The sequence below is a fragment of the Vanellus vanellus genome, assembly GCF_965231255.1.
Source record: "Vanellus vanellus genome assembly, chromosome: 3".
Classification (NCBI taxonomy): Eukaryota; Metazoa; Chordata; class Aves; order Charadriiformes; family Charadriidae; genus Vanellus; species Vanellus vanellus.
The window spans coordinates 107,109,960-107,254,138 of record NC_138907.1 but is presented as its reverse complement, the minus strand read 5'-3'; the positions used below and the strand labels follow the sequence as shown (position 1 = coordinate 107,254,138).

General features: G+C 39.8%; 3 protein-coding genes across 4 annotated transcripts; 2 read left to right on the top strand and 1 right to left on the bottom strand.

Moving 5' to 3' along the window:
- Positions 1 to 28,775: 28,775 nt before the first annotated feature.
- ALKAL2 (ALK and LTK ligand 2) lies at positions 28,776 to 46,266 on the top strand. The gene is made up of 6 exons (XM_082481331.1): positions 28,776 to 28,994; positions 30,027 to 30,358; positions 32,882 to 32,935; positions 33,047 to 33,127; positions 35,443 to 35,509; positions 43,865 to 46,266. Exons 2-5 carry the CDS (start codon positions 30,100 to 30,102, stop codon positions 35,505 to 35,507), a joined length of 459 nt encoding a protein of 152 aa, XP_082337457.1. The 5' UTR covers positions 28,776 to 28,994; positions 30,027 to 30,099; the 3' UTR covers positions 35,508 to 35,509; positions 43,865 to 46,266.
- Positions 46,267 to 48,080: 1,814 nt separating this feature from the next.
- ACP1 (acid phosphatase 1) lies at positions 48,081 to 65,586 on the bottom strand. Of its 2 annotated transcripts, none has more exons than XM_082481026.1 (6): positions 65,506 to 65,586; positions 56,661 to 56,734; positions 56,436 to 56,549; positions 51,737 to 51,798; positions 49,317 to 49,422; positions 48,081 to 48,416 (listed from the first exon to the last, which is right to left on the bottom strand). In XM_082481026.1, exons 1-6 carry the CDS (start codon positions 65,546 to 65,548, stop codon positions 48,339 to 48,341), a joined length of 477 nt encoding a protein of 158 aa, XP_082337152.1. In that variant the 5' UTR covers positions 65,549 to 65,586; the 3' UTR covers positions 48,081 to 48,338. The 2 variants fall into 2 exon arrangements, with proteins under 2 accessions (XP_082337152.1, XP_082337153.1); XM_082481027.1 differs by lacking the exon at positions 56,436 to 56,549 and adding an exon at positions 56,267 to 56,380.
- Positions 65,587 to 65,898: 312 nt separating this feature from the next.
- On the top strand, positions 65,899 to 121,671 carry SH3YL1 (SH3 and SYLF domain containing 1). Its single transcript, XM_082481123.1, has 10 exons — positions 65,899 to 65,971; positions 79,841 to 79,951; positions 80,952 to 81,065; positions 81,565 to 81,629; positions 84,821 to 84,933; positions 87,620 to 87,748; positions 89,017 to 89,179; positions 89,854 to 89,914; positions 90,663 to 90,719; positions 121,121 to 121,671. Coding segments are annotated over exons 1-10 (1,014 nt in total). The 5' UTR covers positions 65,899 to 65,970; the 3' UTR covers positions 121,321 to 121,671.
- The last annotated feature ends 22,508 nt before the right edge of the window (positions 121,672 to 144,179 follow it).

Below are 144,179 nucleotides of genomic sequence, written 5' to 3'. Positions count from 1 at the left end.
TGGTCCCTGAGTTATGAGTTACAGTGCAGGATTTCCCTGTTACCTTCTTTGATGGCTCTGGTTTAATAATTCCCTGTTTCATTCTGAATGTAGTTAAATAAAACCACAAAGATGATTTTTCACACTGCACGACCCAAAATAAAGCAAATTATCTGAGAGGAAGAAAAGAGTTGTGCAAGAGACTAGTCATCTGGCAATACAGGGTTACCCTACTATTTCTACCACATAACCCAAAATAGCAGAGGTGATTGGAATATTTTGGGAGTATAGGTAATCAAATTGCAGATAGAAAAATCTTGAGGCGTTAAAGTATGATTATTACATCTGCATTGTGTCTCTTTTCTTCCATTAAAAAGGGTACAGCAAAATAAAACAGTTTATTTAAATAAAACACAGCTAAAAACCATTACTTCCCAAAGAAAATTAGATCATATACTGTGAGGGATTTGGAGAAAACAGTCCAAATATATTCTTGTGTTTTGAATTTCCAAGGGGCTTCTGCCATACTTTTTCATACTAAATAAAGAAAAACTCCTGTTAGTCTTATGTAGTCCTGCTCCCGTAACACACTGAACACATGTCTTCTATTAGGAAGAGAATGCCTGTAGGGTGTAAGGCCTGTCTAGTCAGACTTCTTTAAACATGGACATATAAGGGATGCAGATACTTTGCCAGGATTATCTCTCTCTTTTTTTATGATGGAACTTCAGTGAGAATTTACACAGGAATGAGAGAAACAAACCTGAAAAAAAATCTTTCCGAACACATAAAATATCAAGGGAAGTAATTATATCTGTTAGTAAGGTTCCCTTTGTGATATGACAAAGTAACCTGAAAAAAATACATGAATCTAAACATAACTTTTGGTTGATTATTTACACTTAGATAAACAAAACCACATTTTTTACAGTCAAGCTTACGTTAGGTCCAATAAAGTTACACATTGCAGCTAACTTTCAGATGCCTGAAACTTAAACTCAGATCTAGTTTCTCAGTAGTATTTGTGGATGCTGGGTACCTCAGAATAGGACCCAAAACAAATAACACAGAGAGAAATTTTTCCAGAGAAATACTAAGAATGCAATCCATCTGTCTTCTCCTGATTAGTGCACACGTGTGTGCACGCTCAAACACCCCTTGTGAAGTGTGGGCAGACTTCACTTTGTTTTTCAGTCTGAAGGGGCACACACAGACACACACACCTTAGAGTGACTCAGGTAGTTCTCTAAGAATTGTTGATTTGCAAGAAGAACACTCTTCATATCTCCTGTCAACTCTTTCTACATTGAAGCATTTAAGAATCATCCATGATTTCAAGTTTATGAAAAAAAAAAAAGAAAAGATTTCATCAAAGAAGTGAAGACATAACATTGTTACCCGGTGGCTAGGACAATCTTCTGGAAATGAGGAGGGGTTTCTATCAAACTAGTAACTGTTTAGTATAAAATGTAGAAAGTGAACAAGGAGCAGGATTAAAATGGAGCTACCTTCTCAGCAGAGATGTCTGGTCACCAGGCTATGAAGTTACAGTCCAGTCTCTGGGCTCTCTCTCTCTTTCTGTCTCTCTCTTACTCTCTTAACCTTAAACATTTTCTAGAATGGCAACACAACTTCTGAAGAGATGTAAAATGCCTGGTCAACACCACCCAAAGCAACCTTAAAATAATATTCTCATGGTGATGTATTCTCCTGGAGCGCATGATTCCCTTTGGGCTGCATATGGCATACAATGCAGGTTCTCTGCTTTCTTGATGGAGGCTGTAAGTATGTGCTACTATACAGAGGGGAAGAAGCATTGGTCTGAGCTTGGTTGAGCTTGGAACAAAATTGTCCCAACATTTGCAAAGGCTTCTGTCTATACAGGGCACCTTGTGCCAGCTCATCACCGACCCCAGCCATATGGTGGAACAGAAGTAAGGAATTTGTGATCAGAGTTCTCCACGCTTCATCTAAATGCTTTAAGCATGTACAAAATGGGCAAAGTGTAGGAAAAGGGAGGCTGCCAGTTTGTTTTGCATTTAGGCCATTATATTCTGTCTGTCCTAAATGAAGAAATGCAATAACATGGAAAAAGCTTATATGAAAAAGTAGTTTTGGCACCATGCTGCTGATTGCAAAAATGGGGGCAACTGTGAATTTAGATACAAAAAACTTGATAGGGTCAATGTGGAGAGCAAAGTTGGCTATACAGAAGTAGAGCAGTTGATAGGGCTAATACAGTTATTTTACAAGCGAGGACTAAATCTCATTTGCATACAACTGAAAAAGCACAACTGTTTATTGAAATAACTGTGTGGAAATATTAAAAAGATGCATTTCTATGCTTTTATTTTTAAAGAAGAACTCTCAAGAGTAAGGGGTTTTTGAAGGTTTGGAGAAAGTTTTTAATAGGCTTTGATAGGAAAAGGGTATTTTTAACTTGAGGGCTATATGTTTTACTAAATACTCTCAAGACCAGAGACTGTAGCTAAGTGACAGTTAAAGAAACCCCATCTATAATTGAACTCCATCGTGCTGATAGTCAAAAAGACATAAAGAAGCGCCCACTCTGTCTTACGGGGTCTAACGTAAACATAAAAACTGGACTCAGATCTCCCTGAGATGAAACCTCCTGTTGTATAAAAAACTGGTTCTACTTAAAGATTCAGGGAGATCTAATACAAATTAATTACTTATTTTCAGGTCCCTGAAAAGAACTACAGAAAAAATAACCTTTTGTTTGTTTGTTTCAAAGTCATATAATCAAAAACTCAGAAATATCTGCATTAAGGTTTCCTGTGTTATCTCAGTTTAACTTCTGTATGTTTATTAAATTATAAATTGTGGTTTGCCTAAATTTATTCGGTTGTGAGCAAAGCATGCAATGATATATCCAATTATTATTAAGTACAGAATCAATGGATATTTTTAGTAACTTTGTTTTACTTGTTTATTGACACTGAAATTGTGGGTAGAATATCAGTCTTGGGATGACTTTCTTTTCAGCACTTGTTAGTATGCTTCATCCATTTCTAGGACTGAGTTCATATGTTATATATATCATTCTTAAGCTCAACATGAGCCGGCAATGGGCAATCACAGCCTAGAAGGCCAACCATATCCTGAGCTGCATCAGAAGAAGTGTGGCCAGCAGGTCAAGGGAGGTGATCCTTCCCCTCTACTCTTCTCTGGTGAGACCCCATCTGGAGTACTGCATCCAGCTCTGGAGCCCCTAACATAGGAAAGACATGGACCTGTTGGAGCAAGTCCAGAGGAGGGCCTCAAAGATGATCAGAGGGATGCAACACCTCTCCTACGACGACAGGCTGAGAAAGTTGGGGTTGTTCAGCCTGGAGAAGAGAAGACTCCAGCGAGACGTTATTACGGCCCTCCAGTACCTAAAGGGGGCCTACAGAAGAGCTGAGCAAGGACTTTTTACAAGGGCATGTAGTGATAGGACAAGAGAGAATGGCTTCAAACAGGAAGAAGGTAGACGTAGATTAAATACTAGGAAGAATTTTTTCTCTTTGAGGATGGTGAGGCACTGGAACAGGTTGCCCAGAGGCAAGTTGTGCAAGTTGTGGAAGCCTCATCTCTGGAGGTGTTTAAGGCCAGGCTGGATGGGGCTTTGAGTAACCTGGTCTAGCAGGAGGTGTCCCTGCCTATGGCAGGGGAGTTGGAATTTGATGATCTTCAAGGTCCATTACAACTAAACCATTCCATGATTCTATGATTCTTACAACTATGTTCTCATGTTTGGGATTATTTTTAGGGAAGGCAGGTAGAGAAACAATATAACTGAAGTAATTGTAAACCAAAAAAGGAGAAAAAAAATCAAATGCTAATAAAGCATTGTAATTTTCCATAAGGTCTACAAGTAACCTTGTAGTTAGTTCAACTCACCAGTAAGTTATCATTTTAAATGTAACATATGTTGGTAACATAAACTAACACGCCAGAATCTAAAGCTCTAGCTCTCAATTATTCAAAAATCAATTTTTTTTTAAATCAGATAATAAATACAAAATTGGTTTAATTACACAATGTAGGGAAATGAAGGAAGTATTTTAAAACTTGGTATTTTATCATAGCACATAATATATATTTGCATATACTTTACCTCAGTGAAGTGAAAAGTAGCACTTTATGTTGACATTTTATCCAGTAACAATTTTTATGATGCTCCTATAGAAAAAAAGAAAAAGAAAAAAAAAAAGAAAAACGTCCACACCTTAATTTTGTCCATGAATTCTGATATTTGTGTAACTTTTTGCTATGAGCAAGCAAAATAATGTAAGTATTTTTAGTAATCATAAACTCTGGATTACAAAGTTTCCTGGGCATATTAGGTAATTTAAAACCTCACTTATTAATAGAAAACACAAGGAAGCATCTGCGAAAAGATAAAAATTTAACTCTGATACAGAAAACATAACACAACTTTAATTAAAGTTTGGCAACTGAATACTGACTTTATTCTGAAGCTGGGCAGAAGCCTTGGTTATATGGTGAATTGGGCATATAAAGTCTATTGTTTAATGCATATGAGAAGTTTTGACAAACTTTTTTTCAGACCATGGAATATTTTAAAACTTAATCATACTATTGGAAAAAATAGATTCATGTATTTTGTAATGAAAATACATATATATATATATGTCCTGGTTTGAGGTAAAACAGAACCAATTTTCTGTTCAGTAATTTTACTTTGCAGCTCTCTAACTAACTAACCGAACTTTCTAAAACTCTCAGAAATTAACAGCATATTGTGAAGACACTGTTTGTCTGCGGCCAGTCTGGCCCAAATCACAACAATATATAAAATAAAGATGTATATATAAGATAAACACTGCTTCATACAGATTTTTCTTAAATAGATACCAAGTGGGAGGGAACCTCGTGATGCACTACAGAAGGAAACTTACCACAGGTCACATATCAAGCAAGTCCTGTGGTGGAGAACAGAAAGGAGCCTTAGCCCAGCACTGCACTCCCTGTAGTAGGACTGGCCAATTCCTGACACTGCTGCCAGGTTTGGCACCAGCAGAGATTTATGCTAGCACCAATAATGATAACCTAAAACATGTTTAAAACAAATTTCTTATTAGATGTGAAAAAGGTTTACTATCACACATTTTGAAGTCCTAGAGAGAAGAATCTAAAAAGTTAATTTATTTGCATTTGCGAGGCCTGTAGAGTTGGTACAACAGCAGAAGCCAACAATAATTACAGAATCATAGAATCACAGAATTATCAGAGTTGGAAGGGACCTCTAGAGATCATCTAGTCCAACTCCCCTGCCAAAGCAGGATTGCCAGAGCACATTACTCAGGACTGCATCCAGGCGAGTCTTGAAAATCTCCAGGGAAGGGGACTCCACAACCTCCCTGGGCAGCCTGTGCCAGTGCTCTGTCACCCTCACTGTAAAGAAGTTTTTCCGTGTATTTGAACGGAACTTCCTGTGTTCTAACTTGTGCCCATTGCCCCTCATCCTGTTACTTGGAACCATTGAAAAGAGCCTGGCTCCATCCTCCTTCAACCCACCCTTTAGATACTTGTACACCATAATAAGGTCTCCCCTCAGCCTTCTCTTCTCCAGGCTAAAGAGTCCCAGCTCTCTCAGCCTTTCCTCATAAGGCAGATGCTCCAAGCCCTTAATCATCTTAGTTGCCCTTTGCTGGACTCGCTCCAGCAGTTCCCTGTCCCTCTTGAACTGGGGAGCCCAAAATTGGACACAGCATTCCAGTTGTGGCCTCACCAGTGCAGAGTAGAGGGGGAGAATGACCTCCCTCGACCTACTGGCCACACTCTTCCCTATGCAGCCCAGGATTCCATTGGCCTTTTTGGCAACAAGGGCACATTGCTGGGCCATGGATAATTTACTGTCTACCACAACCCCCAGATCCTTCTCCTCAGAGCTACTTCCCAGCAGGTCTGCCCCTAACCTGTACTGGTGCCTAGCATTCTTCCTCCCCAGGTGCAGGACCTTGCACTTGCTTTTGTTGAACCTCATTAGGTTCTTCTCTGCCCAGCTCTCCAGCCTGTCCAGGTCACGCTGGATGGCAGCACGGCCCTCTGGGGTGTCAGCCACCCCACCCAGTTTGGTATCATCAGCAAACTTGCTGAGGATACACTCTATCCCCTCATCCAGGTCATTAATGAATATATTGAACAAAATTGGACCAAGTATTGACCCCTGGGGGACACCACTGGTTACAGGCCTCCAACTAGACTCTGTGCCGCTGATCACAACCCTCTGAGTTCTGTCCCGCAGCCAACTCTCAATCCACCTCACTGTCACCTCATCTAGCCCATACTTCCTCAGCTTCCTAATGAGGATGTCATGGGAGACAGTGTCAAAAGCCTTGCTAAAGTCAAGGTAGATGACATCCACAACTTTCCCCTCATCCAGCCAACCAGTTATAACATCATAGAAATCTATCAGATTGGTCAAGCATGATTTACCCTTGGTAAATCCATGTTGACCACTTCCAATAACTTCCTGTTCCTCAACGTGTTTGGAGATGACATCCAGAATGAGTCGCTCCATTACCTTCCCAGGGACAGAGGTGAGACTAACCAGTCTGTAGTTCCCTGGGTCCTCCTTCTTGCCTTTTTTGAAGATTGGAGTGATGTCAGCCTTCCTCCAGTCCTCAGGCACCTCTCCTGTTCTCCATGACCGTTCAAAGACGATGGAGAGTGGTCTAGCAATAACATCCGCCAGCTCTCTCAGCACTCGCGAATACATGCCATCAGGGCCCATGGACTTGTGAATGTCCAGCTTGGCCAAGTGGTCTCTGACACGGTCCTCCTCAACTGAGGGACAATCTTCCTCTCTCCAGACCTTCCCCTTTGCCTCCAGAGTATGGGATTCATGAGGGACAGCTTTAGCAGTGAAGACCAAAGAAAAGAAAGCATTCAGTAACTCTGCCTTCTCTGTGTCCTCCACCACTAGGGCACCTGTCTCATTCACCAGTGGGCCTACATTTTCCCTAGTCTTCCTTTTTCTATTGATATACTGAAAGAATCTCTTCTTATTGTCTTTAACTGCAGTGGCCAAGCTGAGTTCTGATTGAGCTTTGGCCCTTCTCATTTTCCCCCTACATAGCTTTGTTATATCTTGATAGTCCTCATAAGTTGCCAACCCCCTTTTCCAGAGAATGTAAGTTTTCCTTTTTTTCCTGAGGTCCAGCCAAAGTTCTCTATTTAGCCAGGCTGGTCGTCTTCCCCGTCTACTCGTTTTTCGAGACAAGGGGATGGCCTTCTCCTGCGCTTTTAAGAGCACCTGCTTGAAGTATGCCCAGCCTTCCTGGGCACCTTTGCTCTTCAAAACTGCCTCCCAAGGGACACTCTCGACCATGCTCCTAAACAGGCTAAAGTCTGCCCTTCGGAAATCCAAGGTGGCAGTTCTGCTGGCTCCCCGCCTTACGTGATCAAGGATTGAAAATTCTATCATTTCGTGTTTGTAGCTAGTTCCCTATCTTTTTGAGATATTTGCCTAAATTTAGGGTTACAATTATAGTTGGACTGAAAATCTAGTTTTAATTTTGGATTCTAAATGCACTCAGGTGCATGATAATATGAAAAAATGGCATTAAATGAGTGAGGGAAGGGATTTCAGCCTATTGGTAAGGCTAAGGCTGGATTAGAAACAGATGTAGTGTCTGAGAGAAGAAGACTGAAGATCTAGGTTAATTTCTGGATTCTTCAGTGCCTAGAGAGCTAATACAGGTGCATATAATTGGCAAGGACAACAGCTTCTGCTTAGTTTGAAGGCAGATGTGACCTGCTCGTTTAAGAAAAGGTATAAGATCAGAACCTGGAGGGATGAAGGAGCATAATGTTATTGATAGCACCTGAAAAGCACAAAGGGCTATGAAAGACCAGGCGCTGGAGGAGCAAATTGGTTCTGGTTAGTTTTCTAGATGTTACAGTGTTCTGAGTATAGTTATCACTGGGGATAAAGTTCAGCCCTGAGAATATAAACAAAATTCTCCAGCATCTGAGGGTTTTACCAGCAATGGTACCTACAACAAGTATGAATTGGAGTATACCTGAAGAAAGCTTTGATTTAACTTTGAGAATATAAAGAAGTGATGAACAAGATTTCTTTTCAGGTTCCTGTAGCCCTGCACTCCAGAATGCACAGCACCAGAGGCTTGAAGTGGGTCACATGCATGAGCATGGTATAGTCCACAATTGTAGATTACAAATAAAATTTCTCGTTTGGGTGGCAGTTTAACTTTGCAAGCAGGAACCAAATTTTTCAGTTTGTTATGTATGATTTGCAGACCTAAGATAGCGCGATTAGCAGGGTCGAATAGGTCAGAATGAGATGGACTTGGCCAGCAAGTCTATTGTTAAAGTTTGCTTTATATTTCTTTTCAGTATGAAAATTAAGATTAAGAAGTACTGAAGATGTGGGCAACGTGTAACCCATAAAACTCAGTCGGGGACAGAAAGCGTTAAATGGCTCAGACTATTTTTGGAAGCTGCAAATAAGACAGAAAACAAGATATAGAAATTGTAGAAACAAATATCTTATAGCTGATCTCTTGTCTTTAAAAAAAAACTTAACTGTAATAAATAACCTCCTTTTACCAGCAATCGATGCCCACATCAATATTAGACATTAGGCTTTCCAAGCCCATTCCTCAGCTTGGCTCAGAAGATCCTGAACTATATTGCAACCCATTTGTCTCTAGAAGTTTCACTTTATAGCCCCTAAACTTTAAAACAAGCATAAATATAGTTTTAAATAAGATATACAACTTGAATCTGCCTCCAATATAGTGAAAACCCACTTGTCTCTATTGCTAAACTTTTATCCCAGCTCTATGAGACTTGTAGTTCCAGTATAAACATAGATTTTTGGGTATCTTCTGCACCAGTCCCTAACCAAGACATCAGCCCTTAGTCCAGTCTTAAACACAGTTTTCCTTTAAACACCAGTCTCTGTTTTAATCTGCACAGGCTGCAACAATTAACTTTTTTCAGTCACTGATGAACTGCTATATTCCCTTACAATCATTACAGCACCCATCCTAGATTTATGTGAAGTATATTCAAACCAGAAATAAAACCATTTACCCAGGCCAGCTGTGGGATCATCCTAATTCTTCAGACATTATAAAACACAAAATTCTCAAAACTTTTCAGCACCTCTTGTACAGAACCCAGATTTAACCCTGCCCTAGCCTCAATTCTAGCCCTTCCCTCGGCTATTCTTTAAGGGCACGTAAACTGCTTAACTAAACCTAGCAATAAACTCAATTTCTTCATCTGATTCTCTCACCTTACACTTATTTCTATTCCTAAACCTCATTAAAACAGTAAATCCTCCAACACAATCATCATACCTTAAGACTCAAAAGAAGCATTTTTTCTAACGTTCATCCTCATTCTGCCTCTGCAAAATACATCTTAAAAGACTTCAGTCCCTGCTTTTCTTAGTACTACTCCATACCATAAAATTAGCTCCAGACTTTACATTTTCCTTAGAACTATGATCCCTTCCCTTGCAGAACTAACTTTAATTTCTCACTCAGACCAAAATCAGGTATGACTATGGTCTTATGGACCTTGCAGGAAAGAAAAAGCCATTATCCCAACTCTGTAGTCCCCTTTATCATAGTACTGCTTATTTTAAAACTTTTTAACAGTAGTCTCATCCATAGGAAGAACTCCCTAATAAGTATCATCTAGGAGATAGTTCTGTGGCTAATCCAGCCTGCTAGCATGAAGTTAAGACAAAGGAAAAAGTTGGGGTTACGGCAAAATGAAGAACTTACTGCACTATATTGTCAATGCAAGCTACTTGGCAAACTCGGCTGGACCTGGCAAGGTCTAGTATCTCACAATTAATTCCTAGGTCATTTTAGGCTGATAGTAAGCCTGAAAGTAAGATTTGAGTTTGATGTTGGTAGTACAACTGGGAAAATGAAATTATAGAAATTTGTGGATATCACTATATTTTGGATGGTGCTTTTACCTCCCTTCCTCTCATCCTCACCCCCTGCCATCCACTACCTCCACCTCCCCATGCCCCCTCACCCCCCAGTTTTGAGATTAAATTTAAGAATAGTAGTGATTGACTTAACGTTATTGCTGGATCTTGCTAGACATGCAGGAATTGGATGAGGGTTGGGTCTGGAATGCCTGTATCCTTCTTCTCCTTAACCTGAACCTGATATCAAAGCATACACCTACCTTTAGCCAGAAACAAAAATAAAGTGTTTGCTCTGGTGGTTTCGACACTTATCTTAGCTCGGCATGGCTTGCAAGGTGCCTGCAAGATCAAATTCTTCTGTATCTATCCTGCCAGCATTAACTGTATCGCTGTTCCTAATTTTTTTTCCAATTTGCATGTATTAGTCATAACTGCCACAGAATGAACCATGACTCCCCCACTCCTGTTGGCACCAGCTTTTATTCCAATACCGTGAGCCTTTATTCCAATACTGTATTATCAGCTATTTGGTCTCACTTTATAACACTTTATAATGTTACAAAACTGGTGGGCACTATTATCCTACCTAAGGATTTAGGGACGAATGAAATCTCCTGGCCGCAGTTAAGCACCTAGGCTTCTGGAAAAGGTGTGAGGCTCTTATATAAATATGACACAGTAAAAACTTAACTTTTCCTGAGTTCTCAAAGGCCAGCAAAAGCAAAACTTGAACTGACAGAGGCAGACAGGTTCAGTGTAGTTATTTCCAGTCTATCATTCCCATCTATTGAATTTTCAGGATCATTGATTTGTTGAAAATTATAAGTTTAGTTTTAGTAAAGGTTCCACTTAGGAGCACAACAGACAAATTCAAAATTAGATGGGTGTTAGATGTGGTACAGGTAAATGTTTTACAGCTGTTTCTCTAGCTACTATAGATACCCTTTGGTATGGTAAAGATGGGTTTGGGGTGAATGTAAGGGTTCGATAAGGACGAGGTGCAAGGGCCTGAACTGAAATTCAGCTTCTGAGCCATCTGAGGCCTCCAACACAGCTTCTCATAGCTCTTTCACAACTCCATTCACAGCAGTCTGATCCCAGGTTACACAGCTCCATTGTATCAGAGATGTCCTTGGTCACAGATGGTCAAGCACCTCAGAGAGGGGAGAAGACTGCAGGGGCTGGTTTTGGTTCACTCAGGGCCCTGACGGCAAGGATGGGTGGGGAACACCTATCCAACGTTTTAGCGATAAAATCCTACCAAGAGATCTGAATGAACATAGGCTAACAGGAAAGAGGCACCTAAGAGAGCAAATGAGCCTCTCAGCGCTTTCCTCAGTTATACTTGCCCTATTATTCCCTGTTAACGTTGTTGCAGCCCATGCAAGAAAGAAACCCTAGGTTAGCCCCCTGCTACTTCAGCTGAGATAAAGGCATCAAAATGTTCCAATATCCACAAAAGATAATTGTGGCATCAGGTGTATCACATTCAATACAGAGTCAGATCTCTGTCACACTTTGTAATTGATACAGTTGAGCTACCCTATTCACTATCTAACTCTTCAGTGTTGTTAACACCCATCTTCTGCTACTCTTTTACTGTATGCTGCAGGCTTTCTATATTCAGAAGCTGTGCAATCACCTGTATAGAAGTGTACAAAGAAATGCATGTCCTTAATAACAAAACAAACATCTCTGAAAATTCTCCAGGCAGCTGCTTATCTTCCCCTATTATCCTGAGGACAGAATCTCCACGTCTGTTACTGTGCCTCAGTCCTGAAAATCAAGAGCCAGTTGAAAGCATCAAGGACTAAATATAATAGGTTCAGACCCTGTATATTATAGCCGTCCTCCACAAGATGCCACAGAATCCTATGAAGATCAACATCTTGCTTTCTCTTAATGAAGTAAAATACAGCATTGGTTCAGGGATGCTCTAATAGCTTCTGAGAATGCTTTTTATATCATATTCATATCAAGTAACTGGTAAGATCTAGCTTTCAGTGTTAGTGAATGCATTTGGACCACATTTTGACTTGTGATTTTCCATTCCTGCAGGAATTCCTGCAGTGGGTCTGGGATTTCCTAAACTGGCTTCCACAAATTTGATGGTTTGAAAGCCCAAGGGTGTCTGGGTCTCAGTAAGCCACTTGAAAGCTCTAGCAACACTTCTAGGCTGAGTTTATTTGTAGTCAATCATTCCCTGCGAGTTTCAACATCACTGACAATATCAACTGCTTGACTAACCTGATCTCCTTCTATGACAAGGTGACCTACTTAGTGGATGAGGGAAAGGCTGTGGATGTTGTCTACCTGGACTTCAGTAAAGCCTTTGACAGTTTCCCACACCATTCTCGTGGAGAAACTGGCTGCTCGTAGCTTGGACGGGCATACTCTTAGTTGGGTCAAAAACTGGCTGGATGGCCAGGCCCAGAGAGTGGTGTTAAATGGAGTTAAATCCAGTTGGGGCTGGTCACAAGTGGTGTTCCGCAGGGCTCAGTATTGGGCCCAGGTCTGTTTCATTTCACTATCAACAATCTGGACAGGGGGATCGAGTGCACCCTCAGTAAATTTGCAGATAACACCAAGATGAGTGGGAGTGTTGATCTGCTTGGGGGTCGGAAGATTCTACAGAAGGATCTGGACAGGCTGGATCAATGGGCCAAGGCCAATGGTATGAGGTTCAACAAGGCCAAGTGTCAGGTCCTGTACTTGGTTCACAACAACCCCATGCAGTGCTACAGGCTTGGGGAAGAGTGGCTGGAAAGCTGCCCAGCAGAAAAGGACCTGGGGGTGTTGGTTAACAGCCTGCTGAATATGAGCTGGCAGTGTGCCCAGACGGCCAAGAAGGCAAACAGCATCCTGGATTGTGTTAGAAACAGTGGGGCCAGCAGGAATAGGGAAGTGATTGTCCCCCTGTACTTGGCACTGGTGAGGCCCCACCTCGAATACTATGTTCAGTTTTAGGCACCTCACTACAAGACATTGAGGTGCTGGAGTGTGCCCAAAGAAGGGCAACGAAGCTGATGAAGGGTCTAGAGAACAAGTCTTATGAGTAGCAGCTGAGGGCACCGGCATTGTTTAGCCTGGAGAAAAGGAGGCTGAGGGGTCACCTTCTCGCTCTGTACAGCTACCTGAAAGGAGTTTGTAGTGAGGTGGGAGTCAACCACTCCTTGCTAGTAACAAGCGATAGGACAAGAGGAAATGGCCTCAAGTTACGACAGGGTAAGTTTAAAATGGATATTAGGAACAATTCACCAAAAGGGTTGTCAAGAACTGGAACAGGCTGCCCAGGAAAGTGGTAGAGTCACCATCGCTGGAGGTATTTAAAAGATGTGTAGATGTAGGGAAATGGTTTAGTGGTGGACTTGGAAGTGTTAGGTTAACAGTTAGACTCGATGATCTTAAAGGTCTTTTCCAACCGAAACGATCCTATGATTCTATGGTTGTACTTGCTCTATGCGTTGGTTTTATCATGGCCTACTGATCAGAGCAACAGCTTTTAATTGTTTTCCTTAGTTCTGAAGCCTCTTGCTTTCAATATTGCTTCTGTAGCTGCAGCTCTTATTGTGCCATAACTTCTTGCTTTCAGGTTCTACTTGAAGCTTCCATTGGGACTGCTGCCACCACTGCCTTTATTACTGTGGCTATAGGTACTTTTGCTGCAACTGTTGCTGGTGGTGTGCTGCTAGCTCCTTGTTTCTTTCTGAAGAACTCTGAATCTGTGTTTCCTACTGGCAAAAGCCTTGCTGCACACATTTTCCATCTCAGGTGGAGTGGCTTTGCCTGTGGTCACTGCAGGAGGTCTGCTGGTATCAATCCACTGGACAACTCTTGATCATTGTTTCAACAGAAAGTGAATGTAACAATTCTACCCAGCGAACAACAACAACAAAGCCCTTCTTGATTAAACAATAAGATTTTTCAGTTATTATAGAAGAATTAGAACACACACAATGGTAACCCAACTCTTTTAAAACCCACAAGTACTTGAAAAAATGATACGCAAGCTCTCCTACACATTCTAGCCTGGACCTTAATTCACTGAGGTAGGAATTAATCTCCTGGTCTTATTGCAAGCACGTGTGTATCATTTTATTACGGAACACAAACAGTCGATTTGCTAGATTCCAAAAAAGACACATGAACTCTATTTGAGGGAGCTAACAAAATTAGTTCTTGTGAGTCATCACTGCATTGCTGGTAAACTGAAAGTATTCAGAACAGGAAGAATAGATTAATTAGCTTTAAACTTGAACCCTGCAAAGCTCACATGGCTAGAATAAAACCAGGAACCAGCAGGCATATAATGACTTTTATTTTATTTTCTAGCAAGTATTGATAGGTGGTTTATAAGGGTAACAGAGCTGAAGAGCAAAGCATAGTCATCAACAGGATTATAATGATGGTCAGAGATCGTAACTGTCATGGGTCTTTTGCCTACAATAGTCTTAATTCTGCTTCCAATTAAGGTTTCTCAACAGAAACTGCTGAAGATTTTTTATTTTTTTTTTAATATAGATTTTACAAGATCTTCAGGAATAGCTGGAGGTCTGGAGCCATTAAACTGATGTTTATTTCTGAATCAAGTATGATCGTCATACCATATAAGAAATATAGTTGGCTTTCAGCAACTCAAAATAGGTGCACATGATGGGATCGTGGGCTACACAAATGATTTGGTCTGGAGAGATATGGTTCAGGACTGCAAAGAACTGGGACAAGTGCTATATAATTCAAATCTTTGGTTGAGTAGGGTGAAGGCTGGAGTTAACCAGCATAGCTTATGGTTAGCATTTTCTGAATTGACTTCTAAATATAATGTAAGTTGCCACTGTCGCGGGCAACAGTTAGTATAAATAACCTGTGATGGCATTTCCTTCCCTCCCCCCATTAATAAGTAGAGTAGCTGCCATTATGTAGTATAATACTCCTGATGCACAACTGAATAAGATATGGGAAGTCTGAGGAAGTGTCCTTGGAAAGATAAATAAAATATTGCAATCACTGCAGAAACAGCAACCACTGACAGTGGAGACATTACCAGCCTCAGACTAAGAAATGGAGAAAATTTTAAAAAGGTGACAAGAACAAAAAATATGTGAGTTTTATACTGATGAACACTTTGAACTGGTGAACACTTTGAACTTAAGGGAACTGAACATGCCCAGACCTCTTGTCGTGGTTTAAGCCAAATCAGCTACTGGAGACCCCAGATGGGACTGACAGATGCTCCCCTCTACCCCTCTTCAAAAAGAGAGGCAGAGGAGGGAAAAAGAGATGTATGAGTTTAGAAGGAACTACTTTAATGAAATATTAATAATAAATTAAAAAGAAATAATGAAATATATATAAAACCGTATCAAGCTCCCGAGATGACAAACACGACACCGGTTGGCACTGGGGCAGTCCCAGGCTGGACTCAGTGATGGCGGGAACTGGATTCCAGAACTGTATTCAGGATCGGGATCACAGGCAGACAAACACAGTCCTCCTCAGACGTCGGCCATTGAAGAAAGAGAGAGCCCTGACCCTTTGATCCCTCAGCTTTTATACTGAGCATGAGGGAGATGGGATGGAATACCCTGTTGGTCAGTTTTGGGTCACCTGTCCTGTCCGCTCCTCCCTGCAGGTGGGACCCCTCTACGCTCTTCCACTTCCGACCCTCCAACGGGGCAAATAACAAAGTCGGTTGGCCTTGGGGGTTATAGCAATAAGTATAAGCAGGAGCCTCTCTGCACACCACGCCTGGGCATCAGCTATAAACAATTGGTCTTATCACTCTGAGAGAGTGAACACTGTCTGCAAAATATGCTGTTAATTTCAGCAGTTAGAAGAGGCCTACCTAAGAAGCGGTTACTGAACAAAATTGGTCCTGTTTTACCTCAAACTAGGACACCTCTGAAGTATTTCTTCTTCAGGTACCAGAGGGTTTCCCAAAACATCTGTGGCATAGTACTGCCTAGACTTTTGCAGCAAATATATCCATTTGGACTCATGTGTTGGAAGTCAAACTATCTAACTTCCATTGCTGACTGCTCAGCTGACTTTTATTCAGGTCTATCACTTTGGCAGAGCTATTGCTTTGCAGGCTTGTAACTAAGATTTAGGTGAGAGGTGGCATTAGGATGACAGGTTAGGGCAGCACTAGTGAGCAGCTAAACCCCAAGAGCCAGGAAGCGGGCTGGTGCTGGTGGGGCCGGAAGGTTTATGACTGCAGGTTCCTATGTTGTTGTGTTACAGCTTGGTTGCACAGGGATTTCAGGTTTTGTCTGGACTCCTCAAACCCTGCAGGGTTAAAATGAGGACTGTATCCAATACGGGTAACCAATTTATCAAAAACTATAAGGAAAAGCTGGTTCACTGACTTTTATTAAGCCTAACACTGGGTACGATATCATGATTAAGGTGATCTTATAAATGATGACAGAAAGCAGATTTATTATTAGATTCTATGAAATTTGCAGGGCAAGGATGTTGGACACCAGTAAGGGTGAATTGACTAAATTCTGCAGTTGATATAAATCAAACTCATTAAAAACTATGGTTAGGTTTGAAATACAATTATAGTTATAAAAATAGGGACTGAAGATGCTAATTAATTGCCATGTTTTATGGTGTCCTCAGAGCTAGCAGAAAAGTTAGAGCCAGTGACACAATTTGTAGTTGATTTTGAGGTAATTGAAGGCAAAGAAGCTCTGGATAGACTTAAAATGTAGCACCAAAATACTGTCACAACTGCTAATTTTGATTCTGACAGATCTGGACTGCAATGTGTTTTAAATTTCTTAATGCCCTACGTGGAATTATTTGCTCTCATCTATAGTATTCCTTAAGAGTGGTCATACCTGTTGAAATCAAAATTCCACGTAGACCAGCATCCAGACTCTGGAGGACGCATAGGAAATAGCATAGAAGCGCACGTGTTTAATGATACATTTATTAGAAAAGATTACTCTTGAAATACCCAGTAGTTCATTCATAAACTTCAGAAGATAGAGGTGTCACTTTTTTTAATTTAGTAGCCTTTTATTTTAGTTTTTTCTTCCATAAGTTTTTCCAGTGACCTCTGAATACGTTTAAACTCTCACCATTTGGAGCATCCTGTGCCAGGGTGTTTTGCAGATAAACCACACATTGTGTTAAGAACCACTTCCTATCATCTGTTTTGAATGTAAGGCCCCAAACCTTGCATTGGAAGGCACATTCATTCCCTATTTACTACTCTACCCATGGCACTCTTGATTTCATAGACCTCTGCCACATAGCCCTTCACTCATATAATTTCCATGTTGAAAGTCCTAATCCACTTAGCTGTTCCCTGTCTAGAAGCTATTTCATGTACTTGATCACCTTTGCTAAACTTCTCTGAACCTCCTCCAGTACTAGCATATATTTCTGCAGTGGGGAGGGAGGAAGGAACACAGCTGCAGAAAGATCACCCCCTTCAGTGGAGAGGGAAGGGGTGGTTTCCACTGTGTTCTCTGTTCTTTTTTAAGTAGTTCGTAATATTGACTTCATTTAGAGCACCAGGATGACATTTTTAACAGAACTATCTACTATAATTCCAAGGCATCGTTCCAGAAGAATAGTAATCAGCTCAGAGATGAATCTACTTTCTGTGTAAAATTCAGATTATTTTCCCTATATATTTTGCATAACATTGAATGTATCTATACTGAGTTTCATCTGCCATTACAGTGACCGCTCAATCTTATAAGGCTGTTTTCTGATTTTTCATGGTCAGGCTTTCCTGAATAACTGGGTATCAGTAAACACTATCACATTTTCCAAGGAATCCCTCATTTATGAATGTGCTGGAAATTACCAATCTTAGCACAGATCCCAGGAGGGCTCTACTGATAAACTTCTTGCACTGTGAAAATTTGCTCCCTACTCCAGTCTCCATTTTCTGTATTCTAGGCCATTATTTACCTATGTAAGGACTTGGGTTCTTATTCAGTGGATGCTTTATTTATGTAGAAGCCTTTTGAGATAGTTTGTTGACAGTACCAGCCAGATTTCCCTAATGCATGCCAATTCCTCCAAAAAAGCACAATAGATTTGTAAGGCATGACTTTCCTTTACAAAACTCATGTTAATAATATTGAAACACAATGATAGGTAGCTAAAACCATCTGAACTATAGGAAAGCTAATAACAATGGAAAAAAAATCCATTTGCGGCACAGCTAAGAGTGAGGAATTCTAATGCACTGAAAAAGAAATGAATCATAGCAATGAAACGGGCCTTTTAACTAGACATGAATTGTTAAATTATTAATAGTGCAGAAAAGGAACATTTATTCAATTAATACTCCTGTTCTGTCTTTAGAAGGAAGCCAGATAAGATACATGGATCACATAGGAATAGAGGAAAGATTCTTAATTCACTAGTAACTGAGAAAGATATTAGACAACATCAAAGGCGCATAAGATGTTTCCAGTAACACTTAATTGTTTGCTGAGGAAATATGTAGCCTCCTGATTTTAATTTTATTTATTTATTACAGTGACAATGAAACTGTAGAAGACTGAAAACGCTGATTTTTTTTTTTGTCACCATTCAAGATGAGGAAATGGAGTGATATGGATGATAATTGATTAGTCTGATTCCAGTCAGAGGTAAATTAATAGAAAATGATTTAAAAATCAATAAATAAAGAATTAAAAGATGGGATTCTAGTTAATCTCAGTCACCACAGATTTTTGGAAAAAAAAAAAAGTTTTTTCAAACAAGATGCAATGGATATTTTTTTTTAGACAGTCAATTTTTGTTGACAAATAACCGTACAGATATCATATTGTTAAGGAGTTAAATATGTGCTACTAACATAATAACCCAATGCCATCCTGTAGCAAAATGATAGAATTCATTGACACTTGAGTTTACTAACAACAGATATACAACTGTAAATCCAGATACAGGATTGGTAAGACTGTTACTGGCATGCTATGAACTTTTTTAATGGTTCCTTTCAGAAAAGGATGTTGGAAAAAAATGTGGAAGGACCACCAAAAAGAACATAAAAATAATTTAAGGGCTGTAGGAAGTGTCAAAAGAAACATTCCAATATAAACTGGAAAAAGATTGGCAGTCAGGTGTTCTTGCCCTGAATAACATGAAAATCCATTAAAATGGGCAAGTAAACACAGTAACTTATCTCTGATATCTTTTGTTAAGTTATGATTAATCCATTGATGTCTGAATAGTTAATTGGGGCTGGCTTCATTAAGACCTTTTCTAGAGACATAAAGTATATGGATATTTCTTCAGCTGAGACAACTAGGACCAAGGTTAATGTGGTTCTACTGCGTTAAATATCACCTGAGTTTGATCTTCTGTATGTATTCCTTTGGGTAAGATAAGAAAGAACCGTGCAATTTCTCTTTTGTGGCAACAAAAATATACCTGTTTTCCACATTATCTGGAGCAACTAATCAGAGCATTCATTTACCCTGTACACATATATGATCAATATTGGAATAATTTTTTTTTTTTTTCTAAAGTATGCTACAGAAAACTGCCAGATCCATTTGCCATTCTCCTGGGATGCACCACAGACAGAAAACTGTTCTGCTGCCAGTGCCATCTCACCTTGACTATAGATTAAGATCAATAAGATGAAAATACTTATTTTTGCCATGAACATAAAAAACAGATTTTTTTCTGATGTTTGTTCATGCCTCACTGTTCGGTAGGTAACTGCTTCCCTACACAAGCACTTACTTGTTGAACACAGTGAGTTTTACCTTCTCTGTAGAAAAAAAAAAAAACAAAAACAACGCAGCAATATTTAGCATTTTGCTACTAAGAAATGCTCTCAATAGATTATGCTCCTTTAACTTCTATTCCTTCACCAAGTTTCTCAGACTGAGAACTTCCTGTTACATGGAGAAAGCTAGTAAGATGTTTTCAAACATGGCAATATTTCATTAGAGAAGCACTCCTTTGTTAAAAACAAAGTGCTGCAGAAATATTTTACTTTCTATCAAGCTCTGACAAATCTCAAACGCAGCTCCCTGGTAGGTTGCACCAAACGGATTGCTTCAGAGTCAGGCAACTGGGGATTTAACAGACTGAACAGCCAATCTCAAGATCAAGTTTCTTGGCACAGTCAGGAGTTGCAGGACATCATGGAGCCAAGAACTTAGTAGCCTTGGGAAATCTAGTTAGATCCAAGCTTTAAAGACCCTGGAAGGCCCTTCAAGGCTTGGTTTGTTAGACATCCTGTTCCACACGTGTCCTGTGCTAGTCCTAATTCTGGGTAACTTCCAAGAGTGCTCCCACTTCTGAATTAGTTGGGTGCACCATTTAATTTTGGAAAAATCATAGGATATTCTGTGATTTCCTGGGATTCTTCTAATATTTACTTTCCACCATCAATATTTTTCAAGGTTTTTTATTTGTTTGTAAGATCATCTTAAATCAAAAGAAAGTTGTTTTGAAATGTTGGACTTTTACAGAAAATGGAAGTTCCAGATTTCATCTAGTTCTTAATCGTTATTACTATGGTCAAAACCCTTTTCTTCTGACTATTGTCCTCTTGTTCCTCTAACAACTGAGGAATGGACAAAGAAAAGGAGACAAATAGTTCTGAATCCTGTGTTTTTAAATAGAGTAACTGCAGACGTCACAGCTGCGTTGGGCAACACTGACCAGGGAACACTCTCACTCTATGACAGCCTCTAACAGAAACATCTGACTGCAATTTCTGACTTAACTGAAACTACCAAAATGATATTTCCACTGGATTAGCACTGCAAAATAAGTAAGAAGATGGGTGTAAATAGTCATGCCTATGTGCAGTACCTTATGGCAGTGATAGAAGTCCTTCTGCATTCCTTTAATCACAGAGACAAATTCTTTGGTCTATCAGAAAAATATTTTACAAAATTTGCATACAAGAGAAATAACCTCTCAGTTGGATATTTTAATTAAAAATTAACATTTTAAGACAGAAACCTTTCCCTTGAGGTATTTGTCACTAAATCATTATAAAAATGCAGGAAGGCTTCCCCAGATGACTATGCCAACTGGAAAAGGTGAAAACAATTGCGCTGCTTCTGTTATCCAGGCTGAGCTCAATGTAAAATCTAAATGAGTAACATAAATAGTGAATCGTCAATTAGATTTTTATCTTTTATGATGATAAACAGTACTAATTCAGCAAAATAAGGTCTTCTCACAGCTGTACCCATTTGGGTTTTTTAATTTAGCTATGTTTCCTAAATAGAAACAAGTTAGAGTGAAAATTGTAGAAAAGACTTTTACAATGTGATTTTTTGAATATGACACTTCAACACCAACCATAAAGCAACCCATAAAAATTGAAGATTGGTCCCCTTTGTAATTAATGTCAAATCCAAGTCAGTTGCTGAACCATTTGGCATTAAAGTTCTGTGAGACAAACTTGGACAAACCTGATATTTTAGCACAAAAAAGTGGGGAAAACTAAACTAAAATAGAAATATAATAATAATAATAATAACAATACACCTCTAATAGAGACTTTTCACTGGTCTTAAAATGGTATTATTCTGTTATATGTGAAAATTTATCCATTAAAAAATAGACGAGTAATTTTGGGGGGAAAATCAGGTCAGGAAAGATGCTGACGAGAGCAATTGCAGTCACAAAATATTCAGCAAATATGTCACAGCTTGTTAAAAACAATGTAATGTGAGGCAAATTCATTTTCTCTCTTAGAAGAAAGACCAGCTTGTAAAGGTCATAAAAAAATATTTTTAACCTTTTCTTTTCCTTTTTGCTAAAACTAAAGATATTTACAATTTTGGTCCATTGCCATACAAGATCTAAAAGATCTTATACAGACAAAGCACATGAGGGGAAAAAAGAAAATGAAAAAAACTTTCTATTCTCCCCTGTAACTAAATTGATTTCACTGTGATTCTGCCCAATTTACATTGATTCTTTGCTGCCTCCAGTGGAGGCTGTGTACAGCTACTTGACCATAAAGACAAGGAACTATTTTTTAAGCCGATTTCAAGTTTTGAAAGCTGCTTTTTGAAGCTGCTGCTGTTCCCTGATTCTGATGTTTATTTTATTCCAACTAAGGCCATGATGCAAAAAAAGGTCCTATCAGTTATACCAACTGGTAGAGACCCCAAAGGGATGGCGGTTTGCTGCTGCCTCCACCCCTTGCAATATGGGTGGGATCCACAGTTCGTACCTATACCAGAAGGCAAAACTGAACACTTCCAGGGAGGGTTCCTGGCACTGGAACCCAACCATCAATACTATTAAATTGTTCAAGCAGTCCCTGGCACACGGTTAGGCTGTGACAACTCTCCTGATCGATTCCTGGGTACTGTTGGGAAGCTAGGCAGCCCAGGAAGTGCTCCTAATGAGTAGTTTGCATAAGGCTGTCCTCTCACAGGCAGTAAGAAGGATGGACAGAATGGATATGGCCTGTCTTATGCCAGCTGGCTTAAGTGCCACAGACTTTATCAATGGTCTTAAGCACATTATATTTACTCCTGCGGATGTAGGCTGCGTATGCCAGGTTCTGGACTTCCCGCAGTTTGGCTGACTCAGGATGTTTTCTCTCCTCTAAAGGACAGCAGACTTCCGTACAAGAAGAGACAACGTTCACAACCCTGGGCTAGCGGATGATTTCTTTATATCACTTCAAGCACAGGATCAAGAAAGGCTAGGAGTCAAAATCTTAAATCTGTAGGCTGCTCTTTATAGTCTTCTGCTGCTGTTGAATAAACTTTCTGACTTTACCCTGGAAGGCAGCTTATTTCATTACGAAGTTGGTCACAAGGAGGCTGCCTGGGTACAGCCAGGACTGCGATGCTGGTTTCTGGAAGGAGAGAACCACTGGTTGTTTTGCAGGCACATGATCTTCCAAAGAGTATGCTTGACTACAAGCAGTCTCTAGACCATGATCTTGCTGATAGGCCTGCTCTACATCTGGTCTATAAAAAGTTACCCATCTGTCCACCAGATAGTCATGGGGCCTGCTCACCCCGTGAGCAGCATGCCTGCCTACTGGTGACCCACAGAAGAAAAAAAGTACCTTTGCTTTTTAAAGTTCTCGATGCTTGTGCTTAGCATTCAGATGCTGATAGTGAGTCATATGGGATATCCTTATGTTGCCTAAGACGGCATTTGTTTTTCAGCATAAATTTTTTATGAAGTGGTGCAAATACACTGTGAGATAACAGTCTCAAATTTAGGCTATACTATCAAAACATGTTATCATTTGTAAGCAATGGTTCTAAAAAACACATGTGATCCACTTGTCTCCTTGATATAAGAACCATAGCTGGGAATGAAAGAGTAAGCTACCCTGCCTCTAAAACTACTGAGCTCTTATGTACACTGAAGCCATCCTCTTTCCTTTGGCACAGAGAGATCAGAGCAGGCCAGAAAATGTAATGCACTCTCTCAGCTAATGAGACATCAGCTAGGGCTTTTACTCATAGTCTTAATTTGATGTGGACAGGCAGTTTCTGCAGCTATATAACTCTAAGTGAACAGATAGGCGTCAAGAGTGATCATACATATAGTAGGCTCACTGCTGTACAGTAGCTATAGAACTGCTTATGGCCTGAAAGATAGTTTCTTAGAATGGGATTAACCCCCCACCCTCCCATAGCTGCTTAAAAGTTAGGGGTCTGGTCTCTGTTAGTGTCCTCCTGTAGGCAATAGTCTACAGTCAAGAGCGGTTTGACTTGCTTCTCTGGGGCATTTATCTTTACTGTGCAAAATAAAGTATCTCTGAAAACCTAAATATGGAATAATTCAGAGGGGTGGTCTCTGGAGATTTCAGGGGATACTCTGAAGACTATGAAAGGCACCTAAAAAAAAGTGAGACTCATAAGACTCACATTTTGTCCTGCTGGTTCAGTAGGATTTCCACAGTAGTTTTGCATTGGTGCAGCACTGTTGCACTGGTACAGCACTGCAAAGTTGATGGAAGATAATTTTGAAACTGGCTTAATAACTGATGCGTTGGCGAACTCAGAGCTGTCTTTAGCCTTGCATTTACACACAGAGAAAAGTTATAGCCAGAAATCTGGTTTGGGTTTTTTGTTGTGGTTTTTATTTAAACTGTCTACCAAACATCAAGCTGGCCTTGTCTTTAATACTGATAGAACATTTGGGAACTGTATCAAAGTTCTTCAGTTTTGGTTGCAGCGATGATTGATGGGATTTTAATCCTGTTGGCATTTGCATCAGGTAGGAAGTGGGGAAAGCCCTTAAAATGCTCAATTGGCTTTAATACCCCTAACATCTGTTGAAGTTTTTGTTCTAGTTATATATGTTCTCTGGCTGATTTCAGTGCTACAGGAATTCTTAATGCCTCATCTTTACTCTCCCCAGCAGCTGTCATTGGGCATTGCCTCTGAGAGTTGGAGGCTCACAGAGATGACTGAGCCAGGTGCATAAATATTATTTTATACTTATGTACAATACATTATATTGAAAACATATTCTGCATTTTCATAACTTGGAGCAAAGATTTTGGAAAGTATCATCTGTTGGATGAGATGTATATATTTTTCTATATAGATTTAAAAAGTAACTATCATACATGTTGATTCCATGTGTGTGGTCAATATTTTGGAATTCCAGTTGCCACATCAACCAACTGATACCTAATCAATTAACCCAACAGAACTACCAGCCCCATCTCACTCCATCATATTTATCTCTAGCAGGATTGACATGTGACCTGAACATTAAATATCACTTTTTTTTCTGTGAGGAGTGAAAAGTCTATTTTTTAAACGAACAATGCAACTTGACTTTTTAAAATTTTTGTAAGTTGATGAGATGTTTAAGGAAAAAATGTATTTCAAAATATTGTTTTGAGGTTCTGAGGTCAATAAAGAGCAACACAAGAAGAATTTTTATACTCTAGTCTTATAAGTGTCCATTGGAATTTTCTCCTAAGCGTACTCAGTTCATGTATTGGTTATGAGCCTCATTTAGACAATCAGCTCTGCTCTGCAATCACTTCAGAAAATGTTGCACTTGCTTTTATTAAATATAGATAGGAACCCTTATGTCTGTTATAATCAGCTGAAACAAGAGCATGCTTCAAATTGTAGGGCTCTTAGCATGAAAATTTCACCAGTCTTAGAAGACAGAACCAAAGAGAACACATTTTCTTGTTTTCACGTACACCACATAAGTAAAAGAAGTCAAGATATCTTTCCTTTACTGTCTTAGCATGGCATAACAGCATGAAATCAGTTAAAACAGTGACTAATGTGTGTTATTCAACAAAGCTAGAAATTCTGCCTGGCATTTGTTTCGAATCCCAAATATAGTACCTGTTTGGTAACCACCAAGGGAACATGGAACAGTACACCTGTTAAAACTATCCACCAAATTCTGCATTTGATCTTCTCATTCATGTACGCTTACGTCACAAGGTCCTTATTCTGAGGATCACGATGTTTAATTTAAAGATAGGCCATTTTTAATAACATTGTAGATTGATCTAGTCATAGATTTTGATTGCAGAAGAGTTCACTAACTTGACATCCTCTAAAAATAAGCCAAAAATTCGCACCAGGTGTTTTTAAATGAAATTTACCCCTCCAGGACAAGCTAAAATACTCAATGAATAGCATTACCGCTATGATCTGCTGTCCCAGGTTCGTGTTGCTTTTTGAGACTGGGTTTCATATCTCCCTCTCCAACTTCTTTCAAGGAAAGCAAGCAGGTATTTGTCCTGGCTGGGAAGGCGTGTTCATCTTTCATCTCTGCCCGAAGGGATTATAATTTACATCTTGTAAGTCCCAGAAAAATGTATTCATCCTGGCTGTTTAGTGTTGACAAGAGTCAGGCACTTCCTGGTATCCAGGGAAGAAGTCCAAGAACCTGTGAGCAGTCATGGCAAACAGCGCACCTACTCACTTTAGAAGCTCAGGAGTCAGACTGAGGGTGGGTGGAAGTCTTGGGGATCACAGTTTTGGCAATATATATGCAGAATAGGAGCTTGGTAGCATTTAGGTGGTTAGCATCTGGGGGGTTAGCTTAAATGGAGCCCTAAGAAAACATACTCAAGAAAATGTAACCTGTTGGAACATTAAATTATCATCCTAAATCTGTATGAATTTAAATTAACTCCACTGAGGTCATGCGAGCGATTACATATCTTTGTATAACTCAGTGTAAATAAATCAGATTAGACCCTTGCCTCAGTTTCTGCATGCATAAAAAGGCAACAAACAGTTTATTTATCTAGCTCATATCTCAGTTAATATCTCCGTTGTACTTTGAGCCTAGGTCTATATTAATAAATTTAAAGGGAATATCCTGAGCATCAGAATGAAATTGTCTGTGATGTTAATTTGTCCTTGGTGTGTCTTTGGACCATCCCAGACTCATGGTGGAGTTAGTTACCTCGTAAGAGGGATTAACGCAGAGTTTTTGATAATGTCCGCTGTCTCTTCAAAAGGAAGAAAGCTACACAAACCATATTATTCAACAACCCACAGTTTGTTCCATGCCAGCTCGTCTCCATGCCAGACATGACATCTCGGGGTACATCTGACTTACTAGGAAATATGCTGCCTGACATTCCTTAGTTGAACTGGTGTGTACTCGAAACACAGCCTGCTCCTTCCTCATGGGATAGTGACCAAAACTGACTTGGAAATTGTGGTTGCAAGCTAGGGGAGAATCCATCCAGGTGTTTAGTTGACTTCCCAAACACCTCCTTCAGTTCTGCAGCTGTACCCATCTTTTTCCAAAGAGATTACTTTGGCTGAAGGACTACTGGAAATGTAATCATAGAAACAGAACACCAAGCTGTATACTACCTGGTTCATTTTCCATCCTCTCCGTCTCCATTAGGTGACCCTGACAAGTCAATATTTGGTATGACTAAGTAGTAAATATCACCATACCAAGTTATATCATGCAAAGGGCCATCCCTTCTCACTGTTGAACTGCTCGCTCGATTTATTTTTTTCCCTGAGTCTTAAGGTGACTGGAAACAAGCCATGAACCCAAAGAGGAGGAAGGATTCTGGACTCCTGACAAAGCCTTCTTGCTCAGTCTTGCCTCTGGGTGCCTTCCTTCATCATGTTGTGTATTCCCCCCCCCCCTTTTTTTTTTTTTAGTAACTTCATTGTGACACCACGGCTTAAGATTTTTGTAGCAATAGACACACACGCCAGTCATGTGTTGTTTTAAAGGCAAGATAAATCGAATAATATAGGCAAAAATAACACAGTAGTAGTTAGGGAATACAAATGCATAAAATAAGGGATGCACAGGGAGCGCTGAGAATGGGGAACCACCATTTTTTCCTGCAGCCTGCCTGACAGCTGGGCAGCAGCCTGCCCGCACCGCCTCTCCCGCCCGCTCCTCCCCAGGGGCGGCGGGGGCGACCGTTAAACGGCCGCTAACGGCCCCAACGGCCCCGCGCGGCGGCCGCGCCTCTCAGCGCCCCCTAGCGGCGCCGGGTGGGCGGGCGGCAGCGCCCAGGACCAGGCCCGGCAGCGGCCGCTGGGGGTCGCTGTCGCCACTGCCGCCGGCGGCGCGCGCTACCTGTCCGCGGGGGCAGCGCGGGGCGGGCGGGCTGCTCGCCGCCACCGGCCGCCTCCACGGCGGGTCGGGTCGCCGGTGCCGGCCGGGGTAGGCGCTCCCACCCCCGCCCCCTTCCTCCTCAGCGCCTCCCGCTCCCACCCCGTCGCCTGCCGGGGGCTGGGGAAGGGCACCCGGCACGCGATCCAGCGCCGCCTTTGCCCGTGGCGGCTGCCAAAGGGAGAGGTTTATCCACACAAATCAGAGTAAACAGGGAAAGTTCAGCCGGATCGTGTTTCAGCCCGGCCGCTCCGCACGTTCCGAGGGGCTCGGCGGGGAGGGCAGCGGCGGGGTTCGGGCCCGGGCGGTTTATTCTGAGAAGGACGGTGCGTCGCACGGGAGGGCGAGGGGGGCGTCTCGCTTTTCCAGGGAAGCACAACGCTTCCAGGAGTCTGCCGCTCCTCCTCGCCCTCCACCGCCGGCTCCCCCGCGCCAGCACCTCCCCATCGCTCGGGCTGTCACCTCTTCTGAGGGAGCCGGTGGCACTGCCTTTGCTCTCCTCCTCCTCACCCCACCCGGTCCCGCTGGGAGCGCTTCCAGGCAGCAGCGCGCCGAGAGCCCAGGAAGCCGCCTCGCCCCCTCCTACCCTTCCCCCCCGGGACTGCCCTTGCCAAGAACGGGCGAGAAAGGCGACACACCCGCCTCTTCCACCCAGACCCCGCTCCAGCCACCTCTCCGCCGGCTTCCCGGTCGACGGGAGAGCAGAAAATAGCCTTCCTCTTCCCCGGCAGCTCGCCCCCGCCCCAACACCTCCCCTTCCCTGCCGCAGCCGGGCACGGAGTTCCCGGTAAACAGGCGGCTTTCCCGCCCGCCCCCGCCAACCGGCCCCCCGCGGGGGGCGGCGGGGAGCGGGGCGGCTGCGGCCGCGGGGCCGGGGACCCGCCTGACGGGGAGCCGCGCCAGGGCCATGAATATTTCAGAGGCTCCTCAGCGCGTTTCTAATTAAAGGCTCGGGCGAGGCGCATTACCCCCTTCTCCTCCCCCCGGTCCCCATCTTCCCGCCGCCGCCCCCTCCCACTCCACTGCACTCCACACCACACACACACACACGCACTTGGGACCGTCTCCTTACGTCGGAGAGAGGCGAAGGAGTGACTGAGCCCTGCCCGGGAGAGCCGAGAGAGGGGGAGGGACGGGACGGGACGGGGGGGGACCGGGGTGGGAGGGAGGGCGGGAAGGGGGGGGCTTGTGCAAGCAGCGACGCTCCCGAGGTTGCCAAGTGGACTTTTATTGTTTTCCACCCACTTCCAAGTCGATACTATCTGCCGTCTCATGTCCATCCTATAGCCTATATAAGCGGCTGCGCTGGGGCTGGCGGCGATGGAGTAGTTTGTGGATCCGGCGGGAGCGCAGGGACGGGAGAGGGGCGGGCGGGCCAGCCGCGGAAAACTTGGACTCCCCGCCGCTCACGGGCTGCTGCCGTCCGGGGAGAGCCGGCGAGCGGCTCCCGGGGGAGAAGACACCTTGGCTGCTGGGACGGAGAAGACAGGTAAAGCGGCCGGGAAAGGCCCGCAACGCTCTTTTCCTCCCCGTCTCCCTCCCCACGCCCCCACCCCTCCCGCCCCGCCGAGCCGGGGCCAGCGCCAGCGCGGGGGCCGCGCCGGTGACAGCCCGCGGGCGCCGCCGGACGCCCGCCAAAGTTGGGGGAGAACCGCCACACGGAGCGCGGGGCAGCCGTGTGCGTGGGGGCGGCCGCCCCCCACGGGGAGCCAGCGGAGAGGGGCAGCCGTCCGTCCGAAGGCGAGCGGCTCCGGGGATGAGGCAGCGTCCCCCGCCGCGGCTGGCTGCTGCTCCCTGCGGAGGTGGCCGGGGCCGCCCGCGCCCCTTCCCCGAGCTGGGTGGGAAGAAGGACGGAGAAGAACGGGAAGGCTGGCGGTGCCCTGCCCTGCCCTGCTCCCGGACGGCTGCCCCCCGAGCCCCACACCGCCCGTCACCCGCGCTCCTGCCCGCAGCCCCGGCGCGGAGACCCGCAGCGAGGCGGCGCGGGGGGGGGGGGGGGGGGGGAAGGGGGTGTCTCGCTCGGTGCGGTTCTCCGGCCAAAAAAAAAAAAAAATACCCCAAAAAACTTCGGGGAAAGTTGTCGCCCCTCGCCCGGGCTCCGCTCCTCCGCTCCGCGGCCGCGGGCGGGGCGAGGCGGGGCGGTACGCGCCGCTGGCCCGTGGCGACCGAGGCTCTGCTCTGCCAGCGCGGAGGGCGAGAGGAGGGGGGTCCCCCCGGGGCGCCCCACGACTGAGCAGCCCTCCCTCCCCGCCGGGCCCACCCACTCCCCCCCCCCCGGGCGCAGACTGCCCGCGCTGGGGCGGTGAGGGCGGGCGGAGGGGGGCTCCCCCGGCGGCGACCCCCCGCACTAGCGGCCCCCCGTTCCCCCTTGCTGCCCGGAGCGGGGCTGGGTTCTCCCCCCCCGCCCCCTCCGCGTTGTGTAACCTGCGAAGCGGTGTCCGGGCTTCCCTCCTGCCGTGGTTCCGATTTCACCCCGTGAGAGCCTCCCCACCTCCGACCCACCCCCGTGTTTCTCTTCCAGTGAAACAGGAGGCCTCCCACAGCAGCGGATCCTTCCTTTCCATCTGCTCCTGCACCCTTCAGGTCAGACTGCAATGAGTGGACTGAGGTCTCCTGGGCTGCTGGGGCTGGTGCTCTTAATGCTGTCGGCGGGATATTGCAAAGAGAAAACCGACTCCGCAGATTTGAAGGACAGGCAAAGTCTCTTAAATCTGATCATGGAGATCATTCAGGAACTGAAAAGGTACCACCTGGAGAAGGACAGTGGGGTGCAGTACTTCTCCAAGCACGACTATAACTTAGATCGAAGGGAAGTGGCCGACTACGGAGGATACCAGGACGAGCAGAGAGTTGGTAAGTCACAGTCCATGGCTTAGGAGATCTTTTCTTTTCTGTAGGGTGCCTTGGTGAATCAGGCATCACATCAGGTTACTAATTTTATATTAAGAATTCACTGCTGAAAATACCTGCGTGTTCTCTTTGGTATCAGAAACTGACACAGATGGCAAATTTGGAATAGAAAAACTCCATTCACATCCCAGAGTCGCCTACTCTTTGGATAATGTACTTGACTGAAAGTCCAACTTCATGTGTGTTGGCTTTGAACAAAACTTATTAATAAGGGAAAAGACTGAAATAGGAAAGACTGAAATAGGCTGAGATCAAAGAAATAAGGGATGAAAATGCTCTTTTTCCTTGAAGTTTACCACTTTCTAAAATGTGCTTGGTTTAAGTGTTTCTTGGAAATGACCCTAGCATGAATTCCCCTGCAGGACTACAGTATATCCTTGTAGATCTCACATCGAGGAGTCTTTCCTGCAGCTCAGTTTCGTTAAACTTTTCTCCCTACCTGTTAGTCCCTTCTGTACTCCAGATGTAGGAGCTCTGAAATACTGGGGAGCTGAAACAGAGTACTGCCCTGTCACTGTACAAGCTATGACTGCTTTGGGACACCCCTGCAGTCCTCCTTCTGCTCATTGGAATGGCTCTTCTCTAACCTCCAGTGAAAGCCCAGGTTGGTTTGTAGGATGTTCAGGGTTGTATAGAGCAGTGTGGAAGCAGTCGTACCGAGACACACGGTGATGGATAGTTACCACTCAGTTCCGTGATGTACTTCTGTGCATCCAGTTGAAACTTGATTTGGCTTCTCCTGCTGCCATGTCTAATTTACTGTTCACTGTCACTCCCAAACCCCTCCAGCATCACTGCTGCTCATCTTACCCCTCCTACTGAAAGTGACTTTCTGAATATTTTCCAGCAGATGTCTGCTCACCTTTTTTTCCAAACTGGCTTTCATTTTGCTAGTATGCTATTTATTTTGCTGTTATTGATCTCGTAAAGCTTCATTGTACCTTTTCTTCATTCTCATTCATATTCAAATATCCTCATGATTTGCATTTGTTGGTGGTTGTCATGAAAATGTTACTTTTCCATCTGGGTGATTAATGAATATACAAAGGAAGACAATTTTGTTCCACTTAAGATCAGCAGAGTGAGAACATTTTGTTTTATAAATGTTGCAAAGTTAAGGAGGGCAGACTAAGCAGGGAACCCTGATCTGCGCAACTGTAAATCTCAACGTGGAACACAGGCATAGTTTTTGGCCACCCTACATCCGCATAGCGGTGCGAAACGTCTGGTTTGTGCTGAACAGTTATCTACGTAAATTATAAACCTACTTGAGAGCAGATAAGTTGGTTGTGGTGTCAATGACTCCTAAGCAGGATTTTTCATTCTGTTATTATAATGATGTTATTCCCAGCAACTCTGAAAAGGAACGACTGCTTAGTCTTTCATTTCAGTGTTGGCATCACTTTCCCAGTGAGCCTGTCCCATGGGAAATTTCTGAGTGAAGCATGTGTGTTTTTAATGCTCTTCATGACATAATTAGGTCAAATATGATAAGGTCAATTTTACTTACACTGACTAAAGTTAGAAGTAAATGAAGAATGACTTTCGAGAAGTGTCTAACCTCACAAGTGAATCAGATCTGGATGGAAATGCTCTCTGCTTTATATCTGATAAGAGGTGCCAAGGGAATGAGAAAGGCTGCTCAGGCATTTATGGTCAAATAAATAAAGCACCATGTAGTGTATCATGCACAATCAGCACTAAGCTATCAGCATAGAGTTCGTAACGGAAAGCAATCAAAGATAGCTGTAAATCAGGAAGGCACAAGCAAGGGTTAGGGCTAAAATGGATTTCAGTAAACCAGTTTCATTTTGCCATCTGCCGAACACAAAACGCAAGGCGGTAAACCACAAACGCAGGGAGCCAGAAGAGAGCAATTTGCTCGGCATCATTTCCTGTGAATTTTATTTACTGCTGGGGGGGGGGGGGGGGGGGGGGGAAGATTCCTGTAAGGACATCAGTCCAGTTTCATGACTACAGCAGGACAGTGCTTGTACAAACATACCTGTGACAAAAGAGCGGATACATTTGCATAGGAGAATTAGAAGACACAAAACCAAACTTGAATATATCTTTGGGTCTTTACCGTTAGCAGAATATGCCATTTCTGAGCAGCCATGAACTAAAATTTCTGGAAGAGTTTAAATCTAGGTAAACTTGATAATGTAATTTATAGAGAGCTAAAATCTGACTCCTAGTTAATTGTCATCATGGTTAATGACTGCACACCTAACAGACATTACTTGTTTCATCACCACACTGTGTTTCACAGTGCGTTTTACAGTGGCTTCTTATGTAAAACAAATGCTTGCAATTTGGTCTACTGTATGCAAAGAACTTTTGGCCTCTGTGCATCTGTCAGATGTAGTGGCGATGTTTGCTGGAGTTTATTCCATTTCCTCGTACTATGCTTGGGCAGCATAGTTCCAGTGCAGCAGAGTGACTATTCTTTTTTCTGTCCAACAGAAATAGTTCCCAGAGATCTGAGGATGAAAGACAAGTTCTTAAAGCATTTAACAGGTATGTTTTAATTTTGCATTGGTATCCATCATTTCACATACATACCATAAGCTGTCCTACTTTTCCTGTGAGCTGCGCTGATTCATAACTTACTTTTTCTTTATATTTCAGGTCCACTCTACTTTAGCCCAAAATGTAGTAAACACTTTCATCGGCTTTATCACAATACAAGGGACTGCACCATCCCAGCATGTAAGTGCCAAAAGCAGACACTTTCATAAAACAGAAAACGCTAAAATTGTAATAGCTCTATGAGGTACCAGTAGTGATGTGATGTTAGAATACATTCCTTGCAATGAAGAATGTGGAATGCTCTAAAATGTACCAAGGATACTTTACACCGTTGCTAGAACAGCATCAGCATTACAGTGAGGAAACTGAAAACACAACTTTTTCACTGTGGATACACCGTGTAGAATGGCTGTAAACACTGCATCCTTAGGTACTGATGCATATGCCTCTTTGGTTCTTTGCTTTTCATACAAACACATGACTCTGCTCGCAAACCTCTCATATTTAATTTCTAGTGCTGCAAATTCAAGGTAGGATCAGAAATCCAGGTGGGGCTATTTCCTTTTCATCGATTTTTGACTGTTCAGCTACCAATCTACCAGTGATGTTGGCACTGAATCTTTGCAACCCTTATCTTCAGTGAATTACAAAAATGTAACTTCCTAAGGCTTAGTAAAAAAAAAAAAAAAAAGTGCTAACAGACACAAATAAGCACATTCCGCTCATCGGTGTTAGCAGCACAGAGAATAAAAAATAAAATCAAACATTGACACTTATCAGTCAGTAGATACAACTCAAGATTCATACAGAGGTGGACCTGTTGAGCAAGCAAATGCTATTTTAGTACAGCCTTTTCAGAATGGAAGCACACTTTATTTTACTTGTCTGAGGTCAACCAGTTGGGTCAGTAGCAGAGCTGGGAATAGAAACAGGAGTTACAGAGTCCAAGTTTCAAGTATTAATAAATATTTCAGTCCAATATATTTTAAAGGCATATTTGGTAAGAATTGCAGACTTTTTCCCCTATTTGTAAGGCTTCATATTAGGAATACCTTCGCAAGATAAGGAGTTACAGACAACGGCTAACTAGATCACGTTCCATTTACATGGATGGAGATGGAAGTTGTTCGTAACTAGTCTGTTTTGAACAAGCAAATGGTTATATTACCTTTTTTGTAAGGATCACAACACAAACATCATTTGACTCAGCACTAATGAGTACTCCAAGCTGTGAAGCTAAAAACTAGTTGGTATTAAAGTCTGAATTAGCCCTTTCCTCCTGACAGGTGACATACCCACCAACATAATGTCTGGATAATGGAGAATAATTTGTATGAATGGCAATTATAGCATATCTATGCTATGAGTTAGGGATTGTTAACATTGCACCTCTAGGAAACATGAGATGTAGTTCTCATTAATGAAATAATGCCAAATGAAAATGAACATCAGTCACTGGACTGGACTGACCAGCATCTCCTTAATGTAACTTTCTTCTAGCAAAATGAGGTAAACAACCTGCTTTAACTCTTCATGCGCAGTATGATGTTACTTTTTGATAATACCCTGATTTCAGGTAATACCATTTATTCTATGTAGAAATTCAAAGGCCAAACAACAAAGAAATTAAAAGTATCTATGTTGCTGTAACATGGGGATAGTCAGTAGAAAAGCATTTACTTGGCGTACCTTCTAGTACTTTGTACAGCATAGTAGCATTGGCACCTAAAAAGTAATTTACTCTGCTGTCTGTCCATAACTTTCACAAAATTTACTTTGTTTGCCATGTTAAAGAAAAAAAAATCTCTTGATTAATTTTGTAGTTGTGCATTGGTTATGCCCCTTAATTACGAATGCACCAAAAAGCAGAAGGAACCTAAAATAAGAACTACTAACAATAGGACCACTATAGAAAAAACAATTTTACTAGTTTTAAGATGAAACTTGATACAGTTATGAATGAATTTGTATGAAGTGATTGCCTACTCAGGCTGGACTTAACATTCCTATGACTAGGAGATGTCATTTGCCTAATTTCACAGTTTTTCCAGGAAGAAAATTTATTAGAGTTGCATTACTTAATGTTAAGTTGATAGACTTGCTCACTGAGCGCTGGATTTCAAAAATGGATGAGCACTACTTATTCTTCCTGTAGTATGGAAATTAGATCCCACTTTTAAGCACAGACACAGATGTATAAATTTTCACACATACATACGCTTGGAGAGCCTCCAAGCACATTCATGCTATTTGTTTAGATAGTATGTATGCAGAAATTGATTGCAGAGAGTTATATGTGCCATTAGACAAGACGTTCAGTTACAGAATTTTTACACTCTCCATTTCTAAGTCTACAGAACTGATTTCTATACTGTTGCAAACTAAGGTGTTCACTGAACTTTATTACGACAATAATTTGCACACAGTTATCAGGTTTGATTTTTAAAAGCAAAATTGGTTGCTTTAGTAATCTATTTACTCTTCTTTCATGACAGACTATAAAAGATGTGCCAGGCTTCTTACTCGGTTGGCAGTAAGCCCAATGTGCATGGAAGGATAAAGGTAAGCTTTCTCATAGCAGTAATGACATTCTACTGCATAGCAAAGCAGTGGATTTTGTGTTTCATGCATGAAAATTCATGGGAGTGTAGTAACAGTTGTCCTTTTGCTAAGATATTCTCCTTTGAGAGTAACTTATTCCCCTTGAAGTAACTGGCTTAATCTGGCAAATATTGGTGATAAATAAAGGGTACCCCCTACTGGAAGTCATTATATAAAAGTCCATGTGCATCAGCTGTGAATTATTCATAGCAGCATACAGTTAGCAGATAGTGAATTTGTTGTTATAGAACAAAACACAACAGCTGTAGCTTATTTTTCAAGAGTTGACTCAGTATACAATTGCCTGTATTGGCAGCGGCAGCCCTTTGATATGTGCAGCTGTGGATCTATGGTGTACATTTTAGTCTGAGTTAATATATACATAGCTATACCCATGAATGCTTTATAAATGCAGATAGGTTGCAGGTGCTGATATAGTAATTCAATTAAAATGTATTATTAGTAGCACTGAGAAACTAACTTTAAGCTGCTCAGACTTCTTGGGATTTTCATTGTGTTCACCTCTCGTCTCTGGGTTTATTTCCTCTCTTTTTGCCTAGATGTACCTCTAATTCCCACAAATAATTTGGGAATTTCACCATGTACCAAAATAAAAACAAAAATAACCAACCAAACAAAAAAGTACTTCCAAGCTATCTGCATTTCTAGAAATCTGACACATAAGAATACAAAAGGACTAATTTACATTCTGTCCTCAACCTTTACTTGATACAATAATGTCACCTCTGACAAAGGGATAAATAATAACATGTACAGATTTGTCAGTAACAAATGCTGTCAAACCAAGATATTTTAACTCTGTGACAAAATACACATCTTGTGGAGACAGTCAGTGAGAAAAAGCAATAAATGTTAAGCATCTTATTTTTTTAAATCACTGACGCTGTTTTGCATGGCATTCTCACAAGTAAGCTAGGGAAATGTGATCAGGATAAATGTAAAAAAGGCTGGAAAAATATAAAAACTAGTTATTAGTGCTTCACTGTCAAACTGGAAAAATGTATTGAGCAGAGTCACAGAGCTTCATTTTGGGTATGGTATTGTTCAATATTTTTATTAATAACTTGGGTGACAGAAGACAGTATATTTATGGATGACGGTAGTGTAGGAGAAGCAACCATGATAGAGTAGTCTTGAAATTGAAAATAATCTTGGAAAATTAGCTGAATAATCTCAAAACAGGGTAAAATTTAAAGGAAAGAGCAGAATTATGAAGTCATGCAGGAGTAATCAACTGGAGAAATACATGCAAGTTGTGAATAGCTAGACAGACAGTTCTGTAGAAAACGTAGGGGTTGTAGTGGATCACAAAATAGCATGTCACACTTGAAAAGACAAACAACATACTGGAATTTATAAATAGAAACACTGTTTATAAAACACCTGAGATAATCACTGTTGCTGCAATACTGTATTTCATTAAGGACACCATGAAGACATATGGGTGTTTCTTTTAAGAGTCCAAAGAAGAGCAACATGCAGGACCAAAGACCTAGAAAACTCAGTTTACAAGAGCAGCAAAAAAGAATTTGGATTATTTAATCTAAAGAAAAGATAACTGCAGAAAAACATGCTGGAGTTACTAAATTTCATAAAAAGTGGCTACGAGCCATTCTCTCTATCCAATGTTAATAAATAAGACATACTTTAACTTTGCAACAAGAGAGGATTCCAGCTAGACATTAGAAAAGACTTTTCTAATGGCAAGAGAAGAAATAATAAGTCATTAGATGTAATTCAGCATCCTGACTTGATGCTAAATTCCTTAACATTTTTTAAGTATTTTCTGTTTTACTTCCTAAAATAATCCTAAACTAGCCCAACTTCATATGTTTCTAATGCCCAAAACCTGTTATGTTACTTGCTGTCTTAATTTGAAACATGCAGCCGTGGAGAGGAATCTTATCCATACATCGTGTGTTCAGGGATGGAATCGTGGAAACAATCGCACATAGTATTAGGGCAAATACAAGTTAGCAAATAGGTAGATCTTGTGATCTAACTAGGAGAAATGCCAGGGATCCAACCTGCCAAGTGTAAAATCCAGAAAGCAAGGAACAAATTAACTATTTTATAATTATATTCACCTGAAAAGATAGGTGAGTAATGTTATGACCACTGCTAATAAGCAGATACATCAAAGTAGAGAATTCTTTTCTCCCTTTCCTTGGGAAGTTTTATCTGTATCTTTACTTCCTATAATATAAACACAAACTCATCATATGAAGGAACAGTAACTAAAGTAGTTCACATCTCAAGCTGTGATTCTGTTTTAAAAAAGTCCATCTCGTTTTGCCAAACAACTTTGCTCAACCAGGAGATGTTTCAACGCGAGTAACAAGCCTCCGCTTCTGTTATTCTCTGCACAGGCACAAATTGTTAACAATATCAGCACTTTTAAGCAACCTCTATTAGTTGAAAGGAATACTATTCTCTACAACATATGCCTTGAGATCCACAGGTGTCTCCACAAAATTAAGCATCCTTTCTCCTCAAAGCTTTTCCACTGCATCTGTTCAATTTGTGTGGGTAAGACATCCCCTCTCACAGAAAAGTGTAATGAAGGCTTTATGTGTTTTCATTATTCGTCACTAGAGTAGGGCTTTGAGCAACCCGGTCTAGTGGGAGGTGTCCTTGCCCATGCAGGGGGGTTGGAACTAGGTGATCTTTAAGGTCCCTTTCAACCTAAACCATTCTATGATCATTTCATGAACTGAGCTGTAGAAAAGCATGTTCTTTTTATCAAACCATCCTTTTTCTCCACAAAATGTATAGTTGTCTTTAGTCCAAGGTGTTTTCAAGAAGTTGCAAAGTTTTGAACATAGTACCACTTATACACAGTTGTCGTGGTTTGGCCTCAGCCAGCACCGAAGAACCGCGCAGCCGCTCGCTCAACTCCCACAGCCCTGGGAAAAATCGGCAGAAAAAGGCAAAACTCATGGGTTGAAATAGTGCAATTTAACAGAACAGCAAGAGGGAAGAAAGAAAAACAGTAACACCTATAAAGGAGTATAAGGACACGGTTACAGTACCGCAGCGCACCGACCGGACCCGCACCGCCGCAGCCCGCCCCCGAGTGGCGACTGCCCCCCCCATCCCGGCTAGCGCCTCTTATAGCGGGGCATGGGGCACGTGGGATGGAATACGTGCCTCCCCTGCCGGCTCCTTGGGGAAATTAACCCCATCCCTGCCGGAACCAGGACAATAGCAAAACAAGAATTCAAAGCCATTTCTTACTTAAGATGGCTCTCTAGTGTACAAAGAGTTTATTTAGGCAATAGGTAAACACTTCTGGTTTCTTCCATAAGGCTACTAGTTAGTATCAGCTCTGAAGCTCGGACTAACTCCGGAATATTAGATAACAAAAATTAAGAAATACTACTCCGTAAAGGTCTGGATTCACAAGCAGAATTTGACCATTTATATTAATTGTAAAGAAAAATATATTTAAAAAAATCTTTTTAAACTCCTATATTATAAACTAGTAAAATAACACATTCTTAATTATCAACATACTTTTCCCGCCAACAAATTAGATTTCCTGGTTTGCTCGGTAGCCAATTTTTTTTTCATTGGAGCCTTATGAGTGGGCTGGGCTATAGATGAATTATTGCTTTTTCACACTTTAGGAAACGGGTAGTTTTGGTGCATTTTTCAGATCTATGGGTATCTTTCTATGTTTAGAGATCAGTTTTGGGGGGAAGAAAATAAAAAGGATAGATTTGTTTTTTCTTTGTACTCAAAATGCATTTTGGACTATCTTAGCTTTAAAGCACAAAAGATGATGAAACTCAGTGCTAAGATCAAACAACAAAATAAGATGCGCAAACAGGAATTAGGCATTATTACTATGACAGTACATACCTAAGGGGGCTGTGTGTGATACAGTGTGTTTTATGGAGCCTTCACTTTTTCTCATTTATCCTACACATACGTAACTGGGCTCCATCTTCTCTTTTTTTTAGAGCATATGTTCACATTTTGCCTGTCCCACAGATATGAGCAGCGCAGGGGCCCAGTAACAGCCCTTTTGCTTGCGGAGATTGCTCAAGTGAAGCCAGAGTAGCAGATTTGTATTACCACATCATTCAGTAGTCAATACTATCACTCAATAGTTTTGGGTTTGTTTTTTTTTGTTTCCCCCCCCCCAATCAGCAACCCAGGCTGTGTTCCCGGGTTGCCACCAGCATCATCTCCAACTAGTTTTATTCTGTAACACCTTCTCCTTCTCGCGGTCAACCCAGCTATACTAGCGTCCTGTCCTTGATGCTCTTTATCATTCTGTCCTTCAGCCTCGTTTTTCCTCCCAGTTTCCTAATAGTTCTCATACTTCATGCTTGCTTTGCTCCATTCTGTGCAGATACATCCAACCACCATTTTGTTGTCTATATCTGCAGCAGGTAAGGGATCTCAGGAACAAGATTCCTGAAGTCTTTACCAAAAGTTCCCAACTCATATCTTGTGTGTTTCCTGTGACAAATCTGAAAAAGAAAATCTGTTTCTTACAATCACTTTGCTACAGCCATACGGATTTTACTGCTTTTGTTTGAAAACTGCAGGTGCTACTGTTGGTGCCCTCCTTTTTCCATTACCTTTTCTTAAAGCGTTTGCTGGAGAGCAACGCTAATCTCACAATGCATGCTTAAAACCTCCTTGTACCATATGGAGTAGTTCAAGGACCAAGAACTGCATTACATCTGAAGATTTCTTTTCATTACTGTCCTGACAATTATTTATGCATTTTTTAAAGTTTCTACAGTTATTTCAAATGAACAAAAAACTAGTGACACAAACAGTTTTACACTAAAGAAATACAAGACTAGTGCAAGTAGTAGGAATCTCTAGCTAAGCAAAGAAAATGAGCTTTATATACTATAGAAAGCATATGAAAAAAATCTACCGGTTGCTTGTTTCCTAGAGAAGCACATATAATTAACAATATTTAAAGGAAAAGCAAGAGAAATAGTATTTCTTGCTTGAAGTATGTGATAGAAATAAATATAAAGATATAAATAATTTCTATAATTTCTATAATTTCTATAAAGATAGAAATAAATATAAAGAATAAATATATATACATACGAAGGTCAAAGTTTCTTTATAAAATTCCCAGTAAGCTAAAGCACACTGATAACTGGAATTTCCTTTGGAACTCAGAAAAATCTGTGTCAACTCCTCAAGATGAATTGACCATAATAGTCATATACATTAAAAAAAGCTGACAATACAAGATAAACTTGGAAACTTTAAAGAGAAAACTGAAATACCACACTAAATATCCCGTTCCTGTACACTGTATTGTATATCCATTATTTGAAACTATTCTTAAACCACAATAATATCTGGGCTTTTAAGTTTTGCTTCAGGTGTTTTGTAACAATGGAAACAACAGCCCTTAATTGCATTCTGTCTTGCACAGTTTCTTATTTGGACTAACAGAAACGTCAGACACTTTCATGTCATAAAAGAAGTGAAGGTGGAATGAAGGTGTTTGCATATAATTCAGTGAAGGCAGACCGTTTTTCCCTAGGAAGTATAGATTCATCCATCATATACAACTTCCCATGTCAATCACCTCTGCTTGGTGACAGGAAGTAGTTCCCAGGGTAACAAATTTTAGACTTTTATCAGAACTATTGCTTTAAATTAAAGGGCCAGGCAGTGTACGTGGTTACTACTGTGGCACAGCCCAACTTTATTAAGAGGGAGTTCTGAGTTTGCCTTACGACGGGATCTCTGTGGCTGGCACCAGATGTGACATTAAAAGTTTTATCACCTTCAGTGCATGCATCATCTGATGCTCACATCAGTGCAGACTTCCACCCGGGTGCTCACACACGGGGAAGGAATTTTTTGATGCTAGCATATGGAAGTTCTGCTACAAAATCGTACTGGCACATTATTTTAAAGTTTATATTGATATTTAAAACACTAAATTCTTATAGATTAGCTTTGTCTTACAGTGTTTATCATCATACATAGATAACGACTAGAACCAAATTTGGAAAGCTGTGATATGCCTTTACAATAGATTTAATTTGTTCTTTTAAAATTGGAACAATTGTATGGTTTGGTTGTTTTCAGCTAATATTGCTGGTTGGGTTTGTGTTTTGTTTTATTCTTTTTTTTTTTTCCCTTTGCATTAGTGAAGTAGAACTAAGAATCAAATGAAAGTGGAGAAAGGAGTAGTATAGCTACCTGTGTTCTCAGCAGAGACTGTAGTCAAATAGTATGCAAAATCTCCACAAAGACTACTTGCCATCCGTCAGCGAAATTCCAGTCTGGTTTTCCTAGACTGATGCATATAACATAGGCTATGTGAAACAATAAAAGTACAACAGATTGATCAATGCTAAAAATCTGGGGCCTTTCCAAGGGCTTCTGAAAATACCAGGGATTTAGAAAACTGCAATTTAGCTGAGCACTGGAAATTTAAGACCCGCAGCTTTTAATCAGATATCCATACAAATGCAGGTATCGATGACAAATAAGCATCCTATCCACTTCCAGTTTTTCACCCTCAGTGACCTGCATATTCCCATTAGTATTAGTAATGAAAAAAACTATGTATTAAATTCTCAGTGTTTAACTTGTCTGTTGTACCACACACTGATCAAACCGAAAGCATGTTAACTTGGTTTTAAACATTACTTTTAAACATCACAGCTTAAAAAGGGTACACTAGGGGTATACATACAGAAAATAAGCTAGATGAAGATGCAAGACAAGGAAAATTTACATCAGTTTCCCCTGTAAGGAAGGATATTAAAAAAAGAAAAAGTATTTGTCCTATCTGCAAAGCCAGAAAAAAACTAAATTACATTAAGCTTTTCTGTAACATTGTTAATTTCCTAATAGCTTTAAAAAAATTGCAAAACTAAATATGTTTAAGTAGTACTAATAAGTATTTCTGTATGCACAAATAGCTTGATTTCCAATGGATTACTTCAAGTCTGACTGACTTTGCATTCAAATGATTCTATTACAGATTATACTTAAGTAGTAGAGAATGTAGAGAAACTCAAAGTATCAGAGAATTCACATCGATCATGGGAACGAGTTACATATGTTCAGACAATATGAAAGTTTTACCTGTGAAAAATGACATCAGAACTGTAGTATCAGAGAACCAGTTTTTTAGCTCCCACATGGACTTTTGGTGTCTATGTGACACACAAGCTTCAGCTGAATCTGTTCACGAGTAAAAGCAGTTTTTCAACCACGCAGTTCCCATTGACTAATAAGACATAGTGTATTTTTTTGCTTCAAAATAAGGGCATTAACAGGTTGTCTTAGAAAAAGAGGAAACTGGGTAGACAGACTTGCAGCATTCAATGGTCACCTGTCTAGAAAATGTGGCTGCAGAAAACAAACTCAGAAGCTACTGGAGAGAGGATGGGTTTCTAGCTATGTATACACAGAGGTGGTTACATTGCATGTTCTCAGAAGACTTAAGAATGTGGGAGAAAAGGGTCGTGGAAACATTCCCCGTTCAACCTTTGAATTAACATATCTAGAGTATAGACAATACCCTTACATAAACAATGCAGAAACTTATAATTTTGTATCGGTGATTTTGACACCAGTGTCACAGAAATGGTTTTGATTTCATTCCAAGAAACTCTTTGGGGAAGAGTTACTAGAACGGGCAGCAAATCAAACCACTGCAGCTCCTAGTCAGTTTGTGTTGTCTCAGTGTTTGTACGTCCCAGGGGCTATATTTATATGACCGACTCTCAGAAAGTTACTTCTATTTGTTTCTTGTTTGTATGAGTCCAGATTTCTCCACTAATGGGCCCAATGAAACATCATCTCCTTCCTAGATCCTTCGAACCTTACCTTGACAGATTTATATTACTGGACATCCTATCAACAGCTTCCTGACACCAAGATATTAAGACAGAAATTTGCAATCTGTTAATACTGTCCTCGAGTTTTCTTCACTTTTTGACTTCACAGCTGCACTCAAGGGAACAGGCTAAACATAACTGTGAGCACGTTTCAAATAGGTAGAACCATATTTTCCAAATCTGTCTACCTAAAATGAACCAGCGCAAAAAGGGACGCTTTCCAAAATTTCAGCCTTGATCAACAAACAATACAGTAATTTAGCAGTCAAGCTGATCCGAACTAAACTGAACTAAATCAGAAATGCGCTATTGGATCTTTCCAAAGTGATTACTGAATTCTCCAGGTTTATTTACTATTTTCAATATGATAAACACATTCTTAAACACATGTATGTGAGTATAAAAATGATGAAAGGCAATTTTCTTCTTTCTTTTAATCCACCAGATGTTATTACCATGAAAAGAAACACCAAGAACCAAGAGAAGTGCCTTGGAAACCAACAGGGAAATAGAACTTATTACCTTTATAACATATTCCATTGTGAACAAGAGATTTATTTTTGCAGATTGACAGATTACTTCCCATAATTCTTTTAACATGCATTTTCTATGTCGTCAACAGTTTGCAGATTGACATTCTTTACAGTAGCATAACTGCCAGTAGTACTTAATGCTCCATACTTAAAAACACACTTTACAACTGATGTGTAATGCTGCCAAAAATTATATAAACACAAATATTTCACCAAGAAAATTGATGTTCTATTGCTTAATTCAAAATTTTAAGGAATGTTTGTTTGTATATCTAGAACTACTAAAGATCTGCTCCACAGTAGTTGTGGTCACTTGATAACCTTCATGCTTATGCAATTTTTTAAAAGTTTGGTTCAAACAGACTTGCATTGGGGTCACATTGTACCCTAGGAGTACAAATTGCATGACAAACAGGAACGTAATTCCAAGTAGACATACATTTTTGGGACAGTGGAGCATGGATTTTGTACACAAACACAAGCTGCCATTAATTTACTTTATATAATAAATGTATAAAACATTCCAGCGAACGTGCAATATGTAAATACTGTAAATAACAAGCATAAGTAATAAAGTGTTTGGTATTAAGCTGTTCTCAGTTTGCTTTCTGTTCACTGAATCCAGATAAACAAGCTATCTTCCAGTAGCTACTATCATTCATCCACACTTAAACCTCTTTCCAATAAGAGTTCACTGGAGTAAGAAAGCAAGCTACACCCACCTCTAAAAGTCCAGTAATTTGGACACTCTGTGGATTTGTGAGGACAGATCTGTGTGTTCCAATCCCACAAAACGCCCAGGTGACAAGGCTGCTCCAATTCTCTACTGCATTATAAATCTGAATCTTTCCTATGACAAACGGTTGTTTTAATTTATTTGGGTTTGGTTTTGTTTGTTTGTTTTTCCAAAAAAAATCTGCAGTCTATTCATGGCAATATAATCAAGTACAATTAATAGGCAATATAATCAGTACATGTCCAAGAAATCATTTTAGTATTGTAGAATTTTTAAGGAGTCAGTGAACACTTACTCAAGAAGCCTTCATACACATTTCCTTCTTCCTTAAATCAGATACTAAATCCAGTTGTCATCATAAAATGGCTCAAACAGGAAGAAAAATTTTGTGTGATCTGCAGAGGAACCTCAGGTACTTTTATCTTAATACTGGCATTTAGCTTCCATTTTATCCTCAATTTAAACCACAAAACGTAAAACAAGACCAAACACTCTCCTCCCCACCCTGAGAAATAGCTAGGAGTTGGGATTCTTGAAGTTCACCCTTAACAGCCTTTAGCATCTAGCTCTTTAGAAGAAAAAAAACAGCAGAAGTACAAAATCCCATCCTAGAACATGGCTGTATTTAGCAAGGGAGAAGTACATACTTTGTGTTTGCTTTCAGGGATCACTAAATGCTGAAGTTGCATTTCTCAATGGAAGTAATACATGCATACCAAAAAATTGGTAGGTAAAGGAATCTATTGGTGCGGGATTCGCTTAGCTGCACATGTGCAGCAAATGTAGGTGGAACTCTGTGCTTGTCTCTGATGCCACTGCCCGAAATCGGATCACAGCATATTACTTAGCATGGGGGTTTAAATCAGCATAAATCTTTCTTTTTGTAGCAAGACATCTGAAATCTGGTTAGATAAAAACTTTCTAGAAAATTTCCTTGTAAAAGGAAAATAGTAATTTATTTAATGACTTAATAAATGAATATAAATAAATTAATCCCATGGAAGTTTTCTCTAGGTTTAGCAGAAGTCAGCATGCTTTCACAGAAGATACAACTATACTGTAGAAGATTTTTTTTTTTTTTAAATTTAGTCTTAGGTATAAGCTTACTACCTAAACTAAAGCAAGCCATGGTGGGGGAGAGGGGGAAGGAGTCGTCACTTCTGTATTTTTTCCATTCAACATTACATTTTTCATGAGTGGTATTTTAAACCTGTAAGGGCTTAGTCATCTGTATGGTACATGACTTGTGTATTAATCCTATGTTCACTGTTTCTCTTGGAACCCAAATAACGGCACCATGCAACTGTCCTTTCTGAAGGCAATTCATGTTCTGCATTCTTGTGTTCTACAAATTCTTTTAAAACACTAAAGTGCTGTCCTTCCCTTCCTCCAAAAGAAACGCACTAAAGATAAAATCAATCAATACGCTTTTTCCTCCTAGTAAGAGATAGTTAATTATTTAGACCATAGATTACTTGCTGAAAATATACCTCAGGGCTGAAACTTTTAAAATCCAAATTGAGTTTAACACAAATATTTTTGACTTAGTATTACTTCAGAGGAAGATTCCTAAGCCTAGTGAAGGTAAACAACCATATTTGATCTCCTTTCTGTTACCCCAGCAGTTCAAAGATAAAGAGTTAAGACCTTTAAATCTTACTTAACTTTAATACGTAGGAAACTATAGGTTCAATTCCCACTCAACCATGAATGGCAAAGCACAAACCATCACATTCTCAATCTTCTGAGTTACTTTACTTTCACTGCAGTATTTTAAATGGTCATACTGGCAGAGAATAACATTAGATTATATCTAAATACTTCCACTTCTGAGGTTAGTGCATAAAACCACATTTTAGATGGTTTGTCCATAACTGCTCATCATTTTCCCTCATTTATTTTGTCAAAGAATTCATAAAATAAATGGAAAATAATTTTTCCAGAGTCAGTGCTCTGACCTGAAATATTATATATATTACTCTTTGTCCCTAAAGTGAAATAGCTATTAACTTGCAAATTCCTAGCTTGTTCTTTAAAAGTCAAAACTATTGGTAATGCAATAATGCAAAAAGATCCTGATTTCTGTATTTAAGTTCCATCTACCACTTGCCTTTTTGTAAGCAGGTTCTTAAGTTTTATGTCTGATTGAAATTTTAGCACAAACCAGAAACATCACTAACACAAACACAGCTGTTCGACAGCAAGAGTCCCAGGAAACTTAATCCCCATCGTACAACCCACATCACACACAGAGTGACACTAGGATTCCTCCCTCCCCAGGAATAACAGGATCCTCTATCGAAATGCATCCCTCTCCCAGAAGGGAGAACAGGTGACAAATGCAGAGATTACTCTACTAGTTTGGAAGGCAGAAGCAAAACCAAGGCTAAATAAGTAAGAAAGCAAGTTTTACAGATCCAGTTTTACAGCTAATGTGGTAATGCTAGTTCATACCAATGTTGGTGTTATTCAAAATAGGAAAATCATCATGGTATCAGTTACAACACTATCTCAGTATTTTTACGTTTCAAAGGCAGAAATGAAAGGTGATGTTCAAACAGGCATGGGTTTTTTTACAAAGCATTCAATTTTTGTCCAAGAGCAGAACTTTCTACTGACTGGCATTCTGTTAACTTTGTATTGTATTACGGTTGGACTGACTTCAGGTTGAACTATGCTCTCAGAAAACACTTTTGACAGGCTATCCATTCTCCTGCGTAAATCTGAAAATACTGACACGCACATAGAAACTGGGATTATAGCAAATTTCTCATTGATTACGTTTCATGGATTTAAGTATTTTACTACTACGAGATACAAAATGTCCGTTTCACATCTAGGCTTTTTAAGATGACCTGGTTTGTCCTAAAGTAAATGCTGTTACATGTACTTATATCAATGTGCTAGGAATTGACCACAAGACCAGAGGAAGACTAGCCAGATGTCCTGTTAACATCAATCACTATTTCTGAACTGACTTCAGTCAGTTACTGACTTAACTAGTATAAAAATGTCCTAGAACAAAAATTATTTATTCTTTGAATAACTGAGCATTTAAACTGATATAAAAACCCATTTTTGTAGGATCCTGATGACAAACACAGGTTTTCCTTGCTTAAGCTTTGAAACAGTGGTAAGCGCAATGCCTGTCCAGCAGCAGGCAGTTCTAGTCTAGCAGGCTCAATACGAAACAGCTTCAGCCCAAAGGCTGGCTAAGGATACTAGGATGACACGCCTAAGTTATCATACGTGAACTATTATCTTTCAGACTCCCATTGAAAGTTGATATAAGTTAACTCACTAAGGGCACAATGAGAAGACCTCAGTTTAGTTAGTATAGCACATAGAGAAACAAGACGTTACTTTTGCAGTGCTTGTGAGAAAGCACTGGAAGAGTTTACAGATAAATTTATTCTGAATTATATACTTTATTATTACATTGATGTGTGACAAAATGGTTGATCATCTAATCCAATTAAAACTTTTCTATTTTTTAATTAGATGACAAAAAAGCTAAAATATAAAATTAAACTGAGAACATTTTGAACCTACTGAGGCATAATTTTACAATTTAAATACATCAATCAAGTAAACTTTACATATTTCAGGAGAAGCTAATTATTTTCCTTTAGAAACAGAATGATGAAGCATTAATGAGACTTCTCCAAAAATGCTTTACAACATCTAACACACTGCTCGTAAACAGTTTCAAAGTCCTTTTCATTCCCCTAGAAAAGAACAGAGGAAAAAGAATGTAAGAATAGCAATATTGGCTCCAACAAAAAATTTCTGCAAGTAGTTTCCCGCTGTTGGTAATGGCAAATAACTGACACTAGGGAAGAGTAAGTTGAACAGTACAAATATTCGGTGATAGTTTTTGCATGTTCCTCCCTAATTTGAACTACCTGCAGCTCAGGAATTTCCACAGCCAAACACTGTGACTTTGCACTCAACAGTCCTGGGTGAACTTTCCTTCAGATACTTCCATTCACTTTTTGATCCCTTACAAGCCTTTTTTTTCCTTTACTTTCACAGTAACCTGTCATGTTGAGTTTCACAGTTTAATGAAGCACTGTGCGGGGAAAAAAAAAAAAAATACATCTTTTCGGTTTGAACCCGTTTCCTACTAATGCTATTTGATATTCCCTGCTTCTTGGGTAATAAACAGGAATTCCTTATTCACCTTTTCCCATTATACCAATATTTTACAGAACCCCACTGTATTTTCATCCACTTTCCTAAACTGAAGATTCTTAAGCTAAGTGGTTGCTTTTGGCTGATATTATTCAACTTCTTTGACCATCTCTGTCCATGTCTTTGTCTCTATCTTTCCTGATTACATCCTCTTTGCAAGGAGGCTGACCAGCCAGGCTTCAACCAATATTGAAAAATATAGCTGCATTACATTATTTAAATTTCAATAATTTTTATAAGCACAAAGACATGTTTTTTCCTTTCCTATCCCAATAATTTATATTGTTTTGTTAAGTCATTTTAAAAAAATACATTAACACTTGGCTTTGTATAACACCAGATTATATGCCACATGTCAACTGTGGGATCTGGAAAGATTATATACTATAAATACAATTTTTAATGAAGCCACCCAAAGAATTTCTTACACATACATAGTATGGATCTTCAATGATAAGTTGTTTCTGTGGATCATAAGTTCCAAGTAGTTCAATTTTGGCTTTGCAGTCTTTAACTTGGTTGCTTTTCCTTTTCAGATCTCTGTAAAAGAGAAAATAAAATTTTCCCATTAATTTTCTTCAGAACTTTTTTCAGCATCAGCATGAGATGCTCATGACCGTTTCTAGAGAACAGGAAAATAATACATGTCCGGACTTCGTCAATTGTGTGGTGTCTACACTGCTGCTTGTCTTCATTTGTTTCTTGTTGTCCGGGTTTTTTTTTTAATTGAGTATGGAGGACATATACATAACCTTAATTCAGAGCATAAACAAGTAGTCAGGCACTCGACCTAAGGCTTAACAGAACACTGTAGCATTAAGTTCATCAACTTCTTCCTGAAATTAATCATTAGTGCTGTCAATATCCATCTTTAGCTTGTATGGAACAAAAATAATGAAAATTACCTAGATATTTTTCCAGAAGCACGAATCAGTTTTTCCCATCAGTTCAAAACCAGTGCTTTAAATTGGTATGCTGCAAGTTCTCTCAATACTGCCTCTAACTCATGTGAAGTCCTACTACATTCAGTTAATAGAAAATAGTAAATTGGTGAGCAAGTCCTGTCCTCCCTTTGACACACTATAGCATTTCACAAGTTGTCACATCCTCTTCCTTCTACGTTGCCTTCCATTGATAAAACATACTGGTTTTGAGATGGGGTATTTTCCCTATCTACTTACAAATGGCCATCCATTATCCCAAATGCAGTTAAAGTGTACCTCTCATCATCTTCAGATTAAAAGAAGCTCAGTACTATGATTTTCACAATGCTGAACATCCAGAACATATTAAATTATTATAATATTACACATCTCCATACCAAATCATCATTTTACTTAGGCAGCATTATAAAAAAGGAAAAAAAAATGTAAATACAGTCATAAGCATAATCAGTTTTAAGAAACTGAATTCTAATTATTAATTAATTCTGATTAAGAAATTAATTTCAGATAGTTTAGAAATAGCAGTGAGACCACAACAGTTTTTCCTTGAAGAAAAATCAGGACTCCTCTTTCAACTAATAAGTTACTGCTTAAATTTACAGATTTGCAATAAATTCTCTAGCCTTTTATTATTAAAAAAAGTCTCACCATTTTCTTCAAGGCTTTTGGCATACCACTTAATGAACAGGAGGGGGCCAGGCAGCTCTGGTACTAAGGAAAAGGGATGTCCCAAATCTTCCTTTTCTGATATGACAGGCACCCATCAACACTTGGAATCAGCTTGCCGTCCTAGTGCTATGAATAGGCATTCCCAGGGAAAATGGTTGATCTGGGTGCAAGTTTAAGGTGAAACTTAAGTATAGCAGTACTTGTGATGATTATTCTGTTCTACAGCTCAGATCATATGAATTGTTAATACAGAAGTAAGTTTCCATTTAAGAGTTCAAGTAAGCCTAGTCACATCTTTACCCGACACACTGCATGCAATCAAGCCAAGTGTTATATACCCTTCATTCATGCAGGCTGTGTAAGACAGGTTATTCAACACATTCTAGAAAATTCCACAAAATGATACTTATTTCAGATAAGGGGTGCTACTTCTAAAAGTCTTTATGTGCAACTAACAGGGTTTTTTTTTGGTTTTGCTTTGTTGTTTGTGGTGTTTTGGGTGGGTTTTTTGTTTTGGGGTTTTGTTTTTGTTTTGTTTTTTAAACTAACTTTACAAGTAATAGTCCTTACAAGCACTTCGACACTTGTAGTTTATTAAAGCTCAGCCCTTTAACCCCCATCATCAATATGTATGTAATTAAGTAGAAATTTTGCTAACGATATCCAAATTTTCATATCAGGCAGCTACTTCACCAAATCCTTCTAAAGCATAAATTGTCCAAAGACACACTTAATTAGACCATAGCTAACAGTAACAAACAAGATTTCCCCCAGCTAACAACTTTAATTATTTCAGGGCTCACTCTATTTCCATTAAAAAAAAGAAAAAAGAGAAAAAAAAACGCCGCACCATATTTAATCCCTTCCAAGTTTCCACAGTGTCCCATGCAATTAGAAAAACACATCACTTTGATCAAGACAGTATGTCCTCATTCTTAACTATACAGACATCAGCTGCACATTTATAGCCCGAACTATACTAAATTGCCATGACCTTAATCCTTGAGTGGCATGTATCACACAAATAATCCATTGAGTTCTAGCTCATTAAACTTATCAGAAGTGGAGAATCCATCTGTTAGAATATCATTCACACACACATAAAAAAAACCAAACCACCAAACAAAAAAAACACACCAAAACAAGCTAAGCAGTAAAATACGACATCTGTCTTCAAAGTGACTTATGAGACATCACTACAAGTAATCCATATGAATTTGTTCCATTTCTCCATACATTACCTTAGATTGCTCTCATCCATACAAAGTATATAATCAAAGGTCTGGAAATCCTCTTTAGTAACCTAGAATTAAAAATATGTGCTTTAGCCTACAAACTGTGTTTGAATTATAAAATGAGGAAGAAAAGTTTTAAAATTTTGTAGTTCTGATTTATTAAAAAGAGACAGAGGTGGAAACAATAAAACTGTGTACTTTCATCAACTTTTACAGTAACTTAAGGCATTTTAAATATACTCTGCCATGATTATTTATCCATTTCTGCAAGTTTTCCACAAAAAACCCACAACCAAGTTAGCTATTTTACCAATACTTTTTTTTTTTTTTTTTAACCATCTCATGAATCAACTTAGAACATCACAATAAGCGACACTGACATTTTTAATGCTGGATTTCCAACAACTAAAAATAAAACAGGTTTCCAGTCATGGAAACAATGCAATGAAAATGTTGACAAATTACTTTCTTCATAGGAAAGCAAAAATGTAGGTAACCTGGGATCAGTTGCAATACTTTCAATCTAGAAGTTTGTCACTACACAGAGAAAGATACAAAGTGAAATTCAAAGCTGAAATATGATGTTATAATCTCTTAAAAACAAATGCATTCACAATATTTTAGGCCATGTAAGTTCACAAAATACATGGTATGATGTGGAAAACATCTGGGATCTATTGTACATCTTCCTACCATCATACCATCTGTTCTTTTTCTTTCCTGTAGCTTACTGACTCCTAAACATGAATATTAACTAAATTCAGAGATCTGAGTTCAGAGTCAGGTAGGCAAACACTGCAGGTAAACTACTAACTTCAGTACTATGTTATCTGTATTGGAATAAGGATGGCTGCAGATTTTTACCAGTATAATTGTTTTAGTTTACATTTAAGCCTTATCTTAGGGTAAAATCTTCCCAGACCATGCCCACAATGCACAGTATGCTAGTATAAGATAGCTGAACCAAGTGTCCATAATGAGGATGAATAAATGGAATAAGATCTATAATGAGTTCACACTAAGAATGCATTTCACACATAGTCTTATGGGTAGTATCCTAACCAAGAAACTTGGAAAGTTCATTCAGTACAGGTTTTTCTGGCAGGCATCTCTGGGTAGTATGGGCTAGAGAAGTGAGTAAGCAAGTGAACACACAAAAGACAAAACACTTTATCCTACAAGTCAAGAGTTTTAATTTGTAAAAATTAATTACGTATTAAAAAAAAGTTTTAGATGGAAAAAAACACACTTATTTTTTGTGCAAAGAGCAAATACATACTGATTAAGTTCCCATAACAGGGAGTAAGAAAAGACCTACAGAAATTATCACCTGACTAAAGGCATAAATGAAACATTCCACACAAGGAGAACTGAAGGGGGGTGGGAGGAGCACTTGAAAAGAAAGGGTTAATGGTGAAAACTAATGCAGACTTGTTTATTTTCACTGTAAAAATATTTGCTGAATTCATGCAGTGCCTTTGACCTACGAAAATATTTTTGCAGTGGAAATAGCTCTGCTTTCCTGGCAACTCTTAACAGTACCTCTCAAGCTTCTTCAGATTGCTCTACACAGCTAAACACTATGAAAATACATGAGCATAGATTTCTTTGTAGTATAGACATATGCAAGAATAAAATAATAAAAAAAAACAACAGTGAAAAGTAAAACACACCTGTCACACTTCCCACACTCTCTGTATACTTGACAACTTGACAGATATTACCCTACGGACCAGCACTAACTCAGTTGCAAATGCAGCCCTAAAAACAAGATTACTGGTTGGCTTGTGCTCTTAAGCCCTACAGTAATATCAGATAGAAAAAGCCTAATTGAGCAAACTCCAGTGAACTGAAAATATTCCTCAAAACTATGAAAACTAGTATTTTGGGGGAAGAAATTGAGGACATAAAAGTAGTGGAGAGCTCAAGCAGTCAACTATGGATGGAACTACACAGACAACAATAACTTCATATTAAAATGCATACAACCATTATTAAAGACCATCAATGGAGAAACACGTCATCACTCCTATTTATTTGTTTAACATTTCCCTTTATTTACAGAAGGGAAATCTCCTTCTCTCTGTCAAAGAAACAGAGAGGCAGTAGTCCTCAAATTTATCCAGCTGTGAAACAGTTTTAAATACAACCTTCCTCTAATCTCAATTTCATATTTAAGGCAAATGCATGGTATGAGTCATACAGAAATTCTGGCCTCAGCATGAATAAAAGTGAAACTGATTAATAGCTATCTGTTTTGTGCATGAAGACTTAAGAGCTCAGAGAATTTCAATGGATGCATAAACATACATCAACCTACCATTAACTAAAATGTTAACAAACTATTTTATATATAAATATATACATTTATTTTTATAATTCACTTTTCACTTAAAATTCACTTAAATGATCGCCGTATATGATGGTAGATGTAACCCATTTAACATTCTCTCTTACATAAATCATTCTTGTAGCTTTTATGTCAGTTTTGAATAAAAAAAGATACAATCCATAATTATCATAATTATGCACAAAATTACATGAAAGAAAGTGCCTTTCACTGGGGGGGGGTGTGTGTGTAACAGTTTTCCACAGGAGCAAAGAGGATAATTGCATGAAGTAGTCATCTTATGACAGTATTTCAAAGTCAACAGAAGACAAATCCCTCCTCTATTTCTACAGCTTCTGTATTAAATCTTTCTTAATCTGTTCTGAAACAAGTCACACACAAAATTCTTTCCTTGAATTTGTCTCTAGTAGTGAAATAAATTCCACTTGTACTAACCTGACCACTCTGAAAAGTCCTATTCTACACTGTCGAGTACCTCTCTTTCCAGAAGTACCAGAAGACCATATCAGGTCCACAGTTTAGGGAACCAGCAGGAACCATTTGATAGAAGTTTGAAAAAAAAAATAAAAATACTGGAGTTACATAGTTAACATCAGTGCAAAATGAACAGTTACCTGTAGTCAGGGATTTGAAAATTTTCTTTATAAAAGAAACTGCTTGTACTGGGATGGTTTAAGACAAATTTTCATCCTGTTAGACTTCCATTTTATTGTCTCATTCTTCTTAATTTTCTCATTTCTTCTTAATTTTGTATATGTAACATTTTAGGCTCTTCTGCTTTAAAAATCTCTTCATTTGCCAGAATGTATAAGCAAACGTCTTCATTAAAGTGTTTTGATTCCCTTTCTGCCAAAGGAGGATATGTAGATTTATTTCAAGGCAGAGGATCAACTGGTTTTGGATGCTTTGCTTTAGTTTAACTGCTCACAAACCACTCTAGTAATACCCAAGAACAGTTCTCAAGTTGCTAAGGCTTATCTTTTAAGAATACAGACATGTTACGCTACTGTGACTGAAACACCGACTGATTAGTTTCAGTACCATTTAGCTTGTATAATGACAAATAATGCTGTTTGTAAGCACTGATAAATAGTAAATCCAGAGCTTGTAACAGGTAAAGATCATTATATGCTTTTTCTGGTAATTATTCTAATAGTAAAACATTGAAAATCTGAAACGATGTTGTGCTCAATCCTGTTTATTATATTTGTTTTATTATATAACGGAGATTAGCATCAGGAGAGGTCAGCAGAGGGCAATTGACTAATTAAGGGAATTTATTTTAAAAAGTTAAAAAACTAAACATGTAGTCTTTGAAAGTGAAGAAAGTAAGTATGACCTCAGTAAGGTCTAGTAAAATTCTGAAGGGAATAGAAATGGAAGATAATAACAAGACTACTTGATCTTTTTGTCAGTACAAGAACTAGTAGCATAAACTCAGAATAAGTAAAGGTCAAGCCCTAAAGGAATACCTTCAATCCAGAGAATAGTTAACTGCAGTAAGTTATGTGCATTTATTTGAGTGTCTGAATGATTTAAATAGATGCAGACACATTTATTTCCGATCTCTACAGAATACAGCATGGAAATAAATGTTCTTTTGTTAACGAAAACTGAGATGAGTTTTGGTAAAACTTAAGAGGATTTCACTAAGTGACAAAACTATCTTTGACTTAAGAAAGCTTCAAGGCTACATTTTTCTGTGAAGTTACCACCAACCGTGCTACTAATCTTGTGTTTGAGTGCCTTTGTTCTGATTTAGCACTCTAAATTTCTTTAAAAGATCTTCATGCAAGAGCCCAAGCTTTTTGTGATGGGTGAACAGGTATTAAAATTACTTGCTGAAAGAAGCATCACAGATTACTAGAGTAAGTCAATTTTTAAAAAGTGTTAAAAAACATTTCAGAAAAATGCCCAAAATACTAAAAATTTGAAGGCAGGATTTTCCTATAATGCAGAAACTGCTCCAATGCTTCCTAGTTATACTTCCAATGAAGCTTAATACCAAGAAACTCACTAACCTCAACTAGAAGAGTTAGGCCAGTTTGGAGTCCTTTGAAAAACTGCACACAGTATTTATTATTTGATGCTTAACCATGCATTGGTCAAATTACTTCAGTGATTGTAATGGTTAGGGCTAAAGAAAGCATGGGTATGAATAAGAAAGAAAATATACTCTCTTCTACCTGCCGTGCTTTATGTGCTGTCTCAATGCCATGATTTCTTAGACAGCTTAAAGCCCTTGCATCTGGGGAGCGCCCCACGTTCCAGTCTGAAACAGCAGCACTGTCTGTCATCCACTGTAACAACAAAACACATACATACATATATTTAAAGAAAATTAAAGTACAGTACCTGCCTGGCAATATGATTCATGGTAATGCCATGCTTCTTCATGCAAGTCTGTCCTCGATAGTCAGGAGGGCTTCCTATTTCATAGGTAGATGTTGCTGCACTGTCTATCCTCCACTACAGAAAAACAAATTTATATTTTTATGTTTCCTTTCTTACTGCTTGTATTTCTACTAACTGGCTACAAAACAGTTACTTCTTAGGCAGGAACAAAAATAAATATCTTACCTTATTTTCAACTTTTTCATCAGTTACAAGTTTTCTAAAAACTGCTTCAGCTATTGGAGAGCGACAAATGTTTCCTGTAGAAACAGGAGATTAAAGTGAAATTTCAGATGATTAAAAACAAACAAATCAATAATTGTGTGGATTTCTCAGCACAGATCAAATTTAAGATTTTTATTTACTTAGGTAAAATGCGGATTGCTTATGTTATTATAACCCAAGAGATTCTGCAAGGGTGGAAACCCAGAGTTCTGCACCTGGTTTGGGGCAATATCCAGTATCAATACAGACTGTAGGATGAAGGGATTGAGAGCTGCCCTGTGGAGGACTTGGGGGTACTGCTGGGTATGATTGAATATGAGCCGGCAATGTGCACTCACAGCCCAGAAAGCCAATCATATCCTGGGCTGCATCAAAAAAAATGTGGCCAGCAGGTCGAGGGAGGTGATTCTGTCCCTCTACTCCGCTCTGATGAGACTCCATCTAGAGTTCTGCATCCAGCTCCGGAGCCCCCAACACAAGAAAGACATGGACCTGTTGGAGCAAGTCCAGATGAGGGCCATGAAGATAAGAGGGACGGAACACCTCTGAGTGAGAACTGGGGTTGTGCAGCCTAGAGAAGAGAAACACTGGGGAGATCTATATATAGAACGGCTACAAAAAAGGGGGGCTGTAGTGACAAGGGGCCTTATTGGACATCAGGAAGAAATTTTTTTTTTATGATGAGGGTGGCAAGACACAGGAACAGGTTGCCCAAAGAAGCTGTAGGTGCCCCATCATTGCAAGTGTTCAAAGTCAGGCTGGATGAGCTATTGAGCAACTCTATCTAGTCAAAGATGTCCCTGCCCATGACAGGGGGGGTTGGACTAGATGATCTTTGAAGGTCCCTTCCCACCTAAATCATTCTATGATTCTATACTATCCATCAGTCTCTTGAAATGCATATTATTATATGAAAAGATATAACTTATTAAAATAAACAGGAGGAATATTGTGTAAGCACATTGCTGTTTTCTTTTCCTCCACAAAGAATCTGTGCTCATAGAAGACCAGGCAAAATTACAGAATTTAAGTGGCAGCAAATAATCTTTACCTTCAGATCTTCTTACACTGGCGAACTTCAACTAATGCTTTACTGGAGAATCATGAATATTTGCCTGAAGTATTTACATTACTACCTACCAGTTAACAAAAACTTTTGGACAATTCCAAAACACAGTCATCACCAGTATGGAACCAAGGTAGTGAAATGGATGAACAACCTGTAGTAGAAATGTTCCTAACCACTGAAGTCACTGCAGGTCAAACTGAACCCTTGTCAAGAGCAGCTTCCAGAAACCAATTCCAAAACCACCCAAAATCAAATCAGTTACACAAGCTCTAAAAATTTCCCAATTTTTTTTTTTGGTCCAAAATATGAAGGATTAGGAACAAAACATAACTGATGGCAAAGCTGTCAGCCAGCCAACAACCAGTTAAAGTACTTAATTACATAAACACACAATCAGTCTTCCCTTCCAATGGCCTCCAATTGCACTAGCCACTTGATCTGGCCTTATTTTCAATAAGAACCTATTCAACAATGAAATAGTGCCCCATTAAAAACTAGAAACAATAGATCTACAGCATTTTTGCTCCACTGCTGAAGCTGTAACTAAGTTAACTATCTAAGGTAGACCTCTCAAACATGCATGCAAAAAATACATATTTTTTGAAAAAGAATGAAATGTCTCAACAACAATAAAAAGTCTATTCAGCTACTACTTAACTCTTTCTACCTTTTCATCCTTCAGAAATTCTGAGTAACTAGATGGATATTCATAATATTTGATATGTCGCTCAAATGCACAATAAATCATACAAATAAATCTTCACTCTCCATCAAAGAGAATGTATGACTTTGACTTTTGAGCAGATAAGCATAAAATATCACAAATGACAAGACTCATATCTATACCTTTAAATAAATCACTCTTCTACTACTGATTAATTTTTTTTCCAAATCTCAAACATTAAAAAAATGAAATGCCCATGAACAAAGCTGAATTTCCAGAAGCAAAAAGAAATTTTCAGATCAGGCACTTAAGCTTGTTTTCATGCCTCTATTTTCACACAAAATATCAAAGTAGATGCTTCACTACTAAAGAGAAAGAAGGTGCTATGATCTGGGCATTTAATAACTTGCTGTTAATTGTGCCAACTCTAAAAAAAGAAAAAACAAACCACAAAGTGGGAAGTGAACCACTGAAGTAATACAGATTTGCTGTCAAAGTTTTAGAGAACATCAAATCACTAAATAGGCAAAAAGAACTGGCTAACCATTAAGAAACTGTTCCTGCTGAAACATTAAGGGAATTTTGATGGCAGTAGATCTTCCAGGAGAAAGCATACTACTTCCTTTGTTTGAACTAGTTTATTCCAAGCAGAGACACTAAATCAGTCTTGGAATAAAAATAAAACAGGAAAAAGTTAGTTTTATTTATAAAGTGAGAAAACTGGTTAGTATTTATTCATTATGAAAACGTTAAAGAATATGGTAATCAATTAGAAAATAAATCTCACTTCTTTAATTGAGCAAAAGAGTTAAGCATTAAACAATATAATAGGAAACAGAGGGAACATGGTAACACACAGTGTAAGACAGAAAAGAACCTTTATAGTCAATGAGCCCAATTCTTTGATATCGCAGGCATATACAGCATCACTTCTCTTACAAAACACATTAAGCTCTCTTTTAAAAAGCATCATCTATCTCAAAAGGCTATTCCAGATACTTATTTGCTGTGGTAGCCTGAAAACTTCCGATTCCCACTTAATATTTACTTTTGGAAGTCTATGCTCATCTGAACTTGGTTAACATCATTCTCTATCTTAAAAACCTTTATTTCCTTCAACAGATTCACAACCCTTGTCAAGCACAGCTGTGCTAAACTAAACAAACCAAGCTCTCAGTCTCCTCATGAAATTAACTGACCCCTAATCACTCCAGTTAAGCCAACTCTGCTCTTGTTCTAATTTGAATATATTTTTCTTGAATACTGACAAATAAAACCACAGACTACACTGCAGGGAACATTTTTACCTATTCGTTTTATAAAAGAAAAGAAAAAAAAGTCTGAAATATTTACTTAGCTCTTTTGAAAATAACCTGAGGTAACTTCCACAATCCAATCTGACTCCTTCGTGAGTATCAAATTTGCGATCATAATCCCCTACTTCTAACTTGTCCATTACCTCTCTTTCTCTGTTGCTTCAAACAGGTGACCTTTAAGTCCTCTTTCTAAACTATTAAATTGTTTCCATTACACCAGTTGTTGAGGCCATCCACTTCTTCCTCTACAATATTTTTCCTCTGTATGAATGATCCCATGCCACTGTGCACAAACAGCAAGTTTCATTACTACACTCAAAATTTCGGTAGTAATCAATGATTATACTTTTGGTCCTACTAATTCATCAACTACCGCCCAGAATTTCAAAATGGCACTTTTGAAATAAATCCCTCGTGGCTTTTCCTATTTATTTAACTTTGTGCTTTACCTGGATTGAAAGACTTGTCCCAAATTTTCCCTCTTCTATAATCTGCTCACTTCTTAAAATAAATACCATAAATATCATCTTTGATGGTATCATATCAAATATCATCACGAACAGCACCATGACCACTGACTGATTAAATATATTAACCACCACTTCTAGCAATAACTAGAAACTGCAGTTATATTCTTTTTGAGACAAACCATAACCTAGTTTGCGACTTAAAAATTGTTGTTTTCCCTGAAGACACATTCCAGATATTACCCGAGGTATTAACACTATTATGGAACTGCAATCAATATTCAAATCTATTCCTGGGGACTATGGACAGAATCCCAGGACTGACTTAATAGAAGCTTTTTTCTCCACATACTCCGCAATATTATTTTCATCCTAACCAAATCTGTTTAGCCATGCTGTTCCTTGCAACTGTTATCATTTATCTCATCATTAATGTAAAGCCCTATCTTATCTCACTGACACATGCAAACTTCAATCCTTGTTTTCATCATCCTTTTCCCACTATAATTTCTATCCATTTCACATCCAGTTTTACATCCTACATCTGTGTTTCCAGGCTTTGTTGATGCACAGCATTTCCTAAGTTACAGATTGACAGCCATAACTGGGGAACGAAGGGGGAGATCTCACAGAAAGATTCATAGGGAGATTACTTTCTTCCTTGGACTTGAACCATATTTTCTTTAAATGTTATCTACACCTTATCTTTGTTACCTATTCTCCTCTGGTGTTCCTTTCTCCTTTGTTGTATTTCTGACTGATCTGATGATGCTCCTTTTATGTAGAAGATAACAGTATTAAGGTTCTCTGAATCTCCACCTTCTCCATTTTTTAAATTTTAAGCTCTTTAACTTATAGTGACATTTTCAATCATAGAAAACTAGTACCCAAGGTACACAGACAGTCTGCCCATTGAAATAAATCCTACAAACATCTCCAAATATGATGACTCAAGGATAAGAGACTTGAATTTCAGTCACAGAATCAGTACTGGAATGATTTGTTGATCACTTTCACAGATTCATGCTTTCTCACTTATTTTCTAGGGACAAGGACTACAATGACGGTTAACTAAGCCAATGCTTTATTTGAGTTCTTACTCCAGTCTGTGCATTAATCTTTGACCCATTCCCATACAGAAATGGAAGCAATGCTTCTACTGGCACAAAAGACAACTTGAATCCATTTCATGGCCATGTCCATAACTCATGTCTAGGTACTGTTGATCTAATCATCTATTCTCTCAACCTTTTTTGTATCTTCATTGTTCCTTACTCAGCTCTCTAACTCCTTCAGACCTTCCCCAAATGCAGATGCTTTTCTCTTCCTTTGTTTTTGTCTGCTGTTTGTAACAGAAGTTTTACTAGCTTTCACCCTCTCACATTTACAAACCTGCTTTCAACTCTATTTATCTTTCCATGCATAGTCAGTGCATCTGAGTGATTGTAATACTGCTTCCCAGTATCATTTGCATCATCCATCAGGTCCCCTTCATAAGCAAGCGTTCAAAACTCACTACTCACTATTCCATTCTGTATTCAAATTCCTGTCTGTCTGAACTTCATCATGATTCCTGATTCTCCCCAGTTAAGTCTATCTTGTCACAGTCAGCATTCAATTAGCTTTGTAAGGCACCATTCAAGGCTCTGATTTTAGTCAAGGTTCCCTGGCCTTTTCATTCACAATCAATTTCATTGACTACTTACACTCTTTCAGATAAACACCTGAGTGTATAGCTACCTAAATGACATCATCTAACTTCCATACATCCCCCCCTACTACCAACGCACAGTGGAATTTCTCTTAGAAATTTAATATTAGCATGTGTGTATATATATATATATCTCTAAGCAGAACTCAGTTTTGGCTCAAGATATCTAAATGGGGATGTCTACAGCAGGACTAGGTTTCAAAGTCCCTAGCCAATCACGGCTTAGTTGATGTAATCAATGTCAACAGCCAGGAATCATGGTAGTCAAACCATCAGCTAATTAGCTGAAAGTTCACATTTTAAAAATCTTTTCCTGCAGCAAGATTAATTATACTGAGTTTTCAACTACTGGAATGTTATGCTTTTCTCAGCAACCTTAATGTTACCCAGAAAAATAGAAGTTTTAAACACATAAGCACCCACTCAAAGCAATCAGACTCTTAACATTTTTAAGCATACATCTTAATCTTATTTTCCAATTCCAAGATCACTTTTACAACCATGCTTTTAAATCTCTGGTATTTATGCATCATTCTGAAATACAGATTAAATAAGGTATTATATTCTTCAAGCTATCTTACCAATGCTGCACAAAAGAAAGGTATCTTCCTTACATTTATCTAACATGTTCTTCTTTATCCAAAAAATTGCATTATTTCTTTTTGTCAGCTTGCTAAGAACCCTTATTACAGCAGCTGTTTTCCATGACTTCTTCAATGTCTTATACAACCTATTGCTTTTCCATTATTCAACTATAAACGGCATTTTGTCCCATGAAACCTTGTATTTGGCTACATCTAAATGCATATCATGGGTTGTGACAACTAAACGAGGAAACTCAAATCTCTCTGTAACTGTAAACTAATTTCTTCATATGCAATAAATTGTCATCTTAGAAATTATTTTATGCAGTCTAGACCTCTGATTGCAATACTCAGTGGTTTGCAACAAGCATCAATTTTCAGAGGACCTAGCCAAAACCTATTTGCTTACTGTTCACCTGTCTTACAACTGTTCCTCCACAGATGAAGATCAGTAAGGCAGTGCCTGGTCTAAGATGCCCATGCAGTTTGTTACATTATAGTGGACAAGTCATCAGAGAGAAAGAGGCTGATTTATGTAACACAGCATCATAATAAGCTCATTTCTGGAGCTCTACCATTAATTAGATGAGCTACATGAGTGTAAAAAGAGCAAACTGCATTTTGGTTCACCTCTAGTTTTAATTATTTTTGCCTTAAATGGAAAAAAAAAATATTATTTCCCAGTGCCTTTTCATGTACTGTAACTGCGTATGTTGCTGGGTGCTTCATTTATTTCTCGATGATGAGGAACACTTCTCATTAACGTAGTGATGCACATTAGCTAGATTGTATTTTGTTGTGCGATGAATATCTGCTTATCTCATTACAACCAAAGAACACAGTCAACAGATATTTCAGTAAGAGGTTTCTTTCAAAATAATGTAGAAAAAAAAATATGTCATTTTTCATGAAAGCTTGTACTTCTGGGGATCAGCTCTCACTGAACGTGGTGAACTTCAGAATTAATGTGCTTCATTAACCAGCACAGAATACTACAGATAAATGTTCTATGAATCTATTTAGTACTCTTTTCAGCAATAACCATAGGCACTATTTCTAATAAAATTTAGGAGAAAAAAATCTATTAAGACGTAAGTATCATTCTTCAAAACTAACAAAAAAAAATTAAGCAAACTTTAAACAGGAATAAGAAACAAGTTGCCTTCAAAACTTAACTGAAAAGAGTATACATTTGACTGGAAGAAAGAAGTGCTTATCGTGTCAATTAGATTTTATGTCACATGCCACATACCATTATGGTTATTTTTTTATAACCCAGTAGCATAGAAGAAGAAATTTAAAAGGTATTTACAACATTTATAAAAATCCATCCCATTAACATCTGTCTTGATTTGTTCACCCTTTCCTTAAGCTTAGTATTCATAATTTCACTCCATACCTAAATTATTATAGTACCTTCCACTAATAACAGTTCCTCAGAGACTCAACTGGATTAGGAACTTGATACAGTGCAAATCACCATCGTGGTCTTACAGACCCATACGTATGCATTGTTTTGTGAAGATTACTAATGCCTTTAGAATATAGTGTTTGGAAAGAAGGATGCATATTAATTAGGTGTTTTTATACAAAAATTTTGTCTAGGCCACCAGCTCCCAAACATACAGCAACTGATAATCCCTTGCTGAAGAGTGTTTTCCTTAAATTATTATTAAGGGCTGATTTTACTCTAAGGTAAACATCAGAACATATTTCACAGAACTAAATTCTTGTTTTGCTATTCAATTAATCTCCATTTCTCCTGTTACAACAGAAAAGCAGATAGCAAAAAACCCACCCCAATATATTAACCAATGGTTTTGTAACAAAACTGGCAAAATGCCAGGGATTCACAGGGATCAACTCTCAGCACACAGGTAACATTATAAAGGCTAGGAAGCAGATAATGTTAAAAGCCCTCCTAAATCAGAGCAACGAGCTATCTATCTTGTTATTCCCAAAGGGGAGCAGAAGCAGATGTTTAGAGAAAGCGTGTACAGAACGGGACGTGGCCCTGTAATCAACGTAGTCAGGTTAGCAATGTGTTGGTTGTGAACATGCAAAGGATCATCTTGCCTGTGAGTAATCAATTGTCTTAAGCTTCAGGAAAGCATCCAAACCCTTTCTGATCCCATTTATGCATCTGTTTTTCATTACTTTCCATGACATGAGATTCACAACTTAAACACATAGAATATCGTTTCTTAAGGAAAAAAAAAAAAGTTTCGTAGTTCTTCATTTAGGTAGCCCTTCAAAAAAGTCTTATTCTTTTCACTCCTTTCCATGACGGCCATAATTTCATAGATCAAAATCCTCTCCACCCTCCACCAAGTTCCTCTCCTTACGTCCTAACATCTTTTCCCTCTTCTTACAGAGACTGCTCCATTAACGCCAGTCACTCCCCTCAACGTTTTCTCTACCCCGTTCCCGCCGGCCGCTGGGGACGGCAGCCCGCCTCCGGGAGGCACGGCAGCGGCCCGGGACACTGCTTGGCGGATTACCCCTACCCCCCCCCCCCCGCCTTGCTGCTCTGGAAGCTCAGCACGGGGCAGCCCGTTTCAGAGAGCTCTTCACCACCACCCCTCCATGCTGCCCTTGAGTAGCCTCAGCTCATGCGGAACTCACGTTGGTTTACGCGTACTGAGGAGCCACAGACAACTTTCGCCTTCAGCAATACTGGATTTCACGCGTCACTGCCTGCTGATAACCCCGCCCTATCACAAAGACGAGGGGAAGGAGATGGATACTGCTTTCTGCCTCCCTCCTCGGCCGCTGACTACTCCGGCCTCCCCGAGAAGGCAGACCTCCGCACAGCCACCCTCAGCCGGGACGCCTGTGGCCACCGGGGCGGGCCTACCCGCAACCCCGCCGGGCGGCACCGCTCCCCCGCCTCACCGCGCCCCCCACATACCCCCACCCCCTGCCCGGTGCCCCTGACCGAAGAGCAGCGGGAGGAGGACGGGAGAAGACCCGCCTCTCCCCTCGCCCCGCTCACCCAGGCACACGAAGAGCACCGACTTCGCCTCTGCCGCCGCCATCTTCGCTCGGGGCCAGCCAAACAGCCACTCGGCAGAGGGGACCTTGGCGGCTGTCGCGCTGCCTGCGCCTCGCTTTACGGCACCGGCCGTTACAGCCGGCTACACTTTTTGCCTGATTTGAGGGAGGAAAAAAAAAACAACGGGCGAAGCATGACACTGCCAAGCACGAGTGTATGCACTGGGGAAGGGGTGGTGGTGGAGGACATGGGGCAGGGGCTGTCGCCACACGCGTGCGCGGGGCGGCAGGCAGGCGGTTGGCGGCCGCCTCGGCCCCGCCCGCCTCACCTGCGGCAGGTGCGCGGCTCGGCGGGGCCGCCCCGGCGCGGCCCAGTGCGACGGTGGTAGCGGTAGCGGTGGCGGTGAGGAGAAGCGAAGCGAAGCGAGGGAAGCGAGGCGAGGCGAGGCAAGGGCGCTCTGTCAGGAGTGAGTATCCCCGCGGGGGGGCAGGTGGGGGCTGCCTCAGCGGGGTGAACCGCTGGCGGGGGGCTCCTGTCCTCCTCGGCTGCCGCTGGGGTTACCCCCACTGAGGCGGCGGTCCGTTCCGTCGTGCCCGCCGCCTCCTCCTCCTGCCGGGTGGGCGGCCGTCTGTCCGGCGAGCCGCTGGGAAGGGTATGGTGATGGGGGGGAGGGAGCCACCCACCTTCCCTGTCGCTGCAGAAGCCACCCAGAAGGGCGCTGGGAGGCCGGTGGGCCCGTGGCGGGCCGCTGGGGTTGCTGCCCCGTGGGTCTGTGCCTGTGCCAGAGCCCGTCAGGCTCTCGCCACAAACTGAGCCAACATGCTTGTACACTGGCAGCCACGCTTAGTTTTCCCATTAATTTTCCTTTTTGCCCATCATCATGGCGTGTGGCGCATCCTCCAAGTGGAGATTTAAGAAGTGTTGACTGTGGCGTTGGCCTCACCAGGCTGCTGGCGAAGTTGAGCACGCAGGCTTTTCATTTTCCAGAAGAGCTTGAGTATTTTTTTGTTGTTGTTTTTTTTTTTTTTTGTTATTGTTGTTTGGGTTTGGTTTTTTTTTGGTGTGCCTGGCTCCTTGTGTTGGAGTGTCCCATGTACGAAGGCTGGCTGGGTTTTCTAAGGCTGGCTGCCGGCCCTGCGGTGGCAGGGTGTGGCCGGGACTGGATTCCTCTGCTGCTTTTAAGACTTGTTTGCCTTGTTTTTCCGTCAACGTGCGGCACTTTGGAAGTTAAATAAAAATGCTATTTCTAAATTTTGTGCCAGATCTGTGACTTAGAAATGAAAGTCATGACTAATTAACCATTAGAGCCCAAAAAGCTTTTATGTAGCATATTTTCTGTGGAATGGAACACGTTGCCTTTCATGCAACTTAATAGGCTAGTCTGCATACATCATGTTTGTTGTAAATGCAGCTGCACAACTGCATTTTTTTATATTTAATTATTTTACTTCGCAATGGAAATGACTGGTAATCAGAAACATTGATTCTCTATCCAGCATTCCCCTCCTTATGCACTGCAGCACTCCACTGTCCCACAGGTCTGCTTGCAGGTGTCAGGAGTGCAAGGTAGTGGAGCCAGAAGGGGGCCATGGCACTGCTCAGTTGTCAGATGTGGCCTCAGTGAGGGAGAGAAGGGCGAGATAGGTCAGTTGTGTAATTGTCACATGTAGGTCTGCCATATTATATCACCTGAGTGGTATAGAGTGCCTTCATTCCTGCTTTCTACCAAGTGAAGTGCCTTAACTTGTCAGTGTAGAAATAGATTCACCACCTTTCTATGCATTTGTGGGTCAGGGGAAAGTGGGGCTGTGTATTGAAGTGAGTGCTTTGAAAGGCCATTCTGGATTTCGTATAAAACTCAGTTTTTGTATGTGTGTATGTAACGTATAGGTGTTGTGAGCTCTAACTTTGAAATGAAGTATTTCATGTTTCCATGTCTTGGGGAGCGCTGTTCTGCGTTCTCAGCCCTCAGTAGTGGAAGACAGTCGCAGTCTGTACCTTCTTCAGTTAATGTCAGCTTCATACCTTTGAAATGAACTGTAAAATAATTCACTGTTGTTCTTTGTCTTGTATCATGGTTTCTCACCACTAGGAATTATTATTTCTGATGTGATAAGCTTTCTATATTTGGGGTTTTTTTTAAGCATCCATTACATTGTTATAAAAGAGCCTCTAATGCAAAGTTGTGATGAAGACTAGGCTGTATGACTTAGTGGGAGAGAAATGCTGTTGTGACAAAGACAATCTAAGAGCTTAGGTAGAGCTAGGGCTCTTCAAACTGTTGATTAATAAATATCAAGCACTTTTTTGTTAATGTTTGTTCCTTTTAGTTTGAAGAAATGTTTCTTATAGAAATTAATTCATTGTGGGAATTCGTAACTTCTTAGATTTGACACGTGCACATAGGGAATTGGGACATGTATGAAATGGGGAAATGAGAGGGTCAGAATGATGGTGACAGTTTTACTGATAGAAGTGTTAAATACAGGAAATAGATGGAGTCTTTGTTTTGTTACAGTACCCAAATATTTTTTTTTTCATGTAGGTTATTATTGTAGCACATGAGGATATTGGGTAGTGCACATTAGGGTTGCAGTCTGTTACATTTTTGTTCTTTCTATGCTTCTGTCCCTGGTAAGAAAATAAACAAGATGTGTTTTAGGATTTTTTTTCTGAAAAGCACAGCTTTGTTTTACTTAAAGCTTTCTCGTGTAAAGGTTAATGTAGTTGTTTGCCTTCTTGGATTGCCTTCAAGTGTGTTCTTCATGATTAAAATAGAGTTAGCAAGCCAAAATTGGGATTCCCTTTAGGATTTTTCCCTTATCCCCGTGTCTAAATTTTGCATATCATACCAACTCTTGTATTAAGATGAGGAGAGACAGGCAGGACTGAATGCCTAGCTCTGACTTAGCTTCGGTCATGCTACTTGTTTGGTGGGCAGCACCCAACCCCTTTGGTACCAACTGTTTACACATCAAACACATCACAATAAGTGTATATGAAAGACTTGCTAAAAGAGTCTCAGGGAGACAGTTTCCCAAGGCTTGGGTGGCAGGGTGGATAGGTGTGGTGGCGTGTTTTGAGTAAAAGCCTGCAATTCTTGTACAAATCCTTGGACGAATTTAGTTGTTAGTCTCGGACAACCCCCAGGGTAACTCTGCCTTTGTTGCTTGTTGCAGAGTCTGCCACTCTCTCTGTATTCTTGAAAATGCTGTTTTCTGACAAACTTTGTACAAACTGAGTGATTTTTTTCCCCATGCCCCTTGTGTTTATCCTTTCTCCTAGTGCAAAGGCTACAACTCAGTTGTAGAACTGTGGGCTGTGATTTTAGCATTCTTATAATTGCTAAAAGTTACAAGGATTTTTGAACACTTTTAGCAGCGTGTTCCCCTGCTCTTCTTTCTGTGTAGCTAAACAGATGTCTGATGTGCTTTTGGGAACAAATCCTCTGATTCAGCTGCACCTCAGGCAGTTAGTGACTATCTTCACATACCACAGTTCCGTAGAAATAAGAAGACATGACCTAGTTGAAACATCTTACATGTGCAAAGGGAACACGTTTTTCTTTAAAGTGTCTTGTTAGCTATGTCAGTATCATTTTACCCTCATGTGTTCCAGCTCTCATCAGAAAGTTCATCCTTCTAGGAGATGAGAGGAAATTCAGCATCTCAAATTAAAATTGCCTCCAAGCTGATTTCAATACAAAAACTGCTAGGAACCCAACTCATCAAATGCTTTTGATAATGTGTGTTACAGGTTGTTTTTTTTTTAAAAAATTCCTTCACTTTTCGTAAGGAAACAGTTAATTCAAAGTGGGATAGAGGACTGATACCCTGTTAAGTTACCAAGTGATACTCTTTGTGTTTGGATAAGTCCTTTCCTCTTTGTTGAGAAAAGTAATAAAAAATATGCACACATTAAAACTCTAGGCATTGTGGGGGTTTTTTGGACGTTGTGGGCTTTTCTAGCACTAACAAAATGGATATTCCACATGAAAAATTGAGATCCTGTTGTCTATAAATGCATACATAATTGGTAGCAAAAGCAAAAGCTGAAAAGGCAGCTTGTCAACACTAGCAGCTAACCAAAAACTTTGTATGCTTTTGGAGCCTATACATGACAGTACTCACACTGACATAGCAAACAGGCAAAATTACTTTTATCACATTTCATACAATTTAATTTATTCAGATAGCCGGTACAGAGGATAAGCTTATTTTTGGATGTGTTATTTTATGTAATTACTGCATTTTAAATAAATTTTGCTTTGCTTCCAAAAAGGTCGTCAGCTAGCATCTGAGTTCGTACTTCTGTAAGCTTGAGTTTACAAAATCCCTATGCTTAGAGGATAGCAGCCTAAAAATTTAACCATGAAGGATAAGTTTTCTCCTTTAAAAAAAAGTCACACCAAAGTTAGGTGGTTATAAAGGCTTCAAAGAGCCATTTGCTTTGGAATACTGGCTAATAGTAGAAGTAGTACAAGTGCAGGTTGAGGGTGGGGCAGTTTCCCTCTCTAGGTTCAGAGTTACCACAGTTACATGCTTCCAATAATACTGACTTCCTTCGAGTTATCTTCAGAGGTATTTTGATTTGCATAACTCACAGTGATACATTAAAAAAAAAAAAAAACCAAACCAAACCAAAAAAAAATAACAAAAAAACACCCAAAACCAAAACACAAACCAGAAAACACAGGCTTACAGAGACGAAAACAAAGGAAGGAATCTGCTTTCTATCTCCATTACTTCATTTCTATCAATTGAAAGGCTTCTGTGTTTGAAGTGGTCTTTTTTGAATAAAGATTTGTGATTCTGTAGTTTTTGGTTTGTCTTCATACATAGCAAAATCCAAATGTAGATGACTGGGTTTGTTGTCGGTGTTGTCTGACTTCTTGGCTATCTTGGAATAAGAATACAAGATGCAATGCAAGATTCCATACAGGTTTTCAGAAGTACTAATCTTTAAGATGGCGTTTGTCATTTTCCCCCCCCTCAAATTACTGTGATTTAAATATATATACGTAATTCTGGAAACGTAAGCTTCATAAATTCAAGAATGATTTCTTAATATAGCCCTCTCCCCAATTCAATAAAAAAAAATCTTCAAAATACTGTAAATATCTGAGCTTTAGGTAGTGATAGAAACGTCTGTGAGATTCTGCTCCTTGAGAAATAATTGTTGGGCTATTTTCATTTTAGAGAAGGTGCTGTCTTCTGTTATGCGACATTCCTTTTTCATATTTGAGTTCTTGAAGGCTGAATTTAGTTGTAACTTTAGTATGCTCATGAGGTTTTTTCTGTATACAGGCTGTCATCAACAGCTAACTTTAGCAGGTTATTGCAGGTGAAACAAGATAAAACAGGCTGGTTATAACATGGATAAGTGTGTGGGGGGGTTAATTTTCAGCTTTACTTCTAAGCACTGTTTCACTTCCTTCCAGTACAGTGTTTGGGAAGAAAAATCTGATCTTCTGTTTCCATCTGTCTTAGGCAAACCTTAAAATGCTTCCAACTCCTTGTTTTCGGCAAGTTCTGCGGACCTTTGAGGTGACAGTGAGGTGGATTGAGAGTTGGCTGCGGGACAGAACTCAGAGGGTTGTGATCAGTGGCACAGAGTCTAGTTGGAGGCCTGTAACCAGTGGTGTCCCCCAGGGGTCAATACTTGGTCCAATCTTGTTTAATATATTCATTAATGACCTGGATGAGGGGACAGAGTGTATCCTCAGCAAGTTTGCTGATGATACCAAACTGGGTGGGGTGGCTGACACCCCAGAGGGCCGAGCTGCCATCCAGCGTGACCTGGACAGGCTGGAGAGCTGGGCAGAGAAGAACCTAATGAGGTTCAACAAAAGCAAGTGCAAGGTCCTGCACCTGGGGAGGAAGAATGCTAGGCACCAGTACAGGTTAGGGGCACACCTGCTGGGAAGCAGCTCTGAGGAGAAGGATCTGGGGGTTGTGGTAGACAGTAAATTATCCATGGCCCAGCAATGTGCCCTTGTTGCCAAAAAGGCCGATGGAATCCTGGGCTGCATAGGGAAGAGTGTGGCCAGTAGGTCGAGGGAGGTCATTCTCCCCCTCTACTCTGCACTGGTGAGGCCACAACTGGAATACTGTGTCCAATTTTGGGCTCCCCAGTTCAAGAGGGACAGGGAACTGCTGGAGCGAGTCCAGCGAAGGGCAACTAAGATGATTAAGGGCTTGGAGCATCTGCCTTATGAGGAAAGGCTGAGAGAGCTGGGACTCTTTAGCCTGGAGAAGAGAAGGCTGAGGGGAGACCTTATTATGGCGTACAAGTATCTAAAGGGTGTGTTGAAGGAGGATGGAGCCAGGCTCTTTTCAATGGTTCCAAGTAACAGGAAGAGGGGCAATGGGCACAAGTTAGAACACAGGAAGTTCCGTTCAAATACACGGAAACAGTTCTTTACGGTGAGGGTGACAGAGCACTGGCACAGGCTGCCCAGGGAGGTTGTGGAGTCCCCTTCCCTGGAGATTTTCAAGACCCGCCTGGATGCAGTCCTGAGTAATGTGCTCTAGGCAATCCTGCTTTAGCAGGGGAGTTGGACTAGATGATCTCTAGAGGTCCCTTCCAACTCTGATAATTCTGTGATTCTGTGATATTTAAGTTAATTCACAGTACAAAAACCTTTAAGGTTGTGAAAGCACAAATTAGAGTCTTACAGTGCAACTCAGCTGCCACTCTGCAAGGCCATGTAGTTCCTGCTGTAGTACTTGTACCTTGCCATAACACTTACTATCAGGCATAGCACTAACTACTCACCAAGCTTGCTGAGGAACAGTACTGCATGAAAGTTAGTAAAATTTCAGGAATCCAAGTGATGAGGAGCATGGTAGAAATATATGAGATAAGTGTCAGTCTTCACTGTACAGAGAGACCCTGTTTTTTCCTTTTTGACTTTGTTTCCATTGCCTCACACTGATGTATTTTCTGTTGTCTTCTTTCTCTTTGCTGTTTTCAAGGTGCCTATGGCAGAGTTGTGCAATATAGACAATTGGCACAAATCTGTGTCAATAATTGCTACTTTCTCATTCCCTACTACTGCTTTCTTAGACTCCTTTTTGCCATGCCATTAGTGTGCATTCTGAGGCTTTCATGATCAAAGTGCACCTTTTTAGGCTTTTCTCTTTCACGCTTCCTGGAGTCTCAAGGCAATAATATCTGCTTGTTGGTGTTGGCTCCAAAACCAGGAGTAAGGAATTTGGGCTCTGACAACAGAAGTCTGCTGGGTTTCAACTAAAGGGGGTTGTTATTGCCTTTATTTTATTCCATCCTTTTTCTCCAGGTTCCTTTTCAACTTCTGCCATTATTTCTTTGGACTCCACAGATCTTTTCTTGACATGTCATTCACCTGGCTGCTTTGCTGTCTACCATTGGCTTCAAGTGTCGGAACCAGTAAAGGGAGGGAGACTGATGGAGACATGTTTAACATAGTCTGCTGCTTGTTAGCCACTGCTCTATATTGCTTCACTTTTTCTTGTGGTTAGGCAAAATACTTATGATGCACGTCTTGCACGCTGTTCTAGGAACAGGAGAGGTGCCTGAGAACTGGAGGAAAGCCAATGTCACTCCAATCTTCAAAAAGGGCAAGAAGGAGGACCCAGGAAACTACAGGCCAGTCAGCCTCACCTTCATCCCTGGAAAGATGATGGAACAGCTCATTCTGGATGTCATCTCTAAGCACGTAGAGGAAGAGAAGGTTATTGGGAGTGGTCAGTGTGGGTTCACCAAGGGGAAATCATGTTTGACCAATCTGAGAGCCTTCTATGATGGAATGACTAGCCGGGTGGATGAAGGGAGAGCAGTCGATGTTGTCTACCTCGACTATAGCAAGGCTTTTGACACTGTCTCCTGTAACACACTCATAGGTAAGCTTAGGCAGTGTGAGTTAGATGAGTCGACAGTGAGGTGGATTGAGAACTGGCTGAATAGTAGAGCTTAGAGGGTTATGATCAGTGGCGCAGGGTCCCGTTGGAGGCCTGTAACTAGCGGTGTTCCCTGGGGTCAGTACTGTGTCCAGTCTATTCATCAGTGACCTGGATGAGGGGACAGAGTGTACCGTCAGCAAGTTTCCTGATCATCCAAAACTGGGAGGAGTGGCTGACACACCAGAAGCTGCCATTCAGTGTGGTCTGGACAGGCTGGAGAGTTTGGCAGAGAGGAACCTAATGAAGTCCAACAAAGGCAAGTGAAGGGTCCTGCACCAAGGGAGGAATAATCCCAGTACAGGTTAGGGGTTGACCTGCTGGAAAGCAGCTCTGCAGAGAGGGACCTGGGAGTCCTGGTGGACAACAGGATGACCATGAGCCAGCAATGTGCCCTGGTGGCCAAGAAGGCCAATGGTATCCTGGTGTGCATTAAAAATAGCCTGGACAGCAGGTTGAGGGAGGTCATTCTCCCCCTCTACTCTGCCCTGGTGAGGCCATATCTGGAGTACTGTGTCCAGTTCTGGGCTCAAGAAAGTTCAAGAAAGAAGGGGAACTACTGGAGAGAATCCAATGGAGGGCTGCAAAGATGATCAAAGGACTGGAGCATCTCTCTTATAAGGAAAGGCTGAGAGACCTGGGTCTGTTTAGCCTGGAGAAGAGAAGACTCAGAGGGGATCTCATCAATGCTTATAAATATCTAAAGAGTGGGTGTCAAGAGGATGGGGCCACTTTTCAGTGGTGCCCGGTGACAGAACACGGGGCAATGGGCACAAACTGGAACATGGGAAATTCCATCTGAACGTGAGGAAAAACTTCTTCACTTTGAGGGTGACAGACCACTGGAACAGGCTGCCCAGAGAGGCTGTGGAGTCTGCTTCTCTGGAGATACTCAAACCCCACCTGGATGCATTCCTGTGCAACCTGCTCTAGGTGACCCTGCTTTGGCAGGGGGGTTGGAATAGATGATCTCCAGAGGTCCCTTCCAACCTCTGCCATTCTGTGAGTTCCAAGTACCAGATGAATCTCCAAGGCTGGAGATGGCTACCACAGTACCACAGTGTTACACATTTGTGAAACCAAAATTACATTTATCTCTTTAATTGTAGTGCTGAATTGAAATCTCTTGTTCAGGCTCTTTTCCAAGACTGCACAGTCTTGCTTTTCAGGTTTCTCTTTCCCATTAGATGTTCTTTAACCTGTCTTGACTATGCTAGTTCTCATGTTTATGAACGTTCGTAATCATAACTTTGAATGTTCTGTGTTCATATAAGCTTTTTAGCATTGATGTTGCCACTATAACCATGGGTATTTGCAAATCAGCTATGCTTTAATGTATTCTTGTGCTGTTTCTGAACTTTTTAGTGAAGTGAAAGCGAAGACTGAATTACTGATTGAGGCTTGTAGAAGGTATTTGCTGTTGCTTTTTCTTCTTTTTGTAACCAACAAAAAACTCCAAACTCACCTTCCACCAAATACTTCAAAGCTCATACATACATGGACAACATATGTATGAAATCTGTGTGTAAGACTTTGTCCCCACTTTATCATCAATCTCCTTTGACACTGTGCTTTTGATGTTCAGGTTCTCGTAAAGCCACCATGCTTTATTTCATCTGTTCATATTCAGCAGAATTTTGATTATATCAGAATTAGTTACAGCTTTTAAGTTAAAAGGCTTTATTTATTCTTTATTACACCTTGCGCAGATAATTTCACCAAATGTTCAGCCAACACATTATTACTGTTAGTCAGAATGTAAATTAGAGGCTGACGCACTTGCCTCATCAGCTTACAAATTAAGCAGTTAATCAATTTTGGTGTGATATTCCCCCATGGGGTTTGTGTTGCTGACTCACATATGCTCAATATCTTCTCCTTTCAACAACAAGCAGGAGTGCAAATGAAGCTTGCTCCCAGCTGAGCATTCGCTGGTCATGGCATTCCAAATCCATCAGTCAGTATATCCTCCTGATAGATATTATTGTCTTATTGCTCCTGGTTACCTCTTTCCTGAGCATTACTTGAATACAAAACAGACTATTATATATGCATAGTTAAAAGCTAATAGTGAAGACAGTGCTACAGGATTATTCCTTGTTATTGAAAGGGTAAACCAAACATGAAACTTCTGCTTATTTCTAAATATTTTATACAGTATTTTTATTAAAAAGCAGGTATTTCTGCAACGTCTGATCAATAGACTTGCAATATTAAATCAGTTTTTAAAAAAATTCTACAGTTCAAATCCTAAGGTAAGCTTGAGGGGGAGGAGCACAATTTGATAGCTGAACAGACGTTTAAACCATTTTTGATGTCACAGAAATCCCACTTACGGTTTTGTCTGTTTATACAGTGATTAAAATAAGTAGAAACAAGGTTTTGTCACTAACCTACACTATAATTTTTAGTCATTTTACTTCTATTGTATTTTGCGACAGACACCACCATTTCATAGTGCAAACTTCCATGTACTTTTCCTTTTTTTAAAAAAAGTAAATAACTAGTTTTGAGTTGTCTTTAACACATTTGTGTGATTTTCCACTTACTATTTTTTTTATGGAAAAAGCATGATGTTCTTTGCCTTTGGACAAAGTTTTATGAAACTGATTGATCTAAAATTTAATGGTAAGAGCAAGGCTTCACCCGTGCTATATAGCTAACCATTAAACTTTGCCTTTTTAGTATTGATTGTTGTCTGTGTCCTTATTTAATCTTGAATTCTGTCAAAAAAATCTTGTGTGGCATAGCCTAAGAGGGAGAATCAAACCTCCCCCTTTCCTCAGTGATAAAAATATTAGATTTCTTTTGCTATGGCTCTTCTTTTCCTTTCTAGTAGTAAGAAGAATGAATTGGAGATGGTCCTCCAGATTCTGAGATTGGCCAGAGAGAAGCAAAGGGGAGGAAGGAATGCATGCAAAGATAAGGAAGAGAGGAGCACAGAAGTTTATTTTATTTCTGTAATCTAGAAGCTGGATAATGCTTGGTTTTGCTCCATAATGTTTTTTTTATCTCTGTAATGTTTTTTATCTCCAGTGTGCACGTGTCTTATTTTCATTGTCTTGATCACTTTGCTGGGAGTCCTGCATGGTCAGGCATGTAGCTGTCCATTTTACCACTGTTAAAATGAAGCGTATCTTCCACATTAATCTTATTGAACCATAGGAATAATTAAGTACCATGAAATGTATATCTTGGGTAGACTGGGTAGGTGACCCTCCCCAAAATCAAGACCCCTAGACTTATAAAATATCTTAAGTGAAAACCTACATACAAAAGCGTTCACCTGATTATGCAAGTGGCTATGCACTGTGTGTTACAATATTAATTACAAATGATAAGTTATAATATGCTAAAAGTGTATTATTCATGCTGTGTCGGGAAGAATGGTGTTGCAATATGGTTTTTGTGACTGCCTCAATTTATCTCTATGCAAAAGCAAAAATTTTCCTATTTTTACCTTATGACATGCTGGTAATGTTTTCCCTTTGACCTTGAAAATGCAATGTCAAGTACAAACAACAGAAGTAATGGAGATGTTTACTCCAGCCTGGTTTGTTAATCTACTAAAAGCAATTGCCTATTCAAGTTTTGTTTGGGCTACGCTGGCCTTTCTTCTTGCTGTGTCCGTACAGCCAGGTGAACCACAGAAGAAACGCACATTCAAAACTCCTGCAAGCTGGCTGTGCTGGTTTAGGCTGGGATACAGTTAATTTTCTTCATAGTAGCTAGTATGGGGCTATGTTTTGGATTTGTGCTGGGAACTGTTGATAACACAGGGGTGTTTTAGTTATTGCTGAGCAGTGCTTGCACAAGGTCGGGGCCTTTTCTGCTTCTCACCCCACCCCACCAGTGAGTAGGCTGGGGGTGCACAGGGAGCTGGGAGGGGACACAGCCGGGACAGCTGACCCCAGCTGACCAAAGGGGTATTCCATAGCACAGAATGTCATGCTCAGCAATAAACTAGGGGGAAAGTTGGCCGGGGGCTGCTGCTCGGGCACTGGCTGGGCATTGGTGTGTTGGTGGTGAACAGTTGTTTCCATTTGAGGAATGACAAATGTGAGGGTGAGGGTGACAGTGCACTGGAACAGGCTGCCCAGGGAGGTTGTGGAGTCCCCTTCCCTGGAGATTTTCAAGACCCGCCTGGATGCAGTCTTGAGTAATGTGCTCTAGGCAATCCTGCTTTAGCAGGGGAGTTGGACTAGATGATCTCTAGAGGTCCCTTCCAACTCTGATGATTCTGTGATTCTGTGATTCTGTGATTTGCATCACTTGTTTTTCTTAGTTTTGTTATCTCTCTTTGTTATTTTCCTTTTCATTACAATTTATTATTTTTATTGTTATTATTTTATTTCATTTATTGGACTGTTTTTATCTCAACGCACGAGTTTTCTGACTTTTACCCTTCTACTTTTCTTTCCCCCATCCTGCTGAAGGAGAGAGTGAGAAGCGGCTGTGTGGTGCTTAGTGGCTGGCTGGGGTTAAACCGCAACACGGGCTTACAGTTTTAGTGCCATGACAGTCAGAGCAAATTACACGTGCTGATTGCTTTTTCTGAAGGTCCTGAACTCTTAAGAGTTTAGAGCTTCACCTTTCCCTATCCATTCACACACTGGTGACTTGGCCATCATCTTAACTTTCTGAAAACAGAAGGGATGATTAGGATAGAATTAGTATGTCTTCCCTCTGTTAACGCAGCGCACTTTAGTCTGTTGCATTTTATGCATCTATTTCCTTCTGTTCTCAGACAGGCTGATATTTCTGCACAACCTTGTGATGCCTGCTGTCACTTCAAACTCTCCGATGTTATACCTGCTGCATTTTCACCAAAACGCAATGTCACTGCAAGCTTTCACAGGGAAGCTAGCTGAGAGACTCAGCTGTCAAAATCTCTCTCGTTCTGGGAAGATTCCTTCTTGCTTGGAGAACATACTAGAGGAATATACTTCACTTTGAAAAGTATAGGTGTAATTCCTGTTTTGGTCAATGGAGCCTGGACAGAAACTTGGCTGACTTGCTGCTAGGCGTTTCACTTAGTCTGAGCTCCGTTGCTCTCTAAGCTTCATCGATTTAATCTCAAAATGTATTTAGTCCTCACCTTCATGGCTTTGGGTGGGAATGTTGCCCAGAGTGAAGAGGTGAATGAAAGTTCAGGGAACACCAATTAAAAAATTAGGCCCCTTTTGAACGTTGTTTCTCTATGCACAATCTTTTCTATTCTTTTGTGAATTTAAGAACAGTGGAATTTAATGGAAATAGCATCACTACTTCTTTTCAGAGACAAGACGAGGTTAGATGCATCTTTGGTCTGACAGCATATTCATGTATTCCTGGGACAATGTGTTGCTGATAAACTTGGAAATGGTGGTTGTTGATATGTCCAGACAGGAAAACAAGAATAATTTGAGTGATAGCTCTGAGACGTTTCGGTAGATATAAGAACCAAGACTAAATTTTATCTGTACTAAGGTCTCTTTTTGCAAATCTACTGGTGAAATGTTACTATTCATCCATAAAGTGGTTTTTATACTGTTGCAGAATATTAATATCTTCCAATACTTGATTCTGTTCAGTGGATTAATGACAGCAGATCTGGTAGATCTAAATGGAATCAACAGTCTTCTTTAGAATTTATGGTCTCCTGAATTTGGGAGGTAAATTTCAAGATTTTTTTTTTTTGTTTGCTACTGTAGTCCACAGCTTTATAAAGCAAACAATCTATCCCTAATCCCTGCTTTTTCCTCAGTTGAAATCTACAGAGGTGCTTATGTTGGATCACATTGGAGAGAAAATATTGGTAGGCCCTTCAATGGGAAGCAGCTTTCTAAAGGAAATTTCTTGGTCTGAAACAGAATTTTGTTCGCTTTCAGAACATGCTGCAAGTTTAAGAGAAATCTCCTGAAGAGATGTTAATCTTTTAGTGTTCATTGGTCAACAGTTGCCAGTTTGACGGACAGCAGAGTTGGTGGTACAGAGAAGAGCAATTAGAGTGGTCAGAATGATGGAGCAACTACCTTGAGGAGAGACTAAGAAGGCTGAGACTCCTGAAGGAGTGGAGAAGGCTGGGGGACTGTGGCTATTTATAAAAGCATGAAGGTAGTGGATAAGTTGAATGTGGTAGTTGCTTACCAGGATTTATGAGACTTGAACTAGCAGGCATTCACTGTAACTAGTAGATTAATTTAGATCAAGTATTTCTGAGCTGCTGCTGCAGAGACAAAGTGTGAGTCTGATGCAGAAGATCGTGTCTTATATTTGCTGTTTCCTCATTTGTTTGGTTTACTCTTTATTTGTAAAGAATCACTTTTGCCATACAAATCCCACTGTTCTATTTTTCTATGAGCTATCCTAAACTAACTGTAGATATAATTTCTTATGTCTTTCATATTTTACAGTGAATAACCCTATACCTTCCAACCTGAAGTCAGAAGCTAAAAAGGCAGCTAAAATATTACGAGAATTTACAGAAATAACTTCCAGAAATGGACCCGATAAAATAATACCTCGTGAGTAAAGAAAATGTTTTGATTCAGCTAAAAGCTCCAGCACTCCCCTGTGTTGCGGTCATGCATTCTTTACCAATTCCCTCTGTTTTCACTGACCATAATTTAGAGAGGAATGAAGGTCTGAGGTGCCATAACTTTTGTGATAACCTTTTGGAAGTGAAGGGGTTCAGTTTGCTGTATTCTAGGCAGACATGACTTACTGGGAGAGATCTTTTGCACGTTTACAACCATAGGAAGGCTTCCCTCTGGAGTGGGTGGGCTGTTTCATGCTCACCCTGTGAATGTCTGTTCTTAAGGGAGGACCTGGAACAGTAGCTCTAGTTCTTGAATATCCGTGTTTATTAGAATCAGCTAGATGAAAATAAGTTGAAGGAGAGAGATCAGGGTGCATTTCTTCTTTGATACCGATTAAGCACTCTTATTTGCTGCTGTCCTCTTTATTTTTGCAATTGTTATTCTGTGTTTCTTATAGTGTCTTCCTTCATCTGGCGCTGCTGGTTGTGTCTTTGAATTTATAACTATTATGTTCCAAAAGGTCTGTAATAAGACTTGCAGGAAGATGACACTTTATTTACCACAAACACTGCCTAATGATATAAGATGATTAGGCTGCTGTGTGTCGCTGTGATTTAAATTCAGACTCCTCCGAAAATCTGTAGAGATGTGGATGTCGACTATTCTCTGTCTCTTTATCTTCCTAAGGGTACTCACACACAATGATCGTGGCAATAAGCAAATTAATTCTGTATGAGCTAACGGGGGTAGGTGAAGCAGTTGTGGCAGTGTGGGTATCAGGGGAGACTAATATGACCTGTGACTACCTTTGTTGTTGACTATGGAGTGGAGGCCTCATCAGTTCAGCTGTTTTTGCACTTTTCTTTAAGCTTTTGCTTTGATTATTTGACTCTTATGTTCAAAATTGTTAAAGGTAGAGTTTTATTTTCCCTTTCTCTTAGAACTTCTCCTACAAGATCTTGAATAAATGGTTTTGCTGTTTCAGCTCATGTAATAGCTAAAGCCAAAGGCCTTGCAGTTCTGACCGTTATCAAAGCTGGATTTTTGGTGACTGCTCGAGGCGGAAGTGGAATTGTATTAGCTCGTCTTCCTAATGGAAGTAAGTGGATATTTTCCTTTTGTGCTTTATGGGAGAATTAAAAGAAAAAAAATTTCTCTTCATTATTTCTTTTCATAGCATAAAACACAAGATGTGTGAGGATTCAAACCAGTAGGTGACAAAGTTTGGTTTGAAAGCTGTTTTCAAAATTTTGTACCTACTTTTGACCAGATGTAAACGCTTTCAGTATCTTCGTAGAGAAGGATGAAATTGAAAAGTGTATGGTTTAGAACTCCTTAGAAGAATGAATTATATCCAATTATGGACAACTGTATGATAAATAATTTATAACAAAGATTTGTTTAAATCATGAGGGTTTATATTTCTTAAATTCCTTACTGTGAGATAAACCAGGATAGTTATGCGATTCTATTGTAGTGGTTTTGAACATAGTTTTAAATAGAGAATTTGTTTGTGTTTTTTAACTCTAATACTAAAATTAGTATTTCCGGTACCATGTGGTAAAAATTCTGTAAATTTGTCTTGTTTTGCATGACAGCCTGGTCTGCTCCTTCTGCAATAGGAATTGCTGGCCTTGGTGGTGGATTTGAAATTGGAATTGAGGTATAATTTTGCATTTGAAATACTTGTTGGTAACTTTTTTTGCAAGAAATTAAAATGCATTGACAAAGATCTGAATGTTAGTGAGAGAGTAGAATGTATTTTTCTGTGTAAAAAAGCTATTACAAAATTTGGTTATGCAAGACAAACAAAGTAGGGTGTTTGATCTTATCAGTCTAATTGCTTGGAGAGATTTAAATGAAAAAAAGTGACATAACAGCTATTTCCTCAATTTCTTACTTATAGCAGACTGAATTTTTCCCTTCTGGAAAGCTTCCTGTCAGTGTTCACATATAAGCCAATTGGAGTTAATTAAAAGTATCCTATACTTAATACTGTATCAAATGCTTCATTAAAGAGCACAAGGACTCCATTTGGCAAGAAGCAGTGAAAGGAATTGAAGGTGGAGTAAAATGGAGTCTAGCTCATGTTACTGTATTTCATGCATTTCCCATTCAGACTTGTGATTACCAACTTCAGTCTTTAGTTTGGGAGCACCAAAACTGATGGTGCCTTCTCTGAAGGAATGCTACTGAAAACAAGGCAGTTTCCAGCAAGCAGAATAATTAAGTAAAGGACTCTCAATATGTTCAGAGAAATCGCGTTGATCTGAGCCCTGACAGTGCTCTGCCTCTGCTTTCCATCTCTTCTTCCTCACACCCTTCACCATTATTTGTTTCTGTCTTTCCTCATCTTTCCCACCCTAGCCTCCAGTCCCGTCCTTCTCTTTTCTTTCTGCTTAGCTTCTGTTCTGCTGATTCCCAAAGAAAATTAATGTAACAGTATATATCTCTTGCTATGGGTGTTCTGTTCTTCTAAAGAATCCACGCATAGCTGATCTGGGTGGTCCATGCCAGTCCCCAGAGTGTCTCCTACAACTAACCAGCTATCCCTGTCCTGACAGCCAGTCAGTCAGCACTCACATAATGAGTAATGGATCAATATTTTATTGTGTCCTCATTGTTTACTATGTGATCTCAGGCATTATTACTGTGTGCATTTTAAAGGATGCTGTGAATACAAAATCATCAGTTTTTGTAAGGGGTTTTCTTTGGTTTTCATGAGTACAGGATCTAAATGCATTACAAAACATTGAGTTTGATTCCCAGGGTCTGGGGTTTGGTTTGGGTTGTTTGGTTGGGTTTTTTTTTTTTTTTTTTTGCTTTTATGACAATGAAACAGACTTTTCACATGCTTTAATTAATCTATGAAACTTTTTCTCTAATCATCTCCATCTGATATTTTAGATAATGTAACCATTTACTATTGATACTTACTCAAATAATTTCAATAAGAAGCTACTTCTGAGAGGGTGGGTTTTTTGAGCAATATTGTGCCATTCATTTGGAATTTTAGTCAGCTTACAAAATAGTGTTTCCTTACTGGCATTATTATAACACAATCTTATTTATTTCTTCTAGAGAAGGGAGATTATTCAGAAATACTGAAGTGGCTTAGGACCCCAGAGTCCAATTTCAGCATTCTTTTAGTCATATATAAACTTAAACCTTGTAAAAAATGGTTGGATTTTACTCCTGTAGGAGAGTTTATAGTTAACATAGTTGTAGTGGTACTTATGGGTGGTTTTAAACAACAAGAAGGAAATCACAGGCTTCAGAAGTCATAATATTTGCATGTTTTTCCAACTTGGTACCTCAAATTAAAGACCAATTTTAAGATTCATCTAAATACTTTCCTTGACGGTTTTCTCACTATGGATTCATTTAGCTTTAGCTGTGTATCCATCTTCTTAATGGGTAAGAAGGCGTAGCAGCATGCTGAATGACATTTTCTCTTCATCCCTGGATGATTCAGAAACTACTCGTATCAGCCATCTTTTGTTTGGGATGGGGTGGAGGTTACCAGGGGGCTAATAACAAAGGCCTCTTATGCTGTGAGTAATACTTCTGGGCCAGCCTTGTTTTGCAAATAATCTGGTATTTCCTCTTGTATTCCCTGCTGTCACTGCTTGGAATTTGGGGTAAGTTGCAAGTTTTTTCTGAACCTGGCTTTCAGTCAAGTCCAGATGAAAGATCAGGTACAGTAGTCCTTGGGTAGTCAAGACATCTGCTGAAAAGATAATCTGTCACAGTAAGCTACGAAAGTGAAATCTACTCTGTTGAACAGGCTGGTACTGCTGCAGTATTGTTTTTTTAATACATGTAGAGTGTTTACTTAGCTTTCAGGTGAGGTAGAGTGATCTTTATAGGATCATGCTTGTCTTTGAAAGACTTTTTTCTTCTTTAATGTGCGCCCTAGTTTGGGAAAAGAGTTGTAGGAGACATTGAAATTTTTTAAATCAAAGGAAGTTACAATTTTACAATGCTGGTGGTAATAGGCATCAATTTCAATAGCAGCAGCAGTTCTTTGATATGTGCATTTTGTGTCGAAATCCAGGCAAATAAAGTCTTTTAAAAATAGCTATTTTCTTTTTTTTCTATTTTGCATTTGAATCTTTCAAAAATACTTTGTTAGCTCTTCAGTTATTTGGTTTAATAGTTTCTTGAAGAAGCTAGCTGCATCTCATATATTCAAGTCTTAAAAAACCCAATATTAATTCATATATATACACACATATGTAGTAAATCCATAATTTTCTGTCAAGAAAATAAAAATTTTGTCAATAACAGGAAAGCATGTCTTTTTGCTGTTTATTCTTTAGACAGTAGTTTTTGTTTACTGAGTTCTTTCTCCTTGTTATTAATTCAATTATGGAGGGATCAAAATGATTTTCTTAATCTGGTGTCTCTTCATATTTCAAAATGACTTCATAGTTGTTTGCAAAAGCCACAGAAAATAAAAAATTGTTAATCAGGAAATTTTGAATAAAAATAGGGTTTCTGTTACAGCTGTTATTTATCACATACTGACCATATCAGCACTTGGGAAAAAATCAGTCAAATTGATTAAAAAAGTAGGTGAAGGATTTTTAGTTTCAAAATACCTTGTGGAAAAAAAATCAACTTTGTTATGAAAATTATTTCAAAACAATCCTTTACAAGAAAGGAAGTAATTCTCTGAGAGAACAAAAAATTCTCACTTGAATTAAAACCTTGATAAATCTGGAACTAGTTTTCATTTGTGGAAGGGAATATCTTTGATACTCCCACCTGTTTTCCTGCAAAGCAGAAGATACTTCGTCCGTGTCATTCTAACTTTCTTCTTAAAAAGCATAGTACTTTGATATTTTATAGGTTTCAGACTTAGTGATAATATTGAATCATGAAAGAGCAGTAGAAGCTTTTGCCAAAGGAGGGAATCTTACGCTTGGAGGAAATCTTACTGTGGCAATTGGACCTCTGGGGAGGTGAGTAAAATATTTTCCTAATATGGGGTAGATTTAAATATGGGGTAGAATTAAATATTGAAGATAGCTTTAAAAACTATATATAAACATTGATGTGGCTTTTTATTTGATATGTTACAAAATAACCTCAGCAACCGGTATGTTGACTGGACCATATTGTTCTTGTAGTGTTACACCTTTTCAGTCACCTGGTGCTTTTTTTTTTTTTTCCTTTTTTTTCTTTCCTGATAAAGGCATTTATTGTTAGAAGGAAAGTGTTCTGAGATTTATTCTCATTTTTCAGGAGACTGCTTGGCTAGGGTCAATAAAGAGCACAGGTGCCTGGCTGAATTCTTATTTTCATTAACGTATGGGTCTGTGCTTTCTGTCACCACAGATCCACCTGACAATAAACAAAAAATACACCAAATAATTACTTTTAAACCTTTAGCAGTTAAACCAGCTTACTTTGAAGGATGAGATGACATAATCACATAACAATTTAACTTGGAAGGGACCTTACGAGATCTCTACTCCAACCTCCTGCTCAAAGCAAGGTCTGTTACGACTTCAGATCAGGTTGCTCAGGTCTTTATTCCAGTTGGGTCTTGACAAACATCCAAAGGTGGAGACTGCTTAGGCTCTCTGGGCAACCTGCTCTATTGGTCAGCTGTCTTCATGGTGAAGAGTTTTGCCTTACATCCAGTCAAAACATTTCTTGTTTCAATTTACATCAATAGCCTTTTATCCTTCTGCCTATAACTGCCATAAAGAGCCTGGCTTCATATTCTTGATTGTCTCTTCATAGATACTTGAAGACTGCTGTTAGGTTCCCCCTAAGGTTAGGTTCCCCCTAAGGTTAGGTTCCCCCTAAGGTTAGGTTCCCCCTAAGGTTAGGTTCTTCCCCTAAGGTTAGGGTCTCTTCTCCAGGCTTACCAAGCCCAGTTGGCTCTAACTCTGGTCGTGAGACATGTGCCTCCTTATGCCTTTTTTTTTTTTTTTTTTTTATGATGAAGTATTTACTGATGTTTTTTTGTCTCTTCTGAAAAAATAAAAAGGGTAAAATGATACCTGTTCCACAGATGAGAGAGATCTGTGGATCCGGGCAGGGCAGTGAATGTCATCTGCCTTGCAAAGGCATTCAGTATGCTGTCCTGCAACATCTCTGTGTCCAAGCTGGGACATCGTGGCCTAGGTGTCAGGGTGGAGCAGGCTAGCAAATAGGTGAAAAAATGGATCATCAGGCTTGAAGAATAGTGGTAAATGATTCACGTTGTACTCAAAAAGCAGATTTCTGTGGAATTCCTCATGAGACTGTTCTGGGACCTCTCCTGCTTGTTTTTTTTATCAGTGACCTGGAGGAGCAGATGCAAAATATCCTCTTCAAGTTTGTGGATGGCACTGAATCAGGGGGTGCAGCCAGTACCCTTCAGGGTTGGGCCCCATTCGGAGTGATGGACCTAGAGAATGTAGAGGAAAGATCCAATAGAAAACCTCATAAAATTAAACAAGGGAAAATGCTAAATTCTGCACCCTTGGTTGGATGAACCCTGTGCAGGTAGGCTGGTACCTGCTAGGCTGGGTAGCTGCCCTGTTGAGAAGGCGCCGGGGTCCTGGTGGACAGTAAGCTGAGCCAGCAGTGCATCCTGACAGAAAAGGCAGTAAACAGTGTAGGGGGCTGCATCAGCAGAGCTGTAACTGGTGAATAAGGGAAGTGATTGTTCCCCTTTATTTGGCACTTCATAGACTATGCCTACAATATTGTGTCCAGTTTGGGCCCTGCAGTACAAGGAAGGTGTGTATAAACTTGAGTGCGTGCAGTGAACGGCTACCAAGGTGGCCAGGGACTTGGAGCACATGAACAATGAGGCTGGAGGAGCTCAGCTAATTTAACCTGGAATAGAAAAGACTTTGAGGTCTTCTAAGAGGCTTTATTCCCAGTAGGTATCACCAAGAACATAGACACAAATTCTTTATTGAGGTGCATGGCAAGAGAGTGAGAGATAGTAGTCATAAATTGAAATGAAGGAGATTCTGACTGGATATGAGAGAAAAAAAATGTCAACGTGAGTATAATTGAGCACTGACACAGATTGCTCAGAGTGTCTGTGGAATCTATGTCCTTGGAAGTCTCAGAAACTGGCTAGGCAAAGCCCAGAGCAACCTGATCTCAATTTGATGATGTATCTATTTTGAGCAGGAGGTTGGACTGTCTGACTGCCTGAGGTATCTTCAAACCTAAAATATTATGTGATCCTGTGTAAGACAAAAATTGTAATCTTCCAGTTCTATTGAGGTCTGATAAGGCCTTACTTGAAACATTTTTTTGGTATATTGAATAGAGTTCCAAGTCACCACAAACATAATCAGACAATTTCAAAACATGATTCAAATATGGTTTATAATTTTCAGACTTCTGAATGCAAGAGGAGGTCTAACATGGAGCATTCACACGAGGCAACATTGTTCTGTGCTTCAGACCAAACCTTATCAAACAACTGAGTTACTCTGTACTTGATCCTGTCTGAAATAAGAACTGAAAATGGATTTCAAGTCTGACCCACTTGAATATATTCAATAGAGTTTGTAAGAACAGAGGGAAGTGAAACTCTTGCTGACGTTTGGTAGGATTAAAATTAAGAGACAACTGTTGTTCGTGTTGCAAAGCCATACTGAAGAATGTCAACCAAAATTTTTTTCCTTCTAGAAACTTAGAAGGGGATGTTGCCCTGAGAAGCTCTGCTGCTGTCTATACATACTGCAAATCTCGAGGACTGTTTGCAGGTGTATCTCTGGAAGGAACCTGTTTAATTGAAAGGAAAGAAACAAATCGCAAGTATGTTCTCTTCAAATCTAGAAGATTCAGTGAAGGCATAGTGACAAAATGAAATAGAACACATTCAATTTGGAAAAAGAGTTTGTTGTGAGAACATACTGTGCTGAGTTTAGAGTTTCTTGAGGGGCAAGGGTTTCTTCAATTTAGACATCTTGTAATGGGTATTGAGATGATGGTGAATATTTAGAGATTTTTTATCTGTGACGTGTTGACCTTGGCTAGCCACCAGATGCCAACCAAGCTGCTCTGTCACTCCTCCTCTTCCTCAGCAGGGTGAGAGGAGAAAAAATATGATGACAAGCTTGTGGGCTGAGGTAAAGGCAGGGAGATCACTTACCAATTACTGTCTCAGGTAAAAAAAAACCTTGAATTTGGGATACTAATTTGATTTGTTGCCAGCTAATAAGAGAGTAGGATAATGAGAAATAAAAACATGGAAGAAAAAAAAACAAAAAACAAAACACCACCTTGGAGCCAGCTGGAACTGCTGCTGTCTGACATGGGGACAGCTTCTGGCATCTTCTCACAAAAGCCACCCCTGCAGCCCCACCCCTTACCAAAACCTTGCCGTCTAAACCCAGCACAATATTGTAGAAGGCAGCTACTGAGGTATTTACTGCATAATGAGAAATATTCTTTTAGGCCACTTGAAACAAGCAAACAAAAAATCTGGTTTAGAGCACCACTGATTTTGAGAAAATACCCAGCTTATGGAATGCTGCTTCCTTTTTGCAGCCTATTAAGTTTTAAATCCAAGGAAACTGAGTGTTTTGCATTTGTATGTTCTGTGTTTATGAAAACTTTGATTCTGCTAATATCAGCAAAAACTAATAATGATTCTAATCACAGCATGTCAGTAACTTTTAGCTATCTCCATTCATAAAATTGAGGTTCCAATGAATTAACGAATTTCACTACGTCATTCAGGTATCTATTACAATGTTTTGCACAAGTGGTGTGTGTTTCTTCAGTTTACTGTGTGATTGGCTTTCAAATGGTCTAGCTGATGCATACCACGTGACCAGGAACAGAATATTACTGGTGAAGATAATTTTGAAATAAGGTGGTAGGTAGGCATGCAGGTTTGCTACAACTGCTTACCATTCCAAATTTACAGCGTTGGACTAGTCTTGTCATTGCTCAATAGATGATCAGTAAGAGAAATGCAGCGCCAGGGAGGAGGAGCAGAACGTTTGCTTAAGATGAATTTGCCTAGATATTGAAATGTAATGATGATCAAATACCTGGCATCTTTTCTTTTGTATCAGGTTTTATGGGCAGGATATTCGTGCTAGTGCCATCTTGCTTGGTGATGTTCCTTTTCCTGCTCAAGCAGATGATCTTTATGAAACTCTAGCATCCTTCACTGAAGTATATGAAAATGAAGAGCAAAGGAATAATCCAGGAAAAGCTGTAAGGGAACAAAAAAGGGTTTGTGCGCCTCTTTTTCACATAGGCTCTTTCTGTTCCTGAACTGTTCCTAGTCAGTGGTAATGTTGATGTTCGTGTGGCATTCATAACTTCCCTATTGGATGCTTAAAGGTGTAACACATTGCAGATACCACATGTGAGTAATACATTCATTCAAGTATTGCCCTGGTAGGCTCTTCTGGATAAGAATGTTGCTGGGTTTGCTTTGCATCCTCCAGAATAACAAAGCATATCCTTGGTTTTATAATACTTTGTTTTCAAATTTGAGGTGATGATTAGAAAAGTTTTTTCAACTATTCCTAATCAAGTTAATCTGCAAATAATGAACATACCAGGTTTGATGTGGGTACTCTTCATTTTTCTGCTTTTTCTGTCTTCCATTCAAGCAATCACATTTACAATATGATACTAAGACTGTAGAAGATGTTTTCTTGTAGATGTTGAGTTACTGATAGACAATAATTTACTTTCGTCTTTGTTAAACCCATGGTGAATTACTTTAGTCACATGTATGTCACTAGTTCTTCAGTGTGCTTATCAAGTTCATACAATTTCAGTGGAGAAAGAGGGAATTTGGGTTTTTTTTTTCAGTGTAACTTGATATACTTCTAGCTCTGAAGTTACAGTCTGCTTCAGGTGTGATGCAACTTTTAATAAAAATTTGTACATTTTAGGTAAATGACCCACCATCGAGACCAGAGCCACCTAAACCTACTGTTAGACCAACACCACCAGGTTAAAAATGTTTTGATAACAATTATTCTCTATATAAAATTAGAGCATTAAATCTGATTAATGTTATGCAATTATTATAGTAGTAGCTGTCTCTATAAAAATATTTCGTTAATACTCTTCCTTGGGCAAACACTGAAAGCACGTTGTGATAGTGCTACAAGCGATAAAGGGTAAAGATTTTGTTTGTTTGTTTTATATTAGCAAACCTTTTCTCTCTGACAAATTTGCTATAGAAATAGTGTTTGTATAGTTACAGAAGCATGTCATAGTTCAAAGGAAGCATTCATGTTTATTGGATGTGTAGAAGCCCCATGGTACAATGAAACTTCTTAGTAAAAAGAACAGTCCTACTAGAAACAGCTAGTCCTACTTCTAGAAACTTCTAGTTTCTGGAAAACTTAGTTTCTCTTTCATGTTGTCATACTTACTCTTTCAGGTTGTCATTGTCTTTTAATAGGTAGGGGTCTTACAGTAAAGCAGAGGAGGCAAAGTTTTCGCTCTATGACAGTTTATCTACTGAAGTGCTGTCATGGAAAGTGAGGCTTTACTGTGCAGCTCCTGTTGTTAACGTGATTTATTTCTCTGGACAAGGATATAAGGCAAAGTCCTTGTTTCTTTCTTCTGTACTGCTCCTTAGATAACTGAAATAATTTTATAAGTGTTGAACATGTATGAGAAAAGCAGTATATGAAATATATGATGTATTAACATATATTGTTATAACATGCTACTTTATTTTCTCTTTCAGCTAAAAAAAATACAAACAAACTTTATCCTGAACTTCCAAATTATTATACCTCTATGGGTAAGTACTAAGCTTACACGTACTTTATTAACACAGTGTGGAATCTGAGAAGTCCTAAAAGTACTTTGGAAGACATCTAACAATATCTGGCCATATGTATTTTTCTTTATTGTCCATAAGACTCAGATGTTGTATGCTTTCCTGAAAATATTTCATAAATGTGAATCTTATTCCCTGGCTTTAGATACCAACAGCAGTTTTCTTTTTCTGAACAGCAAAAGTTCTTTTCTTTATTCAATGAGCTTGAAAAAGGCACTGAAAGTAGTAAAACTGTTTTATCTTACCACCTAATTGAAGTGAAAAAGAAAGCTGATATAACAAACTTGTGTCCAAGTCTTTATGCAAGGTACTATAACTCCTGTTTTAATTAAATAGTGCTTCCACAGGTCATATCTGATTATGCTGGCATAAGCACAGATTTCAATTGCAGTTACACTACTTGAGGTTTTTGTATTGAGTTAACTCTGCATTATACTACAAAGATACTACTTGTTCATTGTTCTGTTCTGATTCTCTTAAGTTTAAAGCAGTTTCATCTCTAACAGGGGAATCTTACTCTGTAGTATTTGTGATGTAACTCTTGGACTGTGGGGCACATCATCTGGAAACTTGTAATCTGTTAGGAAAAAAAAATATTACAAAAGTGGTTATGTTCATTTGATTGTACTCTCCCACCAGAATTCTCATCTTTCACAGGTAAAAGACTGTTAGCCGTTTCCAAGTCAGTGAAATAAATTATCTCTCTCATGAAATATATTGTCCATTTGATAACAAAATGTTTTAGTGGTCTCTTCTAGATCAAAAGAGACACAGGCTTTCTATATTACATATATATATGTTTATATATGTAAATATGTACACAGATTTTCACATTTTGCACATGTCACTTGGGAAAAAAATGAAACAAAAGATCTCTTTTTTTGCTTTTGAAAATGGAGCTAAAATCAAGCTTGATAATAGATCACAGTGAAAAGTCTATTTAAGGAAGAGCGCTGTGATTTACCACAGTACCTAAATGCTGTTTTCTGATGGCCAAAACCATGATTGTATTTTTCATTTGTTGGTTCATATAATTAGAGTTTTTCACTAAAAATTAAGATAAATTATATGTGCCATTGTCTTTATGTTCTCCTTCATATCTTCTTTCCATACATACTGTTGATGTGTGTGTCTGTTGAGGGGACCAACATAGAGGGATCTTAAGATGAGCTGTTGATGTGACTTCTGCAGATCAGAGACTTCCTGAGAATCAAATTTTTCTCTTCTACTGTAGGACTTTTACCAGGAAAAGAATGATGACTGTAGTGATCTGTACTCAGTAGCTGTCATCCAAAAAGAAAGAAAAAATGGTCCTCTGGCCATTAAAGATGAATTTCCCCAATCATAAAAAAACCTTGACCAACGGAGAAGAGGTTTCTAAAGCAGTAGGAAAAGCTTGCACGCACATTTGCTGTATTAAAGGGAGTGTTCTTCCATTCTGGTGCAAGTGGCAAGGTGAAAATCTTCCACAGCTGTTTGTTGATGGCTTTCAAGATTCTTTGAAATCAAAATGTAGACTCAATCAGTCTACTACTGAGGACTCCTAACAATTTCTAGAAACATGCAAGCTTATCTTTGGGGTGTGCAAGAGGCAGTCTTCAAATGCTGTCTGAATCCACAGAAGTAATATATTTTTATAAAAGCTAAAGAATTGTTATTATCACAGGGAAAAAATCAATGTTGAAGTAGGTTCCCCTGAGCGTCTCAATACCGTAGCCTACATGCATGTTGATGGGAGGCTGGAAAAGAGTTGCAGTCCCTTTCATATCAGTAACAAGGGGTGTATTAATGCTGGGTGATGGAATAGAAGGAGCCTTAAGGCGATATCTCTTGTCAATGATCTTTTTCTGCCTGTTTATAGTCCAGATGATTTCAACAGAGGTGCCTAGCACCTACAGCTCGTACTAGCCAGTCTCTATTGCAGGGTTAGTTGCTGCAACAGAAGTTCTACAGTGATCTGAAAAAAAAGTTCAACATTTTTTGCATCTTTCTAGTTTAAAAAAAAAAAAAAGTTTTTAGATAAATAATAGAAGATTGAATGAAACTACTCTTTAGGAAGCTATGTTTTAGGTATAATGGCTGGTACAGGGTTAGGTTTTGATGTTGAACAGCAAGCTTGTCTGGGTTGCCAGTAGTAAGGACTTGCATTTGGGTGGGTAGGGATGAGGTTGGCATTGTGTTATGAGGCTTTGGTTTTGCAATGGTTACAAAAGTAGTAGAAAGGTTGAAACATTAATTCTTCTCATTAGATGGAAGAAGAGCTAGTCTTGTGGATGAAACATTTTTAATTATTTTATGTGGACCTGAATTATCTAGATAGGTCATGTAACATAACCTATTTCAAATACGAGAAGAATGTTAAATGAAAAACATGTTTTTCTAAACTGATAATGTGATACTTGAACTCAGATGCAAGCATATTGTTTTCATGTAACTGAATAATAGTTAAGGTAATGCATTTAGTTATAAAATGAGGTTCAGTAATGCTTTAAAATGTTTCCAGAAACTTGGAAATGAGACAAATTTTATTTAAAAAAATAATAATTTGAAGACACCTTTTACATTTCTGGGGGGAAAAGAAAAAAAACCTAATAGCTGCAACAGTTGTGATTTAATGAAGTATGAAGTTTCTACCGTAGTAGAGATTTTTCTGGAGACTGTTCAGATAAAGAAATTAGATTTGCTTGTGACCATGAAAGTTCATGCCTTCTCCCTTACTAGAATTAGGGATTTGCAGCTTCATTTTTCCACTTGTCCCCTCTATGTTGCACAATCTAATAAAAGCACTGACTGGTCCTTCCAAGCTTTATTACCACGATCTAGCTTTACTTTATCTGGATAGAAGGTTTCTGCAGAGTTCTGTACCACATCTCTAATATAAATGACCCGTGGTTCTTTAGTGGACTACTTGGGCGTTGTAGACTCAGGAGAAGTTTATTTTATTAGGACAATTTTTTTAGAATCATTAAGTTGATATTGTCACACTACAATATCTAATTCTAGATATTAGTTTTTCATTATTAGTGGATATTAGCGGGGGTGTCCCTGCCTATGGCAGGGGGGTTGGAACTAGATCATCTTCAAGGTCCCTTCCAACCTAAACCATTCTATGATTCTATGATTAGTGCTATGATTTCTAATTACTTCTGCTTGGGGTTCTGCCATGGAGCAGCAAGTAACCAAAACTGTAGATACATGGTTACTTGACTTACCTGTCTGTCCTCCTAACAGGTTGCTGAATACTGTACAATTCTGGAAACATTGCAGTGATGTGGTTTCCCAACTGAACTGGTAGCAGCAGGAGTAGTGATCTGCTAGTGAAAGCAGGAGCTGGGTTAAAGTAAATGTTGACAAGAACTGAATCATTAACAGGCATTTTTTTCAGAATCAGAAGTCAGATTTTTTTTTTTTTTTTGCTTTTTCTTCAGCTTAGCCAATCAGAAAAGGACTGGTTCACATGTTTGGAAAAGAATCGCTTAAAATTGCGAAGATGCTGAAACATTCAGGAAACAGACTTGAGGCAGGAATGGGAATGAAAATGCAAAAAACCTTTTCCTTCCAAACACTGTTCTTCTGCTATTCATTCACAATTATCAGAAATCGTCATCGTTCTCTGGCCTCTCAAAAATGCATATTTGCTTAGTATTTCATTCTGCCTCTGCTCAGTAATGTGTTCCCTTTCAGGAATGTTTATGAACAAGAGGGTGGGTCTATGGCTACAGTACTGTAAGACAAAATGCTCGTCATAAATAAAAAAGCAGTTCTTTTTGTAACAGTGCAAGTATTTTATCATAATTAGGAGAAAGTAATCATGCTGTTTGCATCTTTTAAGCAGCCATATGATTTGCTTAAGAAACTCATAATAACTCATGTCTGTAAAGCCTAAGTGTTCAAGGGTTTGGGTTTTTTTTCAGATTTCTCTCAGAAACACTGGATTTCTTACCTTCCACAAGTACTTGAACTAAATATTTTTAAATTTAATTTTATCTTGGGGAAAATGCGTGCTGTCGTCTTTTGATTTTTGAACTGAATAAATTATCTATCTGCAGACATTGAATTCTTAAGACTATTGTGCATAAAATCATCACACACAAACTTGATTACAGTAAAACTTTAAAAAAAACCAAACAAACATGAATTGCAACTAGTTTCTTCTGCAGAAACTTTTCACTTTGAAAATAATATGAAAACATTAACAGATCGCTACTGCCCCGCTAGGCATATATTTGTGTTCTTACATACTGAAAGAAGTGCTATATCAAGCGCACTGATGAAGACACAGAAGCAGATGAGAAATTTGTCACTTTTCTTAAGCAGCTAAAAAACTCTCCTTTCAATGATGGTTTGAGTGATTTGTCAACCTCATTATAAAAAATTCATGCCTTCCCATATGAGTTTGTCTGCAGCTTTTAGAGAATGATGTTTGTTGTGGCTTTCTTCACTATATTAAAGAGCCCATCCCTACCCAGAGGGTTTTTTTGTTCCCCTCTCATTCCCTGTGAGACACTTTTGCTGAATCAAATCACCTTTTGATCTTCCTTGATCTTTCTTTTGATTGCTAAACAGATTGATGAGCTCTTTGTCATAAGTCGTTTTCTAATGACTCAAATTTTGAATAGTGCTACAAATAACAAATCCTGAGATGTGAGCTCACTGAGATCAATAAGATTTGAGCTCCAAAAAGGCATAATGAATGTGGACTAAACTCCAGTCCTTACCTGGTTTATCATTGATTTATTTTAACCTTCTTACATATTGCTACTCTATGTTAAAACGGTTGAGACAATCTCAACTTCTTGATAAGGTGGTACCATGGAGTTGTGTTAAACTTGGCTTGTGCAAACTGAATCCCTCTAAGAGATGCTGCTTTTCATGGTTACCGTTCTTCAGGAATCAGATCTGGCCCAATTCTTTGTAATTTCAGAGATGATCTCAATTTTTCTTTCAGTAATCTATGAATGCCAGATGGTTCAGTAGATCTATGAAAATCTGTTTGCTGTGAGAATTCCAAGACAGATTTTCATGCCTCCTGAAATGTATTTTGTCAAGAAAACTTGAGCGTCTGTATGTGAATTTCTTTTTGTTAGAACGTTATGGCGTTTTTTGTGGCCAGTTGAAAACAGAAATATTAACTAAGCTAACACAATTACATGGACTAAGAATTCATAGATTGCTTCTGATGTAAAAAGCTTAAAAAAAAATCTGTTTTGCAGCTCTGAGGGCAATAGCATGATTTTTACTTGTGACTTCACCTCCTGTTTCACTTATTTTACTTGCATGCCTGTTCTGCAGTTCAGTTTCCATCTGACTTATGATCTTGTTATTTTTAGAGCTACTACCCTGTAGGGTAATATTGATCAAATTCAGGGAAAAGACAAAATATAACCTGGAACATGGACACCATTCTAGCTGTCTCTGCATTAATTAGTACCTCTAATTACGTGTACTACTGGGCTTGTTTAAACACAGTGTAGTGAAACAATGGAATTTTTAGTTAGAGCTGCTGAAAGGAAGCATCTCTCTATGTGCTTGCAACTTTAAAATAGGCTTGCTTTGCTAAATGTGTATTGAGGGAGTCACTTTATTTTTCTGATATGCTTCTCTTAACTTAGTTTTAACAAAACTAGTATTATTTTGGAACAACTCAAATTTAACTGGAAGTCTAACATACAACTATTTATAACAGCTATGCAGTTCCACATTTAGAAATACCCACTGACAAAAAAATTCTGAGAACTACACTGTAAGAGAAATGTAAGTGTGCCTGAATCTCCTCTTGATGAGAGACTTTTGACTTGGGCATTTTTATTGTAATTAAGGCTAAACACCACAATAGTAAAGTCTAAGTATTTAATCAGTTTTGAGCCAATAAAATTCAGGTATCTCTGTGGTGTCAGGCTAACTTTTTCCCAGTGTAATACTTGAATTTTTGCTTTTCCTTTGTTTTCAGAAAGCATATTCTTAAAGTCTGTCTTTCTAGAATATTGTCGGTATTGCAGTTTTTGCTTCTTTCTGTCTGTTCTGGATCAAGATGATTTTAAATGATGTCATCATTCCGAAGATTCATTTGCTAACTTAAATTATAGTGAAAATGAATGAAAAGCTTTTAACTTTTAGTTAAGTAACATTATAAAATGTTTTTTGTACCGTGCTATCTGCATAGACCTGGAAGGGAGAAGGAATCTAAAACCTGTTGTTTTTTTTAAGGGTGGAGGAAGACTCCATGGTGCATTTTACTTTTGAACTGGAAATTAAATCATCCATGCAAACATGATTTATTTCTGTCACTGAAACTGGCTGGTGTTTCAGAAATGTTGGCCCTGAGTCATTTTCACAGGCATTAGACTGTACACTTTTAAAAGTCTATTCATTAATGAGGATATGAGAACTCGGAGATAAATAGAATAATCCACCTCATGGAGTGCTGATAACGGAAGCTGTTTTTTCGATTGCATTTCCCATATTTTCCTGTGATATTTCTGTGCTGTTACTCGCTCCTTGAAGATAAGGAAGTTAACTGGTTGATGGAACTGTTCTCCCATTGTGTTGTCTTCACGGTGGAGTAGATGTTTTTGATGGTAAATCAAAGATACTGATTTCAATAATTAACTGAAAACTGGATAAAATAATTAAAATCAGATCTGTGCATATTCTTTAGGTGCTGTGGATACGTGCTGTATATGAACTGAAAAAAAGTCACTTTTCATTCTTCAGTTCATGAATTACTCCTTTTCCAAGAAAGGCAGAGATTTGCTGTAGGATCAAGTAGAACTATTTCACATTGTAAGCAAGAACCCTCATCAAGCTGTGCAGTAATCTGTTCCTTCTAGACTATAATTTGAGGAGGAACTGTAGCAGATTATAAACTGTAAAATCAATAAAACAGCTCAATGTGACTAACAGATATTTGTTTTAGAATTTCTTAGGAAGTGAGATATATGATGCATCTGTCATAATCCCTCCTGACATTGTCTACTTAATTTAGTAAACATGAAGAAAACCCCCTGGAAAGTAACTAAAGTACCTTTTTTGTTTGTTTCTTTTAAGAGTTTTAGCTAAGCTTGGTCTATTTTTGTGTTTTTTGTGGCAAGGCTTGTGACATGTTTATATTTAGTTACCGGAAATATAAAACATCCATCTGGTGGTCCCCCCACAGTATTAATTTTCTTTCTATTATGAGCTCTTTCTTAATACTAACCAAACCCAGGAAATCCCAGGAAATTATTTCTGAGACTATTTTTATCCCTGATTCACTTTTACTAGAATCGTACTGTTACTATCGTGAATGTAATAAGTCAGATAATCAAGCTGCTTATGGCTTATGTTGTGGCAAGCTGAGGGAAAAATATGTAGCATGCGAGACTTCACTGGTCATACTGAAAAAAATAACTTACTGCGTATAATCAGCTACCTCAGAATGCAACAAGGCAAAGAGAGAATGAGGTCAGATTCGCTAGGATGAAATTGGGGTCTTTCTGATGTTCACATGCATTGGCAGAGAGCTGTTATGCTAAATATGAACCAGATATACTGGCATGGGGAACAATATTTTTTCTTAGCATTTTTTAATGACTTGGAAAAAAAATTAGGGAATTGGAGCTAAATCGTAGGAAAATCTCAGTGATGTGCTTGTTTTTCTTTTATGCTTATTTTTTAAGTGTAAAGCACCATTAAGGTGATAAATCTGATTCACAGCAGTTAAAATGTGAAATTGTTCATGTGAACGTACAAATGTTAAATGGTGTAGGTTAAAGGCCTTTGGTCTGAGGCCCTTGTAAAGCATGCAGCTTAATCTTTTAGTATATTTGTGAAATACATGCTTAAAAGTTGTTTCAAAGCTGTGTACTGTATTAGATAGTATTTTCTTTCTGTATTGTTCAAGTAGTAGGACAAAGGCAAGTTTAAATAGCTTTCCTATCTATTTATCTACAAAAGCCTTGGGAGTAGGGGAGCTTCTGCTTCATTAATACTAGTAGAAGCCAAACAGGACTTTTAAGTGCATTAAGGAAGATATACAGCATTTCTGTCCAGACTGCGGCAAAATGCCCTGTGCTTGATTGACTTCAGTTGAAAGCTAATAGTGATCTAAGGTAGTGTGGGCTGCAGTGACTGTGAAATGGTCGAGTTTGAGATCCTCGAGGCAGCGAGGAAGGTGCGCAGCAAACTGACCACCCTGAACTTTGGGAGAGCTGACTTTGGCCTCTTGAAGAATCTGCTTGGTATGTTGCCATGGGACGAAATGCTGGAGGGAAGAGGGGCCCAAGAAAGTTGGTTAATATTCAAGGATCACCTCCTCCAAGCTCAGGAGTGATGCATCCATACAAAGAGGAAGGCACGCAAAAAAGCCAGGAGGCCTACATGGATGAAGAAGGAGCTCCTGGACATGATCAGAAGGAAAAAGGAGGCCTATAGGGAGTGGAAACAGGGGCAGGTAGCCTGGGAGGTATACAGAGGAATCGTTCGAGCAGCCAGGGATCGGGTTAGACAAGCTAAAGCCCAGATAGAACTAAATCTGGCCAGGGATATTAAGACAAACAAAAAAAATCCTTCTTTAAGTATGTCAGTGAGAAAAGAAAGACTAGGGAAGATGTGGGCCCTCTCTGGAAGGAAACGCAAGAACAGGGACAGAGACAGAGCTGAGGCACTCAATGGATTTTTTGCCTCAGTCTTCACTGGCAAGGACTGCAGCCACACTGCCCACGATGCAGAATGCAAAGGTGAGGATTGGGAGAATGAAGAACTGCCCACTGTAGGTGAAGATCAAGTGCGAGACCTCCTGAGGAACCTGAAGATGCACAAGTTCATGGGACCTGATGAGATACATCCGTGGGTCCTGAGGGAACTGGCAGATGAAGTCGCTAAGCCACTATACATCATATTTGAGAAGTTGTGGCAGTCTGGTGAGGTTCTTGCCAACTGGAAAAGGGGAAACATAACCCCTATTTTCAAAAAGGGAAATAAGGAAGACCCAGGGAACTACAAGGCAGTCAGTCTCGCCTCTGTGCCTGGCAAGATCATGGAGCAGATCCTCCTGGAAACTCTGCTGAGGCACATAGAAAACAAGCACGTCCAGAGGACGGCCACGAGGATGATCCGAGGGCTGGAGCACCTCTCCTATGAGGAGAGGCTGAGAGAGTTGGGGCTGTTCAGCCTGGAGAAGAGAAGGCTCCGGGGAGATGTTATTGCGGCCTTCCAGTAGCTAAAGGGGGCCTACAGGAGAGCTGGGGAAGGACTTTACTAGGGCATGTAGCGATTGGATGAGGGGGAACTGGAAGAGGGCAGGTTCAGATTAAACATTAGGAAGAAATTTTTCACTTTAAGGGTGGTAAGGCACTGGAACAGGTTGCCCAGAGAGGTTGTTGAGGCCCTATCCCTGGAGGTGTTCAAGGCCAGGCTGGACGTGGCCTTGGGCAACCTGGTCTAGTGGGAGGTGTCCCTGTCCATGGCAGGGGGTTTGGAATTCAATGATCTTCAAGGTTCCTTCCAACTTAAACCATTCTATGATTCTAAGAAATGGAGATCGTTTTGCAGTAACAGTAGGGTGATGCTTTACAGATCCATCTTGATAGCAGGGACAAGAAACTTCACTACACCTGAAAACTGCATATTTGAGAACATCCTGTCTTCCATATAGTCCCCGACACTCCCCTTATCTCTGGTGAGAGGCAGGAAGGAGATGGGAGAAAATGCTGCATATCTGTTCCTGGAAGGATACTGAACATCTACTTTATATTAGGTGCTAAGAGAAGACTCTGATAATGCTTTCCTTTTTCATGTACCTCTCTTCCCCCTTTCCTCTCAGTGGTGCATGTTTGTGTTCTTAGCAGATACTTTGCTATTTAGCAAAGAAGGTATCAAAAGAAGATAAAAAATAAGAAAATAGAAAACTCTTCTGTAAGGAAAAATAGAAGGGAAAAACTTGCTCTGGTACAAATTTCCTGTATTTGTCCCTGCCAGAAGGTTTAGACTGTTTCTTCCCTGCTCCTTCCGCCAGTTCTGCCATTTGTCAGCTACTACAGAAGGATGAGGAAGAATTTGAGATTAGTAGTACAGCTGGGTATAGAGCAGCAGAGAAAGTTTTGGAGGTACTGTTGTGGGAAGAATCTGCCTTTGTGTGGCACGTTGGACAAATTGGAGTTAGTGGCTGAATCCCATCTGCAAGACAGAATTTCCTCACACTTGAACTAAGAGATATTTTTTTTCACAAATGTAGTTACTGTAAGCCTTTTCTTTTGAAGGAACATCTACACATCCAATATTTCACTTGACTTAAAAACATATGTAGCGCATTGCATCATTTCGTAAAAGTATGAAGAATATTGTCAATACCATTCTTAAATTTTAACTGAAAATTGCAGAACTGATTACTGTTTCTTTGTCATAACTGTGCACTTTTTGCCAGACTGATGTAATGAGTATTCAGCAAAGTGTGGCTATGCTAGCCTGGGAGGCATAATGTGAACACAGGTTGGGTCATGGTGGCAGTCCAAGATGCTTTATCCTCGTGAGGGTGAATGTTCTGAGTTGCAGAGTTTGCACTGATCAGATGAGGCTATAGTTCATGGGTCTGTGCTGTTTCTAGCTCTTACTGGAGTTGTTCTGTGATGAACTAGGGGTATTTACCTTTCTCCTACCAGTTTACACTGATCAGTTGATACAAGATTGTGCTGTGGAATACTGTAAGTGGAAGTAAAATTGCTTGGGTCACCATTTGGCAAAGAAAGGGAACTTCAGTTTAATATCTTTTGAAGTTAAACTTATGGAGTCTGTGGTATGGGTAGAGTTAATAATGGCTGTACTGGTCGTAGAGTAACATAACAGCAAAAATTTCAATAGCGCCTGAGCCCCTTAACACAGATAAAGTTAACAAGAGTTTTCTATATGTTGCAGGTGTTCACATAATATAAATATGTTATCGTGAAAGTGGTAGACTTCATATTAAAGTAGTTAGCAGATACTAGCTTATTTTCAGAAAGCAGTTTCTGAATCTTTCTTCTTTAATGACTTGAAACTTCTTTCTACTTTTCATCTAAATTTATTCTTAGCAAGTTTAAATCAGTTTTTTCTCGTGCTTTCCCGTTCTTCAGCTAAAATACTTTTCTGTCTGATTCCTTTATCTGGTAGTAGTAACCTCTTTCATCTGAGTTTTATTCTGTGAAGATAATTGTAATTTCCCCTAAAAAACAGGCTTTGTGTTCCTGGTCATCCTATTCCTTGTCCAGTTTTAAATGTCGGTGATAAAGACTGTCAACAGCACTTCAAATAAGGCCTTTTAAAATAATAATATTTTGTCTGTTTCCATATGAGATACCTCCTTGTCTTATATAATTTTGTTATTTTTAACCATTTTTTCTAATCAGTACAGAGAAGTTATTCTCCATGCAAGGTTGAAAAAAAAAATTTCAATCAGTATATCACGAAACATTAGAACCATAGAATCGTCTAGGTTGGAAGGGACCTTTAATATCATTGAGTCTGTTAACCTAACGCTGCCAAAACCACCAATAAACCATGTCCCTCAGCACCACGTCTACCCATTTTTTAAATACCTCCAGAGATGGTGACTCTACCACTTCCCTGGGCAGCCTGTTCCAGTACTTGACAACCCTTTCTGTGAAGAATTTTTTCCTAATATCCATTCTAAACCTCCCTGGTGCAATTTGAGGCTGTTTCCTCTTGTCCTATTGCCTGTTACTAGTGAGAAGAGACTGACCCCCACCTCTCTAACACCTTCTTTCAGATAGCGATAGACAGCGATAAGGTCTCCCCTGAGGCTTCTTTTCTCCAGGCTAAACAACCCCAGTTCCCTCAGCTGCTACTCATAAGACATGTGCTCCAGACCCCTCACCAGCTTTGTTGCCCTTCTCTGGACACGCTCCAGCACCTCAATGTCTTTGTTCTAGTGAGGGGCCCAAAACTGAACACGGTATTTGAGGTGGCGTCTCACCAGTGCCAAGTACAGGGGACAATCACTTCCCTAGTTCTTCTGGCCACATGATTCCTGATACAAGCCAGGATTCTGGTGTCCTTCTTGGTCACCTGGGCACACTGCTGGCTCATATTCAGCCGGCTGTTAACCAACATCCCCAGGTCCTTCTCCGCCGGGCAGCTTTCCAGCCACTCTTCCCAAGCCTGTAGCGCTGCATGGGGTTGTTGTGACCCAAGTACAGGACCTGGCACTTGGCCTTGTTGAACCTCATACCATTGGCCTTGGCCCATTGATCCAGCCTGTCCAGATCCCTCTGTAGAGCCTTCCTACCCTCAAGCAGGTCAACACTCCCACTCAACTTGGTGTCATCTGCAAATTTACTGAGGGTGCACTTGATCCCCTTGTACAGATCATTGATAAAGAGATGAAATAATACTGAGCCCTGGGGAACACCACTTGTGACCAGCCGCCAACTGGATTTAACTCCATTCACCACAACTCTTTGGGCCCGGCCATTCAGCCAGTTTTTTACCCAGTGAAGCGTACACTTATCCAAGCCACGAGCAGCCAGTTTCTCCAGAAGAATGGAGTGGGAAACGGTGTCAAAGGCTTTACTAAAGTCCAGGTAGACAACATCCACAGCTTTTCCCTCATCCACTAAGCAGGTCACCTTGTCATAGAAGGAGATCAGGTTAGTCAAGCAGTACCTGCCTTTCATGAACCCACGCTGACTGGGCCTCATCACCTGGTTGTCCTGCATGTGCCGTCTAAGAGCACACAGGATGATCTGCTCCGTAATCTTCCCCAGCACCAAGGTAAGACTGACAGACCTGTAGTTCCCCGGATCCTCCTTCCAGCCCTTCTTGTGGATGGGAGTGACATTTTGCTAACCTGCAGTCAACTTGGACCTCCCTGGTTAACCAGGACTGCAGATAAATGATGGAAAGTGGCTTGACAAGTACTTCTACCAGCTCCCTCTACCCTTGGGTGGATCTCATCTGGCCCCACAGACTTGTGTATGTCTAAGTGCTGTAGCAGGTCACTCACTGTTTCCCCATGGATTATGGGGGCTTCATTCTGCTCCCCATCCCTGTCTTCTAGCTCAGGGGGGTGCATACTCAGGGAACAATTGGTCCTATTACTAAAGACTGGGGCAAAGAAGGCGTTAAGTGCTTCAGCCTTTTCCTCATCCTTTGTCACTATGTTCCCGCCCCCGTCTACTAAAGGATGGAGATTATCCTTAGTCCTTCTTTTATTGCTAATGTATTTATAGAAACATTTTTTATTATCCTTCACATCAGAAGCCAGATTAAGGTCTAGTTGGGCTTTGACCCTTCTAATTTTCTCCCTACATAGCCTCACAACATCTTTGTAGCTCTTGTAAGTAGCCTGCCTTTTCTTTCAAAGGCTATAAACCCTCCTTTTTTCCCTGAGTTGCAACCACAGCTCTCTGTTCAGCCAGGCCAGTCTTTTCCCCCGATGGCTCGTTTTTTGGCATGTGGGGACAGACTGCTGCTGTGCTTTTAAGACTTACTTCTTAAACATCCAGCCTTCCTGGACTCCTTTGCCCTCCAGGACTGCCTCCCAAAGGACTCTGTTAACCAGGTCCCCGAAGAGACCAAAGTCCACCCTCCAGAAGTCCAAGGTGGCAGTTCTGCTGATACCTCCCCCCCTTGCTTCAACAAGAACCAAAAACTCTTACCATTTCATGATCACTATGACCAAGACGGCCTTCAGCTGTCACATCCCCCACAAGTCCTTCTCTGTTCACAAACAACAGGTCCAGCAGGACACCTTCCCTGATTGGCTCCCTCCCCTGCTAAGAAACTGTATAGAGTTAAGTTGGGTTTACTGCTAATTTTTTTTTTTTTTTTGAGGCTGTAGGTTGTTTTCCAGAATGGGGTAAAAGCTAAGACTTCTATCAAATGATCATGTGCCAATAACACATTAGCAGGACTTTTGAATCTGACAGTACAGAGATTTGAGAAGCAAAATGCAGAGACAGTGTATTCAGGTTGAGATGTTAATTCGGTATGCGTAGAGGAAACATGGAGAAGCTTGTCAACATAGGAATGATTTGTCGACCTTTCATTAAATCGTCAGTTTGACCTGAATAAAACAGTGCTCAGTTCTTGTTACGGTACTGTACTTTTCAGAATATGAAGGTTATTCTTAGCATTGCATCTCAGCTCTTGCAGTATGATTTCAGCACAGGCATTATTTGCATTAATGTAGTCTTGAACATAATAAAGCCCTTGACATTGATATAGTTTATTTGACCATTTCAGTTTGAATGAAAATTTAAATGTTTTTTGAAAAGGCAGAAAAATCCAAAAAGTAATCAGCAAAAGTACTGTTGCGGAATTGACTCTTGCAAGCAGGAGGTGTTTTTTTTATATCCTAAATATCAGATACATCCACAGATGCTTGCCAAAAAAGGCACTACTTTAATGCAAAAGCTGAGTGTGCTGAAACAAAGATAGAAAGCATTCCATCAGCAGATGAAGATGATGAGCCAGCATGTTCCCTAGTAGGCCAGAAACTCAAAAACAGTGAAATATGTTTCAAACTGAATAAGCTTAATTTGCACAGTGACTTGAACTTAAAATATAGTTAGGTCTGTTTCAACTACCAATGAAACCACCGGTTTAGTTTGCTAGATGTGACATTGTTCAGTAGTGACACAAGGTGGTGACATGGAAGCTGCTTTGGAATGGTCCATTTTCAGGTTATGTGGAAGAGGTCAAAAATACTTTAGCCTTTTTCTGGGTTTTGTGAGTCTATTATAAAAGTGTATATAATACCTTCATTCCATGCATACAAATTTGCGACTGATGGTGAACCTGTTGAGGCTCTGGAGCAAAATTGAGGGTGGCAAACCTCGTATGGAATGTGTGTAGCTAACTTGGCTTTGTACTGTCTTTAACAAAAAGTGTTAAACATGGAATAGTTTTTCCAGCCACCATTTCTTTGTTAATGGAGAACATAGTTATTAAGTTGTTCCGTAAATCAACTGGAAACCTGGGCAAAGTACCTACTTGAAGTAATATACAACATCTGACTCTGCAACTAATCCTGAAAATAGGGTTTGCTGAGACTGTTCCCGTGGAAGTGGAAGAGCGCTTAACATCTGGGTTTGCACTCCTTTCGAGGACTGGGGTGTACGTTTAGTACTGAGAGGTATTTAAGAGTGTAGTTCCTGAAATGATACAGGCCTTCCTTGATATTATCCAAGGTACCTTGAACATTTTGAAATTGCCTTAAATCTACAGCTGCTATAACAAAACAGACATCAGGTCTTCTGCATATAAGACACTTCTTTGCCTGTAAGTGATTGTAGACTAGAGCAAAGCAACTGGTGCCTGCCCTCCCCCTTCAGAGCAGGTTTGTGTAACTGATAGCACAAATAGGCATTTAAAGGGTACTGCTTTACTGCAGTGTCAGTTACCCCCAAAAGTCCATCCTTGTTTCCTTAGTTACGAAGAAGGAATTGTTTTCAGATTTCAATGTCGAATTTAATTACTTTGAGAATCTTAAGAAGCTTTTTTTCAGAAAGTAGAGAAAGACAGGTTTTGTTTACTTACCCAAAACAAGCCACAGTTAGTGGCAAAACAACAGCTAAGGAAAGAGATTATTTCTTGAGCGTGATTTGCTGAATATCATGTCTCCTGACCTTGGATCAGATGAGCTTAATTGGATCAATGGTGGTATATGACATACTTCAAGTATCTGTACAGAAAGATTTATGCTTATGTCTGATTGTAGCAGATTAGTACCTGTAGATATAAAATGTCAAATCTACCATGCATATTTAGGCCTTCTCAAACATCTGTTCAATGAGATCTGAGGTTGTTGTTTTGTGTATGCTGAGGGTTTTTTGAGGTGAGTCTACATTTAAAAAAAAAAAAAAAAAAAGCCATTAAGGAAATTAGTAGTTTAATGTGGATAGGACATTTGAGATTTCATTTGTAAGGCTGAACAAACACTTGGTTTGTAATTTGTCCAGAAACGGCTAAAATGAAATTTGTGAGTAGGTATATGTCTGTTCTGCTCTAGAAGCTGAGATAAAACCCTTTCTTCTTAGGTTAAAGGCTGAGAGGTGTGATCTAAGAGTATGGAAAATGAAGCACATCAGGTGGAAAAAAGAACTGATCTGTGAACTGGTGTGATTCAAGAACTGAAATTATTTTCATGACTTGTAGTATTTAAAATAACAGCCCAACTGTATTCTTCTTTCTGAATTAGAGTTGCATGCAGGCTTTTTTTTCTAAATAAGCATTAACACATGTAATATTTTGTTGCCGTACAGGACATGAAAAGTTAATTTCTTCAGAGGGTCCTAGTGTGTAAGATACTACAATAAGCTTCTGCTTTACTCCCTTTTCCCCACCCCCCCTACTGGCTGATGTTTCATCTTGTCTTGAGCGAAGAAAGCCATGACATCCTTTAGTTCACTGCCCTCATTTCCATCTTAAGTCTTTAAAGGCAGACCAGTTGTCAGTTTTCCAAAGACACTGCTGCTCTAGGCCTACCGCCAGGAGTAGTGAGTGATAAAGCCTGAGAACGGGCATTGCCCAATAAGTGCCCAGGAAGTGAATCTTAACATTATAAGGTATTTTGTTTCTGCTTATTGTGATATTGTAACTTAGGTAATTCAGTAATCTGACTTAACTTTTGTTCAACCTAGCTGTGAACATGAACTCAGCATCACATTTGTGGGTCTGAGCCCCAACATTGAGCCAAAGTTCACATTGGCTAAACAGTATTTGTTAGAAGCTACTTATGAATAGTAAAGCCTCAGAACGTCATCAAATGTCATCAAAGTATGGACTGTTAATTGCATTAAAATTCTACATCCATAAAACATTACAAAGTATAACTGCGTAACTGTACCTAATGAGGTCTTAATCTCCAAGATGCCAATTTTCCAAAAGTCACATGGAATAAGATACTATATCTGTCATGTTTTTAATATTGCATGTGTTCACAAAGTGGATATTTTGAGGCAATCTTGTTTCAATATTTTATAACATCACTGTGGAAATATTTTTTTTTCTTTGTTTAGATTCTATGAAGTAAATGAGCTAGTCCTTAATACAGGAATTACTTAATATATGCAAGAGGTTTTTAAATTTGCAGAAATATTCAAACTGGTAGTCACATCCATTGCAAGCCATATACTTTCTATTTCAATAACAGAACACTGTTTTCTGTTGCGGTTTTCAACATTTTGATTGATTTCTAAACTCTGAGTGGAAAAACTAGTTGTAACGAAATATTTTTTTGTTGTGTGTATGCACGTAGTTCGTAAAAACCATACAATTATGTGTTTGCAGCTTTATTTCTTTACCTCCTAGAGTATCTTATTCTGTGTTTTCAGAGGTATTCTGTGCATTTTTGACTGTTAACATAACATAACTGTAATAGTTTCCATTGTTTTGTTTCTAAGGGGACAAGTTTAGTCACATACGTGCATGCTTTCAGACAACTGAACTGTTTCTAAGATTGTCTTGTAAAATATCAACAAAGTGTATCTTCAATTTTTTCTTTGTTCTAACTCATTAGAGTGTGACTCAGAATTGTTATGATCAAAACCACTGTTCATTCACATACCTTGAATTTAAAACTAGTATTCATTCTTGTTTTAAAACTCTTACTTAAAGCAATTACAAAATGTAGTAGTGACGTAAGGCATGAGATCCTTAAAATTAAAGGACTGAACAGCTTGCAGGAAACTGACATGTAGGAATAATTAGTGATTTCCTCAAAAACCCATCACTAAGCCTTACATCTTTCTTCCACCCACTCCCTCTCAGTTCCCTTCCAATGCTTCTTTGATTATCCCTGACACAATTCGCAAATCTCTGTAGGGCATAACTTTATGTTCATAGGTTATTTTCATAGCTACTGTTTTACATAGTAGTTCAGAAATAGACATAAAATATGATGGAAACCAAGAGGGTAAGTTTAGATGTAGTAAAAAGTAGATACTTCCCAGTACAACTGATCATACATAACCAAGACATCAGATTTGCCTTGTTCTTGAAAAAGGTGCTGTATCACTGAGACTATTAGTAGTTTCAGCTTCACAGTTCTTTGGAGAAAAGAGAGCTGAAGAATTAGCATTATATCAGCCAACACACTGTCCAGTTTCTCTATATATATTGGTGATCCAGCACACAATTAATGCTTAGACTTCAACCTGATTAATGCTGTTCTTAACTGTTTTCTAAATTACTACCAACAGGTCAGGTTTAGGTCCATTTCCTTAGACTCTTTGAAGTAGCTGCATCTTTCAGTTCATGTGCTGGTATTTCTTCTTATGGTCCAGACAGATGAAGGCACTAATCACAAGACATCTTTATTTTCCCTCCTAACGTTGCATCACTTTAGTCTTCTGTTTGCTAGCTTCCTTTTTTTTGTCTTGGGTAACCTTGGAACAGGTTCCATTATTGTACACAGAGACTTCTCTCCTTTCAAAACCTACTAATATTAAAATAGTTTATAGAACTGATGACTTTTTGTTGAATTAATGATCATCAAACTAATAAATAACATCTGTGTTTAATATTATATTATGTTGAATTCTAATATGGCTCTGGGTTTTGAGTTCTGGGATTTGGAATACAACCATTCATATCCAAAATCTATATCTCTATTGAAATTTCTTTAAATTATGTACCCATTCCCTTTATTTTGATTTCTCTGAATCTTCATTGTTAGTTTTTGTAACTTTGGTATTATTCTACTAAATGCATTTGACCACTTAGCTCTCTTGTTGTCTAGCTTTATCACCTGTTCTGCAGCTTTGGTTCAGCTCAGCCTTCAGCTAAAATAACAGCTCTGCTACATCACTAATACCTCTCCTGTTCTTGTACGTCAGCTTTCTGTGGCTTCCAGTTCCTCCTGTGTTCTCTGCTCTCCATCACATTTCATTTTTTCTTTGCCAATTTCTTCATTCATGGCTGTGTCATCAAAAAATCTATTGACAGTCTCCTGTGCTGATTAATTCCAAATATTTTTTATTTTATTTTCACATTCAGAAATAAATCCATGATCTCCACAAAATGAGTTCTCTGTTCCCTCAGTTCTGTCACCCTTGTATTTAAACAGCTTCTGTGCTTAATGGCAGAGTGTGAGAAGTCAATTACCTACAAGCCTCTTACCTGATGGTAATATTCTGTTTACTCATTTTCAAGAAAAAATAGGTTAAACTGAATAGATGTGGAGAATTACGGAATCACGGAGTTTTCAGAGTTGGAAGAGACCTGTAGAGATCATCTAGTCCAACTCCCCTGCTAAAGCAGGATTGCCAGAGCACATTACTCAGGACTGCATCCAGGCGCGTCTTGAAAATCTCCAGGGAAGGGGACTCCACAACCTCCCTGGGCAGCCTGTGCCAGTGCTCTGTCACCCTCACCGTAAAGAAGTTTTTCCGTGTATTTGAATGGAACTCCCTATGTTCCAACTTGTGCCCATTACCCCTCGTCCTGTCACTGGGAACCATTGAAAAGAGCCTGGCTCCATCCTCCTTCAACCCACCCTTTAGATACTTGTACGCCATAATAAGGTCACCCCTCAGCCTTCTCTTCTCCAGGCTAAAGAGTCCCAGCTCACTCAGCCTTTCCTCATGTCCCTTAATCATCATAGTTGCCCTTCACTGGACTCGCTCCAGCAGTTCCCTGTCCCTCTTGAACTGGGGAGCCCAAAACTGGACACAGCATTCCAGTTGTGGCCTCACCAGTGCAGAGTAGAGGGGGAGAATAACCTCCCAAGAAGAATAAGTACAATGAGTAGAGCAAGGAGTCACTGATATGAAGTAGCTAAGTTATTTTTAGTGTAACAGTCTGAAGGTTTAAAAAAAAAGGTTTTTTGTTTATAAAAGTGTAAGGAAGGTAAATGTCAAGAAAGAAAGATTTCAGCCAAAAGTCAATGTCACCAAAAAAAAAAAAGATGTGAACTAGTAGTGAATTACTTGAAGCTGGACATTAAGAAAGCTATCTTACCAACTGGGGGAGTACAGCTCTGAAATAACCTCCTCAGATGACTAATAGGGGCAAAAAGAGGAGTGGCCAAAAAGGTGGTTTCATGTCTGGCAACACACCAAACTCCGACCTGAGTGTCAGAGAACGTGCCTTATTTAGTTACATGTTCCCAGTCTCACTTTTATGGAGGACTTGCATTGCTACACCAGTCTTCAGATCCTAGCCACTGTCTGTCCCCTCATACCGGTCCGTACAGGGTATCTTTCAGGAGGATACTGATACAGATATGATGGTTGTACTCATCCTCAGCTCTTATCTTCTCTAAACTTCACAGCTTTCACAGGTGCAGAAAATTCTCATTGTTTTATCCCCTGCCTCTCTGTTTGTCCCACATATCTATCCTACCTTGTCACTTCCTTTTGACCCTTAAACTCTCAATCTCATCCACTAATATCTCTTCCCGGTGTTAGCATCTCACCCTCTTTCATTTTATAAAGCCCATAGTTGATCATATTGCTGTTACCTAATCTTCTTTTATCTTGTTGTTTTGGAGTTGTTCAGTGCTATGCTGGACCCTCTTCAAAGCAGCTTCTCTTCCACTCAGTTCAAGCCATTGGCTCTATCTATGCTGATGAATTAAACATTGCCAGGGAATGTGTTTGGGCACTGAAACTTTATCATTTATTCCATTAAATTGTTAGCAGGTTCCTGGTATGATTTTGATCTGGGAAAGGTAGTGGGCTGTCCTTAGTCTGGAAGTTAGCATGTGCCAGAGACTGTCCCCAGTAGTCAATATGAATGAAGCTACTCTGATTTGGAGACACGGAGTTTTATAGCATGGACAGGGCCAGACTGGCAGTTGGCCTTAGTACTGCTCCGTTCACTGATGTAAATGTAACTGTTACTTCCAAGCCTCTGGTGACCTCTTTATAACCACATATTAGAAATCACATTCCATCCTCCCTTAACCTTAAGAGTGTGGCCAGCAGGTTGAGAGAGGTCATCCTCCCCCTTTACCTTGCCCTGGTGAGTCCGCATCTGGAGTATTGTGTCCAGTTCTGGGCTCCCCAGTTCAAGAAGGACAGGGAACTGCTGGAGAGGGTCCAGCAAAGGGCTACTAAAATCATTAGGGGATTGGAGCATCTTTCTTACGAGGAAAGGCTGAGGCACTTGGGTCTTTTTAGTCTAGAGAAAAGAAGACTGAAGGGGGATCTTATCATTACTTATAAATACTTAAAGGGAGAGTGCCAAGTAGATGACAACAGTCTTTTTTCAGTGGTGCCCAATGATACAACAAGAGGTAACGGGCACAAACTTGAACATAGGAAGTTCCATCTTAACCTGAGGAGGAACCTCTTTACTTTGAGGGTGGAAAAGCACTGGAACAGGCTGCCCAGAGAGGTTGTGGAGTCTCTGACTCTGGAGATGTTCAAAATCTGCCTGGATGCCGTCCTGTGCAACCTGCTGTAGGTGAACCCACAGGGGTTGTACTGCAGACAGAGGGGTTGTACTAGATGATCCCAGAGGTCCCTTCCAACCCTGACCATTCTGTGATTCTGTAACCTGGTAGATAGATTGTCACCTTCTGTTTTCTTTGCTAATACTTGTTCTCTGTGAACTCCATTGCTGGGCTATGTGTGTAATTGCCTTTACATCTATATTTCCAGTCTGTCACTGAGAAGGTGTCTTTATCAGCCCTCTATTCTTCTGTTAAGATTTCCCAGCTAGCCATTACTTGTCTCTTTTCATTTGCTAGATAACATTTTCTGCAGACAACTCATAACTACCTTTGTTCCAGATCCATCTCTTCCTGCCTTACTCTGATACTCCTTTGTTAACTACTTATGAATTCATAGAATCATAGAATGGTTTAGGTTGGAAAGGACCTTGAAGATCATCGAGTTCCAACCCCCCTGCCATGGACAGGGACACCTCCCACTAGACCAGGTTGCCCAAGGCCCCGTCCAGCCTGGCCTTGAACACCTCCAGGGATGGGGCCTCAACAACCTCTCTGGGCAACCTGTTCCAGTGCCTTACCACCCTCAAAGTGAAAAACTTCTTCCTAATGTTTAATCTAAACCTTCCCTCTTCCAGTTTAAAGCCTTTCCCCCTCGTCCTATCAAACAGAATCTGAAACTGCCTGTTACTGACCACTGCAGAGCACGTGTGATCTCCAAGTTGAATTTCTTTAGAAGTTCTCACTTTCTAAGCAATGAGTCCTATAAATTATTCTCTGAATACCATTTTAAGGAGGCAGCCTTTCCGTCTCCACTTTTGTCCAGGTTTTTGTCCTGTTATGATTCAATTGTTGCAACATCCTTCTCTCTGACCTTTGCAAATTCAATATTCCTTTACTCTCATCTAGATTCAGTTCTTGCTTCAAAGTTAATTTCCTGCCTTATCACTTTGCCCGTCCTTTACGTTCCTCCACTGACTCTTAGGTTAAGTATGTCTGAGCTCAAACAGAACCAAAAGCGCTCCCTGCCAGATCCAGCTTTCATCCCATTCTTGCGAGTATTACAGATTGAGCTCAGTGTTTCGTCTACCTACTTCAGAGTTAAACTTAAGCTATTTCTCTGCCTGTCTTTAAGCTTTATCGTTGGCCTAATGCTGCTGCATTCCTCAAGTCAAATTTTAGGCCTTTAGTTCCTACTATCTTGAAGCCCTAGCACTAATTTAGAAGCTATCCCTGTCATTAGTAGTTACCCTGAGGCCTTCAGAATTTACTATGTGCTGTTTCTTTTGCCTGCCTCTTGCCTTCCACATTCTAATGCACAGTGTGCTGGATCCAGCAGAAAATGTATCCTTCTGGTGCTTGCAGTTCCTACCCAAATCCTACCCGAAATATAGCTCAATAAGCCTCAAGTCTGAAAATATGAAGGAGACAGAGGAGCAGTAATCACTTTAAGAACTGGACCAGTTCGAACACCTATTAACAATAAGTGCAGAAGCTGAATAACTTGCTGATTGGATTCCATACTGAAATACTAGTTCCATCCTTAAAGCTGACTTTTTCTGTGATGCAGTAACTCACATCCACCTCAGAATGAACCATAAGACATTTGTTGCTCGTATTCTATCCTTCACCTGTTGTGCAAGGATCCAATGTTATCTTTTAATTTCCAGACCTAGATCTATTGGTTGATGAGCACAGCAAATCCTGAAATATCTGTAAGATATTTACTCTTGCCATTTAATGCCTCATCTCATTCCTGACATTGCTTGTCCACCAACGAATCTTTCTCTTCAGACCCTTACTTTGTTAAGCTCTGATCCTAGTCTTAACCCTAACAGTAGCCCAGTTGCTCTGTCTAAACTGATTTGTTTTCGATAAAAAGAACAACAATCCTAAGTTCTCACGGGACTGCTAGTGAGCTTAGCTTTTTATTACATATTTGAACTCCTGCTCTCGGCCTAACTTTATCATCACTATGCGCACTTGCCCTCCTTACAAGACCAGCAGTTAAATAAGTTCTTTCATTATAATTATTAGTTAAAGCTTAGCAATGGCCATAAGCCATTCAGCCTGAACCCTAATCTTTGCTGTGGGAGAAGACACTTTTGCAAGAACTGCCACAAGGAAAGACTGCTCAGTTCATGTAGCTTAAACCAAAATCGGGATCAAAGTGCTTTATGAATTCACTAATGACAGATAATTAGCTAGTAATCTGTGAAGTATACATTCATGATCAATATCAGCATTACAGCAAATAAATCACAATATTAGACAACTGAAAAAAGTTAATAAACACCTGAGGTTTCTAAATGTAACCTCCACAGTTTCAATTGCACTTCCAGACATGCATGCGTATCAGGTATTATGTGTACAAAGCTGTACATTCATGCACATCCCCTCTCACAGGTAGTATGGGTTATGAGCGCACACAATCTATTCTGGCAGTGAAGGTTCTCCTACTTGAACAAACCTCTTGTTGGAGATGTGGGTACTGCAGCTCTGTGTGTGCTTGTGCACTGCCCTGGCTGGGCAAAGGCTAGTCGCAGTGTCTGTCAGGGAGGCTGCTCTCTCTGGCCTAGACAGGGATGATGCTGGCAAGGTGACTTCCATTTGTATCAAATTGGGTTTTGATTACTGCTGTTCCAGTCCAATCTATTCCCCCACAATTATAAATTTCCATGCTACTTTTATACTTCAAGATTACTTTGTTTCAAAAGTCTCTCTGTTTTCCACCAAAAAACTCTCTCAAGTTTTCCACCTGATCACATAATGGTTGAGGTTGGAAGGGCCTCTAGAGATCATCTGGTCCAACCCCCATGCTCAAGCAGCGCCACTGCGAGCCAGTTGCCCAGGACCACGTCCAGACAGCTTTTGAATACCTCCAAGGATGGAGACTCTACAGCCTCTCTGGGCAACCTATTCCAGTGCTCAATCACACTCACAGTAAAAAAAGTGTTTCCCAGTGTTCAGACATCACCTCCTGTGTTCCAGTTTATGCCCATTGCCTCTCATTCTGTCACTGGGCACGTCTGAAGAAAACCTGGCTCCACCCTCTTTCCAGCCTCCCTTCAGGTATTTGTAGACATTGATGAGCCTTTTCTTCCCTAGTCTCAACAGTCTTAGCTCTCTCAGCCTTTCCTCATAGGAGAGATGCTCCATTCCCTTCATCATCCCTGTGGCCCTTTGCTAGATGCTCTCCAGCCTGTCCATGTCTCTCTTGTACTGAGGAACTCAGAATTGGTCCCAGCACTCTGGGTGGGGCCTCACCAGTGCCAAGTAAAGGGGAAGGATCATCTCCCTTGACCAGCTGGCAATGCTTTGCCTAATGTACCCCAGGATAATGTTCACCTTTGCTGCAACAGCATGTTGCTGGCTCATGTAAAGCTGTTGAATCAAGCCAATGGTTCTCTTCCTCTTTAATGTGTCCAGTTGGGGCCTCATAACAGTCTTCCTTTTTAATATGATAATTTGGGGCAAACATCCTTCAGGCAGTTTAGTATAATCAATATACGTATACACACACAATATTTACAATCACAGTCATATCTTGTCAAGTGGTGTTGTCCAGACCATTTGCTAAAGGTGGCTATTAAAATCTCCTGTAAACTCTTCATTGTTGCTGGCATTAACTATCATTTTTTACTGAGAGTTTTGCGGGACCCAGTAATTAACCTAGTTCTTTAGTCTACTTGGATTCTTTCCTGAACTCTTATTATAAACTCAGTAGTAATTCTTTCCAAACTAAAGCCTGGTATCCCATAATAGGTAAAGAAGTAAGATTTCTGTCTGTTCACTGTTAGTTACAGCTCTCATCCCAAACCTATGAGCCATACCCAAAGCTTTCAATGCCTCTGAACACTGTACTAGTGATAGTAAATCTTTTTGTTACTTGATATATTTGTTTTTAAAAGCATAGATGTTTGCATCTGCCTGAATCCATTAGTTGTTTTCCATCATTTGGTCTGTTTGTTGGTTTTCTCTTACTTGTGCTGCACAAACAGGGTTCATGTGGTTGCTTAGTTTTCTAGGTCTCCATTTAACCAATGAGAATTCTATTACAGCTTTCCTGTAAGCTGACACTTCCTGGTGGAGCTTTTATGCCAGCGCTATACAACTTCTGTCATCTCTGATGCTGGAGACTCATCTCACTTTTAACATTTAGTGTGGCCGTTCCAGTCATTTCTCTCTACCGCTTTACAAAATACAGAGAAAGTAGAAGTTAGTATGTTGAATGTGTTGCTCATTCAGATTGATTTTTAAATAGCGAAAACTATAACCATGCATTCTAAAGGTTGCACACAAAATTTGAGTAACATAGAGGGACTGTTCGAGGGAAAAATATATCTACCTAGACAATCTCATTTTCATATGGTATGTTGCGTCCCATTGGAAGCAATGTTACAACCTTTCAACTTCAAAAGAAACCAGACTCGCAGCCCATTTACCAAAGTAGAGATTTAGCAGAAAGTGATCAATATATGAACAGTTGACAACGGGATTACTGTCAGTTATCAGTACCCTTGATCATATGGCTCATTGGCAATGACAATTGAGTCACAGGGCTCCTTTTTTGCAGTCTTTAATATGGTTTAGATGAACCCCAAAACACCAGTAAAAGTTTGTGTAAGTTCACTTACAGTTTCTATCATATAGGTGCATGCATGACCCAGAAAATCATACCAGCTTTTTAATTGCTGATAATTTTGCTAAACATCCCCTTTGCAAAAATTTGCTATCTCACCACTAACCTCAAGCACATGAAAGTTATTTCAGTTTTATTGCTGTGTCAATGGCCAAAAGCAGCACTTCACAGTTTTTGTATAATTATTCTGCAAGCTCTTCAGCATCAGACATTCAGTGGCTAGGAGATATATACATCTATGCCAGTAAAATTGAATTTGGAACCCACAGCTGGACTGTACTATTCTGTGTTCCAACTCAGATTTAGTTTTTGGAAGCACAATAAGCTGAACCCAAAACGATGTAAAATGCCGTTTTTTCTTTAGAAAAGTCTTAGAATCAGCCTATGGGTTTACTAATATTTTATAGGTTCACATTAGAATGTGAAATTAGTGGCTACATCTACTGATAAATTAAACAGTGTGAAGGCATGGGCCCAGCACTATAACTCAGTTACCTACACGGTTGTGTTGTTAGAAGGTTCCTTGGCATTATTCTCACTTAGCATTTTCCCAGTTAATTCATAGACGTGGTTTAGGAGTTACTCCAGTATAGAAATCAGTAGGTAGTTCGGACGTGTCTCTCCTCTCTGGATGGTGAGCATTTACTAGTAGGTATGTGGCCAGTCTATGCCAGCTGGCATAGTCAAAGAAAGGATCTGGTACTTTTCAACCAATTAATAGAAATGTAACCAGTGTATCTGTTCTATAGCAACTTTCTAGAGAAGGCTTTCATTCTGCGGTAAATGTCCTGTAATTAAAGATAGCTTTATTGCTCTTTCATTCACTCTGGGGCTGGTACTGCAGCGCACCCAAGAGGCCGCAAGTTCACTCTATACCTCATCAAGTCTTTAATCCATAGCAGTAGTCCTCAGCAAAAAGTTCAAATCATTATGGTATGTAAAGATGAGAAAAAATGAAAGGATATTGTGGTCAGAGCAGTTTGTTATCAAGCATACGCCATACCCATGTATGCTGGAGCACTGAATATGTATGCTGGCTCCTGCAGTAATTGATCTTCAGCCAAAATGTCTGTATTTCTGTTTTGACCACTGTGTTTGTAGAAGTGTGCTGTGTATATTCAGATACCATTAATTAAGGATTTTCCGCGATGTAATTTGTTTTTATTCCAGTGTGCATACTCATAAATCTCAATGATTTCAGTATCATATGCTGTATGTAGCACTGCAGCACCATCTTGTGTGAGCTGCAAATGTGGTTTCAATATATGCATTCAGCAGTCTTCACGTTGACTGTAACAATTTTATTTAAAACTGTTTTATGTAAAATGAAATCAGGAAACAAGAACATGAAATCGCTCCCCCTTATATGTGGTAAATTTCATAACAGTACATTCATTTAAGATACCTATTTGTTAGGATGATCCATATAAATATGAGGCATGGGATCCTGCAATCCGGAGGCAATAAATATGCATTTTATCTGTTTTGTGCTACAAAAAAAGCAGAATTAAAGCACAGAGATTAGAAACTATAGTATGGGAAAGAACTGCTAGGGGAAAATACATAGGAATTGTTATGAAATAGCTGACAGGAATAAAGCTGGAAAATGCTTTTAAGTGACAGCGGGTAGCAAATGGGGCAAGGACACAGTACTCAGTGTTCATAATCAGCTGTAGTCCTTTAAGTTTTCTGTATCTTTGGAAAGATACATGTGCACAGGGGCAAAAAGAGGGAAGGGAAATGCATAAAACAATCTTGTTCATCTGACAGAGCAAACAATAATTGGAGACATGATTGTAGTGCATTAAATGCACTCCTACACTTTAGTATCTCACACGCACTTCTTTTGTTCCACCTTTTCATGTTTTAATTTGTGGCTGGTTTCCCTTCTTTTATTTTCCTACTTTTACTGAGCCCATTTCAGTATACTTAATAATTTGTATAAGAGGAATTACGGTCTTACTCTTGATGCAAGTTCAGCCATGGAGGAGGTAACTATTACTTACTGCCATTGCTATGAGTCCAGCATATTGAAGTGGTGGTGACAGTTCTATTGAATATAACGAAAAGAAGCTCTCACCATCACTTTTAGCACTTTCAGTGTCTTCTTTTGTGCTGTCAATTATCTAATTTTTCCAAGTATATTAACATAGTTTGGGCGTTATAAATACATCGTAACTCTAATTTTCCTTGAGTGATTATCCATTAGAACATTTAGGTTATGGAGACACACATGGTTAAGAACTCAAAATATAAGGATTTGTAGCCTTCATCATAATGTATAAAATGCATTTTTACCCATGCATGCTGCCTGAATGTGGCACAGGGGTAAAACACACCCTCGCTTCCTTTTTATATGCAACTGAGTCATAACTGTTTTCATGCCTTGGCACCTGAAGAGTCCTGAGCCACAGTATTTTCTTACTGCTCTTCAATTAAAACCAGGAGTAAAAATTCAAAGTGTCTTTTACTTTGGGGGTTTTTGCTATGATTTCCCCAATCAAAATATCTAGCTTCAAACCACACTTTGCATGGGAACACATCATGTCATCCTGGCTGCATCAAATGCTTGAATTCTTGGAGGAAGATCATGTAATTACTGGATAGTCAGTCTGTCAGGGTTTCAAGTGTGAAAGTAAAAAAGATATTTAGCAAAGCTGCTTTGCTGCCTTTTTTTGGTAGGAGTAACTGGTGGATCACATGGGTATTCTCATCTGGTTTTGTTTTCACATCAGAAGAAATAGTGGTGTGTGACTTCAGATCTTGGATATCAATATCAGGAGAGAGAGACTGTGTGATCAAGGAAGACAGCATTTGACTTCTCTACAGCCAACACTCTCCCTGCACATGGCCAAATAACTTTTTATTAATCTTTGATGATTGCCACAAGTACAGATCATGAAGGGAAAGAACCGGCCTATGGAATGAACATACATATTGACAGATGCTGGGAAAAATAATCTATGCTGCTTATCCATATGTCTATAGTACATTATTCTTCTCTGTCCTGTTTTAGCTACATTTTGTATTTGGGAGGCTTGGGGGAAAAGGATTTTTCCTTTCTTTTGGAGTGATAAAAGCAACTAAAAGAAAAGTTCTGCGGGTATTGGTTATTGACCACAGACTGCCAAAAAAAAAGTTGTATCACTGCTTCTCTCACCGTCCTTTCTAGCTCTGTTCTTGCAACGTATAGACTAAGAAGAGCTTGGGTTTTCCTTTTTGCAGCACATGCATCTAATGCTAAAAGCCTTTAATCTTGCATGCTTGAGTGTTTGTGCAGCCATCATGTCCGTATGAACAATACATCCCGAAATCTCTCCACTGACCTCTGTAATGTCTTCATTGTTTCCTCTTAACTAGTCTTCCATTGCACCTTTCATTTTTCACTTAGATGCATTAATGTGAGAGATTTAACTGTTTTCTAAATCAACATTAAGCAAATGCAACTACCTTGTATAGTTCAGAGAGTTAAAGGAATTGAGAGGAAACATAATAATTAGCAAATCAAAGATATTCATTTAGATTAAAAGTTCAATAATATTAAAGAGATATTGGCTGAAAAAGTGTCAGCAGGAATGGAGGCTGGACAATAGCATTCAAGACTTCAGATGATTTTAAAACTAGATCAAAAGACTCATGGTATGTTTCCAGCCCCAGCTAAGGACTGAAAGAGTTATTTCAGAGACTGGTGGAAAGAGAATAAAAGCCATTTATATATGTGATCTAAAATACCACTATGCAAGCCAAGTCACTTCCAGTACACCGAACCATAATCAGTTCTTTCCACTAGCACATTTTGTGGGTTTTGTTTAATGTGTGAGATACACCAAAATCCTAGACACTGCAAGCCCTATGGAAAAAGAAGGGAAGTGCTGTGGATATTTTGTATTTTACCATCCTTTATCCTGAGTATTGATAAAAAAGTCAAATCCCTGCATTGAGTTTTGCAGTTTCTATGAAGAAACTGTCACAGAGAACACATTCCAAAACCCGACAGTGGTTCTGTTCAACAGTCTTTCAAGAAGCACTTGCACTTTCTTCAACACACCAATTTCATTCCCACTGTCTCTCTTTGGGCATGTGAGGCATATAGAAAAAATTGCTGATGTTTATTTTGTATAGAATGCTACTTTATTAAATAGACAATGCTGATAGGCTAGAATCCAAATTTCACTTACCTAAGAACGTAGTGGAAATGGAGGGGTTTTTCATCAGCAGTTTATATGCTCAGATAAATTATTTTGGTGTCTTTGTTACTGTTTTCTACTGGCATTTAAGAATATTTTATTTAAGAACTTATGGTATTTGCAGTTTAGTAATTTACTTTTTGTTTAATTTCTTTCACTTCAGGTAACTCTTGGAGTAATCCAGTAGAAGTGACAGCACTTTATTCATTCGAAGGACAACAGCCAGGTGACTTGACTTTCAAAGCTGGAGACAAAATCACAGTCACAACCAAAACAGATTCCCAGTTTGATTGGTGGGAAGGAAGAGTAGGAGAAAAAACTGGTATCTTTCCAGCCAATTATGTTGCCATAAGTAACAATTAAATTTGTATAGCAGAAAATGTTGAAGCAGTAATATATTTACACTGAAAAATATATTTTAACTTTTAAGATTTTATTAAAATTATATTCTTGATCAAGACTGTTCTAACACAAAATTGAAATGCATTAAATGACCTTAACTTTCCCTTAAACTTATTTCTTAAATAAACAGTAGGTGATAGTCAATTTATGATGAAATTTTATCTGAGAAAGTTGCTATATAAAAAGTACTCCAATTTGTGTCTAGTTTCAATTCTGTCTTGCTATATGGATTTATTTCTTACATGAGGGAAAAATTGCAAAAAAAAATAAAACTAGACATGCTGAAAAAATACTGATTTCTATTAAATTATAATTTATGGTCTCTTTCATAATAAATGCTTTCAAATTTGCTTCAAACCATCTCTGAGTTGGAGTTCTTTACTTTTACTAAACACAGATATTTTTTCACAGGTATGACAAAAAAAATTACCTTTATACTTGGTTTTAAGAATCACTTTAGGCATTGCAATTTTTTTTTAGTAACTACTTTAGGTCCAGTCCCCAGAGTTTTGCCCTTGTTAGGCATACAAAGACCTTTTTTTAAACAACTCTTAACAGTTAGGCAGTTAAGCTTCTCTGATACCTTGTCTTATATTGCCCTCATCATTGAAGAATTTAAGCACTTCCAAAAGTTTGTTTAATAAAATGCATGAATAGTCCCTCCCAGAAAATAGATAAGCTTATGATGTCCCTTGATTCCTTGCTCCACAGATGGAAAGCAAGATAGAGAAATCTCTGCCTGGTTCACAAGTGAGCTTGCATGACTCCTCCCATTTAAGATTTCTTTAATGTTTCATTTTTAAGGAAGGAGCAATATAGAGTAAATTACGGAGTAAATAGAATAATTATTAACAGTACGATAGGAAAGATATTTCTGTAGGATATATGTAGTAGTAATGTATAGCACTATCATTCTCAGATTTCAACTTAATTTTGAGTATTTTTGTAAATCAGCTTCATTTTACAGATGCAGATATTGAGGTGAATGTTGATGTGACAAACCAGAGCAGAGGTGAGAGTGAGACTTGGAGTTTTTGAGAACCAATTTAGTTTCCTTCTTGTTGCTGGATATGCTGAATTTGCCTCTTATACGGGGTTAATGCCAAGATGATAATTATGCTTCTTCAGTCTCAGCTTTTCCCCACTTCAAAATGTATGTTGTTAAGTCCTTGTTTCTTCTAAAACTGCCATGAGTATCAGATAGAAAATTAGTATGTGTGAACTTTCCAGCAATTGAGTTACAGTTGAACTACTGTTATGATCTACTGATCTGTCAGGTGCTGTTTAGCTTTAAGTTATGCCATCTCAATGGCAAGGTTAAGCCTAGGATAGAGGTAGACTTATCATAATTAGAAAATCACTCTGTTCCACTCATTGGCAAAAGTTTCTGGATTTCTTTCAGACGGGGACACACGGTTTTGATAAACAAACTCAAAATGAGACAGAAGAGGCTGAAACCATAGTCAAATGCGTTTACTACCTTTCAATGAAAATCCTTCATATTATTGCTTCATAGACAAGACAGATGTATGTGAGCTGTCTTCAGACAGATACCACCACCAAATGGATCCATACTGCTTGCAGATATTTTTTTACATAGTTTTTTCCAACCAGTTGGAGCGTAGCTGTAGTGGAAGTGTTAGTATATGCCTTTAGAAGGACTGTTGTAGCATCTGCCAATTTGAGGTGAGAAAGCAACTTCTGTGTTTGGCTATCTTTCATAGACTGCATCTGTTGCTTATTAAGCAAGAAAACATTAAATCATCCAATATCAAGACTCAGTGAACATGATTAATAATAATATCATAGTCTCAGAAGCTAGCTATGCCACATACTCACAAAGAATCGCTCCTGCATTTATTATACCCTGTTGCTGCACTTTAGTTATGCAGTACAATCTGAAGCATCCACTGGCAGAATTGTGCTGTAGTACTTCATTAGCCATTTCCAGAATGCTGGCTGCTTTTTCAGCCAGTGTACTTGCCTTTGTGTAGGGTTGTTAAAGCTTCTTAAATTGTCTCAAGTGTCTTCTTCCGTGAAACTGTCAGAATTTATGAACTTGCACAGAAAAATCTTTTTATTGTTTATGTAAATTCAGTTTCTTGGATTGCCTTAGCTGACTTCAGGGAAAAATGAGGGCTGTCTAATCTAAGTGCTCATGTTAGTCTCTAGACTGCAGGATAGCGCTGATTAATTACTCTATCCAAGCTGCATTTTGAAGGGGAAATATTAAATGGGAAGCATATCTCATACCTGGAACCAATAAGGTTAGAGGCCAATAAGGCAGACATCGTGATGGGAGTTTGTTATAGACCTCCTAATCAGGATGTAGAAGCCGATGAAGTATTCTATAAGCAGCTGGCAGAGGTCTCACGATCATCTGCCCTTATTCTTGTGGGGGACTTCAACTTCCCAGACGTCTGCTGGAAATACAATGCAGCAGAGAGGGAACAGTCATGGAGGTTCCTGGAGTGTGTGGAAGACAACTTCCTAACACAGCTGGTGAAGGAACCAACTAGGGGAAGTGCCCTACTGGACCTACTGTTTGTTAACAGAGAAGGTCTTGTGGGGGATGTAAAGGTTGGAGGTCGCCTTGGGCAGAGTGATCACGAAATGATAGAATTTTCAATCCTTGATCACATAAGGCGGGGAGCCAGCAGAACTGCCACCTTGGATTTCCGAAGGGCAGACTTTAGCCTGTTTAGGAGCATGGTCGAGAGTGTCCCTTGGGAGGCAGTTTTGAAGAGCAAAGGTGCCCAGGAAGGCTTGGCATACTTCAAGCAGGTGCTCTTAAAAGCACAGGAGAAGGCCATCCCCTTGTCTCGAAAAACGAGCAGACGAGGAAGACGACCAGCCTGGCTAAATAGAGAGCTTTGGCTGGACCTCAGGAAAAAAAGAAAAGTTTACATTCTCTGGAAAAGGGGGTTGGCAACTTATGAGGACTATCAAGATATAACAAAGCTGTGTAGGGGGAAAATGAGAAGGGCCAAAGCTCAATCAGAACTCAGCTTGGCCACTGCAGTTAAAGACAATAAGAAAAGGTTCTTTGAATATATCAATAGAAAAAGGAAGACTAGGGAAAATGTAGGCCCACTGGTGAATGAGACAGGTGCCCTAGTGGTGGAGGACACAGAGAAGGCAGAGTTACTGAATGCCTTCTTTTCTTCGGTCTTCACTGCTAAAGCTGTCCCTCATGAATCCCACACTCTGAAGGCAAAGGGGGAGGTCTGGAGAGTGGAAGATTTTCCCTCAGTTGAGGAGGACCGGCCAAGCTGGACATTCACAAGTCCATGGGCCCTGATGGCATGTATCCGCGAATGCTGAGAGAGCTGGCGGATGTTATTGTTAGACCACTCTCCATCGTCTTTGAACGGTCATGGAGAACAGGAGAGGTGCCTGAGGACTGGAGGAAGGCCGACATCAATCTTCAAAAAAGGCAAGAAGGAGGACCCAGGGAACTACAGACCAGTTAGTCTCACCTCTGTCCCTGGGAAGGTAATGGAGCGACTCATTCTGGATGTCATCTCCAAACACGTTGAGGAACAGGAAGTTATTGGAAGTGGTCAACATGGATTTACCAAGGGTAAATCGTGCTTGACCAATCTGATAGCTTTCTATGATGTTATAACTGGTTGGCTGGATGAGGGGAAAGTCGTGGATGTCATCTACCTTGACTTTAGCAAGGCTTTTGACACTGTCTCCCATGACATCCTCATTAGGAAGCTGAGGAAGTATGGGCTAGATGAGGTGACAGTGAGGTGGATTGAGAGTTGGCTGCGGGACAGAACTCAGAGGGTTGTGATCAGCGGCACAGAGTCTAATTGGAGGCCTGTAACCAATGGTGTCCCCCAGGGGTCAATACTTGGTCCAATTTTGTTCAATATATTCATTAATGACCTGGATGAAGGGACAGAGTGTATCGTCAGCAAGTTTGCTGATGATACCAAACTGGGTGGGGTGGCTGACACCCCAGAGGGCCGTGCTGCCATCCAGCGTGACCTGGACAGACTGGAGAGCTGGGCAGAGAAGAACCTAATGAGGTTCAACAAAACCAAGTGCAAGGTCCTGCACCTGGGGAGGAAGAATGCTAGGCACCAGTACACGTTAGGGGCGGACCTGCTGGGAAGTAGCTTGGAGGAGAAGGATCTGGGGGTTGTGGTAGACAGTAAATTATCCATGGCCCAGCAATGTGCCCTTGTTGCCAAAAAGGCCAATGGAATCCTGGGCTGCATAGGGAAGAGTGTGGCCAGTAGGTCGAAGGAGGTCGTTCTCCCCCTCTACTCTGCACTGGTGAGGCCACAACTGGAATGCTGTGCCCAGTTTTGGGCTCCCCAGTTCAAGAGGGACAGGGAACTGCTGGAGCGAGTCCAGCGGAGAGCAACTAAGATGATTAAGGGCTTGGAGCATCTGCCTTATGAGGAAAGGCTGAGAGAGCTGGGACTCTTTAGCCTGGAGAAGAGAAGGCTGAGGGGAGACCTTATTATGGCATACAAGTATCTAAAGGGTGGGTTGAAGGAGGATGGAGCCAGGCTCTTTTCAATGGTTCCAAGTAACAGGACGAGGGGCAATGGGCACAAGTTAGAACACAGGAAGTTCCGTTCAAATACACGGAAACAGTTCTTTACGGTGAGGGTGACAGAGCACTGGCACAGGCTGCCCAGGGAGGTTGTGGAGTCCCCTTCCCTGGAGATTTTCAAGACCTGCCTGGATGCAGTCCTAAGTAATGTGCTCTGGCAATCCTGCTTTGGCAGGGGAGTTGGACTAGATGATCTCTAGAGGTCCCTTCCAACTCTGATGACTCTGTGACTCTGGAACATTTTTTTCTTTATCTAAATATAATATTAGACAGAGAAGATTCAGTGGATTACCCTAATACAAGAAAAGCCATTGGTTGTCAAAAAAACCAACTTCTTGAAGCACTACAGAACTCTACTGCCTTATTCTACATGCCTTTGACACAGGCTGGACCAACCCACATCAGTGACCTTAGGCTAATTCCAAAAGTGTTTTTACAGTAAAAACGCTTTACAGTAAAAGGCGGTCTGCACAATACTGTAAACCAAGGGATCTGTAAGGAACAGGTAGTTATATAGCAGGTTCTCTGCAGTAGGTCTAGGAACAAAAACCTGGAGATATCCCAAGAGTCACCAAGTTCTGGTAAGAGAAGTCTTCCATGAAAGAAAGTCCATATATGTGTTCCTTTGCTACCGGATGCCTGACCCAGATCCAGAAGAAAGAGAAGATAATGAAGAAGATGGTGCCTCTAGCACAGAATATTAAACGTGTTTGTAGACCAGTTATGAGGTGCCTTTCATCCAGCTTTTAGTTAGGGGTTGGGAAGATGGATGTCTGTAGGACCAAAGCAGTAGGTATCTGTACTAGAAGTGAAGAAATGAGTTATGGAGCTATGGGGTTCCTTCAAGGGGATACTTAATAAAAGGTACAGAAATTACGAGCAAAATACTTCTGCTGTGGTGTTGAGCAGGTTCAATTCATCATCTTGCTCTTATAAGCAGTTACCTTCAGCATATAAACCAACTATTTTTATTGCTGAAGCGTAGCTAATCAGACAATAGTAATTTATATGTAATACAGGAAGTTTCCATATTTATTTTGTGACTATCTTTTATATATGGCAGCCCAATTTTCTGTCAGTCTTCGTAGGCTTTATTTTGAGCGAGGTAATTCCCAAAGGGTAATAGTTAAGACTCTAGGGTCTGTGTTCAACATCATCAGGTAACTTAACCATAATGCATCTTAACATTAAATGTTTCACCATCCTAAGTAGTCAAAGTAGAATTCTTTCTTGAAGGATCTTACGACTTACCATATTATAGGCTTCAAAATCTTGAATTTCATGGTGCTCAGAAGTAATTTTTTCTGTTGTACTTCTAAGCTTTTTTCTCAGGCTATGATTACCAGTGGGTCACTGGACTGGACTGTCAGTGTTGCAAGGTGCACTACACAGAATCTTCCTTCTGACATGTCTAGTTGGTGCATGTTCACTAACACATGTACACATACTGATGGCAGGTTTGCAAGAGAGTTTTCACCAACCCTGGCCTTCTATAAAATATCAAATGGTTTGTCTGAATGCATCTTCCCTGCTACCTGTCTGTTCATCCTTTCAGAAACTGAAATGCTTGCGTAAATGACACAGTTGAAGGACAAAAAGAATGAAGAGTTAGGGTTTTTTCACCCTCAGCATGAGTTTGGTCTTGCTTGGTTTCAAGTGAACTCAAAGATATTCCTCGTAATCGTTTAGAGGACTAAACAAGTTTTTTTGAGGTAAATCTGAGATTATTAAATCCTTACCATCTGTATCCATTTGTGATAACTTTCGTTGCTTACAACTGGAGAAAGATAAAGGGGAGAAGTTAGTCTTGTTCCTCTTTTAACAGTTTCCATAGTCTTCCTAAGGTGTATTTTCCCCCTTCCCATATTTTCAAACCTGAGTTTGAATTCATTCCTAATCTTCCTCTATCACCTATAGGAAGGCAATTCTGGAGCGTTAGATGTCTTAAAATGATGTAGCTTCTCCACTGGTCTGAGTTTGTTCAGTGTGTGCAAGTTTTTCCTTGTGAGGCTGTTCACTGTCCAATCCACTGTCATCAAATAAATTCTATTTTTCCACAATAAAAGCTTAATGGAGAATGTATGTTGGTGGTAACAAGGCTATCTGCAAAATCTATCCAGCAAGAGTTCAACTCACAGGAAGATCCTAGTGCATGCAATCTCCTCACCAGCTTTTGAATCAAGACTCGCTATCCTTCTATGTGGTTTCAAGTCATAAGACAACTTAGTTTCTTCAAATCCACCCTTTCTAGAGAATAAAGCTTCAAAAGACTTGATATCTGTTTCATCTTGCTATTTAGCAAAATTGACATTGGCTGACTACAGGGTCTGTTAGTTTTGCAAGGAGAATCCATTGAAAAAAACTCAGAAAAAGGCCCATAATTATTAAATACACCATTTTACGTAATGTTTGTGATGGTGAAACAATATCTGACAGTTCCATGCTTCCAAAATTTTCAATATTCAGAGTATTTAGGCAACCATCTGTCAACAAATTATGTCAGTAAGAAAAGCATTCAGCTTTTGTTAATGGGACAGGATGGTACATTTTAAAGTTTATCTTTAAACCATTAAGATTAGCTTAAAACCCAAAGTATTCATTGTTTTGTTAAAGGGCAAAGTAATTTGGCAGAAAATAAACCCCCTTGTGTTCCAGCCTGTATCAGAGGGGCTGAGGGCAGCTCAGCTTAGATTCTGAGTGATGCCCAATTCGGCGTTAGAAGTCCGGTTGCGTTCAATATGTATATTGAACTATCACGATTACGGATGCACAAATAACACCATACACAATTTGATCTTGCGGCATTCCGTGAACTAGCATGGCTACACTTAAGGAGTTTGGTCGCGTTCCCTAAGAACTCTCATGGCGGTATTAATGAGAAGTGTAGTTTATTGAAGCAACAGATGCACAAGTTCTCTTGATTGCCGGTGATAGTTACTGTCTGCAAAGCACGTGCAAATACCAAGGATGTTAGTAATACAGCCTGGCTACAAATGTGCTAAGTTATAAAACAACTCTGTAGAGATTTCTAAGTTTCCCGGGGAAGCGCTTGGTATAGCCAAGTGTTTGAATCTTACCCACAAGCGACCTTATGGGGGGGAAGAGAGGCTCAGCCCGTCGACTGGTCCCAGAAGTCAGGGGTGGTCGGCGATGGTATTTCCCTGACCACGTTGGTATCTTCCCTGACATTCCTCCTCTATTAAGCTATTTTTATACTATTTTTTACCTTTCAGGTGGAGCTTGAGGGACTCTAGTCATACATACTTTTGTTATGATTGGTGTAAAATTCTCTCACTTCACTTTTAAAGATATAGACTACAAAAAATTCAGAGCGCATACTTGGTGAGGAGCGGTCACACCTTGAAGGCAGGTAGCTTTTGGGATGGAGGTGTGTTTTGGTATTATAATGACATTATAATCAGCAAAGTTCACCCAAAGAATAGCATTTTGTCAAAAAATGACAGATCATTAGCTCAGGGTAACAATTAGGCAGCTTATCAGTTCCATTTGACCTTCAAGGGTTCCATTTGACCCTCAAGTTCCCATTTTATCACAGAGTTTGGCCGCAGTGTCTTCACTCTGCTCCATCCTCCGCACTGTTTTTCTTCTTAGAGTTACTGCACCCAATGTCATTAACGTCTAAGGTTGCCTAGGGAACCTTTGTGAAATGTATCTTTTGCACGCCAGCTGCACTCTGCCCCTGGAAGTTTCACCATGCTGTACTTTTCTTCAAAATGTGAATATAACTTAATTTCTAAGTCACCTCCAGCAATTTTCCCACACTCGTTTTATTCTGATACCACCCAAAGATACAAAGTGCAGGGGGAAGACTGAAAAAGGTTTATTTCTTACTTACAGGCATTTTGTCAGCTAGTTGTTAAGACACAAACAGTATGCAACTGTTATCAACATGTCTTTCTTCCACATCCATCTTAATTGATGTATCCACTTTAATTAACTATTTAAAATGGTATCTACTCTTTCAGAAATTTTAAAAAAAATTTGTAAATCTTATTTAGTATATTCCTAACGTCTCTTTGACATCTTCCATCATTTTGTCCATTTATGTTCATTTCTGATACTTTCAAGTACATGAACAAAACCATAATTGTAGTGTGTCCAGATTCTATTCTTTGTAATATCTGCTTTGCAAAAATCTGTTAATTTGCTAGTAATTTAACTCACAATTTTAAAAATAACTTTGGTAATAAGTATAACTGCAAAAGCTTTGATCTGACATTTTCCTCCACTCGTTTTTCCTTGCAGGCCATAAACAGACCAAAAAAATAGTTCTGTTAGGTGTAAGTGGAAATTTCCGTTGTGGCTACTATCTCCAATTCTTCAGCAAGAAGTAAACATGTAATCCCACTCTCCCTTCTCATATCAGGCCAAACATTCCCATTTATTGAATCCTCCACAAAAACATCTCAGGCTGGTCTTTTCTGATTAACTCTTCTGTTTCACTCTTTCTGTTTGTCTGTGCGCGCACACACACACACGCGCACGCGTGCATGCACTGGGTGGTTATTTTGGATCCATGTTTGTATAAGGACCAGCTCAGTCTGACTGAATGTCTTCCTCAGTGATGTTCTGTTCTGTTTGCCTTAATAGATCAGGAGAAGGACGAGTCCATCCTAAACCACAACAGGATGGCAGGCAGAAATTCCTCAGGATTGAGTACTGGCATCTCCTTGAAAAATGACTGAGTTTCTCCTTTAAAAGCTCACTAAATTTCTACAGTAGCTCGAATCATGCTTGCACAAATTTTGAAACCAGATTTTTACAACTTGTGTCAAACTTTATGGTCTTAAATCCGTATTGCATACATTTCTACCAATTCTATACATAGCTTGTGCCTATAGGATCATAAGGAAGACAAAAATAGTCATTTACGTAGCCTTTGCAGTAGGTCTTTAAAAGAATTGTCTGATCCAACGGGAGCTGAACTGCAGCTGTTTAAGTTGTTTTATTGTGGGTTCTTAGATGAACAGAACTTTTGAAATGTTGATCTTCTGTGTTACCTAAATATAAACACAGCATCCTACCTATACGCATCTATTTCTAAAAAACTTGGCCAGAACATTTTGAAATCAAATTAAGTTTTACTGAAAATCTAAACTTATCCAACACTTCAGTCTAAAAGTTCATGGGAAAACATTTGTGAGTTTTTAATTGGTCCCTGCTCTTAATTGAATTAGAAATAATGCAAAGAAAATCTTTTGGGCTTTTCCCATGCCATAACTAATGTAAGAAAAATAAATAATAAGAAATAGCGAGCTTCATTCTTTTGAAAAACTTTTAGTTAATTTCATCTAAAATTAAGTGCAAGTAGTTCCTTAAATGCCAGGAGGGTATGAACTAATGCATGCTGACCCCAACGCTAGATTGATATCCACGTGTTCTTCTATATCTGTGATTCATTCTGTAATTCTTTACCTACATCTTTTTTTTAATAGTAGAAATAAAAATTCCAGTAACTGTGGACTGCAGAGGAATTCTGCCATCTGTGTCGCTGAGTCTTTGCACCTGCCTTTATACAGCTTATAGGTAGCACTGCCTTTGGAGTTTTCTCCAAAGGCTCTTGAACCTGTTACCTGGCAAAGTTCACGTTCTGTTTAACATTATGGAAAAGGCAAATACACCTTGCATGCTTATGCATATTTCTAGCCTTCGGCTTGAGAATTTGTTTTATACAAAAGTCTATGTGAGAGGCAGAGGAAGCAATCTGGGCAGTGCCTAGAGGAGCTAAACTTAACTGTCTCCCACGTGGAAGATTTGCCTACCTGAAGAACAAGGAGCTACTTGCTTGTTGAACCTGAGGATGTTGTCTGTAGTGGTAATATGAGCCTGAAGGTCGTTTTAAGTATAGGAAGTGTTTCCATAAATTACTCTAATACAATTAATTCCATTCACAAAAGTAATAATCATAGTTAAAGTAGTTTTATATTGTAAGACATTTTGAAGCAAAGAATTTTCCCTCCTCTCTTCTTCTCTTCCACCTTTATGTCCTTCTCCAGTCTTGTACTATTCCTGTGCTGTGCGTGGCCTTTTAGTATCTGATCTGCAGCCCTGAGGAGAAGGACCTGGGAGTGTTAATTGATGAGAAGCTCAACATGAGCCAGCAATGTGCGATCACAGCCCAGAAGGCCAACCGTACCTTGGCCTGCATCAAAAGAAGCGTGGCCAGCAGGTCAAAGGAGGTGATTCTGTCCCTCTACTCCACTCTCATGAGACCCCACCTGGAGTACTGCATCCAGCTCTGGAGTCCCCAGCATAAGGAGGACATGGACCTGCTGGAGCATGTCCAGAGGAGAGCCACGAGGATGATCCGAGGGCTGGAATACCTCTCCTATGAGGAGAGGCTGAGAGAGTTGGGGCTGTTCAGCCTGGAGAAGAGAAGGCTCTGGGGAGATCTTATTGAGGCCTTCCAGTACCTAAAGGGGGCCTACAGAAGAACTGGGGAAGGACTTTTTACTAGGTCATGTAGCGATAAGACGAGGGGGAATGGCTTTAAACTGGAAGAGGGCAGGTTCAGATTGAACATTAGGAAGAAGTTTTTCACTTTGAGGGTGGTGAGGCACTGGAACAGGTTGCCCAGAGAGGTTGTTGAGGCCCCATCCCTGGAGGTGTTCAAGGCCAGGCTGGATGTGGCCTTGGGCAACCTGGTCTAGTGGGAGGAGTCCCTGTCTATGGCAGGGGGGTTGGAACTCGATGATCTTCAAGGTCCTTTCCAACCTAAACCATTCTATGATTCTATGACTTGCTGAATGCTTGAGGACTATATTTTACAGTGTCCTGGGCAATTAAACCTGACCTTCCTGTGGCCTCCTTCTAGACATCTGAGTAATGCTAACCACTGTACCAACTAGTTAGCTGAGGGGAGGAAGGCTAATTGACTGGCCTTGGGTGTCTAAATTTTCACATCATTCCTGTAATGAAAGTTGTTGTTCTGTCAAATCAGATATACAGTCTCACAACAAACACTATTAGAATTCTGAGTTTCTGAATGTCCTGTTTTCACAATATTTGCAGTGCCTTTTATGCTTTCAGACATTTTAATTTTATTTTCCAAATGCAAATGCTCGTCAAATCCTTTTCTCCAAGGGTTTGAAATCATTTTAGACTCTAATTTTCATGCAATTAAATGTGAGTTATGCCTCACAATAAATTTAAATAACGCTGTTGAGGGAAATAAATAAGGTACCTGGATGCAAAAGCATTGTCACAGATTGACAGTTCCAGCTGCTTGGGAGACATTTTTGATTACTAAAGTATCAAGTCACTTAAATAGGTGCCATTCAGTAAGATTTTATCAACTGCAGAAATTTGGGGCAAAATGAACTTTTTAAAGCAGAAGCGATGTCTGTTAAAACACTGGTTTTGATTTGAGTTATACATTCTGTGGTGGTCATTTTTTGTGGAAACTGGATCTGCCCATTACCTTTTAAAACCTGTCTCAGGCTATTACATGCTCTCAGCCTGATATTCCCTTTAGTGTGTCTTGTATTTTAATGTTCCCAATTTCCTTCTGTCATATTTGATGTCAAAATTAAGGCCACAGTTAAGCCAGAAATTCAAAACATCGGTCTCTTATTCTAATTGGTTTCTTGTCAGCCATCAGATTCTTACAAACGTGAACCGGGACAAGCTGCTTTAAGATTTGGAGCCGAAGATTGTATTTGATGTGTTTTGGATCATTTCTTTTGCATATCTGATTTCATGCTTCTCGGACTAACCCCTTGTTTCCTTCTGGCAATGCTGAAAGTACTTGGGCCTGTTCCAGCTGATTTTACATCAGTGGGGTTCTTTTGGTAGCTTTGAGGTAGACTTTAAACATTAAATTGCGCTATATTTACTTAAAATCTACATTACTCTGCTGACTGTTCTAGGAGCCAGGCTGCTGCTCAAATTACAGTGGAAGACTGAGATTAGTGGTGTATTTATATGCCTCTGAAAACAATCCAGTCAGTATTTTCTCCATGGCCATCACACTCTCAAGCAATACATACTTTTAATGTAGCTTTCCAGTAGCTCACATTCCTAGCAGAAAGGATACTGACTTTGCCTCAAGCCCTGTTGAGTCGTTTTGGGGTTTTTTTTCCTATATTGCCATCTATGTGTTCTTCTGGTCAGTTACTTGTGTCATTTGAAAAGCCACCCATAACATCTCACGCGCTTGAAGCCAATTACAACTGAAGCTGCGAAGCAGTCCTGACCTTTGCAGATTCCTGTGTGGGTTGCCAGCATCTTTTCCTATGGATCCCTCGGAGTCTGGTCACGAACATGGCAGCCAGAGGAAACAAACTTTCTTTTTGAAGATTCGTAATCAAAGTTGCTCTTTGGGTAGCATAAAAAAGAATTTGCTACATATAAAGTAAAATCCTATAGCTGTTTCCTTGTTTTGCCTTCTCAAGGTTTGGAACATTACCTTAGCTTAAGTTAGAGTATTTCATGATGTCAAAATTTCCCTCTTGTAGGAAGGCTGTTTCTTCTGATACACAGAGGTCCCCGTCTGTACAGCAGCGCTCATTGCCACACTGATGATAAATATTAAAAAAAAAAAAAAACAAAACCAAAGACAAAAGTGGAGGGGAAGGATATTCATCATCCAAAGAGCATTTTTATTTTTGAAAATATACCTAGATTTGTGCCATCTACTTTCAGGTACCTGCTCAGGTAGGTTTAGGAGTCCTCCCAAGTTAGCTGTCTGTTTTTCCAAAGCAGTCAGTCAAGACAGGGAGGTTGCATGAAATGCCTTCTAGAGTGCTTTCTGGAGTCTGTAGGACAGAAGATTAACTCATTTCTTGGAACTGTTATCCGAATGTCATTTTGTTGGCAATCCTTCAGGATGATCTCTCTATATAAATACTTTATTCTTTCATTTCAGAAATAAGTATGATTTTTTTCTCCATGACCTACTGAATTAAGCAAGGAGACACAATTTCAAATGCTATTAACAAAATTTTCCAAACTGGAACATGAACTGAAACTATGGATCACTGCCACTGTGAATGAAGAGTGGAAAATCTAAGAAAGGGAAAGATATAACTAACAGCAATATAAGTTCATATCTAGTTCGGTAATAGGAATTAGTACGGGATATTAATCTTAGTTGCTAGTTTTGACACACTCAAGCTATCTCCTTATTTCAGCACTGCCTTTTTTGGTACTAAGACAAATGCTGGATAAAAATCTGTATCTATATCTAACTTGATATTCAGGGAATTGTTTTAGATTAATAGAACACCCTTTGAGTTATTCTTCTTTTGATGAGTTCAGAAATATTCTTGGCAAAACAAAGAGAAGAAAAATAGTGAGCTGAAAAAGAGAACTTCCTCACCTGAAGAAAATACAGATCTCATGAAAAGTCGTTATTTCTTAAAGTTGTTCAAATCATACATTGCTAAATGGATTATCTTAATCTAGGGCTCTTAATTTAACAATATTAATTGTTGATGATACCTAACATACCAAGCCTAAGGGAACTCAGGTAGCCTGGAATATCTTTCTTTTACATGTTATAATATTAAAAAATTGTATTTATATTTTTCTCCTGAGGGTGACGTCAGAATAAAATCCTGAATGTTATTCACTTACATTTTAAAAATGCCAGTTTTCTTAAACATGAAGAGTTTTCTGTTAACAACTGGGCTCCAAAATCCAAATGAACAAAATGTTTAACATGAAACTCAGCGGTTTCGTGTTAATAGATCCTGGCTGACAGTATGAAACTTGGACATTATTGATTACAGTTCCAATGAGATGTACTAACTTTAATACAGCATACAAGCAACATGTGCAAGCAAGCCAGATGCAAAACTGAAACATTATCTAAACAGAGTTGATTTCAAATGTTTCAAATGTAAATATCCCACCGGGTGGTCCTTGAGACTGTCAGCAGTCATTATTTTCTGTAGCGTAAACAGGGCTGTCAGCTGGGATTTCTGTCACAAAGATAAAAAGTCATTCTTCCCTGGCACAGCCTGGGCTGTTGTTTGTAAAGAAAGTCCTGCACCTCCATGATAGATGGAGAGTTCCTTTCTGGATTTTAATGGAAGTATCTTATAAGCTGCTGTGAAAACCGGAATAGGTGTCTGAACAATGTAGACTAGGACATAAGTAAAGGTTAATGGAATCGGCAGAGTAATAAGCCTTAAAATTCTGAAATGTCTAAATAAATGCATTGTTTCCATAGATTCACTGTATTATTTTTTTTCAAAGTTTTCTGCAGGTAGCAAAAGCTAAACCAAGCAATTAGATACCAATAGATAGCAAGATAACAAACATATAACCTTGGATGAAAAAATCATTGTACATTTGAGGCTACCAATTCAATTAAAAATATGAACATGATCAGTTTAAGTGATCTGAAGCAGTAGTTGATCATAGGGATTTATACAATGGCTTTAAGATTTAAGTCCTCTAATCTGATTCAGATATTACAGAAGTGTGTTATTGCACTGCCTGCCTCTACTTAGTTCAATGGGAGCTGAGCAATTAAAACATATTAACAAATCCGGTCTGAAGTCTGGAAGCACAAAATGAATTATGTAGCACTATCTTCTGTATCAACAGTCATGTGTTGATTTTATAGCCACTGAGATCTGCAGGAGCATTGCCATTGGCTTCAGCAGAAACATGATTTTGGACAGTGGAACACATCAAAATTTATTTAAAAATTTGTTGAAGACTTTTCCAACTGATTTCCTGGAAGAAAATAAAATTTCCAGGTTCTCCTCGAGACCTTTTTTCACATTTCCTCCTGGACATGGGTCGTCACGCATCTGTACCTCCTTTCTGTAACTGACCTGCACACTGCTCAGGAACTAGAGAACTTCATGCTTTACTGAACCACAAAGATATCTTCTTCCTATGCACACATTTTCTTCGTGCCTGAGGAACTGAATATGATTCTACCTTCTATGATAGTCATCCTTTGCAACACATATTTAAAGGTAAGTAGAGTCAAGTGAAAACGTTAACGATGTGGTTAATCCCCCCTGGTGCCTTCGATCCTGAATATATATTACATCCCTTCTTAATTTTTGGAATAAGGAAGGAAAAGGGAATTCTTCCTCCGGAGTGGGACCTGAAACCTGAAATTCTAAGGAAATAATGTATATTTCAATGTGATAAATGAAAATGGTGGAAAGCTTTTGAAAATTGCCAGGGCCTATGACCAGTGATGCGGAATTGGCTTTCTTCAAAGTCTCTTACACATTCCCAGTATTGGGACCTGTACTGTTTAACATCTTTGTCAGCAACATGGACAGTGGGGTCGAGTGCACCCTCAGCAAGTTTGCCGATGACACCAAGCTGTTTGGCGAAGTAGAAACACTGGAGGGGAGGGATGCCATCCAGAGGGACCTGGACAGGCTGCAGAGGTGGGCCCAAGCCAACCTCATGCAGTTCAACAAGGCCAAGTGCAAGGTCCTACATCTCGGTCGGGGCAATCCCAAGCACAAATACAGTCTTGGCGGGGAATGGCTGGAGAGCAGCCCCGAGGAGAAGGACCTGGGGGTGCTGATTGATGAGAAGCTCAACATGAGCCAGCAATGTGCGATCACAGCCCAGAGGGCCAACCATATCCTGGGCTGCATCAGAAGCAGTGTGGCCAGCAGGTCAAAGGAGGTGATTCTGCCCCTCTACTCCACTCTCATGAGACCCCACCTGGAGTACTGCATCCAGCTCTGGAGTCCCCAGCATAAGAAGGACAAGGACCTGTTGGAGTGCGCCCAGAGGACAGCCACGAGGATGATCTGAGGGCTGGAGCACCTCTCCTATGAGGAGAGGCTGAGAGAGTTGGGGCTGTTCAGCCTGGAGAAGAGAAGGCTCCGGGGAGATGTTATTGCGGCCTTCCAGTAGCTAAAGGGGGCCTACAGGAGAGCTGGGGAAGGACTTTTTATTAGGGCATGTAGCAATAGGACGAGGGGGAATGGCTTTAAACTGGAAGAGGGCAGGTTCAGATTGAACATTAGGAAGAAGTTTTTCACTTGGAGGGTGGTGAGGCACTGGAACAGTTGCCCAGAGAAATTGTGGATGCCCCATCCCTGGAGGTGTTCAAGGCCAGGCTGGACATGGCCATGGGCAACCTGGTCTAGTGGGAGGTGTCCCTGTCTATGGCAGAGGGGCTGGAACTCAATGGTCTTCAATATCCCTTCCAACCTAAACCATTCTGTGTTTCTACGGTTCTATGATTCAGAGGTGCATGCAGGAAGGGGTTAAAAAGTCAAGACATTTTTATTCCTCTCACTTACCTAAACCTTTATTCTTTGCTTGCACGTTCTGCAAGCTCTGTGTAAAGTTACCTTGGTCCTTGTCAGATTGCCTCACTACATTTTTCCTTTTTCCTTCCCCCAGTCTTCCAGTGTGCTCCCCATTTGCTCTCAGGCAGCCACCGAGTATTCCCTTCCCCTTTCTTCTCCAGGGCATTTTGTATGGTCCCTTCGACTCCTGCGTTCCTGTCTTGGACAAATAGCTTTATAACATGGCTGGCATCATGAAGAAGCCTCTTCCCTTTTAAATCTGGCACTTGTACTTAACTCTCATAAGTTGCCTATAGTTGTCTGTATCTTCTTCTCACTACAAAACTTTTCAATTTGCATAACTGTAAAATAATCCTGTGGGTATCCCACTACCTTCTACTGCTGAAAGAAATTCAATGGCCAACTCTTAATAAGATCAATGAATTAGATATGCCTAAAATAATACAGGTATATTGCGTGTTTTTCTTTTGTGTCAGAATTAACTTCAATCAAAATGACAATATATTTTAAAGATATCTTTAGTTCAGCAGGTGAGGTTGGCGGATACACTGAGTGCAAGGGAGCGACAAATGTCTTTGTACCGTACATGTTTCAGGAGGTACAAAACAACTAGCCTTTACTCAAACAAGATGAAACTTGCCCAAGTACCACTCAAATGATAGCCAAACTTAAATAAAAAGACTGTGAAGAATCTATTGCAGGACTTAGTACTGGAACAAGATAACCTTAAGTGACGTACCGCACGCACAAGGGTAGCAATTGTATCTGTGCTTTGTGAAACAAGTGAGCGCACATTAGTGAAATTCCTATTAATTTCCACTATTTTTGTAGGAAAGGTGAATGTGGTAATTAATATTTATTCAAATCTCCTTTTTCCAGCTCATGAATTTCAGTTCCCTCAGACCAAGGGCCATACAATTATAAATTCAGCACGCTATAAGAGCTTACACAAACCATCCACAGATTTTTTTTTTCCCTGCATTGCATTTTACCCGAGATCCACCCCAGATATACAGCTACCTGCACGCCGTGTGCACACCTACATAACTTTAATGATGACAGCAAGGCACTATCCTCGCATAAGTATTGAGAAGCGTATGGAGGCCAGTGTCCCAGTGTCTGGGTCCCGAAAGGGGAACGTGCTCTTCTTGGTATGTGGTCTTCTCTGATTCTTTGAATCAGAGCTGTGGATTTTGTTTTTGGCAAAAGTGATGTTTTTCAACAGGATGGAATTTTCCATGAAATACTCCCTTTCACAAGAATCGTCCATTTTTTAAACTCTTTAAAATAGAAGGTGTTTAGATTTACTCCCCCCCCCCCAAAAAAAAAAAAAGTGAAAAAAAATGTTGAAGGATAATTTCAATAATAATCAGGAAAAAATAAAATTTTCTTTGAGTGTGTTTCAAGTGTTTCAGCCCTCTGAGACTTTTCTTCTACTGTTCTTTGTAGTTTTGTCATCCTACAGTGTTTCAGTAATTTTCATACATATTGCTCTTAGATTTGTGTTTACACGTTTCACAGCCTTTCAGAACAAAGAACTACTGAAATAAAAAGGGATTGAAATCTCTGCAGTAGAATGTGTGCAACAGAGATACAGAAAGCTGTAAATGCATGCTTTATAATTATGGTCCTTTTTTTTTTCTTCACCTGGCATCATTTTTCTTGCACCAACAGTCTAGTACTTGTCTGTAGTAAAGAAAATGCAAGCTTTACCCTACGCACTGATGTGTTAGACTTGAACATTAAAGGAAAATACACTAAAGCCAGCTGAAACTGGTTGCAGAGAAAGAAGATTCTTTCAAATCCTGTTCTTTGCTATCTTTTTTATAAGTATCCGTTGCATTTATTAAATTAATGCCAAAAGGCTTTACTGCATCAGTAGGTAATAAAGTGAAGGGATTGGATAAGTTAAGGGTAGATTCTGTGTAGCAGTTTTTATGAGTGCCTCTGCATGTGTGTGTATCTATATGTAGTATTTGGTGAAGAAGTAATGCTGGGCTGAACCTCTTTGATTGGATTATATTGCGCCTTGCCCTTCCCATCATTATTATATAATTAGCTGGTGTTTATTTTCATAACTGTGCTTTTACGACATCTGTAAAAAACTTAAGAGCCTGCTTTGAAGTTCAGGATTATGTTGTGCTGGGAATATTACTTAGAAATTGGCTAGAATACAGCAATGGAGGGAGGGGGTTGAGCACGGGAATTTTAAGGCTGAGTGGAGCAAAAGCCGTAGATATTGTGAAGCCCTGGTCCCGTGACCTTTAATAACATAGTTTCGCTTCTCTTCCACTCCACGAGCAGCACCGCTGATTTACTTGCATGAGTAAGATTTAAAGGATCAAAACTCTAACTTGACGCTGGTGGTCACACTGGCATCATTTGGTTTAGTCTACTGTAAGATCTAATTTTGCTGTGATTCAGAAGAGAAAAATGAGAAGAGCAAATTCCCTACATAGTCAGTGGAGAACGGTAAGTGCTTCTAGGGGGCCACTTAGACAGTGTCAGTAAAATGGCTAAAGCAGACAGCACAGATAATGTGCTTCTGAAATATAACTGTACCATGTGGTTCCTGGAAAGCTAGACAGGGACTTGGGTGCATGTTAGGATTAGTCAAAGAAAGATAAACTTATGGTGGAGTTCTTGCTACTTTCATTTGGAATGTTAATAGCCCAAATTAAACAGAGTAGAGTACTCTAAATACCAGAGCAATGAAAAAGTTTACAGCAATGATATCAACATTTGGAGTATCCGTATTTTTTCAAGGTCTGCTCATTTCCCATGACTTTCAAAATACTTGTACATTGCCAAATATAACTCAGGGTGCAGATATGATGTAGGCCTGATTTTAATTTGAGTGCCTGGGTATAATTCCTTCATAGATGTTACCCCATGAATCTAAAACAGAGCTGAACCAAATAATGTTGCTTTGTATTATAAGAATTATATTTTGTCTCCATAGATGAAACAAACTTCAAAGCTGGTGTATTCAGCAGGGAGACCAAGACATGAACTGGCACAGAAAAATTCTCCCTTTAAGTAAGAATAAAGTGATTTTCTAAGGTCAGCACAGAAATGTAAGTAATGCCTGTTAAAAGTTTGTCTTCTCTGACCAAACATTGGTAAGTTGCTCTCAAAGTCTGACAAGCTTCAACCAGGAGATGAAGTTTTGGTCACACCTTTTTTGCAAAGAGAAGCAACCACGCTGGAGACATTCCAAACCCACGTGGACACCATCCGGTGCAACCTGCTGTAGGTGACCCTGCTCTGGCAGGGGGTTGGACTAGATGATCGTCAGAGGTCCCTTCCAACCCTGACCATTCTGTGATTCTGTGACCAAGGACCAGGCTGACAGGTTGGGAAAATGGCAGAGCAGTGGGCAGAGAGAAAAAAGCTGGGCATCTGTGACCGTCCAGCTCACCAGTCTGCCACTTGCTGGATACACTCTCTTGGTTGAGCCGGCCTCGCCACATCCTCTTCCCCATGTGAGGAACATCCTTACAGTGTGTTTAAAACACTTCAAGGACTAATATATAGAAGGAAGTGAGCACAGGCACGTTTGAAAGATGCAAGTGTATTTCTAAGCCACTCCTGTTAGATTCTCCATGTTGGTACCTTGGCAGCACTGTTCAACTTACTGCTTGCGTGCAGTCGTTTTGGACTACCCACTCATTTTAGGGACAGCACAGTAACATACTGAGCTCCCTATGGTCTCCATGGTGTTAAAGAAAGTGAAAGCAACTTAGTTGTAATATTACTACGTGCCCACAAAATAATCGAAGCCATATCCTAGAGAAGACTTGCCATCTCGGGTAAACCCCAGCTGTCCGAGGCATCCATCACTCCGAAAGCAAACCTTTGGCCCCTTTATATTTTCACAATTATATGTATGTTATCAAAAAGAAGCAAGAACGTGGGAAAGGAAAAAAAAAGTTTAAAATAAGCATCCATACTGTGGGAACACGGTAGGGGAAAAGCAGTGAAGGCAGCAGCTCTCCTGCAGCAGAGAGTAAGTTCTGTCGCATACATGCCCATTTTGTTTAGAAAGGCACTGTTGCCCGAGCACCTGCCTGGACTACCCTAAAGCAAACAGACAGCGAATCGGTCTGTCTTAGAGATGCTAAAAAAGGCCATAGTTTGTGCTCCCTTGGTCCAAAGCCAACAGGATACCAGACTGCGCAAATGCACCTTCTAGTTTGGCAAGTTTGGGTGCTGGCTGTTTGCTGGTGGGAGTATACAGATGCTACATATCCCATCTAACCTGAAACATCTGTGGAAAGTGGATGTATCACATGAATGATGAATACAAAATGGGAGGCTCTTATCACAAAAAAAAAAAGGCAAGAAAGAAAAAGCTGATTTTTGCTGCTTTTCCATTGTGGTCTTAGAAGTCCTTTAGTAAATGCTGAAATGCTAGGAAAAAAAAAAAAAAGAAAATTAGATTAAAATAGTTTATATGCTAAAAAGGTTTGATTCAATTGCTCTTGAAATCATTAGGAATTAACTGTAGAGAGTTTTATATTGAATGCCTAAGGACATTCTTTTGAGAAATGAGTTGTCTCACTGAACATACTTGAGGAGTTTGGGGTAAAGTAAAGGGCATTTAATTTGCAGAGCTATTGGCTATGTGTCAACATCCATAGACTTACAGCAGTCACAGCCCCAGACAAATCATAGATGAAAAAATACCATCAATGTCAGCAAAACCAGCAGTGAGTTCTATATTAGCGCAGGAGTACCCGTGTTTACCATCCTCTCATCTTTTGGGCTTTTTTTTTCCTAATACTTTAAAAGTCCTAAATTAAATTAATATTTTTGGGACAACACGAGAAGCTGATCAAGGCTTCTTGATAAGTGTTTGTGAGCCATACAAGACACTACTGCCCAGATACCAGTTTCCTCATGCACACGGAGCAGGAAGAGTCAAAGCCCAAGTCGTGTGGGACAAAGGAAAGGAGCGAGGGATATGTCACTACTGGAAGATCTTGTGAGTATGTGATCTTATGAGTATGCTTCAGTAAAGAAGATCTGCAGTGGCACTGACAGACAGCACTGGAATTTGTGAGAAAATGAGGAACTGGGCAAGACAGGAAGGGAAGGCATGAACTTGGGAAGGACCTGTAGAATAGGATTGTATCAGAAAACTTGCACCACCAATTAATTTGTCCCAACGTTTTGCAGTTGGTGCGTCAGCCTCATTGTTTTGGGAGTCATCTGTAAGGCCTAGGAGGAAGATAGCAGAACTGAAGAGTCCATTTTCCCCTGTAAACTAAGGATCGCTGGAAGAGGTGTTTGTTGTTATACTGAGTTCCCAATGATATTAAACATCCTTTTACATCTCCTTATCCCTTTCTCATAAAGCCAAAAGCATAAAATTGGCACGACACGAAGATTAGTAAGGCCCCCGCACGAGGATTACATGGAAATCTGTGAAGTGTTCGGTGAAGCCAAAAATATGGTTAAAACTTGGAAGCCCTCTCAAGAAAAATGGTGTCTCAAGCAAGGCTGTTTCTAATTTTTGATAGCAAAACTTTCCCTCCTGTGGATTATTAATAGCCGCCCCGAGCACTGGTCAGGACGAGCCTGCCGCGATAATGGCGTGAGCAGTAAGTAGAAAGCATTCAGCTGTGAGCAAACGTGTCAGCAATGGACCGTGCAAATCTCAATGAAGCAGTTCTCCTTTTGGCCTTCGCGCATCTGTCCCTAATGCGTGTGATTTCCAAAACCCGTCAGAACTAAGTAAAAAAATGTTTTCTTCATATTCACTGTCCTGGCTTATTTCCTCCCTTCCCCGCTGCTTTCTGTATACCAACTCAGTTCCTTGCAGAATCAAAGAAAAGTACTCTTTTAAGCTCAATACAAAATTTAGCGCAGAGACGAGAGAGGGAAAAAGACAGTTATTGTTACTTTTCTTCTTAGATACTTCTGTGGCACATCACTACTATGATTACAGGGGCCACACCTACCTACCCACCCAG

Excerpts from the sequence above, each read along its gene's own strand:
- SH3YL1 (XM_082481123.1), top strand. Across the intron at positions 87,749-89,016 it reads AGGAAAGAAACAAATCGCAA|GTTTTATGGGCAGGATATTC; the intron begins GTATGTTCTCTT and ends CTTTTGTATCAG. Across the intron at positions 89,180-89,853 it reads CTGTAAGGGAACAAAAAAGG|GTAAATGACCCACCATCGAG; the intron begins GTTTGTGCGCCT and ends TGTACATTTTAG.
- ACP1 (XM_082481026.1), bottom strand. The coding sequence starts at position 65,548 with ATGGCGGCGGCAGAGGCGAAGTCGGTGCTCTTCGTGTGCCTGG. Across the intron at positions 56,735-65,505 it reads GGTGCTCTTCGTGTGCCTGG|GAAACATTTGTCGCTCTCCA; the intron begins GTGAGCGGGGCG and ends CTGTTTCTACAG. Across the intron at positions 51,799-56,435 it reads TGAATCATATTGCCAGGCAG|GTTACTAAAGAGGATTTCCA; the intron begins GTACTGTACTTT and ends TTTTAATTCTAG.
- ALKAL2 (XM_082481331.1), top strand. The coding sequence starts at position 30,100 with ATGAGTGGACTGAGGTCTCCTGGGCTGCTGGGGCTGGTGCTCTTAATG. Across the intron at positions 32,936-33,046 it reads GTTCTTAAAGCATTTAACAG|GTCCACTCTACTTTAGCCCA; the intron begins GTATGTTTTAAT and ends TTTATATTTCAG. Across the intron at positions 33,128-35,442 it reads GGACTGCACCATCCCAGCAT|ACTATAAAAGATGTGCCAGG; the intron begins GTAAGTGCCAAA and ends CTTTCATGACAG.